Raw genomic sequence first — 144,179 nt, forward strand, 5'->3', positions numbered from 1 at the left:
GTATTTTTTCCAGTGAAAAGTATAAACAAAGGGCTTTTAATAAAATGTGTAACAGTTGTGGTGTCTCCTTGTTTGGTTACAGAAGAATAACTTTATTTAAATGGGGAAACTAAACAGATCATCCAGTTTGTTACTTCTCTTCTACAGGAACCTGAACCCCCTGGTTCATGAAGTTCTACAGGCTGAGGAGGAAAATTTTATGGAAGCCCTTGTTAAAATACTTGCAGCATATTATTGAATCAACTGGTAGCAATTATTCTCGTATTCCAGAAACTATGTCTTTAGCTTAGTTTACCAGTTGTGTCTTTGCTTAGAACTTCTAAGAGAACGTGCATGTAGGTCACAATATGAATATGCCTTCAACTGGAACTTGTTAAACCAAAAGATGGGATTATCCTGTCCATTAAAGCCGGAGCATTCATAAAACAGTCTGGTCATGCAGCAAAGTTTTGTTTGTCTAGCACACAAAGGCAATGACCGTTTTTTCTCTTTAGACCTACCAGCTTTCAGTGCAAACAAACTAGTAGAATGCAGCCAGTTAGGGATGGAAATAGAAGAGAAAACTAGACAAGCTATCAACCAAAGTAAATACATTGATAACAGCAAAATGGCCTTTAAACCATGGGGCCTGAAAATTCCCAGAATTTATGGCTACTGGTTTCCAGTTAATCTATTTTACCATTTGCCAAAGTTCATTATTTTATAGTGAAAGCAGCTACCATTTTCAGCATTTTTCTCATTATGCCTCACTATGATTGAGCTTCTTAATTGAAATAGAGCTACTCAGGTCTAGTCATTCCATTTAAGGAATAAAAATCAGTAAGTGCTTTGAAATACCATTTTTGTGTGTTACAAAACATAGTCCAAATACCTTTTTGCAAATAATTAACTGAGTTTTCAAAAGAAATACTGAGTTTGCCACTAGTGTTCACAGAATGGTGAAAGCTATTGTTAGAGACAATGAATATAGCATTTAAAAGCTGGATTTTTCTCATAATTTTGGTTGATTCAGGAGAAACCTCGGCAGAAGGTAAAAATACTGAGGCATTCATTTATTTAGAAAAGAATATGATAATCTAGAATATAGTTTACATATTGCTCTTAGGAAAGTGCTTTATGCAGTTGCTTTAATTTGATAAATGGTTTTATTCTTAATGGGGATATATTTTTGCTAGTGGGGTTTATATTTATAATATTTTTGATTGAACACTTGCTATGAAGAGTGAGCTGTTGCTATGTTGAACCTTGAAATTGACACAGCTATAGCACCTCTGGGAAAAAGTTCAGACACTAACATGAACATCCCATTTTATTATTTCTGGAACCATTTCCTTTGAGCTCATTCTGCAGCAGTTACAGAAACAGACTTTAGTTCCATTTTATTTGTAGACAAATCATATAAATTGCAATGGTTGAAGGTACACAGACTTATAAAAGTAAAAGAGAACTAGGGAATCAAATGCTAGCCTATTGCTAATAACCTAAGATGATGCTCTGTACCTCATGTTCCTGGTTCCTCCAGCCTGGGATACTGCTCTCTTCACCCCTGCTTTTTAGAAGTCAAAATTTTTAACTATTTCCATCAATAGATAATATGACAAGTCAGTGGTATCCACCTCCCTTATCTTTTATTTTTTTTCTGCAGGCTTGGTCACTTCTAACTGGACCAATCTACCCTTGTCTATATTTTTAGTTTTTCCATTGTAAGAAAATTACATCCTGTCAGTCTATAAATTCCTGCCATGTAGCTTCCAGCGTGCAGACCAATTTACAGACTGCTCTCCGCTCTCTAGGTAGGACCTCCTTGAATTAAGGTGCCCCTCTTACCTTCTCTTGTTAGGCCTGTCTAAAGGAATTAGGAATGCAGGAATTTCAAGTTTGTTTAGTAGAGCAATATGTTAATTCAATAAGTCATTAATCAAGCCTGATGATGTCAATAATAGTTTACCAGTAAGTAGTAGTTATTTTCCTTTGTTCTAACAAAAAGAAATGCAGGGGTGCCAAACTTGCTTTGGGCAGATGGCCACATTCCATGTTAAATGATAGCCCATGGGCTAGAATATAATTTAATTTAGAATTCAGCTCTCCAGTCCCCAGCAATTTTCCCACTGATGGCACAGTTAGGGCTTGTTTACACTTACAAGTTTTGTTGCCAAAAACTGGCTTTTGCCAACAAAACAGTGATAGTGTACACATTGCAAGGTCACTTTTTTGGGGGGAAAAACCTTAGTTTTGGTGACAAAAAAGTCCGTCCCTGTAAGAGACTTTTGTCTTTTCCCCTCCCTTTATTGTCAACAAACAGCCAGTGTAGACACCACAGGTTTTTTTTTTTCTGATTTTTATCGGCCACCAGAAAGTATCCCACAATTCCCCCGCTGCTGCTCTGGTCAGCAGTTTGAACTCTGCTATCCTGCAGCCAACCCGCCCCTCCCCCTTGCAAGCCCTGGGACTTTTAAATCTCACTTAATACAGCCCCAACAGTGGACTTTCCTACTTTAAATTGATTTGTGACTGACTGGTAGCAGTCTGGATTTGCCAGCTTCCACACAGCGATTGCAACACACTCCTCTATGGGAAGGGCAGCTCTCAATCTGGTGTCCTTGTGCCACAGCTCAGGGGCCAGCTCAGCATATAGCTCCATGAAGGTTGCTTTACGCATCCTAAAGTTCTTTGAGTGATTGCTCATGTGTATTCCACAATAGGTGCATGCCTCGCCACGTACACTGGTGTCAGAAGTTTTTCCCCTTAGGAGTACCTGTAAGGGAGCACCCCTAGCAACCCCTGAAGGGCGCCTCCATGCTGTGGTGTAAGGGGTGCCACCCTCAGTTCCTTCTTGCCGCTAGTGAAGGTGCTTCGGAACTGCTGCTCCAGCTTTGCTGTAGCTTGTCCCCAGCCTCTTGTTCATTCAGTGTATGTGACCTGTAGTTAGTACTCTATTAGTTTTAGTTTAGTTTAGCTAGTGCACCTGGGCTGGGGCGTGCCCTGGATTTTAAGTCATGTGACACTTGTAGGTGCCCGATGTCAGTGAGTGATCCGCACGTGGACTGTCTACACTGTTTGGGTGAAACTCATCTCAGTGATCACTGTAAGATTTGCAAGTCGTTTAAGCCTCAGACCAAATGAGAGAGAGACATTAGGCTCTGGACTATCCTCATGGAGTCGGCGTTGACCCCGACTCTGGCGTGTCGCTCCAAGTCGGCACCGGGCACCACGATGTTGGTGCGTGGCAACCCCCCCGGCACCATCTACTAGTCGACACTGCTCCATGTCCATAGGGCACACCAAGAAGGCTAAGAAGAGGCCTTTTCTGCTGCGGCACCAGAGTAAATCTGAGGCAGAGACTAGACCCATGTTGGGCAGTCCTTGATCCCCATTTGGCTCTAGGCCTTCAACTTAAGTCAAGCAGAGTAGCCTGGCCCAGTCTTAGCAGGCTTCCCTGGATGTCTGGAAGCTCTCAATGCTGGAGGCCCTGCAGGTGGCCCAGGACGTCATGTTCATGCCGGTACCAGGAGCACCGCCAGAGGCCCCACGCTCCAGAGGCAAGCCGCCACTGGGATCTCCACAGTCACCCCCGACTCAGTATCGGTCAAGAGAATGCTCCCAACGCCGTTCGCCACTCAGCAACCGTTCCGTGTGTAGTCCATTTGGGTCGCCGTTGTCTCCCACCAGGTTCTCTGGCTGGGTTCCGTCTGACCAAGACTCCAGGCACCACTCCACCTCGAGGAGCAAACACTGATGGGACCGAAGTAGACAATGCCGAAGCCCCTTATCTCGGAGGGGCTATTGTAGCCCGTCGCGACATGAACGTCAACGCTGTTCCCGTTCGTCGTCCTGCTCCAGGACCCCACCACATCACCGCTCCTGCAGCCCCGGGTGTTAATCACTGGCCAGTCGCCATCGCAGATCCGCCTGTCCACAGCCGATCGTCAAGCAGCTGTTACCAATGGTACCGGTCCTCCATGTCGAGGTCGCAGTCTTGGGGTCGGCACTGCTCCCGGCACTACTGCTTCTCCCAGTCCAGGGACAGTGGCAGGTCGTATGTCAGCCCAGCCTCCCTTTGTAGCCATCCATCGATGGGTCAGGTGAGCCAGGCTGAACAGCCCGGTGCCACTGCAGGTGCAGTGGCACCGGGCCCCGTGGCTGGCGCAATGGTACCAGTGGGCACTGTGGCCCCCGACGCAGCCCCCAGTGGGGGTTCGCTTGGTGGCCGGAGCTTCAGAAGGGTCGTTGGCCTTCCTTTTCCGACCTCTGAGGAAGGAGTCAGTGGGACATACATCCTCAGCACCATGCCCAGAGGCTGACCAAGTGGTGGATCCTCTGGCGCCGGTGCACATACAAAATTATGGCACCAGCCTCCTCGCCCTCCCCTCCGTCCCGCAGGAGGACTCTAAGGCCCAAGAACTATTAAAAAGGGTGGCATCAAGCCTCAATCTTGAGGTGGAGGAGCCCTTGGACTCCCTGTTTAACGGACTGTCCGCCTCGGTACCAGGCAGGGTGGCCTTGCCTTTCCACAAATGGGTGGCGAAAATTTCAAATGCCCTGCGGCAAACCCCGGCCTCACTGGGCCCATCTCTAAGAGAGTGGAATGCAAGTATTTTGTGCCAGCCAAGAGACATGAATACCTATACACCCACCCTGTCCCTAACTCTCTGGTAGTCGAGTCGGTCAACCACAGGGAGCAGCAGGGCCAACCCGCCCCTATTCCCAAAAATAAAGATTCAAGGAGGCTGGACTCATTTGGAAGAAAAATTATTTGTTTTTGAGCTTCCAGTTACGGGTGGTGAACCATCAGGCTCTCCGGGGCCAGTAAGAGTTCAACCTGTGGGTCTCTTTGCCCAAGTTCGAGGACTCCCTCTAGGAGCATGACAGGAAGCAGTTCAAAGCGCTGGTGGAGGAGGATACAGCAGCTGTTAGGGCAACCCTGCAGGTAATGTCGGATGTGGCAGACACGGCCACGTGGTCCATGGCCTCTGTAGTGTCCACGAGAAGGGCGTTGTGGTTCCTGCTCTCTGGGCCTCTCACAGACCTCTTTGCAGGACCTCCCATTTGATGGCAAAACTCTGTTTGTGGAACAAATGGCTATAAAACTGCATGGCCTGAAAGACGCCCAGAGTCTGAAGCATCGTGTGGGAATCTATGTTCCGGCTCCAGCTCAACCTAAGTTTAAGCTGCATCAGGCTCCTGCCCAAGCTATCCATTCTAAATATGATCCCGCTTATAAAAAGTTGTGGGACTATAAGAAATGCCTGCAGAGGCAGTCTCGGCCTGTCCCCCTAGCCTGGGTCCTCCAAGGGCAAGCAGGCAAGGAAAAGGTGGTTTTGACAGGACACTCTGGATCACCCTGCCAGTTCTCGTCAGGGTTCCACCCCTAATAAAGTTTCCCTTCTCCAATCGGTTGTATGCTTTCCTCCTGGAGTGGTCATGGCTGACCTCGGACCGATGGGTCCTTAACACCATCTTCTGGGGCTACACCCTACAGATTACTTCCACCCTGCCCAACCACCCTTCGCCCCTTCCCTCCTGGGGGACCCCTCTCATGAGGCTCTACTTGAGCAGGAGGTGGAGCTGCTTCTGGGCCTAGGAGTGGTGGAAGCGGTGCTGGGGGAGTTCAAACGCAAGAGGTACTACTCCCACTATTTCCTTATCCCGAAGGCCAAAGGAAGGTTCAGGCCCAATCTGGACCTGCGATGCCTGAACCAGTATATGGTAAAGCTCAAGTTCTGCATGGTCTCTCTGGCCTACATCATCCCCTCCCTGGATTCCAGGGACTGATATGCTGCCCTTGATCTGCAGGACACGTACTTCCACATTCATATATTCGAGGGGCACAGACGCTTCCTCTGTTTCTCGGTGGGGCAGGAACACTACCAGTTTATGGTCCTCCCCTTTGGCCTGTCCACTACCCCCAGCATATTCACAAAATGTATGTCGATGGTAGCGGCCTACCTCAGGTGACGGGCGGTCCAGATCTTCCCCTACTCGGACGACTGGTTGGTCAAGGGCAGCTTCCGGTCGCAGGTGCAGGATCACATGGCACTCCTTCTGTCCACATGCACCACTTTCGGCCTGTTGGTAAACACCACCAAGTCCACATTAGTCCCAGTACAATGCATAGAGTTTAGCGGGGTGGTCCTGGATGCCTCGTTGGCCAGAGCCTCCCTCCCACCAGACATGTTCAAGATCCTGAAGGGGCTAATCGACACGGTCACAAAGTTTCCGGTGACAACAGCTAGAGCGTGCCTCCAGGTTTTGGGTCACATGTTGGCGTGCATGTAGTCCGTCATGCCAGATTCAGGATTAGGCCCCTCCAGCTCTGGTTGGCCTCAGAGTTCTTCCAGGCCAGGGACAGGATGGACAAAGTCCTCACAGTGTTTGAGCCAGTGCTCACCTCCCTTCAGTGGTGGTCCTCCCTGAGAAACATGCTCCATGGAGTCTTGTTGAGGGGCAGGGCCCTGTTGCTGGAACTGGTGTCTGATGCGTCGGACCTGGGATGGGGGGCCCATGTGGGGAACATCCAAACTCAGGGTCTGTGGTCCACTCAGGACGTGACCCTCCACATAAATATCAAGGAGCTCAGGCTGGTACAGCATGCGAGCATGACCTTCCACTCACACCTGGAGGGTTCCCACGGACGACACGGCCTCAATGTTTTACATCAACAGGCAAGGAGGGGCCCAATCCTCTGCCACGAAGCCCTCATGCTGTGGGACTTTTGTTTAGCCCACGACATCTGCCTACATGCCTACCACCTACCTGGTGCCCGGAACTCAGGTGGATTGCTTGAGCAGGGAATTCTGTCAGCACGAGTTGTCTCTCCACTGAGAGGTGGTGCACAGAGTTTTTTGAGTGTGGGGAACTCCCCAGGTGGACCTGTTCATGAATCAGCAGAACCGTCCCTGTCCCCGATTTTGCTCCGAGGGGTGGCCCATGTCCCCATCCAGGACATTTGTAGGGCTGCTACGTGGTCTTCAGTTCACATTTTCACCTTGTGTTATACGATCATCTCCCAAACCAGGGAGGATGCTGGGTTCGGCAGGGCTGTGCTCCATCCTGAGAATTTGTGAATTCCTACCCACCTCCAACAGATATAGCTTGGAATCACCTATTCTGGAGTACACATGAGCAATCACTCGAAGAAGAAAAGACAGTTACCTTTTCCGTAACGTGTTTTTCGAGATATGTTGCTCATGTCTATTCCACATCCCGCCTTCCTTCCCCTCTATTGGAGTTGTCTGGCAAGAAGGAACTGAGGGTGGGGGGAGCGTGCAGTGCCCCTTATACTGCACCATGGAGGAACCACTCCAGGGGTTGCTGGGGGTGCTCCTCTATGGATACTGCTAGGGGAAAAACTTCTGGCACCAGTGCACATTGCGAGCACTCACACCTATTGTGGAATAGACATGAGCAACACATCTCGAAGAACACCAGTTACTGAAAAGGTAACTGTCTTTTCTGTACCCATTGGTCGTCAATCCACACCTGCATGATGACAATGCGATCCCATCAATCAGTGCTTGTTTTCCTAGCCCAAAAGCGATGCTCTACCGTATGCAACTTCTCTGTGAATGCACAAAGCACTGATAAGTTGCTGCCATCTATATCACACTCGGGTGCCTGCAATTCATCCTCTGCTAACTTTGCGAGTAACTGCTAGTAATTGTGCTGCCAGGCATGATGTCCTCACGACAGCTAACATTGCATAGAAGAGAAGTGCAGGATCCAGCCTCTCGCACTGCAGATACTGGCGCGCACTACAGAGGAATGACACTTGAAAAAATGGCATGAAAGAAAACCAGATACCTTTGGAGGGGTGGGACACAAAGAGGTGCATGATGGTATATTTTGCACATCCCAGGATGTGCCACTCTCCATTTCCGCATTCCCACAACATTTACCAACGGATGGTGTCACCAGGCACTGTGGGATACATACCCACAGTCCATTGCTCTCACTGTTGACAAAGGTGCCCGGAATGTGGACACGATCTGTTGACAGAGGGAGAAAATGTACACACACTTTGGCAACTTTGCTTTTGTCAAATTTTTTTCCTTGTTGACATTAGTTTCATTGAAAAAACTTGCCAGTGTAGACAAGCCCTTAGGTTAGGGGTCTCAAACTCCCATCCCCTGGGCCATCTGAAGCCTGAGAACGTCCCCAATGTGGCCCATGGGGCTCCAGCAATTCTGTGGCTGGGTCTATCCTTTGGCCCTGCCTGCTGCCCTGGGTGCTCCTCTCCCCCTCCCCCCACGCGTGTCCCCTGGGCGACTTACACTGGCCCAGGGCCCTGCCAACCACTGGCAGTGCAGCAGAGCTGAGCAGTTTCTGCCTGCTTGCTTCATGAGTCTGCCAGCCCCTCCTTGCAGCCCCAGGGCAGGGTGGGCCTGTGCCTCCATGCGCTGCCCCTGCCCCAAGCGCCCCTTCGGCCAATGGGAAGCTGTGGGGGCAGTTCCAGGGGGCAGCAGCGCACAAGGCCCCCCCAGCCCACCCTGCCTTGGAGCCCCAGGTAAGTGCTGCATCCCCAATCCCTTCCCAGAGTCTGCACTCCCATCCTTTCCCCCACATACCCTCCCGCCCCCAATCTCCCTCCCAGAGCCTGCACCCCTCCCCACAGCCCCCAAACTCCCTCCCAGAGCCTGAAACCCCACCCCCTTCTCCTGCACCCCCACCCAAACTCCATCCCAGAGCCTGTACCCCAGATGCCCTCCCCCACCCAAACCTCCCAGAGCCCATCCTCTCACTCCTTCTGCACCCAAACTCCCTCCCAGAGCCTGCACCCCAATCCCCTACCCCAGACCTCCTCCCCCACCCAAACTTCCCCCTAGAGCCTTAGGCAGGTGGGGGTTGGAGATTTGGGGGGTGGAGTTTTGGAAGCCGGTGTGGCAAAGTACCTGCTTCTCCTCAGCTGGCTCAGTCCCTTTTTGCCTTGGAGACAGGCTTGGGCAAAGTAAAAGCCTTCCCAGTCACGCAGGGTCTGGCTGTTCCTCCTCTCAGTCAGCCCCTTGCTGTTTTACTCCCCTTCTGGGGACAGAGTGCAGTCTTCCTTGCTGGAAGAGGGCAGAGCCTTGCTGCACCTATTTGCTGGTAGCTTCTCTCACTCCCCCCCTGTTTCCCTGCCAGGGAGGGTTTAAAAAGGTCACCAGCAATTGGGGCCAGCTGAACCAAATTAGTTTCCTGATAACCCCTGTTCCAGCTGAACCTAACTTCTCACAGCTGTTTCTCCTCAATGGATAGGGAGAAGCCTTTTAATCCCCCTGGGACTAATTCCTACCCCCCCCCCCTTTGTAGCCATTTGGCCTGGGTTTGCCACATATTTCCCCACCCCCACCCCCGCTCAACACTACGGGGTTGGGCTACTTGGGTCGGAAAGCAGTGCACCCTCAACAGGCCATCTGCATTGCCATGTTGGGTTCCAGACCTATGTCGTACTTTGAAGTGGAAGGGTTGAAGTGACAGAAACCATCTTGTTACCCTCGCATTTTTGTCCTTGTTTTGGTGCATCAACTGCAAAGGGGCATGGTCCGTCACCAGGGTAAACCGCCGCCCAAGTAGATAGTAGCGGAGGCTTTCTATGGCCCACTTTACTGCCAGGCATTCCTTCTCCACTATGGCGTATTTCCGTTCCCTAGGTAGGAGACACCTAGGGTAGGTTCCTCTTCCTACTGAGGAAGAGGATGGGGTGTTCGTCATCTCCAACCATTTGTGAAAGCATCGCCCCCAGCCCTACTTCAGAGGCATCCGTTTGTAGGATAAACTCCTTCCCCCAGTCCGGAGCTACTAGTACGGGGTCTGTGCAAAGGGCCGTCCTCAGATCAGCAAAAGCGGCTTCCGCTGCAGCAGACCATTTTACTATGTCTGGGCCCCGAGCTTTGGTTAGGTCTGTTAATGGGCATGCCCTGATGGCGAAGTGGGGAATAAACCGTCTATAGTACCCCACTAGTCCCAGGAATGCTCTGACCTGTTTTTTCCGGAGTGGTCGGGGCCACTTCTGTATAGCTTCTAACTTGTTGAGTTGGGGCTTCACCACGCCCCTCCCCACTATATACCCAAGGTACTTGGCCTCAGCTAACCCGATTGAACATTTGGACGGATTTGCAGTCAGTCCTGCCTTCCTCAGGGTGTCCAGGACTGCTTCTACCTTCTCCACGTGCGTCTCCCAGTTGGGGCTATAGATATTGATGTCATCGAGATAGGCTGCCGCGTACTTTCCATGGGATCGTAACAGTTTGTCCATTAGCCATTGAAAGGTAGCGGGAGCCCCATGCAACCCAAAGGGGAGAACCGTGTACTGATATAGTCCTTCTGGAGTTGCAAAGGCCGTCTTCTCCTTGTCGGCCAGGGGGATCTGCCAATAGCCCTTGGTAAGGTCAAGGGTAGACATAAACCGTGCCTTTCCCAATCGGTCAATCAGCTCATCTATCCTGGGTATAGGGTATGCATCGAATCGGGACACCTCATTCAGCTTGCAGAAGTCATTGCAGAACCTCGTACTGCCGTCCGGCTTAGGCACTAAAACCACGGGACTGGACCATTGACTATGAGATTCTTCGATGACACCTAAGGCCAGCATCTTCCTGACATCTCTCCTAATCTCTTCTCTTTTGGCCTCCGGGATCCGGTATGGCTTGATGTTCACCTTCACTCCAGGCTCTGTGAAGATGTGATGGTGAACCTCAGTCGTCCTGCCTGGTTTTTCCGAGAACACATCCTGGTTGCGTTCTATCAGGCTGATCACTTCTGACCATTGTTCCGGAGTTAACTCCGAGGATATTCCCACCAGCTCGGGCTGGTTGCTTGTAGGGGATGGTGCCCCCAGCGCGACCACCGGAGCTTCTCTATCCTGCCATGGTTTCAACAGATTTACATGGTAGATCTGCTCCAGCTTCCGGCGACCTGGCTGTCGGACCTTATAGTTGACTTCTCCTATAGCTTCTATTACCTCATATGGCCCCTGCCACCTGGCCAGGAGCTTGCTCTCTGCTGTAGGTATGAGCACCATCACCCGGTCTCCTACCTGGAACTTCCGGGTCCTCGCTTGACGATTGTAGTACGTCCGTTGTGCCCCTTGGGCCTTCTCCATGTGTTCGCGCACAAGGGGAGCGACTCGGGCTATTCTGTCTTTCATCTCCAGCACATGTTCCACAACATTTCTCCCCAGGTTTGGCTGTTCTTCCCAGTCTTCTTTAGCCAGGTTCAGTATGCCCCTGGGGTGGCGACCATATAACAGCTCGAAGGGGGAGAATCCAGTGGAAGCCTGAGGAACCTCCCGTACAGCAAACAGTACATAAGGCAGCAGGGCGTCCCAGTCTTTCCCGTCACGACTAATCACTTTCTGTAACATGTTTTTCAATGTCCTATTAAAACGTTCAAGGCCGTCGGTCTGGGGATGATAGACCGATGTTCTAAGGGTCCGTATGTGGAGCATGGTACATAGGTCCTTCATCAGTTTAGACACAAAGGGGGTCCCTTGGTCCGTCAGGATCTCCTTAGGTATACCTACTCTGGAAAAAATGTGGACCAATTCTTTGGCTATGGTCTTGGACATGGTATTCCGTAGGGGTATGGCCTCGGGGTACCGGGTGGCATAATCTAGCACTACCAGAATGTAGTGATGGCCCCGGGCTGACTTCTCCAATGGCCCTACAATGTCCATAGCTATTCGCTCAAATGGAACCTCGATAATTGGCAGAGGTACCAGAGGGGCCCTTAAGTATGGTCGGGGCCCATGTATTTGGCATTCCGGACAGGAGGTACAATATCGCCGGATGGCCGCATAAATGCCAGGCCAAAAAAACCTCTGTAGGATCCGATCAAGGGTCTTATCTACCCCTAGATGGGCTCCGAACAGATGACTGTGGGCCAGATCCATTACCGCCCTCTGATGCTTTCGGGGGACCAAGAGTTGTTCTATAACTTGCTCTTGGACCCGGACTATTCTATATAGCAGATCTTTCTTAATCACGTAATATGGCCCGGGGCCTTTAACTCTCCCCTCCACTGGGACCCCATTTACCTCGACTACTTCCTTATGAATATTGTGGTATATGGGATCATTGGCCTGATCCTGACCAAAATTCCCGCGTGTGGTCCCCATTTGACCAAATTCTGGGGGGTCTACCTCCGTCTCCCCTTCGGGGACAGCCCCTGGGGAACCAGGCCCAACGATAGGGTTGTTGATGGCCGACCCAGTCCCGCTGTCAGCCGAGCCCCTTCTTTCCCCGGCCAGCATAGACTTCTGGTACTGGGTCAGGATCCTCGTCTCCCTCCTTTTATCCGCCCTCCGTTCCCTCCGAGTCTTCCTGGGCTTCCCCGGCGGGGAGAACAAATCCTGGCTAAACTCATGGAAGGCTGGGGAAGGGCCATCTATCTGGACCACACCTTGGGTCCCAGGGTCATTATTTTCTTCTACCTCGTCCCCGGGGAGTAGGCCATCAAACCCTGGGAAATCTCGTCCGATAAGGACAGGGTAAGGGAGTTTCGGAACTACTCCCACCGTCAACTTAGTGGGGTTTCTGAGAACTTCTATGCTTACGGGGATGGTTGGATAATAGTTGACATCCCCATGCACACAGGATATCCCCGAGCGTTTGGCCCGGGATAGTTGGTCCTGCCTGACCAGCTTCCCCGATACTAATGTGACTGCACTTCCCGAGTCAATTAATGCCGTGGTCTCTATACCGTTCATCTTAACGGGTCTAGTGTATCTATGCGGGACCATCACAACCCCAACCAGACTTATTAGATCACATAGTCCCCCTATATCTCCCCTATATTGCATAGGCTCTCCTAGATTTGGGCATTGGGCAGCAATATGCCCCAATTCGCCACAGGCATAGCATCGGTACCCCGCTTGGGGCAGCCCCCTATTTTTCGGGCTGCTGGGATTTATCCCCCGAGTCTTTCTCCCCCAGTCCTCCAGCCCCTCCGGGACTGCCGGCTGCTCTCCCGCCTCTTTCCTCCTCTCCATTGTCTGGCCTGGCGTTAGGGCAAACCGGGGCCTCGGCGCAGAGACTGGTCTCCGGTTCTGGCGCCTCCCTTTCACGGTGTTCCGAGAAAGTTCTTGGGCTGCCAAGTGTCTCTCTACGAGAGCAACTAGTTCATCACAAGAGGAGGGATCATTTTGGCAGACCCACCCTCGTATGTCTGGCGGCAAACCCCTCATGTACCTGTCCAATACCAGGATTTCCACTACCTTCTCCGGCCCATGGGTCTCAGGGCGAAGCCACTTCCGGGCGAGGTGTATCAAGTCAAATAGCTGGGACCTTGGTGCTTTGTCATCCCGGTATTTCCAGTCATGGAAGTGCTGGGCCCTTATGGCTGGCGTTACGCCTGTCCTCGCCAGGATTTCCACCTTCAGCTGGGGGTAATCCATAGCTGCGTCTGCGGTCAAGTCAAAGTCGGCCTTCTGGGCCTCCCCACACAGGAATGGGGCCAGGAGGCCTGCCCACTGGTCTTGGGGCCAGGACTCCCGCAGTGCCGTCCTCTCGAATGCGAGGAGATATGCCTCTATATCGTCATCTGTAGTCATCTTCTGTAAATAGTTGCTAGCCCATAGCAGCCGGGTCCCCTGGGCCCCGTGCGTCAGCGTGGCCAGGGCTTTCAGCTGGTTCACTACTTCATTCAGGGTGGCTCGATCTTGGGCCGCCTGGTTCATCAGCAGCTGGTTGATCTCCTGTTGGACACGTACTGCCTCTTGCTGGGCCGCCGCCTGTACCCTGGTAGCCTCTTGCTGGGCCGCAGTGGCCTGTAACAGCGCCTTCACTACATCCTCCATTTTTTAAAATTTTTTTTTGTGATTTACCTTGCCCTGAGGTGGCTTGCCACAGAGCTACACTCGCTATCATATCCCACTGCTGACACCACGTGTGGCAAAGTACCTGCTTCTTCTCAGCTGGCTCAGTCCCTTTTTGCCTTGGAGACACAGGCTTGGGCAAAGTAAAAGCCTTCCCAGTCACGCAGGGTCTGGCTGTTCCTCCTCTCAGTCAGCCCCTTGCTGTTTTACTCCCCTTCTGGGGACAGAGTGCAGTCTTCCTTGCTGGAAGAGGGCAGAGCCTTGCTGCACCTATTTGCTGGCAGCTTCTCTGCTTCTCTCACTCCCCCCCTGTTTCCCTGCCAGGGAGGGTTTAAAAAGGTCACCAGCAATTGGGGCCAGCTGAACCAAATTAGTTTCCTGATAACCCCTGTTCCAGCTGAACCTAACTTCTCACAGCTGTTTCTCCTCAATGGATAGGGAGAAGCCTTTTAATCCCCCTGGGACTAATTCCTACCCCCCCCCCTTTGTAGCCATTTGGCCTGGGTTTGCCACACCGGGTTCTGGGTGGCATGAGTAATATTATTGGCCCGCTGGGAGGATTTGAGGACTGGCACTGGCCCTAAGGTAAACTGAGTTTGAGACCACTGTGGTAGGTTTACAACCAGTGCCTGGAGAGTATCTGGCCTAAACATTAGTATCTAAATACTTAGGTATTTTTATTATTATTATTATCATGTCACATTCAACACTGCTCAGTGGGAAAACATGCTCCCTTTTACAGCCGCTGCTGTTTTGGCCCTCTTTTGTCACTTCTTTTCCCCAACCTCTTTTTTTTAACTCTTCCATTCTTCCCTGTGCATTTATTTCTTTGCAGAAACTTTCAATTCTCACATTGCTGTGGCTTCCTTGACACATCTTCCCCATTTCATCTGCTAAAATTATCAGCAATAAATTAGTTATGTTGACACTGAAATGTTAGATTTATTGCAACCATGAGGCCTAGAAACTCTTTTTAGATGGAAACTGAGGTTCTAGACCATCCGAATGTGTCTAGCATGCAACATAAATAGATCAAGTTGGCTGAATCCATCCCTTAGGCCATAAGTTTGACACCCCCTTGCTAAATATATTACCTTTTAGTTTCACTGAATCTGCCCATTTATTGTAGTATAGGACAAAGTGAAAAGAAATGTCTTTGATTTTCAGTATAATTACTCACTAACAACTAGGCAACTCAAGTATAAGTTGAAAGGGTAAATGGTTGCAGAATTGGACCTCATGTGTGAACCCTAGGTACCTATACAGAATTCAGCCAAGCCAATTAATTGTAAATTAATCCAGAAAGCACTGTTATGCATGGGAGACATTTGTAATGAACAAAACATAATTAAATCTTTTGTAGATAAGCCTTGTGATTTGCCACTCATAGAAAATGGGAAGATAGCCCAGTATTATTATAGTTTTAAAAGTTATTATTTTCCAATGAGTAAAGAGAAAAAGCTTTCCTACACCTGCGTGGCTGGCTATACAACTGAATCTGGGAGTCAAGATGCAAGGATAACATGCACAGCAACAGGATGGTCACCAGCACCAAAGTGTTATAGTAAGTCACTTTCATTAGCCTTTTTTGTTTCCTGTGGACATTGTAATGGATTTCACCAAGAGGGTGTAGTAATGAAACCATAACTTAGGGAAAAATTAGGAAGTAGAACTGGATATTGACACTTTACCTCCTTCTCTCTGAAAATTAGTACCAAAACCAGGAATATTGCCTTTTTGTGAAATCAGGTAAATTCATGGGGGATAGGTCCATCAGGGGCTCTTAGCTAGGATGGGCAGGGATGGTGTCTCTAGCCTCTGTTTGCCAGAAACTGGGAATGGGCGATGGGGATAGATCACTTGATGATTACCTGTTCTGATTAACCTTCTGAAGCACCCTGGCATTGGCCATTGTTGGAAGATGGGATACTGGGCTAGAAGGATCTTTGTTCTGACCCAGTATGGCTGTTCTTATGTTCAGAACATCCCTATTTATTTTCAGCCTTTGTGTTTTCATTATTGTTTTTATTCAAATGGTACTGATTCCCCTTCCATCCTCCACGATAAGCAAATGACCAATTTCAGTCAAATTTTAGTTCACTTTGCCTCCTCGCATCTTCAGTAATTTTGCCTCTTACAGGTGGAAGCCCTTCCCTTAATACAGAAATTTTCTGGCTCAGCAGCAGGGGTTAAACAAAGTGAAAGCTGCACTTTGGCATCAGTAGGATTTGCCTGCAGGTGTCTGGTTGGCTGCTCCCTCAGACAGTAATAGCATCCCAGAGAGAATTTAGGGTGTTACCCAGGGTTTTCAGAACCCAAAGCAGTGGGTGTCAGGAATAAATCAATGGGGGGACAGCTCCTCTGGCTGATAAATGATTGGTACAAACAAGAATGCTTTAACCTAAAACTACCTTTTTATTAGGTTTCACACACACACAAAAGTGCTGTAGCAGTAGGTTGAGAGCATCCCAAACATTTATATTTACTCAAAGTCTGAGATGGTTTTGAGTAATCAACAACCAGAATTCCGTGAGCTGTCCTTCCATCCAGCTACTAGGGTGTTTAGGTGCCAGCTTCTTGCCCAAAGAAAAGCTTCCTTGGATTGCTCCAAAGTGTATCCTTTTGCCTAATCTTTTATAGCTAAATTAAACAAAGCACATAATTCATAGCGACTTTTAGTGGGTCACCATAGTAACCCCAATGGGTCACCAATTCTCCTAATTTAAGCAACCTACTCATTTATCTTTTAACAAAGCATTCTGTGTATCTCTAGTCATAACAATAAAATGTATATGTAGGGGCGCTTAAAACCAAGGCTGACTGTCCAAACATTCCTTCCATTCTCATGGTACATTAACTCTCTGTCCCATCCTCCCATTCTCATTAGCAGAAACTGCAAACATACAGCTGTTTGGCCTTGCCTCTCAAAGCCCTAAGATTATTTCTAGCTATGTGGTATTTGGTTTTCAGGTAGCAGTGGCTGGACATACAAAACAGCTGACTGAAATAATGTCAGGTTCCAGAGTTACACACAGTAATATCAAGTTCTGAGGTTATAGAGGAGTGGGGAGAACATCTGTGCCTCTTAAAGTAAATTTTTAAAAAATAGAGGGCACATCTGGCCAGTAGACAGTGAAATCACCAAAACACTGAACTCTCTCTTGCTCTCCTTGTGCTCTCATCTGTTTATGATCTGCTGATGGTCACCAGTTCCCTTCCTGGTGATCTTTAAATGCTACTGGGAGAGAACTCTATGTCTTTGCAAGTGCTCCTATTTTACTCACTGGGAGAGGGTCTTATAGCTTCAAAGTTGGGCAATTTCTCCAACTCTCAGGACTGCCTCCATCACTTCAGGACTGATTGTGTGCATTGCAGCTTCAGTAGCAATAAAGAAAATAGTTAAGACTGGCAAGAAAGAAGATTGTGTGAACCCCACCACTGTCCAAATTCACTAAATTAGGTGACTTTATTATCTTTCTAATTTCAACATTTAAAATACCTATTTGATATTTGGTTTTTTGTTACTATGTCAGGAAAAATCGTTGGGCTCATTATCTCCTCACTGTAGGCAAATATAGGAAGCAGACAAATCCCCATGTAAATATATACTAAAGTTATAGAGAAGCATAATACTCTGTCAGTTGTCTCCTTCTAATCAACCTACTTCTTTTCATGTAGGAAAATGTAGCAAACCTCTCTTGGAAAATGGCATCTTCTCTGATACAAAAGTGTCCTACAAAATATGGGAACAATTGTTGTACAGATGTGCTTCCGGCTATCAAACTCCAGGAGGTAATGCTGATGAAACAGTGCAATGTCTTCCAGAAGGATGGTCTTCTCACCCAAACTGTGCTAAAAAGTTTGGTATGAATTTACATTCTTCTTTATAACTGACTTTCTTTGTATCTTTGCTGCTATATGATACCATTACAGCTAGAGTCTCCCTGTGTTAGGGCAGCTTTTAAACTCACTGGGGCAAATTTTCAGCTGGTCGAAATCAATGGGACAACATCAATTTGCATTAGATGACAATAGTCCCCATTGGGACTACTTATATCACATGCATAAAGTTAAGCCTGCATGTAAAGGTATACAGGATCATGGGCCAAATGGGTAGATGATTGAAACCTTACACATTTTCTAATGAGGTTAGGGATAGTATAAATACTGTTTTACATTTAATACTTCTGTCTTTCCACTGTTGGGATATTAACTTCAGAAGGGGAGCTACTATACAAATGCCATAGCATTGAATGACAGTGGGTGATAATCTCTGTTGCTATCACATTGCCACACTTTTTTACATTGTAAGTTAGTATTAGTGAATAATTAAACTTAAATGTGTAGACTGAGCTATAGATTATGTATTAATTATATTGATTACTTAAGCATTCCAAGTTATCACTTAGAGAGTTAACAGGGTCTTGTCCCAAGATCAGGACCAGCATTATTAAAATTACTATGTAACTGGGAACCTCGATGGGCACAGTGGCAACACTCATGCTATAAGAACTCTTCTGTGTTTACAAATAAAGTATTAATACCTTCAGGACAGTCACACACACACTGTAACTCAATAAGGTATATAGAGATAACACAGAAAGTATACCTGAACTTCCATACTCACACCATCCCTTGCAGAATAACCTGAAATGTTAGCAATTATCTTCCTCATCACCATCACCTTCCTCATCTTCACCAGTGGCCATCATTCTTACATATCTCTTTCCTACTACCCACAGATTGGGATATAACTTTTATAATACGTTATGCTGATGCCAGTATGTCTAATGCATATTCAGTAGGGGTATTTCCTCTCTTCCTTATTCGTACTTTCTCAATCTACTAGTGTTGAGGTGTCCTTCTATATGTTAGTATATTAATGATTTCAACTCATTATCATATACTTTAATTTGTTGCTATCACACTCTTGTGGTTGGATGTTCCTTCCAAAACTTTCCAAAAGCTGACGTTAGCTTATGCTTCTATGGTTGGCTGATGTCATTATGGACAAAATTCCCCTTTACACTCTTTCAGTTCGCCAAAACGTAGGGGTTATCTTTGGGCCATTTATCTATGCCAAAGTTCATAGCCCTCAAGCCTCATGCTAACTGCTGAAGCCAGTGTCTTGCAGGATATAAGCCTGTAGGCTCCTTGCATTCTTACTGAATATAATAACAGCAAGGCAGTGAATATAGTAAAGGCAAGCTATCCCTATGGGCTACAAATGTTGACAGTTAAGTAAATTTCCATTTTAAAAGTAGAAAATGTGGTAGAATTGCATTGATTTCCATCTTCTGCACGTCCATGCAGACTTTGGCTCACTGTGTCAAATATAAAAACTTCTGGAGTGTGGCCACCCTTGCTTTCCTGTGGCTTGTAAGATAGTCCCATTGCACAATAAAACAAAGTATAATTAGAAGTAGTACACGCTAAAAACTAGAGCTGGCTGAACAATATTTGGTGAGTAGTACATTTTGTTCATTTAGGGTCAATTTTTCTTTGGAGATCAATCTATTTGCAATTCAGAAACACTCACTGAATGGTAAAAATACAGAGAAGCGCTACAATTATTTGTAAGGTATATCTATGGAATTGTATTCGTAGTTCAAAATATATTTTTCTCGGGTCCCTGGCTGGTTACCCTACCCTAGAGAAACAGCAGGCATGCCTGAAGAGAACTCTTTGGGCCTTGATTCTCTCTGGTAAAGGGTGGACTCAGAAGGGAAAGTTCCATTTCTCTTGCTATTTCCATTTTGAAGAGTGGAGGACTTTTATGACCACCCTACTAGTATAATCTAAATCTTGTTGCCACACGCGGCACACTTACTGCTGTGTGTGAATGTTGGTTTATGTCTGTGAGTTACAGTTAAAATCTCTGCCTGTTAGGCAGGGTGCTATAGGAAGAAGATAACTGCTTAAAGCTCCTACGCTCACTCACACAACAGTGAGAGACTGTGTAAATATATATAAAGTTGGGAAGCTGCAGAGTCAGAACTACTGAAACAAACACGTTTGTGTCTGAATATACTTATTTGAATCAGTATAGTCAACATGGCTGTGCATCTGGTGCAAATTAATCCATTTCCCTCCAAACTTTGTTAATAAATGTATCTCAGAGGACTTGAATAACTGATGCCCCAGCTATTTACAAATTAATTGCAAAGTTTTGTGTCAGATTTGAACAGTCTACTAAAACATGAGACTTTAATGAGGACATAGTGAGAAAAATCCTATGTCATTTAATTGAAATGAAATAAGCCCCAAAATGAATGCACTTTTTTTTTCTTTTTTTTAAGAGAGGTGCTTAGTACCAGACTTACATCACGGCCACTACTCCACAATCCAGCGGATCCTCAAACTGAATGAAACACTGATGTATGAATGTGATGAGGGATACCACACCAGAGGAGGAAACACTATTGAAAAGGCAGTCTGTCGCACATATGGATGGTCCCTTACTCCGAACTGCACTAGTATGTTGTTGTCTTTATGTAACCCTTCTGCCCATCAGAGATGGCAGCAACAAGAGCTGGGTTCAGTATCTAAGGATTCCCTTTCAATAACACAAGGCAAAACTGGCTCGAGCTCCCATCCAGTGACCTGGGACAATTACATACCACACCCCCTGGGTGCCTATAGGAGGCAATACTTCCCCTCTCACAAGCACAGAGTCTGAGTGTATCAAAAGCCTTTTAATAAAGGAGGGAAGTGGGCTGTAGCCCACGAAAGCTTATGCTCAAATAAATGTGTTACTCTCTAAGCTGTCACAAGTACTCCTGTTCTTTTTGCTGATACAGACTAACTCGGCTGCTACTCTGAAACCACAAACAAGATTCATAACACAAATGATGAGCAAAATACCCATCCCCAAGTAAGTTTAGCAGTGTCCTTTTCTCCTCAGGGTCTTAAGTCCAGCAACCCAACAGTCACCGCACCCACAGTTTCTATCCTTGGTCAGTGCAGACCCCAGAGTTCAGAAGTTCATCTGCAGAATTTAGCTCCCAGCCTGGGGGGGGCAGTATGGGGGCATCTTACATGCGCCACTGCTCATGTTGATGGCTGATTGCCATCAACTCTCCATGGGGTTCTGCTGCAGTCTTCACCACCAGCTGCACCTCTCTGCTAGCCACTCACCAACTTGTCTTCAGCCCCTGCCTACTTAACACAGCTCTCAGTGATTTCAGCTGTTCGGGGGGTGGGGGTCTCAGTGCTGGCTACTCAGAACCACTAGCCCAAAGTAGGGCTAACACATACACCTAGGAATCAGTGATTTCAGCTCTGCGGCACCTGACAAGACTCCTAACTGAGTCAAAATTAACTCTATTATTACACCATGGAGAGAGGAACGGTCAAAGTGGTGTTTCAGGCCTACACTGCCAGGTACACATACCTGTCCCCAGCCCTTCTCAATTCACTGGGCTTTGGAACCCATGTCCCTTGCCTAGCGGGTGCTGCTTGGTTGAAGGCGAGTCCCTCCATCATAAAATGCCAAGTACAGTTCTACTGTTCTTGATTCACATAGCCAAGATAACAACATTTTATTACTCCTGTCCCAATAACAAAGAGACTGGGGATCCCACAGCAACCGAAGTGACCATTTGGGCAAGCAGTCCATTATGCTAGGCAGGTTGGGTGTGCCCATGCAAATGAGATCAGCCCCTGAAGTCCTTTTCCACAGCTCACCACCAGATGTCAGGGTAGAGCTCATTCTGACTGCTTACATCTAGAATAACTTAACCTGAATCTTCCGAAGTCTGGTATTCTTTAACCCTGCAGCCTTTCTTTCTTTTATGGGAGAAAAGCTTCCAAACATTTAATGGATTTATTCTGATAGAGCTGTTTTAAATCTGTTTTACCCTGTGTGTGTTTTTCTTTTCTAGAAGTAACATGCTCCTTGTTAAGTGAGATAGAACATGGGAATTTCTATCCCAAGAAGAAAAGCTATGAGGAAGGAGATGTGGTTCAGTTTTTGTGTCAGAAAAATTACTCTTTGAATGGATCTGATTTAATTCAGTGTTATGACTTTGGATGGTATCCAGAGCCTCCAATATGTGAAGGTAACTCTCTCTGTGTATCTCTTCCAGCCCCTACACCGCTCTTATTATTACATTTTAAAATATACATTAAAATAACACTGAAGTTTCAAAGTGAAGCCCTCAAAAGTTAGGAAATTTCAGAATTAAGGCTGCCTGTTCAACCTTAATTCAGCCTCCTTATGCATATGCATCAATAGTCTTTAATTACATGCTCACATACTATTCCACCCTCCACCACCAAGCTCCAGCCCTTGTATCTGCCTCCTTCCCTTTCCCCTTCAGCTCCCCCTCCCAGTTCTTTATCCCTCTGCATTTGAATCAGGCTGCACACTGCCTGGGAGTCAGCAGAAGGAACACTGAAAGCACAGAAAAAGTCTCTTCCTCCTCCTGGTTTCTGTAAGCCATAGTGGCCTGCAGCAGCTGGGAGCGGCAATTTCAAGGAAAGTGCTGCTTAGCCCTTGCAGCCTAGGATGGAGCATGCTTAGTTACTGTGTGGGAATGTCACATGCAGTAGGATATGTGAGAGGACGGAGCATGCTCAGTGCAGATATAATCTTTAGAAAATTTGCTTCCTATTTCTAAACTTCTACTTACTGTGTAATAACTGCAGTTTTCAGAGACTGACACATTCTTCTTCAAGTGATTGCTCAGGTGTATTCCACAGTAGGTGTGTGTGATCGCCATGTGCACCGGTGCCGGAAGTTTTTCCCTCAGCAGTACCCATAGGGGGAGTGCTGCTGCGACCCCTGCAGTGCCACCATAAGGGGAGCCACGCGCTCCCCCCACCCTCAGTTCCTTCTTGCCACCAGTGACTGTGCATCGGAACTACTCGCTCTAGCTTTGCTGCAGCACATCTCAAATCTCGTATGTTTTTCAGTACCTGTATCAGTTCATAAAAGTTCTAGTTTAGTTAGTTATTCTTCGGGCCGGGGCATACCCCAGGCCCCAGGGTTTAAATCATGTGAGTCTTGCAGGCGTTCAATGCCCAGGAGTGACCTGCACACTGAGTGTCTCCGCTGCCTGGGCGAATCCCACATCAGCAACTGCTGTAAAATCTGCAGGTCCTTCAAACCCAGGACGAAAAAAGAGAGAGACATTAGACTTCAGGCCCTTTTCATGGAGTCGGTACTGGCTCCTACCCTGGTGCGCCGAGCGGAATCGGCACCGGGTACCTTGTCTTCAGCATGTGGTGATTCCCCCAGCACCTTCTGATGGCCTTCACCGCTCCCCATCGAAAAAGCAGAGGAAGGCTTCATCGTCTTAGAAGCGTAAAGAGAAGGCACAGGGGGAGGCTAGACCCAAGTTGGGCAGCCCCGGTTCCCTGCTCTGCTCTAGGTTGAGCGGAGCAGCCCGGTTGTGTCGATTCAGACCTCTCCGACTGAAGTCTGCATGCCTTCGACACCGGAGGCCCTGCAGGTGGCCAAAGATATTATGACCCTGCAGGTGCCTGGGGCACCGCCAGCAACCGGACCCTGCTCTAGAGGCAAGCCGCCACTGGGATCTCAACAGCCCATGCCAACCTGCCACAGATCCCGGTCAGGAGACCGCTCTCGGGACTGCTCGTCACCCAGTGTCCTGTCAGGACACAGCCCCCAGCCTCCACTCTCATTGCCTTCCAGGTTGTCTGGTAGGGTGCCATTGGAGCGCAGTTCTAGGCACCGCTCCACACCGAGTACAGAGTATTGGCGGGACAGGCGCCCACGCCGTAGACGCTCCTGCTCCCAGTATGGACGCTGTCACTGGTCACTCTCTAGCTCTTGCGTGTTGAGGCACCCTGCTCATGACTCCTGGCAGGGATCGCCAGCTCTGCATCATCGTGGATCCAGGTGTCAAAGCGTCTCAAGGAGTAGCAGCTCGAGGCGGCACGATTCCTTGACGTCGGAGTCCTGGTCCCATGGTAGACGCCATGCTCGGTACCACCACGCATACCAGTCGCACAGCATCGACAGGTGGTTGGTGACCCAGACCTTGACCCACACGCAGCGCCCTATGCTCCAGCCGGGCCAACCTGACCAGCTGGTGCCGCTGGTGCCATTGATGCTGCACCAGAGTCAATTGCAGGGCCCCCCATGACAGAGCCAGTGGTGCCAGTGGGTCCCCTGGCCCCCTGTGCACGCCTAGCAAGGCCCTTGGTTGATAGTGGGAGCATCGGAGGCTCCGTCAGTTGTGCTATCCAGACCTCTGAGGGATAAATCAGCAGGTCACAGCTCCTCGGCACCGCACGAGGAGTCCGATCAAGGGGTGGACCCTGTGGCACCGGCCGACATGCAGACCCTGGTACTGGCCCCCTCCCCTGCATCGGATGACAAGATTGCAGTTTCACCCCCCTCCGTACTGCAGGAGGATTTCGGGGTTCATCAGGAGCTGCTAAAGCAAGTAGAATCCAGTCTCCATCTCCAAGCTAAGGAGATGGAGGGACCCTTGAACTCACCGTTTAACGTGCTCTCATCCTCGGCACCGGGCAGAGTGGCCCTCCCGCTCCATGAAGGGGTGGCCAACATCTCCAATGCCCTCTGGCAAACACCGATGGAGGAGAGAACGCGTTTGGAGATGGTCAGGCATGTTCTCCTCAAAAGTAGGAGGCCATCCACACTCCAAGACTACCAGGCAAAGTGGCCCTGATTCTCCAGGTGGGTGGGCGAGCGGGATTTTTCCCCAACATCTGCCCCACTCCAACTTATCCTTGAATACCTACTTCACCTTAGAACTCAAGACCTGGCCCCTTCTTTTGTCAGGTGCACCTGCCGGCTATTTCAGCGTTCCATCCGCCGGTCCAGGGCTGCTCGGTTTTCTCCCATGTCATGACCGGGTGTTTCCTTAAGGGGCTAGATTGGTCCTTCCCTTATGTTAGGACCCCTATCCCTCAGTGGGAAATAAATTTGGTGCTATTCCGCCTCACGGGGGCCCCCGTTTGAACCCCTGGCCACATGCTTGTGGTCTCACCTTTTCTGGAAGATAGCCTTCCTCGTGGTCATCATGTCAGCCCAGGGGGTCTCGGAGCTCAGGGCCCTGACCTGTGACCCCCCCTTACACTGTCTTTCATAAAGACAAGGTTCAGCTCTGCCCACACCCTGCAATCCTCCCGAAGGTGGTCTCCATCTTTCACATGAGCCAGGACATCTTCCTACCTGTCCTCTGCCCTAAGCTGCATACCTCTAATGAGGAGCGCTGCCTCCATACGCTCGACGTGTGCAAAGCTCTGGCCTTTTATTTGGATTGGACTAAGCCAGGTTCTGCAGGTCTTCAAAACTCTTTGTTGCCTCAGCCGAGCGCACAAGGGGCCAACCGATCTCCACCCAGAGGCTTTCCTGGTGGATTACATCGTGCATCCACACATGCTATGACCTAGCAGGGGTTCCCGCACCACCTATTGTAAGGGCTCACTCAACAAGGACTCAGGCCTCGTCGGCTGCCTTTGTGGCCATGTCCCCACCCAGGACATATGTAGGGACGCTACCTGGTCCTCAGTACACACGTTCACGTCGCACTATGCGATCGTCTCCCACACCACGGATGACACTGTTTTCGATAGGGCTGTGCTCCAGCCAGGGAATCTGTGAACTCCTACCCACCTCCATCAGACACAGCTTGTAATCACCTACTGTGGAATACACATGAGCAAGCACTCGAAGAAGAAAGGACAGTTACCTGTTCCGTAACTGACGTTCTTCGAGATGTGTTGCTCATATTTATTCCACATCCCGCCCTCCTTCTTCACTATCGGAGTTGGTCTGGCAAGAAGGAACTGAGGGTGGAGGGATCATGCAGCTCCCCTTATAGCGCACTATAGCGACGCCACTCCAGGGGTTGCAGCAGCGCTCCCCCTATGGGTAGTGCTGAGGGAAAAACTTCCGGCACTGGTGCCCGTGGCGAGCACGCACACCTACTGTGGAATAGACATGAGCAACACATCTCGAAGAACAGATAACTGTCCTTTTTCAGAGAGATGGCAAAGATTTTATCACTTACCTCAGTGTTTCCCACAGCCAACTGTAAAGTCCATTCTCCAAAAAGTGGAGGCTCTGGAGCTTATCAATAAAAGAGTTGTAAAAATAAAATTTTATAAGGGTCAAAATAACATATTTTTCCCCAGTCTTGTTGTGGAAAACTGCTGCACCATTTAGCTGAATCGTTTAATACCACCACCACCACCACAAGTCAGCTTGAGGCAGACACCCAAGATGGGAAACTTCACCCTTAATGGTTAAAATTTGACTATTTTATAAGCAATTGAAAAACAGCGTCTTCTAATGGAAAGTGTCAGGCAAACTTTACTATAAGAATTGTTACCTGCACCACCTGTAGTACAAGTGTGATAATTTAATGTGTCAGGGTTTGACCAATAGATAATACAGGGCCGCCCAGAGGGGGGGGCAAGTGGGGCAATTTGCCCCAGACCCTGGGCCCCACAGGGGCCCCCACGAGAGTTTTTCAGGGGCCCTGGAGCCAGGTCCTTCACTCGCTTTGGGGGCCCCGGAAAACTCTCATGCGGCAATTTGGTGGCGGGTGGTCCTTCCGCCCCGGGACCCGCCGCTGAAGACCCCAGGCCCCTTGAATCCTCTGGGCGGCCCTGAGATAATAGTAGCAATGTGACTTTTTAATGAAACTGTAAACACTTCTCATGACTGTCTCGTAATTCTGAAACCTGAAAGTATGTTCTTGGTTAAATGCCATATTATCTATCAGAGGAAAATCCTTGTTCCATTGAAATCAAGGGCAAAACTCTCATTGACTCCAATGGGATCAGGATCTTTTCCTTAGCATTTTACATTCACAACATACAATCATTTGCAACTTAAAACTGGTGCCAAATCATGTGTCCCTTGAAGGCCATGGACTTTCACTGATGTCAGTGAGAGCAGTTTCAGGCCCCTGATTAATTTCTTAGCTAGCTCAGTTGATTCAAGGGAATCAAATGTGGAAAACATCAACATAAGGTAAAAAATAGATCTAATTTTGGAGTGTAAGTTACAACTGAAAAAAATAAGTAATAGAACATTGTGCACCTGAGTTGCTTGATTTGAATGCACATCAGAAGTGAGCATGGCCTTCCATAAAGAAATCAAGTTCCTTCAACTCTCTCTCTCTCTGTTCCTTTTCAAAAGCAAAATAAACACAGAGCAAATTGAACATGTTTACGGCAGCTTTAACTTAAACTTTTTGTCACTGCACACGTGGGCTCATGGCCGATACTAGTGCTGCTGTGGGAGACTCTGGGAACCTATAGGTTGTGTCAGAGACTTATTGCTATTGATTCATTTTTTATCCTGAAATTATGCAACCAACTTCTATATGGTGGGATCTGCACACATCAGGATGCATTGTGCTTAATTGTTTTGTGCTTAGTTGTATGTAATAGTGTGGATGCTTCTCTCCATTATAGATTTGTCTCTGAATGGGGCAGATGCATGTCTGTGCATGATCCCTGTTCATTCTATGATGTCGCAGATGTTTTTATTATTTTGAATGTAACCATACTCTATTTTTCCAACAACAAGCACCTCAGTGAGATGATCCCCTTCCAGAGTTGACAGGCACGCAGAAAGCATATATATGGTATATTGGGTGTGCTACCCAGTAGCAGTGTTTGTACAAATTTAAATTTCAGTCACCTAATTTCTTTTACAACACCAATAGACTTTTGCTGTTATAGGTTTTCACAGATTCCAAGGCCAGAAGGGACCATTGCGACCATCTAATCTGACCTCCTGTATAACACAGACTATAGAACTTGTCCAAAATAACTCCTAGAGCATATTGTTTAGGGTGGGGGGGAAATCCAATCTCGATTTAAAAATTGTCAATGATGGAAAATCCACTGCAACCACTGGTAAATAGTTCCAGTGGCTCACTGTCAAAAATGTACATCTTATTTCCAATCTGAATTTGTCTAGCTTCATGTTATACCTTGATTATAGAACCCATTATTATTATTTTTTTACCATGTAGATGCTTAATCAAGTCACCCCTTAACCTTCTCTTTGATAATCTAAATAGATTGATCCCTCCGAGTCTATCACTATAAGGTATGTTTCTAATCGTTCTCATGGCTCTTCTCTGGACCCTCTCCAATTCATCAACATCCTTCTTGAATTGTGGGCATAGCAACTGGACACAGTATTGCAGCAGCAGTCGCACCAGTGCCAAATACAGAGCTGTAAAATAACATCTCTACTCCTATTGAGAGTCCCCTGTTTATGCATCCCAAGATCACATTAGCTCTTTTGGCTACAGCATCACACTATGAGTCCCAAACATTTTTCAGAGTCATTGCTTCCTCAGATAGAGTCCTCTATCCTGTAAGTGTGACCTACATTCTTTGTTCTTAGATGTATACATTTACATTCAGCTGTATTAAAATGCATATTGTTTTGTGCCATTTACCAAACGATCCAGATCTCTCTGAATCAGTGACCGGTCCTCTTCACTACCTAGCACTCCCCCAGTTTGTCAGCTGCAAACTTTATCTGTGATTATTTTGTTTTCTTCCAGGTCATTGATAAAAATATTAAATACTGTAGGGCCAAGAACTGATTACTGTAGCATCCCACTGGAAATGCACTTGCTCAGTGACGACTCCCTGTTTACAATTATGTTTTGAGACTTACCAGTTAGCCAATCTTCAATCTGTTTAATGGGTGCCATGTTAATTTTATATCATCCTAGTTTTTATGTGTGTTACCAAGTCAAACACCTTACAGAAGGCTAAATGTATATTGCGTCAACACTATTATCTTTGTCAACCAAACCTGTAATCTCATTAAAAAAAAAACCCAAAACAAGTTCAACATGGATTTATGGAAAACAGATCCCGTCTATTTGCATTAATGACACTACCTTTCTTTAATTCTTGATTAATCAAGTACTGTATCAGCCTCTCCATTTTCTTCCCCAGGATCGATGTAAGGCTGACAGTTGTGTAATTACCCAGGTCTTCCTGTTTACCCTTTTAAAAAATTGGCACAACATTAGCTTTCTTCCAGTTACGTGATATGCTCTGTAATAGTGTATACTTGAGGTGTCTGATCCTGGGTCACAGTTTACAGTTCCAGCTCATTATTTTTATTAGGGCTGTCAATTAATTGCAATTAATGCCTGCGATTGAGTGAAAAGAAGATTAATGTGTTAATCACATACCTCTGGGCATGGAGGGAGGTATCGGCGGCAGTCCCAGTGTGTAGCGCTGCAGGTGGCTGAAGGCTGGAGCCCTGCGTCCCGAGGGAGGCTGAAGCCCAGAGCCCCCAGCCTCAAGCCTATATTTGAAAATATAGAAAACCTCAAAAAATATTCAAATAAATAGTATTCTATCATTGTTTAACAGTGGGATTAAAACTGCAATTAATCGCAATTAATTTTTTTAATTGCTTGACAGCTCTAATTTTTGTTGGTTTAAGACCAATCTGTAACATTCCTTTTACCATAAAATTTTGTAATGATTTCTTACACTCAGCGTTGTCTAACTTCACTTTCATAAACATTCTTATTTTCTTATTACTAATAGATAAAATGCTTTCAATGAAACTGTCAGATTGAACTTCTGAACTGGTTCACATTCACAATTGATATTTACAGAATAGTCTAATGCCTCTGAAGGCTAAGGTACCTGTGGCTATGGGATGTTGATTTTTTAAATCTAGAACATGGTCTGAATAAGCACTATGTGTTTCAAGATTAAGTTCAATACTTTTTAAAATTGACTGTGACCTTTACCTGTGTACTCCAAATTTTAGTTTTCAGTGGAAACAGAAAATTGCATCCAATTTTTAAATGGCATTGAGGTGAGAACTGCATTTCAATTATCAGTAAACTGGATTGTTAAGATCACTGGGTCAAATCCAATCTCTTTTAAACTCTATTGAACTGCATGGCTGACTGAGTCTGTGGGTTTAATTAATGTCCCTTTTCTATGACTACAGTAGAGTGACAGTACCTGGGGAACCCCTAGAAAGTAGAGGGGGAAGCATAGTGGGACTCCGTAGTCCTTTGTTTATCATGGACCTAAGCTCAGCAGGGGAGGTTTGGTGAACAGTTCAGAAAAGTGAACGTGATCACTGTGTCCATCAATTACAATGATCACTAGCAACCCTCCCCCCTCTTCCCCAAAACAGAAACAAAAATCATTTTGGGGTGGATACTGCAGACCATGGCTGCTCTTGCAGGACAAAAAGCTGTGGACAAGCTGCACTGATGCCCTATATATGGACTGTAGAGGAGGATTTCCTTAACCTGTCTGTAAAGGCTTTTTTACTTAGGATTTGTACAGACAGTGAGAATGTCAACCTATGAAAATAGCACCATCTCCCCAAAAATGTCTGTTATAGTGTTTGTTAAGCGTGTCAGGTCCTACTGTGGTGAACTAGACTCTTAAGGTAAAAATTGGAACAAAATGTGTCACCCAGAGCTCTCCAGGTTCTGCTTCTATTGTTTCTTCACCACGTTTGTTTCTCTGGCATGGATGTGCATGTGTGTGTAAACCTTTTAAACCAGTTTGCTTTCTTGATAGAGATGATCCACATGTCCAAATATGTGTTTTCTTTCTAGATAGAAGAAATAAATGCCCGCCTCCACCTCAGCCTCCCAATGCCAATATATTCACAGATTTAAGAACATATCATAATGGAGCCAAAGTACATTTGGCATGTCAGCTTAATTTTACAATGAGAGGATCAGAAGAAATCCAGTGTGAGAATGGAAAATGGACTTCACCCCCAAGTTGCATTGGTTAGTAGTTGCTTTACAAATGTTTGGAGCTGAAGTAAAACCCCAGTTCAAAACATGTCTTAATCTTAATATCTGTGTCTCAGTTTCCCCATCTTTAAAATTGGGGTGATGATATTTACTTCCCTTGTAAAGTGCTTTGATGCTAATGCATGAGAAGTGTTATGTAAGAACTGGGTATTGATAATTTTGGGACAGGATGAGGGAAGATCCAGGATCTGAAGATGGATTTAAATCTGAATCCAAATTTTATGTCTCATCCCCACTGGTCCCAACTGCTTCCACCAGATCCCTGATTTATTGTCCAGCTGGACAGTCTATAAGACCAATTTTTTTCTTGGGCATTTGGATGTGGTGTCTGGTGGGGAGGAAATAGTTTGTAAATATGAATAATTTGAGAGAGATGTTTGCAATTTTTTTGCTGCAGTTTCAGAAGTCAACGAAAAAATACCATGTGATCAGCCACCTCCTATTGAGAAGGGTACAGCAATAACTGAGGACAAGATGTATTATACAGGAGACACTATTAGATACAGTTGTGATCATGGCTACAGTATAAATGGATCAAATGAAATAACCTGTGAAATGGGAAAATGGACATCACCTCCTAAATGTGTTGGTAAGTATTCTGCTTGCAGTGTTATGACTCCTCATTCTTGGGAGGTGCTCCGGTACTACAGAGATTGTCAATAGAACAACCTGGATGGATAGATTAATGGTCATTATTACTTGTCATTAATCACAATCGTATACTGTATTTGCAGTTATATTTCCGTTAATTACTGGTGCTGGCACTTGTATTTAAATATTTTATAACTGTGTTTTCTTGTCCATGCTGCTTAAATATTTTGAAATATTCAAACTCCAAAATTTCAAGAGTTGCTTTTTTGCTTAATAGCTTCTATGATATCATAGACTCATAGAAATATAGGACTGGAAGGGACCTCAATACACCATCTAGTCCAGTCCCCTGTAATAAGTACTGTCTTAACTTCCAGTGACTGAGATTGCACAACCTCCATAGGTAATTTGTTCCATTGCTTACAGTTCCTTACAGTTAGGAAGTCTTTTCCTAGTGTCTAACCTAAATATCTCTTGCTGCAATTTAAGACCATTATTACTTGGCCTGTCCTCAGTAGTTAAGGAAAATAGTTCATCATCCTCATCTTTATAACGATGTTTTTTACGTACTTGAAGACTGTTATCAGGGGGCACCTGATAACAATCTTCTCTTCTCCAGATGAAACAAACCCAATATTTTCAATCTTTCCTCAAAGGTCATATTTTCTAGACCATTAATCTTTTTGTTGCTCTTCTCTGGACATTCTCCAATTTGTTCGTCTCTTTGCTGAAGTGTCCTGCTCAGAACTGGACACGGTATTCCAGTTGAGGTTTTATCAGTGCTGAGTAGAGTGGAAGAATTGTTTCTCATGTCCTGCTTACCACACTCCTGCTAATATATCCCAGAATGATGTTGCTTTATTTGAAACAGTATTGCAGTGTTGACTCATAATTAGTTTGTGATCCACTATAACCCCCAGATCATTTTGTGTTTGTACAATTGATTATTCCTTCCTAAGTGTATACTTTGCATTTGTCCTTATTGAATTTCATTTGATTTATTTCAGATCATTTCTCCAGTTTTCAAGTTCATTTTGAATTCTGATCCTGCCCTCCAAAGGGCTTGCAACCCCTTCCAGATTGGTATCATCCACAAACTTTATAAGTGTATTCTCTATGCCATTATCCAAATTATTTATGTGGGAAATAAATAGAACTGGACTTTACTCGATACGCCCTTCCAACTTGATTGTGAACTATTGACAACTACTCTAAATATTGTCTTCCAACTAGTTGTGCGTTCATCTTATAGTAGGATGCACAACTGTATTTCTCTAGTTTGTTTATGAGAGAGTCATGTGAGACAGCATCAAAAGCCTCACTAAAGTTAAGGTATATCACATCTACTGCTTTCCTCCCATCCACAAGACTTTACCCTGTCAAAGAAGGATATTAGGTTGGTTTGATTTGTTCTTGAGCAATTCATGTTGACTGTTACTTATCACCTTAGTATCTTCTACCTGCAAACTTTTTGCTTGATTATTTGCTCCATTACCTTTCCAGGTTCTGAAGTTAAGCTGACTGGTCTGTAATTCCCTGGGATATCCGTATTCCCCTTTTTATAGATAGGGTACTATAGTTGCCCTTTCTCAGTCCTCTGGGATCTTTTCACATCCTACATGAGTTCTCAAAGGTAATCGCTAATGGCTCAGAGATCTCTTCAGCCATTTCCTTAAGTATTCTAGGACAGTGGATCTCAACCTTTCCAGATTACTGCATCCCTTTCAGGAGTCTGATTTGCCTTGTGTACCCAAGTTTCACCTTACTTTAAAACTACTTGCTTACAAAATCAGATATAAAAATACAACTGTCACAGCACACTGTAACTGGAAAATTGCTAATTTTCTCATTTTTACCATATAGTTATAACATAAATCAATTGGAATATAAGTATTGTACTTTTGTTTCAGTGTATAATATATAGAGCAGTATAAACAAGTCATTGTCTGTATGAAATTTTAGTTTCTACTGACTTCACTAGTGGTTTTTATGCAGCCTGTTGTAAAATGAGGCAAATATCTAGATGAGTTGATGTATCCCCTGGAAGACCTCTGCTTACCTGTGGTTGAGAACCATTGTTCAAGGATGTATTTTATCAAGTCCTGCCATCTTGAAGACATCTAACTTGTCTAAGTAATTCTTAACTTTTTCTTTCCCTATTTTATCCGTATATTCTACTTAGGTATGTGCTCGGCCAGCACCGGAGAACTTTGCCTAGCAGTACTCATAGGTTGCTCAAGCGCTGTGGCCCTATCTCTTCCCCTTGCCATATTAGGGCAGCACTGCCCTGAACCCTTCAGTTCCTTCTCACAACCCAGGGCTGGAATTGGAGCTGTGTGTGATGTTTTTCGCTTTTGGTCTCAGTTTATGAGAAATGTTTTGTATATTATAGTTAATAGTATCTTAGGTAAAGTTTAGTGTTATAATATTATTTTGAGTAGTTGGCTACCCTGTGTGATGTCCTTACCAGGGTTCAAGCATTGTCCATTGTATGGGGGAACCATCCCCAAAAGTGATCCCCAGACAAGGTGCTTGGTGTGTCTCAGGGAAGGACTTACACAGAGCAATGCTCTGTCTGCAAGTCTTTCACAAAGAGGACTCCAATGGTGAGAGGCTTACAACCAAAGCAGCACCATCAGGTGATCAAAGATAACCATAAGACTTCTTCGATGCTGAGATGCTCATCTGATTGGCAGTTGCCTTTGAATCCGGTAAGTGATGCTGCTCTGCACACGACTCTGGCATTTCCTCCAACAGGAGGAGCAGTTGTTCTTCCTATGGTGAGGAAGAGGTACCATAAAATGAATCTGGACCCATTCCAATGTTCAGAGAGACTCTTCCTCGTCTTTTAAGAGGAGTGCTAACCAGCACTGTACTCCCACTGGCGCACGGGGTGGAGCAAATCCATCCAACTGCTCCCTGGTACTGCACTGGGAGCAATGAGAGCTCATACCATCCACTCAAGTTCTGGCCGTGGAGTGTTTGTTGAGTCTGGTACCGATAGCATTGGCATTGGTACTGACAGGCTCCACGCTAGCAGCATACCAAGTGGCATCAAACCTGCTTTGCCTCACATTACTGGACTCCCCACTGGTTCAAGAATATGCTGCCACCACGGGTTCTACTATCTTGTCCTTGGTTTTGCCCTGGGCAGATTCTGGCAGTGTCACAGAACTACCGGGCTTGTTGGCACCACAGCTTGCACTGCTTGGGCCTCAGATTATGGAGTTGAGGCAGATTCCAGGCCCAGCACCGAAGGTCCCCTCAACTATGGTGCATCCTTCAGCACTGTTGTCATTTTGGTGGTAGATCTCTTCAAGTTCGGTCTCACCCTTAGCCTCAGTACCAGTACCTCTCCTGGTACCAGGTGGGATTGTGTCTCATTCAGTACTGCCATTGCTGATCCCTCATTCCTCTACAGCACTGATGCAGCCCCCATATTGGATTTCAGATGACTTTGACTTTTTGTTTGCCCTGTCGGGGCTGGCTCCTCTGTTGTCTACTCAAGATCTAGGTCACGGTTGTCCTCCCACTAGTCGTCGGACAGGCACCAGAGACTCCCCATGGATCACCATTAATACTGAGATCAGCATCTGTCCAACAGTTGGGACAGGGGTTCTTAGACCTGGCCTACTGGCAGATAATGCCTTATCTTTATGTCCAGTGGCCTCCTTGGGATGCTCCTTGGTCTCTGAGGTCCCACTCCTCAACCTGCTCCACAGTGAGGTCACTCGTCCTCAGGGGCTCCCACTTCCAAATTATCTCAGCTGCAAGCAATCACTGAGCCTATTCCCTCCAGGACTGTTCTGATTGGATCATGTGGTTCGAGGACAGGACGCATCATTGGCTGAGCAAACCACCTCCTCGGACGACTCCACTGTGCTGGAATCATCCTCTCCCTTGATGCCCAAGGACTTTAAAACATATCAGGACCTCCTGAGGTATGTGGTTGCTACCTTGAGTAGAAGGTAGCATTTCCAGGTAGAAGCAGCACTATAGACTGGGATCCTACTCCAGTATTTCTTGATCCTCAAGAGATGAGACCTATCATCAAGCTCCGTGAAGTCAACAAATACCTCAGATATATGAGATTCCGTATGATCACCTTAGCAACTGTCCTCCCCTACTTCTTAAGTCACAATGACTGATTTGCTACCGTGAACCTTCAGGATATTTATTTCTATGTAGTAATTCTTCTGATCCATAGGAGATTTATCATAGCTAGCCAGCACTACCAGTATGTCATGCTGCCTTTTGGCCTGTCTTCTGATTCCTTGCCAAATGCATGATTATGGTAATGGTGTACCTCAGTAAGAAGGGAATTCGTATCTTCCCATGTCTGGAGGATTGGTTACTGAGGGGTAAGTCCAGAGAGGAAGTCCTCTGTCATGTCCACTTCCCCCTATGCCTCCTCAGTCATCTAGGTCTCATCCTAAACATCAGGATTGGTTCCAACATTGGTTCCAACTCAAAGAATCAAGTTCTTTGGGGCCCTGATAGACTCTACAAATTTGAGAGCAGTTCTGCCAATGAAGCAATTCCAGGCAATCTGCCACCTTTGTCTGGAGCTGCAGTCTCAACCCTCAGCCACAGCCCAAGCATGCCTGAGGTTGCTAGGTCATATGGCTGCATCCACACAGGTATTCCAATACGCCAGGCTGTGCCTATGTCCTTTTTCGGATGTGGCTGAACTCAGTCTATCACCCAAATCATCTTCCCTTGGATAGACTGGTTGGACTTCCTCTGCCAATTCTGGACTCCTTACAGTGGTGGATGGCTCAGGGCAATGTGTGCCAGGATGTTCCCTTTGCTCGGTCCCCTCCAACCAGTACTGTTGTCACTCATGTCCCTGTAATAGGTTGGAGAGCACATTTGGGGTTGCTGAAAGTTCAAGGCTTGTGGTTGGAACAGGAAGCTTCCCTGCATGTCATTGTTCTGGAGCTTTGTGCCATCTACAATGCCTGTCAGGTCCTTCAAGATTGTATTAAGGACTCCACAGCTCACATCCTTAATACAGCTGCAATGTATTATGTGAACAGACAGGGGAAGCACACTCCAACATGTTGTGTCAGGGAGTGATCAGGCTCTGGCAGTTTTGCATCAAGGAAAACATTCCATCTATGGCTAATCACTTACCTGGGATCCAGGATCACCTGCCAGATCATCTCAGCAGAAATTTCTTCCTGAACCACAAATGATGCCTGAAGCACAGTATTTTGTAGTCCATCTTTGCTGTTTGGGGCATCCCAACAATCAATCTGTTGGCTATGAGACACAAAAAGAAATGCTGGCTGTTTTTCTCCTGAGGGGGTGTCAGTCCAGGATCCCTGACCAATGTTTTTCACCTGAGTTGGGAATCAATACTTCTGTATACTTTTCCTCCAATTCCAATCATCCCGCAGGTCATTCTTAAGCTGAAATTGGACCATGCTAAGCTCATTCTCATTGCTCCAGCATGGCCAAGGTCATGTTGGTTCTCTGACTGCCTTGTGTTATTGATAACTTAACATAAGAACATAAGAACGGCCATACCGGGTCAGACCAAAGGTCCATCTAGCCCAGTATCTGTCTACTGACAGTGGCCAATGCCAGGTGCCCCAGAGGGAGTGAACCTAACAGGCAATGTTCAAGTGATCTTTCTCCTGCCATCCATCTCCATCCTCTGATGAACAGAGGCTAGGGACACCATTCTTATCCATCCTGGACAATAGCCATTTATGGACTTAGCCACCATGAATTTATCCAGTTCCCCTTTAAACATTGTTATAGTCCTAGCCTTCACAACCTCCTCAGGTAAGGAGTTCCACAAGTTGACTGTGCGCTGCGTGAAGAAGAACTTCCTTTTATTTGTTTTAAACCTGCTGCCTATTAATTTCATTTGGTGACCCCTAGTTCTTGTATTATGGGAATAAGTAAATAACTTTTCCTTATCCACTTTCTCAACATCACTCATGATTTTATATACCTCTATCATGTCCCCCCTTAGTCTTCTCTTTTCCAAACTGAAGAGTCCTAGCCTCTTTAATCTTTCCTCGTATGGGACCCTCTCCAAACCCCTAATCATTTTAGTTGCCCTTTTCTGAACCTTTTCTAGTGCTAGAATATCTTTTTTGAGGTGAGGAGACCACATCTGTACACAATATTCGAGATGTGGGCGTACCATGGATTTATATAAGGGCAATAATATATTCTCAGTCGTATTCTCTATCCCCTTTTTAATAATTCCTAACATCCTGTTTGCTTTTTTGACCGCCTCTGCACACTGCGTGGACATCTTCAGAGAACTATCCACGATGACTCCAAGATCTCTTTCCTGACTCGTTGTAGCTAAATTAGCCCCCATCATATTGTATGTATAGTTGGGGTTATTTTTTCCAATGTGCATTACTTTACATTTATCCACATTAAATGTCATTTGCCATTTTGTTGCCCAATCATTTAGTTTTGTGAGATCTTTTTTAAGTTCTTCACAATCTGCTTTGGTCTTAACTATCTTGAGTAGTTTAGTATCATCTGCAAACTTTGCCACCTCACTCTTTACCCCTTTCTCCAGATCATTTATGAATAAATTGAATAGGACTGGTCCTAGGACTGACCCTTGGGGAACACCACTAGTTACCCCTCTCCATTCTGAGAATTTACCATTAATTCCTATCCTTTGTTCCCTGTCTTTTAACTAGTTCTCAGTCCATGAAAGGACCTTCCCTTTTATCCCATGACAGCTTAATTTACATAAGAGCCTTTGGTGAGGGACCTTGTCAAAGGCTTTCTGGAAATCTAAGTACACTATGTCCGCCGGACCCTGCTTGTCCACATGTTTGTTGACCCCTTCAAAGAACTCTAATAGATTAGTAAGACACGATTTCCCTTTACAGAAACCATGTTGACTATTGCTCAACAGTTTGTTTTTCTATGTGTCTGACAATTTTATTCTTAACTATTGTTTCAACTAATTTGCCCGGTACCAACGTTAGACTTACCGGTCTGTAATTGCCGGGATCACCTCTAGAGCCCTTTTTAAATATTGGCGTTACATTAGCTAACTTCCAGTCATTGGATACCAAAGCCAATTTAAAGGATAGGTTACAAACCTTAGTTAATAGTTCTGCAATTTCACATTTGAATTCTTTCTGAACTCTTGGGTGAATGCCATCTGGTCCCGGTGACTTGTTAATGTTGAGTTTATCAATTAATTCCAAAACCTCCTCTAGTGACACTTCAATCTGTGACAGTTCCTCAGATTTGTCACCTACAAAAGCCAGCTCAGATTTGGGAATCTCCCTAACATCCTCAGCCGTGAAGACTGAAGCAAAGAATCCATTTAGTTTCTCCGCAATGACTTTATCGTCTTTAAGCGCTCCTTTTGTATTTTGATCGTCACGGGGCCCCACTGGTTGTTTAGCAGGCTTCCTGCTTCTGATGTACTTAAAAAACATTTTGTTATTACCTTTGAAGTTTTTGGCTAGCCGTTCTTCAAACTCCTCTTTGGCTTTTCTTATTACACTCTTGCACTTAAGTTGGCAGTGTTTGTGCTCCTTTCTATTTGCCTCACTAGGATTTGACTTCCACTTTTTAAAGGAAGTCCTTTTTATCCCTCACTGCTTCTTTTACATGGTTGTTGAGCCACGATGGCTCTTTTTAGTTCTTTTACTGTGTTTCTTAATTTGGGGTATATATTGAAGTTGGGCCTCTATTATGGTGTCTTTAAAAAGGGCCCATGCAGCTTGCAGGGATTTCACTTTAGTCACTATACCTTTTAACTTTTGTTTAACTAACCCCCTCATTTTTGTATAGTTCCCCCTTTTGAAATTAAATGCCACAGTGTTGGGCTGTTGAGGTGTTCTTCCCACCACAGGGATGTTGAATGCTATTGTATTATGGTCACTATTTCCAAGCGGTCCTGCTATAGTTACCTCTTGGACCAGCTCCTGTGTGCCACTCTCAGGATTAAATCTAGAGTTGCCTCTCCCCTTGTGGGTTCCCGTACCAGCTGCTCCATGAAGCAGTCATTTAAAGTATCGAGAAATTTTATCTCTGCATTTCGTCCTGAAGTGAAATGTTCCCAGTCAATATGGGGATAATTGAAATCCCCCACTATTATTGGGTTCTTAATTTTGATAGCCTCTCTAATTTCCCTTAGCATTTCATCATCACTATTACTATCCTGGTCAGGTGGTCGATAATAGATCCCTAATGTTATATTTTTATTAGAGCATGAAATTTCTATCCATAGAGATTCTATGGAACATGTGGATTCGCTTAAGATTTTTACTTCATTTGATTCTATACTTTCTTTCACATATAGTGCCACTCCTCCCCCTGCACGACCTGTTCTGTCCTTCTGATATATTTTGTACCCCGGAATGATTGTGTCCCATTGATTGCTCTCAGTCCACCAGGTTTCCGTGATGCCTATTATATCAATATCCTCCTTTATCACAAGGCACTCTAGTTCACCCATCTTATTATTTAGACTTCTAGCTAGATCTGACCTTGATGTCCTGTCCCAACATCATGGTGGATGCTGTGTGGTTAGTTGAGGAGAAGAAATGATGTTTGGAGGCAGTCTGGCAATAGTAGGAAGCTCTCCACCAGAATGACCTATTCGGCTAAGTGGAAGCAGTTCTCAATATGCGTATTTAGCCCGGGGACTTTATCCAAAGCTGGCTTGTATTCAGGACATCTAGGAGTACCTGTTACACCTTCAGTCTTCTTGTCTAGCACTTGGTTCATTGACAGTCCACCTGACAGCAGTTTTAGAGTTTCATCTGCCCATCCATGGGAAGCTGATGTTTTCAAACCTCATGGCAGTAAGGTTCTTGAAAGGAGTCCCTCATCTCCACCTGCCACTTAAAGAGCCAATTCCTTTGTGAAACCTTAATAGTTTTAGCAGCTCTTCCAGGGCCTCTGTTTGAGACTCAGACTATTTCTTTCTCCCATCTGTTTCAGAAAACTGACTTGTGACAATAATGTCTGCAGGGAGAGTGGGTGAGTTGCAGGCTTTCATAGATGAAGCCTTTTGCATGCAATTTTCTAAAGGCAAAGGCCATATCCTGAGTTTTTATCCAAAGTGTTTCCCAGTTTCACTTGAACCAAGTATGTCTTTACCCTAAGCTGCATTCAACCCCAGAGGAACAATATCTTCACATATTGGATGTCAGCGATGCGTAGCTTTTTATTAGATAGGACCAAACCTTTCCACTCCTCCCCTCGACTGTTTGTCACATATATAGACCAAACGAAGCGTCAAGTGGTCTCTTCACGAATGATATCGAGGTGGATAACTTCCTGTATGGTGGCAGGATGCAATGTAGCCCAGGCTACACCTTCTCCAAAGGTGCAAGGTCATTCCATAAGCACCCAGGCAATGTTGACAGCATTTGTAAGTGACGTTCCTGTATTGGACATACTTTTACAAACCATTAGGCCACTACTGCTGTTTCCAGATCAGATGCAAACAGTGAGGCAAACCTGCAGCCAAACCAGAGCTGCTTGCTCAGCTGCCCCTCCAATAGATCTGTGGTGAGTGGCCATTCGGGCATGCGCAACAACTCAGCTGCATTAAACTTACTGTTCCCACAGAGCCTGCAGTCACTCGGCCTTCAGGGGTGCAGCAGCAGCCTATCCCAGAGTAGAGCCTGGCTTAGATGACCCCCAGGCTCAAGTATTTCCCCAACCACACCAGAGTTGCAGATCAGTCTGTTCAACAGCACTGCCCAGCCAGGAACCCTCTTGCAGCATCATAGAATCATAGAATCCCAGGGCTGGAAGGGACCTCAGGAGATCATCTGGTCCAGCCCCTTGCTCAAAGCAGGAGCAATCCCCAACTAAATCATCCCTGCCAGGGCTTTGTCAAGCCTGACCTTATTAAAAAAAAAAGTCCTTCCTCTGTACCCTGATCCAAACAGCGCTGGATCCTAGAAGGAATTGTTCAGCCTGAGGGCCTCCAAATTGACAATGGGATGGCATGTAGGGAAGCCACAGGGAGCAGATGGAGTAACAGTGCCCCCATATTGCTGAGCTGCGGTTCCAAACTCTCAGCAGTTAGGGAGGGCAGTGCTCCCAGGGGAGCCCCTAGGATGCAATGCATGAGTGCTGGTTCCCAGGGAACGATGGGTACTTCCAGGGAAGCCTCTAGGATACAGCAGGTGGGTGCTGGCTCCCAGAGGCTGGGGAGTGCTCGGAGGAGAGCCCTCAGGATGCAGCAGATGGGTGCTGATTCCCAGGCAATGAGGGGTGCTCAGAGGGGAGTCCCCAGGATGCAGCAGGTGGGTGCTGGCTTCCAGGGAATGGGACTCCCAGCCTGTTCCTGATACAGTTTCTATTCCTGCCCCAGTCTTACTTGAGCCCTGTTCCACTCTTGTCCTTGATCTTGCTCCAGCCCTGTTACTGATCTGCTCCAGCCTTGCCTCTGTCTGCTGACTTTGAGCACCTTGCTTTGACCTTTGGCCTATATCTGGACTCCAGATATGGTACAGATTTTGGTTTGTTTATGGACTCTGATCACCATTCTGACCTTGGCCTGTCCCCAGATCTCTGTTCTAGTGCTTTCCTGACCCAGTCCCAACTCTATGTTCAGCTTCCGCTCCAACCTCTAGTCCTGACCATTCGGATGCAGTGCCTGACACAAACTGTGGGAAGACAATCCTGCATTATTTGTTTAAACAGAGTCCAAGCCCCACCTCCTATGAGTACTGCTTCTCAGTCACCTAAATAGAATACTCAGCTGCATCTACTTGAAGAAGAAAAAATGGTTATCTACCTGTAACCAGGGCCGGCTCCAGACCCCAGCGCGCCAAGCGCGCGCTTGGGGCGGCGTCCCGCGGGAGGGCAGCAGGCGGCTCCGGTGGACCTCCCGCAGGCATGCCTGCGGAGGGTCCGCTGGTCCCACGGCTCCGGTGGACCTCCCGCAGACGTGCCTGCGGAGAGTCTGCTGGTCCCGCGGCTTTGGTGGGGCAGCGGAAATCCTATAGCCGCCCCTGCCTGTAACAGTTCTTTGAGATGTGATGCAGATGTTTTCCACAATCCACCCTCCATCCCCTCTGCATCAGGGTCTGTCCCTCCGACGTTCAGTGCAAATGAACTGAAGGGGTCAGGCTGGTGCTGCCCTTATGGCATGGGGAGGAGCTAGGGTTGCCAGGCATGAGCTCCACCTCTCTGAGTGCTGCTAGAAAAAGTTCTTTGGCTCCAGTGTGCTGGGGGTGCACGCCCCTAAGTTGAAAACATGTCTGTAACATATCTCGAAGAACAACAGTTACACCTAGGTAACTGGTTTTTGTCTTTCCCTCCTCACTGAGAAATGGGCCTACCCTATCCTTGTTCTTTCTCTTTGTTCTCATGTATTTGTTTAATTTTTTTTTACCCTTTATATCACTTGTTATTTTAATATTATTTTGTACTGTGACCTTTTTAATTTTGTCCCTACATGCTTGTCAGTTTAATATCTATCCTTCTTCTTCGACTGCTTGCTCAGATTGATTCCAGTTAGGTGTGTGTGTGTGTCGCATGCACAGTTGTTGGAAAGATTTTTCCCTAGTAGCACCCATTGGGTTGGCTGTGGAGCCCCCTGGAGTGGCACCTTGATGGCACTCAATATATGACCTTGCCGACCCGGTGACTCCTCAGTTCTTCTTCAAGTGATTGCTCATGTGTATTCCACAGTAGGTGTGTGTGCTCACCACGTGCACCGGTGCCAGAACCTTTTCCCCTAGCAGTACTCTTAGGCGGGGAGCACCCCCTGCAACCGCTAGAGTGGTGCCTGCCTGGCACAGTATAAGGGGAGCTGCGTGCTCCCCCCACCCTCAGTTCCTTCTTGCTGCCAGTGATGGTGCATCAAAACTGCTCTGCTCCAGCTTTGCTGCAGCTTGTCCCCAGAACTGTTGTTAATTCATTAGTACCTGTAGTCAGTTTAGTTTTCAGTGAAGTTTAGTTAGTTAGTAAGCCCGGGTCGGGGCATACCCCGTGCTCCGGGATTTAAGTCATGCGGCTCTTGTAGGCATTTTGTGCCGAGGAGTGACACACACACAGACTGTCTGTGCTGCTTGGGAGAAACCCATATCAGCGAAAGGAACAAGATCTGAATGTTCATGCTGGTGCCCGGAGGTCTGCCGATGTTGGCCCCATGCTCCAGAGGCAAGCCACCTCTGGGACTGCTGCAGTCACTGCCGGCCCGATCTCGGTCAAGGGAACGTTCCCAACACCACTCACTGCCCAGTGACCGTTCAGGGCTCAGTCCATGTGGATCACCCTTGACGCTGGCTAGGCTGTCTGGATGGGTGCCATCTGATTGGGACTCCTGGCACCACTCGTCTTTATGGAGTGAATACAGATGGGACCGTGGTGGACATCACCAACGGTCCTCGTCTCGAAGGAGGTACCACAGTCGGTCGCGGCACAACCATTGATGCCGTTTCCACTCAGCCTCCTGCTCCAAGTCTCTGCCTAGGCACCATAGCTCTGGGCGTCGATCGCCGGTGTTTAGCCGTCACGGGTCCACCCGTCGAGACCGTTCACGGAGCAGCTACTATCGTTGGTGCCATTCCTCTGCCTTGAATTCGCGGTCCCGTGGTCAATGTAGATCGTGGCACTGCCCCACTCCCGTCCAGAGGCAGCAGTGGGTTGTACGCCGGCTTGGCCTCCGCTTACAGTTGCCCATCTACAGGCCAGGCTAGCTAGCCCAATCAGCCGGCCCCGCTGGTGCTTCAGCAATAGCAGTGGCACCGAGTGTTGTGGCCAACCCAGTGGGGACTCGCTCAGTGGCCAAGGTGTCGGAAGCACTGTTGGCCTCCATCCCTAGACCGCCAAGAAAGGAGTTGGTGGAACCTATATCCTCAGGGCTGTGCCCAGAGTCCAACCCAGGTGGTGGATCCTCCGGTGCCAGCCGACACCCAAAGTACCGCACTGGCCTCCTCGCCCCATCCGGAGGAGCTGATTGCGGCCCTGCCCAACTCCGTCCCGGAAGAGGACTACCAGGCCCACCAAGAACTCTTAAAAAGGGTGGCAGCGAGCCTTCACCTCCAGGCAGAGGAGATGGAGGAGACCTCAGACTTTCTGTTAAATGTGCTATTCCCCTCGGCACCGGGAAGGGTGGCCTTTCCGCTCCATGAAGGGGTGGCAAGAATTTCAAATGCCCTGTGGCAAACACCAGCCTCGTTGGCTCCCATCTCTAAGCATGTGGAGAGCAAGTACTTTGTACCCACTAAGGGGCACGAGTGTTTGTATACCCACCAGGTGCCCAGCTCTTTGGTGGTCAAGTTGGTCAACCACAGGGAGCAGCAGGGGCAGCCAGCCCCAACCCCTAAGAACAAAGACTCTCGGAGACTGGATGCTTTCGAGAGAAAAGTTTATTTGTTGTCAAGCTTCCAGCTAAGAGTAGCAAACCATCAGGCTCTTCTGGTCACTACGAGCTTAATCTCTGGGGATCCCTCCCCAAGTTCAAGGACTCCCTCTTGGAGTGCGATAGAAAAGAGTTTAAGGCTCTCACGGAGGAAGGGGCAGCGGCCGCAAAGGCATCCCTGCAGGCCACTTTGGATGCAGCGGACACAGCCGCTTGGTCCATGGCCTCGGTGGTGTCCATGAGACGGGCATCATGGCTCCTGGTTTCTGGGCTATTCAGCAAAGCACAGTTGTCAGTGTAGGATCTCCCTTTTGATGGGAAGGTGCTGTTTGTGGAGGAGACAGACACAAGGCTGCATGGCATGAAAGACTCCCGCTCGAGCCTCCAGACCTTGGGCCTCTATGTCCCTGCTCCGGCAAAACCCAAGTTCAAGCCGCAGCGGGCTCCCGCCCAGGCTGCCCTCCTGAAATATGAGGCCGCCCAGAAGAAGCACAAAGGCAGTATCGGCCTGTCCCCCAGCCTGGGTCCTCTAAGCAGGCGGGTAAAAGGCATTTTTGACGGGATGCTCGCAGGGGCGGCTCTAGGAATTGCACTGCCCCAAGCAGGGCGGCACGCTGCGGGGGGCGCTCTGGCACGCCTGCGGATGCTCCACCGGAGCCACGGGACCAGTGGACCCTCCGCAGGCACGCCTGCGGGAGGTCCACCGGAGCCACCTGCTGCCGACCCAAGCACGCACTTGGTACGCTGGGGTTTGGAGCCGGCCCTGGATGCTCGGGAGTACGCCTCCAGTTCTCAGTAGGGATTCACCCCCAGTAAAGCACCCTTTTTCCAATCGATTGTGTGTTTTCCTCCCAGAATGGTCGCAGCTCACCTCAGACCGTTGGGTCCTCAACACCATCTCCTGAGGTTACACCCTTCACTTTACCTCCTACCTGCCCAACCACCCTCCACCCCTCTTGGGGGACCCATCGCACAAGGCTTTGCTCAAACAAGAGGTCGGGAGGCTCCTGGAACTAGGAGTGATAGAGGCGGTGCCCAAGGAGTTCTTGGGCAAGGGGTATTACTCCCGGTATTTCCTTATCCTGAAGGCCCAAGGGGGGCGCAGGCCTATCATGGACCTGCGAGGTCTGAACCAGTATATGGTGAAACTGAAGTTCTGCATGGTTTCCCTGGCCTCCATCATCCCCTCCCTGGATCCCGGGGACTGATATGCTGCTCTCAATCTACAGGATGCGTACTTCCACATCGACATTTGTGGGGCACAGGTGCTCCCTCCATTTTGTGGTGGGACAGAATCACTACCAATTCACAATCCTCCCATTTAGCCTGTCCACTGCCCCCAGGGTCTTTACAAAGTGCATGTTGGTGGTAGCGGCCTAACTCAGGCACCAGGGAATCCATATATTTCCCTATCTGGACGACTGGGTGATCAAGGGCACCTCCTGATCACAGGAGAGGGATCACTTGGCACTCCTCCTGACCACGTGCACCACCCTGGGCCTGTTGGTAAACAACACCAAGTCCAACGCATAGAGTTTATAGGGGCACTCCTGGATGCAATGTTGTCCAGGGCCTCTCTTCCCCCCAGACAGTTTCGAAACCCTGACAAGGCTCATCAACTCTATCGCAAGGTTCCCGGTGACGACAGCCAGGGCTTGCCTGCAGCTGCTAGGTCACATGTCAGCATGCACGCCATGCCAGACTTAGGATGAGGCCCCTCCAACTCTGGCTGGCCTCACAGTTCTCCCAGGCCACGGATAGAATGGACAAGGTGCTCACCGTGCCAAACTCAGTGATCACCTCCCTACGGTGGTGATCCTCACCAAGCAAAATGCTCCAAGGGGTCCCGTTCAGAGACAGGGCCCAGTCATTGGAGCTGGTGTCCGATGCATCAGACCTGGGCTGGGGGGCCCATGTGGGGAATTTTCAGACCCAACGTCTGTGGTCTCCGCAAGACCTGACCCTTCACATAAACATCAAGGAACTCAGGGCAGTGCGGCTGGTATGTATGGCCTTCTGCTCGCGCCTGAAGGGCAAAGTAGTCAGGGTTCTCACAGACAACAAAGCCTCGATGTTCTATATCAACAGAAAAGGTGAGGCCCAATCCTCTGCCCTCTGCCATGAAGCCCTCAATCTGTGGGACTTCTGTATAGCCCACGACATCCACCTAAAAGCCTTTCATCTGCTGGGCGCCCAGAACGTGAGGGCGGATCGCTTGAGCAGAGACTTTTCCTCTTAGCATGACTGGTCTCTACACCCAGAAGTGGCCCACCAGCTCTTCCAAAGGTGGGGAACTCCCCAGGTGGACCTGTTTGCGACCCACCAGAACCGACGATGCCCTTGGTTCTGCTTCAGGGGGAGCCTAGGGAAGGGCGCTATCTCCCGTGCCTTTATCCTGTCCTGGTCAGGCCAGCTTCTCTGCGCCTTTCCCCCATTCCCGCTGATCAGCAGGGTCCTGGAGAAAATAAAGACGGACAAAGCCAGGGTCCTCCTCATTGCCCTGGTGTGGCCCAGGCAGCATTGTTACAGGACCCTCACAGGCCTGGCGGTGGCTCTGCCGTGGCCTTTGCTGCTCCTCCCGGATCTGCTCTCTCAGGACCAGGGCAGCTTCCTCCACCCCAACCTGGCAGCTCTTCACCCCATGGTGTGGCTGCTAAATGGCTAGATGGCGAGGAAAGGGCATGCTCAGCACAGGTTCAGAGCGTCCTTCTCGAAAGTAGACGGCCCTCCACTCGCCACTTCTGCAGGGCGAAGTGGTCTCGGTTTTCTAGGTGGGCAACGGATCAAGGTGTGTCCTCAATGGTGGCCCCGCTCCAGCTTATCCTTGATTACCTCCTCTGCCTGAGGGCCCAGGGCCTGGCACCCTCGTCAGTCAGAATGCACCTGGCGGCCATATCGGCCTTCCATCCCCCAATGCAAGGACACACTGTGTTCTCCCATGTTATTACTGGATGGTTCCTTAAGGGTTTGGATGGGCTTTACCTGTATTCTAAGCCCCTGATCTCACAATGGGACCTGACTCTGGTGCTGGCTTATCTTACGGGTCCCCCATTTGAACCGTTAGCCATGTGTTCCTGGTCTCACCTCTCGTGGAAGGTGGCCTTCCTGGTTGCTATCACATCGGCCAGGCGGGTCTTGGAGCTCAGGCCTCACTCGGCTTTCCTTCCAAAGATCATGTCCCAGTTTCACTCCAACCAGGACATTTTCCTGCCTGTGTGTTTATCCCAAACCTTATGCGAGCAGCCAGGAGCAGAGGCTCCACTCTCTGGACGTTTGACAGGTCCTCACCTTTTATATCAAATGCATGAGGCTGTTCTGAAAGTTGAACCAGCTATTTGTGGTGGTGGCAGACCATATGAAAGGTCTCCTGGTCTTGTCACAGAGGATCTCACCGTGGATTAGCTCCTGCGTCCCCACCTGCTATGAATTAGCCAACATTCCAGCCCCGGCTCTCATGGCTCACTCCACAAGAGCACAGGCCTCATTGACGGCGTTTCTGGCCCAGGTGCTGATTCAAGAGATCTTCAGGGCAATGACGTTGTCCTCAGCACGCACTTTCGTCACTCACTACGCCATCACCCAGTATGCTAGTGATGATGCAACCTTCAGCAGAGCAGTGGTCCAGTCTGTCGTACCATAGCTCTGACCCCACCACCTAGGTAGGGCTTGGGAGTCACCTAACTGGAATTGATATGAGCAAGCACTCAAAGAAGAAGAAATGGTTACTCACCTTCTTGTAACTGTTGTTCTTCAAAATGTGTTGCTTATATCCATTCCAGACCCACCCGTCCTTCCCTCTGTCGCAGTAACTGGCAAGAAGGAGGAGGTGCCCGGTTGGCAGGGTCATATATTGAGCGCCATCAATGCACCACTCCAGGGGGCTCCACAGCTGACATGATGGGTGCTATTAGGGGGAAAAACTTTTTGACAACTGTGCACACGGCGCTCGCACAGCTAACTGGAATGGATATGAGCAACAGTTACGAGAAAGTGAGTAACTGTTTTTCATTGTTTGACCTAGTTTCCACTTCTTATATCACTCTTGAATTTTAGGTCATTGACAATATCTTGGTTAAGTCAGGGTGGTCTCTTACCATACTTCCTACCTTTCCTATGCTTTTGTGCCCTTAATAATGTCTTTCTTAAAAAAACTGCCAACTCTCCTGATCTGTTTTTGCTTAGACTTGCTTCCCACAGCATCTTATCTACCAATTCTCTGTTTGCTAAAGCCTTTTTGTCTTTATTCTGCTGTTTTCCCTCCTACCATTTCTTAGAATCATGAACTTTAATCGTTTCATGATAGAGTTAATATCTTTTCATCTCTTTATTTTTTCAAGCAGCGAGAAATGTGTTAAGCACCTCAGAAAACAAGTAAAGACACTCCCATCCCAGACCAGCATACAATCTAAATTCAGCATGACCCAAGAAGTGAGTCATAAACAAAGGGGATTTGGATGGGGGAATGGTACAGGGAGGATAAGTATGGCAATGAGACTGCATGGTGACTCAGTGAGGCATTTACATGTGTTGGTGCTTCTGTTCCTTTTTGTAACCCTTTTTTAAAAAAGAAAGAAAGAAATAGCCGCTAAATTGTTGGAAGAAGTTGCAATTTTGTTTGTTATCCCAATGTACGTTTATTCTGTAGTTTTAATTTCCTTCTCAGAAATCTAGTTACATGATTCTGGTACTATCATTTGAGAGAATTGTTGTGTACAGATACAGATTATAGCTACGGTTCTTCTCTTAGAAACGCGGGAAACCTGCCCCTCTCCACCTGCAGTTAAAAATGGTGCTAGTTTTGGACCATTATTGACAAACTACACAGCAGGTTCCTCAGTAAAATACAGATGCCATCGGTACCACATATTGGAGGGTCCTGAAACTGTTCATTGTGTACAAGGAAAGTGGACAGCTCAGCCAACTTGTTTAGGTAAGTCTTGTAGAAAAATTAGATGTTGTATTATGTTGTTCATGATTGATAAGACCATGGGAAAAAACAACCCATATAGCTCTGTGGGAAATGCTGTGATCTCAGTTAAATTCCAGGTGGATAATGCCTGCATCACACAAACTGCTACCACTATGATATCTTTCTTTGTAGACTTGCTGAGACAAGTACTTGATGACTGAAAGAACGAATCCTTCTCTCGCCTCTTGAATTTTAGCCTTGTGGTCAGTTTTGAGGCATAGTGGTGGGGCAGTTTGCATGGTCATTTCCCAGGCTATAGCTTTTCTCTGGATAATCAGAGACTTTATTCTCCTGTGTTGTTTCTCAATACCTTTCATGAGAACTAAATTTGCAGGAAAAAATTAGTATACATACAGAGACGGTAGTAATGGTAGAGCAGATCCTTAGTAGTAACCAGTTTTTCTTTAAAATGTCATTATTAGAAAACTCTTATAGTAAAGCACAAACAGACAGGGTGCTAGAACAATCTGTATAGTGAGGGTGCTGAGAATCATTGAACCAAACTGTATACCCTGTATATAATGGAAACCACTTCAAGTCAGGGAGTGCTGCAACACCCCCCGCATCCCTAGTTCCAGCACCTATGCAAGTAGAAGACCAATACAATTATATTTACTTATTTAATGTAATAAAATGTGCATATCTATTCATTTAAAAACAACCAAAATAAAACAGACCTAAAGTAACAACAATTTAACTCAAAAGAATACCAAGAAAAAGCAAACACTCCAAACAATTAAAAAATACTACCCTCTCAAATCAATTCCTCAGTCAGACATCTAAGTAAAAAAATTAAATTTGCCATGTGTTGAGTCCCCTTGTCCTGGAATGGTTGACAAAATCTAGCATCTGTAGTACTGCTGTCAGTTCCAGTAGATGACTCTTTTTTTCCTCTTAAAAAGATTTTTCCAGTTATGGAAACTAAGTAGGATTAACGTTCATATTTCTGTCATCAGCAGAAGTGAGTTATTTACCATCAGTAAACACGACCTGAGGTACCACATGCACCACTAGTACTGATTAGCTTGATTTCCTTGTGTCAGATTTCCTTGTGTCAGAAGGAGTTTGTCCCCTGTGATGGGGCAGTTTACATTCTGCAACTTACCTTTAATTTTACCTATTGTAATTGTGATTTATGGTGAGTAAAGATCTAAAGAAGTTGTAGCATATCATGTAAAGTTCAAATCAGTTTGCAGGATCATTGAGTTATAAGCTTTTTTTGGCTAAGAACTTTTAAATTTGGGAATTGTTATGAAATATTTGTATAAACATAGATGTTTGTCTTCTAGAACCATGCACTCTTAATGTGGATGATGTGAGCAATAACAACATAGAGATGAAATGGAGACTGGAAGGAGAATTGTTTTTCCTGCATGGTGACACGATAGATTTTGTATGTAAACAGGGATACTATTTGTCATCCTCCAGCAGGCAGTCTCAGCTAACAGTACAGTGTACCCGTGGAAAACTCAGATATCCAACATGCATTATGAAAGGTAAAACAATAGCTATTTTGCAATCCTATTATAACTCACCCAGTTCAGACACATTGAGATTGCTTTGCTTGAACAGTAAAGGCATAGACTCTGCTATTAATAGCAATAGAAGTTTAGGGTCAAATTGTCCTTTCCATAGCAAATATGTATTTTAAAATAACATGAACACAGCAGAATAAAACATTTTCCTTGGGGGGAGGAGGGAGAGGGTGCCTGCAGAGACTTGTCTTTCTAAACACTTGTAGCCCAAAGATTTGCTGAGAATCCCAGCTCCACAATTTAAGTGCATACAAGGTAAGAAGTTCTTGCAGACAAACTTAAATGGATGCCAGATTCTGCTTTTAGACACACTGTATGTCTTTGTTAAAGTTTTTGACACTATTTATTTTACGTAGATCCCAAAGAAAAATGTGGCTCCCCCCCTGTTATTAAGAATGGAGATGTTATTGGCCCACGACTGACAGAATATGAGAATGATTCTTCGGTTGAATATACTTGTTTTGATCATCATTTTTTGCAAGGGTCCAATACAGTCTATTGTTCCAACGGACAATGGACTACCCCACCAGATTGCATAGGTATGTAAGATATGCTTTTGTTAAAAAAAAAAATGACAAGCTCAATAAAAGTTGATTCAACTTTTGTTTCAGGTTTTTAATATTAATTTCCAGTATTCAAATTAAGTTCTCAATCTGAGCAGTTTTGGCAGATCTGAAGCCTCTGGGCTTTGGTAGATCTGGGCAAACCTGCAGTTGTTTATCCTCTTTTCCTAAGCCTATAAGAATTGGAGTATGTATGCAACATCCAAAAGTACTATCATCTGATGTTTGTCTAATGCAGTAGAAGGGAGGAAGGTGTTTGTGTCTAATTTTAATATGCTAGCTATAGCTATACAGTCTCATATATTAATATTAACCTGTATATTAAGTTTTATAAAGGAGATTAACTATGTATCTTTTTTGTGTTAAGAACCATGCACTTTATCGAAGGAGGTAATGGACAAAAATAACTTAATACTGAGATGGAGTTTTGATGACAAATCTTATTTTTTCCATGGGGACTACATTGAATTTCAATGTAAAGAGAATCATTATGGAGCACCATCAACCTCAGTGTTTGATTTTAGAGTACAGTGTAGCAGAGGACAGCTGACATATCCAAGATGTGTTGAGAGAGGAAGGTAAGGCTAAGGCAGTATTTAATTTGAAATTTGTACATGCATATGTATAACATTTTAATTTCCATTTATGGGCTACCATTTCCAAGATGATTAACCAGCACTAACATCGATTCTCAACCAAACTATGACTTTGATATATTTGCAGGTTGCTAATATATTTATGTGCATTTCACATATGGCTTCTATGAGCCATGTAGTTTTGTGGGTGGTCCTTTTTGGGGGGTTGGAGAGGGAGCAATAGAAGTAGTTGCTATAGAATCTCTGAAAAGAATTAAATGTCTTCCTGTGTGAAGTGAGTTGAAACTGTTTGGTCTGGTGGTTAGAAGGTCTAGGAACCAAAGGTCTAGGAACCAGAAAGATGTTAACTGTAGTTTTCTGATGGCTGAATCAAAAGTATTATATGGTGGGAGTGCATATACTAGGAGTTGCAACCTCTAGATGGGTGTAACTTGCTTGGCTTGAAAGTTGTGGTGAAATTATAAGATCACAGTCGCCATTGGAACCCAGAGGGAGAAAACAAAGGAGAAGTTCTTTTTTGAGTGATTGCTTGTGTGCATTCCACAATTGGTGAGCGTGCTCACCACGTGCACTGGTGCCAGAAGTTTTCCCCCTAGCAGTACCCTTAGGGAAGCACCACTAGCAACCCCTGGAGTGGTTCCTCTATAGCGCAGTATAAGAGGTGCTGCGTGCTCCCCTCACCCTCAGTTCCTTCTTGCCACCAGTGAAGGTGCATCGGAACTGCTCTGCTCCAGCTTGGCTGCAGCTTTCCTCTTCAACTCTTGTTCATTCATAGTTAGTAGTACCTGTAGTTAAAGTAATTTAGATTAGTGTTAGTTTAGTTTAGTGCACCCAGGTTGGGGCATGCCCCGTGCCCTGGGCTTTAAGTTGTTTGACACTTGCAGGTGGCCAATGCCAGTGAATGATCTGCACATGGACTGTTTATGCTGTCTGAGGGAAACTCATCTCAGCGATTGCTGCAAGATTTGCAAATCCTTTAAGCCTTGGACCAAGAAGGAAAGGGACATTTGGCTCTGAGCCATTCTGATGGAGTCGACATTGACCCCAACTCTGGTGCGCCGCTCCGAGTTGGCACTGAGTACCGTGGTGTCAGTTCATGGTTGACCCTTCGGTACCTTCCACCAGTTGGCACAGCTCCCCATCCACAGAGCATGCCAAAAAGGCTAAGAAGAGGTCTTCTCCGCCAAGACACCGAAGCAAGACCGGGGGAGAGACTAGACCCATGTTGGGCAGTTCTCGATCTCTGTTGGCCTCCAGGTCTCTGACTCGGGTCAAGTGGAGCAGTCCGGCCCACTCGGTGCTGAGATCCCCCGGGTGCCCTCCACACCAGAAGCCCTTCAGGCAGCCCGGGATGTTATGTCTCTGCTGGTACCAGGGTCACCGTCACCATTAGCTTCTTGGTCCAGAGGCAAGGCACTGCTTGGATCTCCGCAGTCACCGCCTGGTTGGTACCGTTCGCGGTCTAGGGAATGTTCCCGACACCGTGTGCTGCTCAGCGACCACCCTGTGCACAGTCCACACCGTTCCCCGTCAACCCAGACCAGGTTGTCTGGCTAAGTTCTGACTGGCAGGGGTTCCAGGCACTGCTCCACCTTGAGGGACCATAGACCTCATGAGGGGAGCATGCCCCGTTGAGACCAGGACAGATAGCACTGGAGATCCTTGTCTCTGAGAGGCTACTGTAGCCCATTGCGCTACGGGCATCGACACCATTCCCGTTCTTTGTCTCGCTCCAGGATCCTGCCATGGCACAGGTCTCATAGTCCCGGGCATCGATCACCGACACCTCACCCTCACAGATCCTCCCGTTGGAGCCGATTGCGGAGCAGCTGCTACCGGCAGTACTCCTGCTCCTCCATGCTGGGATCATGGTTTTGTGATCGACACCATTCCCAATGCCACCACTCCTCCCGGTCCCGGGACAGCAACAGGTCGTATGCCAGCCCGGTCTCCCTTTGTACTCATCAGTTGATGGGACAGGCTAGTCAGGCTGAACAGCCTGCTCCACTGGTGCCACAGCAGGTGCATTGGTACAGAGCTCCTTGGCTGGCACCATGGTACCAATCGGTCGTGTGGGCCCCAGTGCAGCCCCCAGTGGTGGCTCGCTCAGTGGCTGGAGCCTCAGCAAGATCCTTGGCCTCCCTCTCTCAGCCTCCTAGAAAGGAGTTGGTGGGGCGTTCATCTCTGGTTCTGTGCCCGGAGGGCAACCAAGTGGTGGGACCCCTGGTCCTGGTGAGTATGCAGAGGTGGAGGAACCCTTGGACTCCCTCTTCAACATTCTCTCGGCCTTGGCACCGGGCAGGGTGGTCCTCCCACTCCATGAAGGGGTGGCAAAAATTTCAAACACCGTGCAGCCTTGTGTCTGTCTCCTCCACAAACAGCACCTTCCCACCTCCTTCCAGCATCCTCATCTGTCAAGGTGCACTTGGTGGCTATATCGGTCTTCCATCGGTGCAGGGGCACACGGTATTCTCCCATTCTATGACCTATTGATTACTTAAGGGATTGGATCATCTCTTCCCATGCATTAGGCCCCCAGTCCTTCAGTGGGACCTAAACTTGGTGCTGGCCCAGTTGACAGGTCCCCCATTTGAGCCGCTTGCTCGTGCTCCTGGTCATACCTCTCATGGAAGGTGGTCTTCCTGGTGATGATCACGTCAGCTAGATGGGTCTTGGAGCTCAGGTCCCTGACCTCCAAGCCCCCGTATGCGGTGTTCCATAAGGATAAGGTCCAGCTCCGAACACATCCTTCGTTCCTCTCCAAGGTGGTCTCCACCTACCACATGGGTCAGGACATCTTTCTGCTGGTGCTCTGTCTCAATCCCCATGCTTCAAGTGAGGAGTGCCGCCTCCACATGTTGGATGTGAGACAGGCTCTGGCCTTTTACATGGAGCGGACTAAGCTGTTCAGGAAGTCCTCACAGCTGTTCATCGCCTTGGACGAATGTATGAGAGGTCGGATGATCTCCACTCAGCAGCTCTCCAACTGGATCACCTTGTGTATTCATACCTGTTACGACCCGGCGGGAGTTCCCCTGCCATTGATTGTGAGGGCACACTCGACCAGGGCACAAGCCTTGTTGGCTGCCTTTTTAGCCCATGTTCCCATTTAGGACATTTGCAGGGCTGCCACATGGTCTTAGGTTCATACATTCACCTAGCATTATGCAATCATCTCACAAACCAGGGAGGATGCTGGGTTTGGCAGGGCAGTGCTCCGTCCTGAGAGTCTGTGAACTCCTACCCACCTCCAACAGATATAGCTTGGAATTACCTATTGTGGAATGCACATGAGCAATCACTTTAAGAAGTAAAGACAGTTGCCTTTTCCATAACTGGTGTTCTTCGAGATGTGTCGCTTATGTCCATTCGGCATCCCGCCCTCCTTCCCCTCTGTCGGAGTTGTCTGATAAGAAGGAATTGAGGGTGGGGGGAACACTCAGCTCCCCTTAAACTTTGCCATAGAGGTGCCACTCCAGGGGTCATTAGAGGCACTCCCTTATGGGGGAAAAACTTCTGTCACCGGTGCACTTGGTGAGCACGCGCACCTATTGTGGAATGGACATGAGCAACACATCTCAAAGAACATCAGTTATAAAAAAGGTAACTGTCTTTTCTCTTCCCTTCCCTCCTACATGCCTGTGCCATGATATGTTCCAGGAAAACTCTGCTCAAACATAGTTGGGAGTCAGAGGCCAGGACTTTTCAGCTTGGAAAAGAGGAGACTTAGGAAGGATATAATAGGGGTGTGTAAAATCATGGGTGATGTGGAGAAAGTAGATAAGGAAAAGTTATTTACTTATTCCCATAATACAAGAACTAGGGGCCACCAAATGAAATTAATGGGCAGCAGGTTTAAAACAAATAAAAGGAAGTTCTTCACACAGCAGACAGTCAACTTGTGGAACTCCTTGCCTGAGGAGGTTGTGAAGGCTAGGACTATAACAGTGTTTAAAAGAGAACTGGATAAATTAATGGAGGTTAAGTCCATTAATGGCTATTAGCCAGGATGGGTAAGGAATGGTGTCCCTAGCCTCTGTTTGTCAGAGGATGGAGATGGATGGCAGGAGAGAGATCACTTGATCATTGCCTGTTAGGTTCACTCCCCCTGGGGCACCTGGAATTGGCCCCTGTTGGTAGACAGGATACTGGGCTAGATGGACCATTGGTCTGAGCCAGTACAGCCGTTCTTATGTTATGTTCTTATGCAACACGTTGTTGTAATGCTAGACAAGTGGTAAGGTCAAGCAGAACCTTCATGAAAATTGTATGTGGTATCTGAGTTGAGCTATACTGCTGGTTATAGTTATTCCATATTAGGATTATTTCAGTGATGGATATCAAATTACTGCTTCTCTCCCTGCCGCATTTTTCATGCACTATGGAGCATTATATATAACTGCCTCAGTTAGAATGGAAATAAAACGATCACATAGGATTTGTGGGAAAACCATTCCTAATAGAATACTAGATAAAGAATAAATAAAACCAAGTGTTATGTACTATCATTTTATTTAAAGTTAGATATACAAGAACTGACATTCATGTCAGATGTCATTTTGCTTTGCCATTGTTGATACTATTCTCTCCACCTTCTACAGAACTGTGCTCAAAGATCTGTGAACTTCATATTGTAAAGAATAACAGTAACTATGTTTGCTTTTATAGGTAAGACGTCAACAGCACTGATGCTTCAAGGGCTGTGAAAGAAGCCACATTTTAGTTAGAAACCCAATAAAATGTTACTGAACTATTTTTAAAGACAAAGTGTTTGACCTCATAGCCCACTTAAAACTTAAACCTGTATTTACACTGGATATTTTCTTGGTTTATGAACCTTAAATAAAAAAGTCATGCAAAAAGCTTTATTTGGTCTGTTGATCTTCTTTTGGTAATTCAAACCATTTTCAGTTCAGTAAAACTGTCTTTAATATCATGCATAGACCATATACTTTCTATGCAAGATTTCTCATAACATTTGAGCATTGGACTGTCCCCTGAACTGTGCATGGAGATCATGTAGCTGGGATTTGAACCTAACACTTAAGATTTGGGGAAAATACGAAGAGATTAGAATTTTTGCACCAAATCCATTACATGTATTACAATAAAGATGTTTAAAAATACTTTATAGAAGTTCCCGTGGTCTTCCCTCTGTTATCTTATCCTCCCCAAAATCTTAGCTTTCTGCAATTGTTGCTGAGACTTTTCTGTAAGTGATCTCCTTAATAAGAACTGTCCAGTATTGCAGCACCACTTTTCTGAGTGCTGTATTTATAAAGGAAAGCATAGCTTATCAAAAGAGATTATGGCACCTCAAGTATGGAGTTGGATGGAAAGTAGTGAGCAACAGGTGTGGTTCTATGGGAAAATTTCAACTTTGTCAAAAACAGGTTTTCAGCCAAAAAAATGCAGTTTTCTAAAGAAAAATCCATTTTTTAGGTGTGTGTGTGTGTGTGTGTATATATATAATGAAAAAATAAATGTGTAAAAAAAAGCTGATAGTAACCTTTTTTTAGATGAGATCAAGCCATTGCTTTGTAAAGTGAGAAATGTTAATGAAGGAAATACGAGAGAGAGAAAATCATTTAATTGACTGCAATATATTTGGAGTTGTCCTCAAACCTATGTCATATTCCAGTCTTTCCTCCCCACCATATTGTATTGGTTATTAACAGATTATTATATTAATGAATCATAATATAGCTATATCTATATCTCATGTAGGAAACAATAGTAGGACCTGAATAAAAGAAGTAATAGCCATTTCTAATGACTGAGTTTGTGATTTATCAAGCAGTTTACACTTCACAGTGGTGATGTGAATTTGCTGTAAATCCTGTAACCATTTGTTTTTGGTAGAGATTAACCCAAGCCTAAAACCTAAGATCCAAACTCCAGGGACATTCAGCTCTGGATATGAAGGTTGAGATTCTCATCTATCATTTGAGCTGGGGCTTTAAGAACATAAAATGTCATGAGAGTGACAACACAGCTTTAGTAATGTCTACAAGATATGTCTTCTGGTTGTTGTTCACTCTGTTAAAGCTCTACTCTTAGCCCTGGTCTACACTGGGGTTGGGGGATCGATCTAACTTACGCAACTTCAGCTACATGAATAACGTAGCTGAAGTCGACGTACTTAGATTAACTTACCGTGGTGTCTTCACCATGGCGAGTCAACTGCTGCCGCCCCCCCCCCGTCGACTCTGCCTGCACCTCTCACGGCGCTGGAGTACAGGAGTCAATGGGAGAGCTCTCAGGAGCTGAGCTCGGGGGTAGGCACCACAATATAGGTATGATAAGACAATTTTGGTTTATTTGTGCTTCTTGACTGGGAAGGTGTAGGGAAGTGTGAATTCATTGCCAGCTAGGATACTCTGACCATTTGGACATCTGCTTGATGCATTCTCTCATATAAGGTTTGTTTGCTTTCTTGCTTGCTTGCTTTCCAGATTTGGTGTACATAGCATATGCAGCTGTAGTGGATGGGCCAGTGGCAGTATGAGTGGGTTTTATATAATTCTGGTGAAGTGAGACTCTGCCTCAAGCAACAGAAGTGGGTAATGTTTGATAAAATTGAGGTTGAGGTCTATTTCAGAATGGCCATCACTCCTCCTGAGGAATATGGGAGATCACTGTTGGAAGCTAAGCAGGGTTTAGAAGATACCAGTGAATGTATGAGAGAACAGAAAGCATGTTCTTTAAAGGTGACCTGCAATTTTTTAAAAAAATTACCTTAAGCCCCCTTTTGTTTCTTTATAAAGTAGCAAGAAGGTCTGAAAGGACTCTTCTTGCTTACAAAGTTTTTAATTGTTTTTTTTTTCACCTTAGAAATACCAGGCATATGGACTTCCCTGGTTTTACTGGAGGACCACTGCGAGGTCTCAGAGCATGTTTATTGTACACTCTAACATACTTAATTGTAGGGGCATGAGATCTTGGTAACTGAAATTAAACAGTTAACAAAAACAAAACACAAAGAATTACAGTCTGACTAAAAATCACATTCTGTTTTATTTGCTTAATTTTCACGCTTGGTTCTTGTGATGTCACAATTACGCTTATTCTCCAATCATCTTAGTCTTCCATTCTAAACTAGGTCTCAATTTCTAGTGCAATATCCAAGGAAGGGGGGGAAAAATCCAGTTTTTAGACTGCCATTAGCCACCATAAAGAAGCAAGAAAGAGCACAAACGCCAATTTTATTTTCTTTGCAGTTCATTTTAAAGGGCCTCTGGAATTTATATTCTTTTGTTTGATCTATTTGAGGATTGCTTATGTCTGCCACCATCTTGGCTGTGATTATTTCCGGAGGCATTACTCCTAAAAAGCGGCACACCCAAAAGTATCAGTATAGCATTAATTAACATGAATTAGTTGTTGCTTATATCATTTCTGGAGTGACTGCTATCTGGTGGTAGTTCTTGTTTGATTGATAAAACCCTGGGGATCCATTTCAGAGGGACCACTGATAAGCGTAGTAATAAAGGGTACTTGCCATTCACATGTGATGAAGTCTCCTACATTCACCCATCTCTAAGTGCATTGGGGATAACGTATTTGGCCCGCATTACACTGCACTCTATAATTATTTGAAGAGTTTGGAAAGAAACTGGATCTACACTTAAACTCTACAAAATCTCCATGTGACACATAGCGTTTTTGAGCTGACTCCCCCTTTAGATCTATGTTGTGTGATCTCATATCTTCTTGCGTGATAACACATGGCTCTGTAACAACAACAAAAATATTATTAGAATGTTATAGAAATCCAAATGGAAAAATCCTGCAGTGAAACTGAAGGCGATCCCATGATAAAATAATTAAGGGCCATTGTGCCCTCTGTGACTCTCGTTGAAGCTTGTTGGCTTCTGTCATAAACAGATAGTTAAGGGTTAAAGTCTCTTTTACCTGTAAAGGGTTAACAAGCTCAGTAACCTGATGAACACCTGACCAGAGGACCAATCAAGGGACAAGATAATTTCAAATCTCTGTGGAGGGAAGGCTTTGTCTGTGTCCTTTGTTTGGATTGCCGTTCTCTCTTTGGATTTAAGAGAGGCCAGACATATTCTTCAAGTTCTCCAAGGTTTCCTGAAGTATTTTCTTCTATTCAGTATAGTGAGTATTAGAAGGTGGTTTAGTCTTATAATTGATTTCTACATTTGCAATTGTGTGTTTGCTGAAGAAATATCTTTATTTCTGTTTGCTGTTACTTTGATTATTCTGAGGAGGAGGGAGGGGCAGTCTCTCCAGTTTTTATAAGTTAGACCCTGTAAATTTTTCCATCCTGGTGTTACAGAGATAGTGTACTTTCTTTCTTTCTTTTAATAAAATCTTTTCTTTTTAGAACTTGCTTGATTTCTTCCCTTGTTTGGATTTTCAGGGGAAGGGGAGGGGGGGAAAAGTGAATCCCTCTTTGTTTGATTCAATGAGTTTGAATCAAGGTATCTCTCCTAAGGACTAGGAGAGGGGATGGGGGAAGGAGGTGAGGGGAATAAATTATTTCCCTTTGTATTGAGATTCAAGGAGTTTGGATCTGTGTTCCCCAGGGAAAGTTTGGGGGAACAGGGAGTGTGCCAGACACTAAAAACTTGGCTGGTGGCAGCGTTTACCAGATCTAAACTAGGATTTAGTTTAGAGGAGTCCATGCAGGTCCTCATCTTGTGTACGCTAAAGTTCAAAGTGGGGAATAAACCTATGACAGCTTCAATACATGATGTAAATGTGATTTCAAGTAGGGAACTTTAGTCCTAGGAGAAACCAAACAGTTTTTCCCACCTTCTGAAAGCCACCTACTACAGATGATTAGTGTTACCTGAATCTGAATGTAATGGGTAATGTCACTGTTTTTAGACTATTTGCAGGAAAAGTGTAGCATTCCTTTTAGTGATGAAACAGTAAGACAATAAAAGCATGAAACTAATGGAATGTTTTCTATCTACAATTAATTTAGTGCCTTCACCTAGCATAAAATAGAAATTAGGAACAATTCCAGATAAAATGTATTTGAAAAAAATGTTAACTAAACCAAGCTCTGAGATAGGTAGAGTTTGTTCAGGAGCTATTCAGTGTCCTATGAGATGTCAAGCCCATTCAACTGGGTTGTGGGCAGGCAGCTGCAAGTGTTCTTCCCAGGTAGTGGGTGATGCTGCAATGCCTAATTTTGAGGTAATTCAAGTGGCCTCTCTGTTGGGCAAAGTCATGTGGAATCCCCAGGGAGGCAGAGGTAGTGATGACAGCAGTTAGGGAGGGGCAGAGGAGGGACGGTTTTGAGAAAGGGGCAAAATGAAGGAAGCTGCCAGTTTTACAAAAATGCAGGTAACCACAAAAAATGTTTTTTGTTTTTTTTCTTTCCTCCTGTACATAGCAGTCTTGAGAAGGCAAGAGAAGTGATTAAGGAATTACACTCTCCAAGGTGACGGGTTTCCTATATTCTAGAGGTTACTCTATATCCTCAACCACACCCTTTTTCCTGGCCCTCCCTCCACCTTCCACTGATCCCCTTTTGCCTCCCCACCCCCGCTGGGCTAGACTTCCGCACCCCAACTTCCATCACTAATCCCTCTTTCAGTCTCCATTCCATAGCACCTCTCACCCCCTACTGGCTCCAGTAGCATGCCAGCTGCCTCAGGTATCCCCAGGTCCTCTTACTTCTTAGATTTGTGGCAAGTAAGTTCTTATTTCCTCATTCCTACTGCCACTATGGGGGGGGGGGGAAATCAACAATTTTTTCTTGCTGGTGAGAAGTATCACACATGGAGCCACTGAAAACTTTGTAGCTACACTTTATTCCATCTGCAGCACTATGAACGTAATACACCATTGGATATAGAGGCAGCATGCAAACAGAGCAATAACCCATTCCTTCGTGATATCCTGACCCTTATTAACTCTGCTGGTATGAATTTGGCCTCTTATAGGAACCTTTTCCCCCAACATACTGTTTCGAGGACTAGTCCTTTTCATTTGGCATAACCTAAAGTGTCCATTTTGTAACTGGCTGCACCTTGCTATTTCTTTATTCCTTCCAGTTTGTCAATGATCTTAACTCCTTTTACTTTTTCCCACCCTTATTCATGAGGGGTGGCACATTTCTCACAAGTGTATTTAAAAAGAAATTTTTACTCTCTCAAGCTTGGTTCATCATGTTGCTAGAACCATCTCATCAACTACCAGAATCAAATTGATAGTCAGATGTGAATGTTAGTCTGGTTAGAATGGCAGCTGGACTCCTTGATGCTGGATATTTGGCTATATAATGTTCTGGCTCTTTGCCTTAGGTAGGAGCAAATATTTTTTAATCCAATTAACTTCACTCTGTCCTTTCCTTTTTAGCTGGTTTGTTAATCATAAAGCTGGTTTGAAAATTACCATTGAATCATTTTTAAATAGAAAAATAGGGAGATATGTTTGTAAACATTTTTATAGACATATTTCCCCAGACTTTGATCAACTCTAGTTAATTATGCTGTTAAATCTACATGTCACTTGTAGTAAAAAAAAATAATAATGCAGTGACAGCTTTGAAAATAAATTTCAGCTTCATGAAAAAGAAATGACAAAATAGTAGCCAGGAGATCATGGTTTATAAAATTAATTTAGTTATAAATTGAAAACTTTTTACTACTGAATATTTTTCTTACCTAAACAAACTGGTACTTTTGTCCAGATTCCATTGTAACAGTATGATTTCTGGTCTCCTTCTATTATGTAATAATGCTGGCATCTGTATTCTACCGAAGAGCCAAATGCATACTCTTTTAGGGATAAAGTAGTTATGTCTCCGTTCTCAATAGTAGGTGGACGGCCACACTTTTCCCCAGTTCCTAAATGAAAATATCTGTGGTTACGATTTTGTACAGATACAAATGTTTTTGGCTTTGCTATTCTATATGTATTATGCTGATGGCACAAGTATTCATTGGTCACAATGCTCTGAATGTTTTGTCTTTTCAGGCCTAAACCAGCTCTCACTGAAATCAATAGTTAAGCCATGGGGCAAGATTATACTGGTATACATTTAAGCAAGATCCTAAATGTTACTCTAACACAAATTTATATAACATCTATGGTAATAAATTCCTTTATTTTGGAAATTATGGAATAAGCTGCATTGAATTTGTCATTAGTAAACATAATCTGCACTCTTGATCCTTTCATCTTTGTGCACATAATCTACATGACGGGTCTAGTTTGCTGATCTAATTGATCCAGGATGATACCAGACAATTCCTTCCTGCCTTGCAGTTACCTCAGCTGCCAGCTTTACAAAAATGCATGTAACCACAAAAAATGTTTTTTTTCTCCTGTATTGGGTGGCCTTGAGCAGGCATGAGCAGTGATTAAGGAATTACACTGTTCCAAGGTGCAAGGCTTGCTATATTCAGTCCTAGACAAGTAGTTCCCAGATCACTTAGGATGAGCTTGCGCTATAATCCCATCTGAGCGTCTATGGGGCCTTGGGTGCATCACATCTTTACACATGGAAACTTTGGGTGAAACATCAGGATCTCACAGAAGGTAAAACATTGCATCTGAGCTAAATTTTTCATAGTAAACAATGTATGTTGTTATGAGTCTGAACCCTGCTTGCCTGACACCGAACCAGTGTGAGGAATTGGATACCATGCCTGGCCTCTGGCAGGTAGCCTAAGATCTTCAGGCTCTGGGATACTAAATCCCTGGCTACTTCCAAGTATGGCAAAACCCTACCACCCTTCAAATGAAAGGATTGCCAGGAAAGTCCAGGTTGAAACTCTCCTTTAAGCAGGTTACTCCCTGGCAGAGAACACCAAGGCATTTTCTATGGGTTTCAGACCTGGACTGTTGAATTACTGTTGAAACCCTCCCCCCATTTCTGTCTATTAGATAAAGCTTTTTGTCTCTGTAAAAGGAAACATGAATGCTTTTGAAAGAAGTGGTCTCGCTGACCATGTTTACCTTTGTCAGTGTTTCACTGGACCAGCTTGGCTGGTGCCAGAGTTTTTAAAGCTATCTGCTTAATTAAATAGAAACATGAATAAGGTGATTTTCTCAGGAAGTCCTGAATTACCAAGTCCCAAATAAATCTGAAAGGAAGACTGATTTGCCTAACTCTGCCTGGAACCAACATTAACCCATTACACGTACACTCCCCTCCTTATTGCTCAAACATAATTAAGGAAAAGAACGGATATAGAACTAAGTACATTTACCAGATATACAAGTTGGTAAATCCATACGCCCATCTACACACTTGATGAAGTAGGGGATTTTAAGGTCAGAATGTTCACCACATAGAAATTCCATTGTTTGGTCACTTTGAATCAATACTGTACGTCTTCGGCCATTAGACAGAAGCAATTTTTTTGTTTCCAATTGTTGCCTTGCGATAATACATGGAGCTTTAAATAAAAAAGAGCAACACACAAAAAGATTACAAGTTTAAATATCTCCTCCCACATTAACAGTGCTGCAGATTCCATACTTCTAGAGTCATCTTCCCTTTTTGTTTACCACATAGAGAATGAATGACACTTAAAGAAAAAATGAACTATAGTACTTTCAAAAGTGATTTGTATTAGTTGTTAGATCATGGAACTCTAAATCAGAACTCCTGTGTTCAAGTCTCACCTCTACCATTAACTTGCTGTGTGGTTTGGCAATTTCCTTAATTTCATTGCTCCAGTTTCTCCATTCTTGTAATGGGGACAGTAACTGCCTGTTATTAAGGAATGTGTGAAAGGTATTCTAATATAATTATTGTTAAGCAAAGCCAACAGGATATTGTTATCTACACTGTCCCTACCAGATAATCTGCCATTTGCTATCTATCAACTAGATAGTCCTGTTCACTGATCAGTATTCAGCTCTACTTAAAATTAGATAGTGTATGATGCTCCAGTAAGTCTCATTTTGGACTTGATCCTCTGATACCAGTGAAGTCAATGGGAATTTTGCCATTGCATTGTATGGGTGCAGGATCAGAAATTATGAGAGTTCTGGAAACATTAAGTAGCCACCCATAGAAAAGTATCCATCATTAAATAATACTCTGAGACAAGAGAGGGATGTTATGTGTTAGGATATAGATATTCAAGCCTGTCTGAAAAGGCCTATACTTTAAGAATTTAGGTATATTCTTATCACTTAGCTAGTTATAGAGGTATAAAAGAAAGCATCAAAAATCATTGTCTATGGGTAGGTCCACACTAAGAAGGGGGGTCGAACTAGGGTACGCAAATTCAGCTATGTGAATAACGTAGCTGAATTCGAAGTACCCTAGTTCGAACTACTCACCCATCCAGACGCCGCGGAATCGAAGTCCGCGGCTCCAAGGTCGACTCTGCCACCGCCGTTTGCAGTGGTGGAGTACCGGAGTCGACCGGAGCACGTGGGGAGTTCGAACTATCGCATCTAGATTAGACGCGATAGTTCGAACTCCGAGAAGTCGAACTCACCGCGTCGACCCTGCAGGTAAGTGTAGACTAGCCCTATCTGTGTAAGGGTCTTCTCTCACTGTGACAGTCTAAGGCCTTGTTTAGTCATATTGAAATAAGGCAATCTGGGGCTGTTAGGAAGGTGATCTGATCTATCACCTCCAGAGAAAGGAAAGAGCCTAAAACATGTAAAAGGAAATTTAGTTTGATAGTTTTCTGCCTGGTAAGAACTCACTTATCAATAGACACAGCTGGAGAACACTTATGTCTGTATAGATGTAGTTGTGAAATCCTCACTTCTGTATTGTTTTGTATGTTTATTTGCGTGGTCTCTGTCTGGTTCTGTGATTGTTTCTGTCTGCTGTATAATTAATTTTGCTGGGTGTAAACTAATTAAGGTGGGGGGATATAATTGGTTAGCTAATCATGTTACAGTATGTTAGGATTGGTTAGGTAAATTTTAGTAGAATAATTGGTTAAGGTATAGCTAAGAATATTACTATATAACAGTGGTCCCCAATCTTTTTGTAACCAGTAGCAGATTCATGTTTTCAGAAGTGTGGCGGGCGCCAACAATTTTTCGAGGCTTATTTTGTATTTGTACATTAAATAATACAAAAAAAATATTTAATATTACATAATATATGAATCCAGAGAGAAGAGAGAAGCCGCGAGGACAGAGAACACTGGCGCCCGCAGCCCCGGAGTACCTCTGTCCCCAGCAGGCGCGGGGGCCCAGATTCTCTCCCCTGCTGGGCACTAGGCGGGTCCCGTGCCTGCCGGGGACCGAGAACACTGGCACCCTCAGCCTGCAGCCCCAGAGCTCTCTGTCCCTGGCAGACACGGGGACGCAGCTTCTCTCCCCTGTGAGGCACTAGGCAGGCCCCGCACCTGCCGGGAACAGAGAACACTGCGCCCGCAGCCTGAGTTCTCTGTCCCCGGCAGGCGCAGGGCCGCTGCTTCTCTCCCCTGCTGGGCACCAGGCGGGCACATATAAATGCCCCAGAGGGCGCCATGGTGCCCGCAGGCACCACGTTGGGGACCACTGCTATATAAATTAGGGGCAAACAGGAAGTAAGTTGGGATTTGAAAATAAGGAAAAAGGAACTTGGATTTAAGCTTGCTGGAAGTTCACTCCAATAAACATCGAATTGTTTGCACCTTCGGACTTTGGGTATTGTTGCTCTCTGTTCATGCGAGAAGGACCAGGGAAGTATGAGAGTGAAGGAATAAGCTCTCTAACATTATGCCCCACCTACTTTAGTCCAACGAATTAAGAACCAAAACATTATCCTACCCAAGCACTTTGGTGGAGGTGTCCATTTTTCTCCATTGCATGTTATCCTTTCAGATCCTGCCAGAGTACATCCTGGGTAGCACCTGTACTGAACAACATCACCCTCCCGATATTCTGCTTTCTCCCCACTGACAATTTCTGCCAAATCGATGTCAGGTGGATGTGGACACTCTTGAACTGCAACACACACATGTGATAACCTATTACTGATGGGGGTCGAGGGGGAACAGAATTGAAGAAGCAACAGTGTTACATCAATTTTATGTGTTAAGTTCTTTGGGGTAAAAATTGTGTCTTATGTTAGATGCTGTAGAAACACAATGAGGCCCTGATCTTGACTGGGGTCTTTGTGGCTAGAACAAAACAAATAATAATTAATGGGGGATAGTTCCATCATCAAAATTGATTAAAATAAAAGTCTGACGTGTGAGAGCTTCATGAATGTTCGATGGATAACTTGAAGAAACACTGCTCCTCGCATTTCCTGTGTTAGAACATTATTTTCACTGATGTACATCATAAGACGCTCCAGTTAATTGACGTAAGAAAAGAAGTAATATTGTATCTGTTTGCAATTAATGTCTTGACCTTAAAGTTGATACATCATTAAGTGATGAGAATAGGTGTAAGGGGATCTAAATACAAGTTTAAGCTAGGATATGGTGATCTAATTTACACCACCGTACAACATTATCTTTGAATATTCCTTATAAGGGTCATGTTCCTTATAAGCTTTCCACATCACCACACTTTCTTATATTTCTAAGGCCCAGATCCGGCACCATTACAGTCAGTGAGAGCTTTGACACTGACTTCAGTGAGTACAGGATCAGGCTCTGAATGAATAGCAGCTATATTTTAAGGTAGGAAGAACGCCTTCTTGCCTCTCAGTTTGGGATAATTGCTTAGAGAGGTAAGTCCTCCTCAACACTTTTGTTGACCCAGAACACCAGTCTAACCCTTTTCTTGGGGGAGGTAGAATAGCATTCCAGTATTTCTGATAATTGAAAAGGAAACCAATGATTATTCATGCTAAAATATTGGAATTATCATTAGAGTGCTAATTCCAGCTTTTTGCCAGCGTCAGTTTATCAAAAAGACACATGATAAATTGTCTAATTCATAAATATATAATGCTGTCAGAAAAAGGGTGTCAAAGTGTGTGATGGCCTGGCTTGTCCATATGTGAAGAAGTGGCCTGCAAAGCATTGATCAGCAGAAGACTCAAAATCATGGAAAAAGATACCCGAAGAGACAGCACAAACAGCAAACTGATATCGTATTTGGGTAGACAATGAAGAATATCTTTCAGGTGTGCAATAAAAATGTATATTACTATTATAAGATATTCTTGCTGTTGAAATTGTGTGTTCTGGCACCTTTTTTTTTTTTTTAGGATTCGAGCTCTGGTTCTCTTTCATTTTAGGTACTGTGAGAAATTTTACCTGGTTTTGTATTACCAACCTGGAGAGTTTGGTATCTGTTTTAAGAACACATTACATTCCACATTATTTATACAACTGACTGATTGATTATTAAAACACTTGATAGTTTTTCAAATAAACACAGTGTCTGGGGGAAAAAGAACTAGCAGAAGTTAATCTTAAATGAAAGTTTTCTTACCAGTACATATAGGTACTGGAGACCAGCCTTCAGAGGTACAGGTAGTTTCATTAATTCCATTTGCAGATTTATATCCATGATTACATCGAAAGGTTGTTTTCTCTTCAACTTTGTCCACTATTTTCCCATTTTCTATCCTTCCACATTGTATTGCTGAACAAAAACAGAACAACATAATCAAAAAGACTATTGCAGATAATATACAGGAATACATGGTATATTGTACATAACATATTGTACTACCATAATAGTTAGCACTGCATCATTAGTAGAGGTGGTCGATCTAGAAAAATAAATGTTTGACATCTGTTTTCTCAAAAAGCACAAAATATTTTGTGAAAAAACTTGTGATTTTATGACAAGTTTAAATGAAATTTTTTGAAGTGTCACCCAATTTCATTTTTAAACTTTAAGCATTTTTTGAACAGGGTTAAAACTTTTTAAAGCACCTGGACTTCCTACAGTGACTTACACACTCAGGACCCAGAGTCCCATTGGCTTTCAGTGGATCTGGGGTGTCGAAGTCACTTTGAAATTGGGACTTAGGCTTTAACTCACCTGGGTGTTTCTGAAAACATTACACCAGATACTCTAGATCTAATTAAGTCACTGACAGAAAATCAAAGTTAATTATAGTTCATATGAAAGTACTGGAAACATGAGCTGACAAAAATCCTGTTGACTCTTAAAATACACCTATTGTCAGGGTCCTTGATTAAAACATTCTCTAAACTGAATACTACCATGGTTGCAATTTATAGCATAAACTGGATGTTATCTGTGTCTTGTAACTTTGGCTTGACTAAGTGAAGGCAAAGTGAAAACTCTCACTAATGAGCAAATTCCCTTTTAAAAACAGGAAGAGCATCCAAATGTAACTACCAAATACATTAAATTACTAGAGTTTGTTATCCTTCTACACATTTCTACAGTGCCTAGCATAAAACAGCCCCGATTCTGAGTGGGGCTATCGCAATACAAATAATAAACAATAATACTGATAAAGTGAAGAGAAGGATCTCTCTCCTCTAAAATTGTTGCTTGATTTATTCAAGTTTTTTTGACCAATTAGGATTGAATGTGTTCAATAATGCTAGATGAGGTAATGCTGCACATTACCTGTAGTACTTAAAGTTAAATGCAATGACAACAGCATTCTAAAGTATGTTGTTTTTTCATTTAAAATCTATGGTTGAGATTTGTCAAATCTAGACAGGTTTTAGCCGTATAAACGTCCCATAAATTAATGGGAATGATGTGGCTAAATCCCCTCACTCGCTTTGAAAATTTCATTCAATATTTTATTTTGTTTAATCCATTCTACAATATCTTGCTATCAACCTAATCACCAAAATGTAGGTGCTATATTAGTTTTATTTTTATAATAGCACTATTTTGTCTAATTTTGTACATTGTTGGCTAATTTTTGTGTAGTCCTAATTTTTCTTTTAGATTGTGTTTGTGATATTATTAGTGTACACATATATTGCATTATCCCTAAAAGGCATCAAAACTGGTTAAGAGACCTGAATGGCTTAACAATGTAATGTAAAGTCATACAAAATGAAGTGTAATGATATTCAAAGAATCACATATGTACTGAGTGCATATAATTTTCTGCTATCATTACTGTATCAGTTTTGGTCACTCTGTAATAGGTATTGTGACAATTTGGAGAAGTAGGTTGGATAATTTATGAGTTTTGGCTGATGTTATGAAGTTATGAAATTGCCGTATCAGGGAATGCTTCCATATGGATGTGGAATCCACCATTTGCTGATAATGCTGTAAGCGAGGGGTGGGCAAACTTTTTGGCCCAAGGGCCACATCTGGGTGGGGAAATTGCATGCAGGGACATGAATGTAGGACTGGGGCAGAGGGTTGGGGTGTGGGAGGAGGTGTGGTGTGCAGGAAGGGGTTCAGGGAAAGCGGCTGGGGCAGAGAAGGGGTGCGGGGTGCATGAGGGGTCTCAGGGAAGGGGGTTGGGATGCAGGAGGGGGCTCAGGATAGAGGTGCAGGGAGGAGTGTGGCAGAGGGCTCAGGGCAGGGGGTTGGGGTGCAGGGGGTGTGGAGTGTTGGAGGGGGCTCAACAGAGTTTGGGGTGCAGGAGAGCGCTCAGGACAGGGGATTGGGGTGCAGGAGGGGGCTCGGGATAGGGGTACAGGGAGGAGTGTGGCAGAGGGCTCAGGGCAGGAGGTTGGGGTCCGGAGGGGGTTGGGGTGTGGGCTCCGGCCTGGCACTGCTTACCTGGAGTGGTGCCGGGGTGGCACTGGCACCCACAGGGGCCAGTGCAGGCTCCCTGCCTGCCTTGGCCCCATGTCATTCCCGTAAGCAGCCAGTGCCATGTCCCTGAGGCCCCGCGTGCTGCCCTTGCCTGTGGGTACCTCCCCTGATGCTCCCATTGGCCGCGGTTCCCCATTCCCAGACAATTATTCAAAAAAAGCAGCTTCCAGGGTGTGTCAAATGGTAATTACAGATTCAACCCAATCTCCTACACCTTCTGTATATACAATGATAATTGATGTTGATAACAATGACCCTGAGGCACTGCAAGATCCTGAAGTGCCTTCTGAATCATCAAAGATTAAATTATGTTCAGTAGAGTTTTAGTATTAAGTGTTTTTTTAGTGATCTGAGTGTACACCATGCGCTGCCCATAGTGATATATAGTGTCATAAGATAACCTACTGTATAGAAAACTTTACCTGTATACCTAAGTGCTTCAAGAAGCCAAGCTGTCTGCAGTGCAGTACTACTACTACTATACTTTATCCATTTTATTGTATTCTAATTCTTTGAAAATTGGTATTCCATTGGTAAGGATAGCGCTTAGTTAACCAGAATTTTTGATTAACTGGCACCTCCCATTCTCTCAACATGCCAGATAACAAAACTATTACTGTATATTGTTCTTCGTTTTTGTTATGCAGGTGATTTGGTGGGGGAGCTGTGGAAAACAGTAAGAGAATTTGCCCTCTACCTTCATCTCTGTAATTACAGCTGATCTGTGTTGCAGAGTTGCTTCCTGGGAACTTGGCATTGGTGGTTTGCTGAGAATTCCGGAAAAGGGGGTTGACTGAGTGTCCTTTGTGACTGCTCTGTTCCAAGTCTGGTGTATATAATGAAAGTAAATAAGCAGCATACGGCCCAGGTACAGTGGGCAAGTAGTTCAGTACATCTTGTACTATAAAAACTGCAATGTATCTCTCTCTTTTGAAGGACAAGATAGAGGAAATTAACCTTTTTTAAAGCTCACTTACGAATGCATCTGGGTACAGGAGACCATCCTGAAGAAGTACACTCAATTCTGTTGTTGTCATTTTCTGCTATATACCCGGCATTACATTCAAATGTTCTTTTTCTTCTCTGGAAGAAGAAACTTGGCTTTACCCTCCCATTTTCTATGTTACCACATGAAATAGCTGAAAGCAAAGTAAATACATAAACTCAGACATACTGCATGTAATCTGAAATCTGTGGTTGTATATTCTGCTGATATTATTTAGCACCGCATAATACATTTAAAGAGAATGAAAAAGGATTTAAACTTGGTTGGAGCCATTTAGAAAAGCTGAGTAACGTCTTCTGGGTGAAACGAAATGAAAACTCTCCTAGTAAAGGTTTAAAATGAAAACACTCTCATGGGTAACTAACACTGGAATTACTAACAAAAGTTAATTAAGATATAAAAATAGGCAAAGCAGTTCATATAACATGACTTTTTAAAAATTGAGCTGTCACCATTGCTAATGAATCCTGCTTGCTGCCCTGATTTTCCCAAAATGCGCTAATGCAAATATGGTTAGGCAGCATGCAACATATGGACAAACACACACAGTTGTGGTAGAAGAGAAGTTGCTGTATGAACACTAGAGGTAAGGCAAATAATTGATTTTTTTCATCTTGGTGACAAAAAAATTTGAAGACAAATGTTTTGGATTGAGCTAAAAATGTCCCCCCCCCCACAAATTTGAAGCAAATAAAAATACCCCAATATTGTTTTGGGTTGAACAAAATGTTTCATTTCAATTTTGAGCATTTTGTAACACTTAATTTTTAAAGTAAAATGCAAGAAAAATTTGAAACAAGGTTTTCTTTTTTTAGAATAAAAAATTGTAACAAAAAAAAAAAGTCCAGAGAAATGATTTAATTTTTTTGAGAATTTTTATTGTTTTTTTATTGAAACAATTTGGCAAAATCAACACAAATTTATGAAATGTTGCAGAATTGCTAAATCTGCATATTTCACTGAAAGCGGTTTTGGTTGCATGATTTCACCCAGCTCTAATGAATAGAACTCACCTGTGGTTGGTGGAACTGGGTGAGATGAGCATGTCAAGACCATGTCACAATAACTTGGTGATGCTTAATCTATGTGAAATATTATGGAAAGGAGGCAGCAGTGATGCAAAGAATTGTGCATTTATGGCATATTCAGCTGGTAACTAACAGCTAATTTTGGAGAGGAAGAATTTTCTGTATAGCTGTTAGACATACAAAATGACAGTTACTCCGTTAGCATCTTCAAAACAGGCTCTGCCCTTGAAGCAGTGTCGCTGCTTTACCTTGCCCCTCAGTTGTACTACTAAGTCACCATCAGCCTTTCCTACCCCAATAGGCCTAGGTGGTGGTATTGCTCAAAATCTTTTCCTTTCAGTTATCTCTCTACCTTAACATGGTCTTTTTACAAGTCTATATTTTGTTTGTATCTTAACATCTTACCTAATGCAGTGGAGCACGCCCATAATACCAGAATGGCAGTATATCCAAGCTGCGTCATCTCTGTGCCTCAAAAGTTTGGCCTGCAATTTTAAAGTGCTGGTGTAGTGTAGTGCTGTGCCCTGGACTCTGTCCTTACCAATGTCTTTTAATGGCTGACCTCTTGTTTATAATCCCTTCACTGCTGTCCCCACACTCTGTCAATATTGCACCACAGATGTATGCAAATTTAAATTTAAAAGGCAGTCTTAGTTGTTCAAAAAGATCAATATTGTCCAGTAATTCCCCTCCCACATGTTTCCTTGAACAAGTGAGCCAACTGACACCCATCCAGCTGTATGGGCTCCAGGTTAGTAAGGTTCCTAGGAGCTAGGACAGGTTTTAAATCTAAGTATTATGGTATCTGAACAAGACTGATCTGAACTAGAGTGAATACAATGATAGATCCCACTGCCCTTGATCTAATGCCTGTTGAAGTCAGTGGCAGATCCTATTGATTTTAATGGGTTTTGGATCATGCCAACTAAGTGGAGAGAAATTCAATGTAATGCAAAAGAAGCACTTACAATAATTTGGACTGTATTCTTCATAAAACTCACTTAAATTCTCTTTCTGTACCTTAATGTTTAAGGTGAGGTGGTGGAGAAGATTAATACTCAGTCTCCAAAAGCATTTGTTGAGAGCAATATCCAGAGCCAAGTGCAACAGTTCATTAGCCTCAAAGTCCTTGGTTTACTTTGTTGGGCACTGAAATGATATTGCTGAGCTTTAGTGTCATTCATGTATCCTCGATTTTCTGTACTGTGCACTAAAATGATTAAAATATTCAATGGACCTAATTATATATAGTGAAACCTGTACTTATTAGGCAATCTTCTGTCTTAAGACCACCCTGAAGTATCTCCAGACATGTGGAGTGCAATCATCTTGTACCTTCATGAGGATGTCACCCCCTGTTGAGCAAATAATTTTTTGTCAGTTACTGTTTTTAAAAACAGGCTACACTGCAATTTGATACTGAGATCATGGGTTGGGACTGTCATCTTTTACTCAACCAAAAACAGCACGAAGAAACCACGCAAGCACAGCGGGGATACCAAATAGCCATGTTTACAAAAAATATAACAGCATACAGGGCTTAACTACGAAGATACTGATGTTCTGACTGAATTCTGGTAGCTTCTAAAAGATAACAAAGTGAGCTCCACTAGAGAGCTCACAAAGTATTTAAATGGATACTACACTGTACACTAGTGGGAGTGTGGGTTCAGTCCAGGATGGAGGCTCACCTTCATCTTTCAGCCTGATTTTTCCCATGCCCACTAGTACTATAATTTTTTTTTCAAATAGTGGGAGAGAGGAGAAGAAGGTTGATAGAGTGGGGAAGAAAATGGAAATAGAGTAAAATTCTGGATCCAAGGAGGTTAATGAGAGTTTTTGGTCTGGATTTCTTATAACAGTCAAGGCTTAAGGCCAGATTGCAAAGGTATTTAGGTGCCTAGTTCTTTTTCAGTTTCAATGGGACTTAAGTGCCTATGTGCTTTGGAGTATTCAAGTAGGAATTTATCTGAATCTTTATTGACATAAGTCTCATTGAAACCAAAAGCAGTTAGATGCCTAAATACCTTTTAAAAACTGGCTCTTAATTGCTCTTTGTGAAATAGTCACACTTATGAAATACTTAAAGCTAGGCAAATATTTTTGAAAGCTGATTCATTAATACTTTCTCAAATAAAATCGGAGTTCATGTTTGCTGTTGAATGTGTATTGTTACATTTTTGTTAGACTCTTTCTGAATATTTGTTATTTGTGAAAACATCTTATAATCCTGCAAGCTTTACAAATTGCAACACAAATGGTTATGAAATTCACTTGATATGTGTTTTGTTAGTTTTTGCTATTTGTTACTCATTAACCTTCTTCTGAAATGTTTCAGTCATCGAATCGGTGAGCAGAAACAATAAGGTGGTTTCCAAAAGGAGATTAGGAGTTGTCATGCATGATTTGACCAATAGTCCAGCTAGCGTAACATACTATTCCTGGCAGTGCTCAGTGTTTCAGGGGAAAGATTTAAGAAATCCCATAAAGGGCAATTACAGAATAATTTGCCCATAGGGGAAATTTCTTTCCAACCCCCTATAGTTGGATTTATGGCCCTGAAGCATGTAGGTTTATATGTGCCCAATCTAATGTTCATTGACGGAAAGATTCCTTTTGACTTCAGTGGACATTGGAATAAGTAAAAACAACAAGGAGTCCTTGTGGCACCTTAGCGACTAACAAATTTATTTGGGAATAAACTTTCATGGACTAAAACCACCTCATCAGATGCATGGAGTGAAAAAGACAGTAAGGAGCATATATATTCTAGCACATGAAAAGATGGGAGTTGCCTTACCAAGTGAGAGAGTCAATGCTAATGAGCCAATTCAATTAAGGTGGAAGTGGCCTATTCTCAACAGTCGACAAGAAGGGGTGAATACCAAGGGAGGGAAAATGACTTTTGTAGTGTTAACGAGGCCAATGCAATCAAGGTGGCCCATTTCCAATAGCTGACAAGAAGGTGTGAGTATCAGCAGTGGGAAAATTACTTTTTGTAGTGAGCCATCCACTTCCAGTCTTTATTTAGGCCTAATTTGATGGTGTTCAGTTTAGAATAAGTGTTAATCTAGCTAATAAAAAAAACCAAGGAGTCTGGTGGCACCCTAAAGACTAGCAGATTTATTTGGGCATAAGCTTTTGTGGGTAAAAAACCTACTCCTTCAGATGCATGTAGTGAAAATTAAAGATGCAGGCATTATTATACTGACACAAAGAAAAGGGAGTTACCTCACAAGCAGAGAACCAGTGTTGACAGAGTCAATTCAGTCAGGGTGAATCATAGAATATCAGGGTTGGAAGGGACCTCAGGAGGTCATCTAGTCCAACCCCCTGCTCAAAGCAGGACCAATCTCCAGACAGATTTTTACCCCAGTTCCCTAAATGACCCCTTCAAGGATTGAACTCACAACCCTGGGTTTAGCAAGCCAATGCTCAAACCACTGAGCCTTGGATGTAGTCCACTCCCAATAATTGATGAGGGGGTGTCAATTCCAGGAGAGGTAAAGTTGCTTTTGTAGTGAGCCAGCCACCCCAGACCCTATTCAGGCCCAAATTAATGGTGTTAAATTTGCAAATGAATTTTAGTTCTACAGTTTCTCTTTCAAGTCTGTTTCTGACATTTTTTTGTTCAAGTATGGCTACTTTTAAATCTGTTATAGAATGTCCAGGAAGACTGAAGTGTTCTCCTACTGGCTTTTGTATGTTACTATTCCTGATGTCTGATTTATGTCCATTTATTCTTTTACGTATTCTTCATCCGGTTTGGCCAATGTACGTGGCAGAGGGGCATTGCTGGCACATGATGGCATATATTACATTAGTAGATGTGCAGGTGAATGAGACCCTGATGGTGTGGCTGATGTGGTTGGGCCCTCTGATGATGTAGCTAGACTAGATATAGGGACAGAGTAGGCAACGAGGTTTGTTACAGGGATTGGTTCCTTGGTTAGTGTTTCTGTGATGTGGCGTGTAGTTGCTGGTGAGTATTTGCTTCAGGCTGGGGGGCTGTCTGTAAGTGAGGACTGGCCTGCCTCCCAAGGTCTGTGAGAGTGAGGGATTGTTTTCCAGGATAGGTTGTAGATCATTGATGATGTGCTCGAGAGGGTTTAGCTGGGGACTGTATGTGATGGCCTGTGGTGTTCTGTTGTTTTCCTTGTTGGTCCTGTCCTGTAGTAGATGACTTCTGGGTACCTGTCTCACTCTGTCAATCTGTTTTCTCACTTCACCAAGTAGGTATTGTAGTTTTAAGAATTTTTGATAAAAATCTTGTAGGTGTTTGTCTCTGTCTGAGGGATTGAAGCAAATTTGGTTGTATCTTAGGTCTTGGCTGTACAGTGGATCATGTGATGTGTCCTGGATGGAAGCTGGAGGCATGTAGGTAAGTATAGCAGTCAGTAGGTTTCCAGTATAGGATGGTGTTTATGTGACCATCACTTATTTGTGCTGTAGTGTCCAGGAAGTGGATCTCTTGTGTGGACTGGTCCAGCTGAGGTTGATGGTGGGGTAGAAATTGTTGAAATCCAGGTGGAATTCTTCATGGGCCTCCTTCCCGTGGGTCTGTTTGATGAAGATGTCGTCAATGTAGTGCAAGTAGAGGAGGGGTGCTAGAGGATGAGAGCTGAGGAAGCATTGTTCTAAATCAGCCATAAAAATGTTGGCATACTGTGGAGCCATGTTGATACCCATAGCAGTGCCATTGTAACTGTTGGATGCTCTCATTTTTATGGAGGTGCTGGTCATGGCTCCATAGTTAAGGTGGTGTTGGAATTTGTACTGAAAGCAGGACTAAACCGCCTTTGTTACATAGTTTAAATAGTTATTTTGCACTAAACGTGGCTCAGTTTTTCTTCATAGGTTAATTGAAATTTCTACATTTCCTTGGCAACAGGTATTTTCAGGTTTATTTTGAAAGGCTTAATAGCTAAAATATTAGCAAGATTTTCTTTGCAAAGTTTGCATAATGTATCTGTGCAGATAAAAAGAGACTATTGTGTGTTGTAAGAGGACTAGGGGAAGTGATTACTGAAGTCAGGGAATAAAACTTTTACAGGGACAGTTCCAGGAGGCATTTGTGAGTGAATGTAGCTTAGTGCAACAGAAAACACTGGCTACCATTGTAAATGTGTCTGGTCTGTTTCTGAGATGCTGATACAGCAGAGCTATCCTGTTCTGCTGCTACTATGGACATGTATTGCACAAAAAGGAAAGTTGTTAAAATGAAAGACATGCCCTTAGCTGATAGATAGCAAGTGTCTTGTAAAACTTATTGCTACAATATTTGACAAAGTATAAAGAAAAGTTTGATATAAATTATTTCAGAAGTCATCTTTAATAGGGAGTTCTGTGACTTAGAACCTAGAGGTCTGTTTATCTTGGGCCATCCAGCCAGCTTCTGACATCAAGATGCATCAATGTGATGTCATATTGTAGAAGTCAGTGAGCCATAACTGAGACCTGATTGTCAGAGATACTGAATGCTCACAATTCTTATTAAGTTTATTTGGAGCTGTGGAGACTCAGCACTTTTGAAAATTAGGCCCCTGGTTTAATAATTCCTGTCCATATTAGTTATGGAGAATAATCCTCTCAAATAAGAACTTTGTGCTAGACTCAATAGCTTCATTCATCATTTTCTTGTATGACCTCCTTCTTCCCCCCACAGATTAGTAAGAATTGCAGCAAATTGAACAAAAACCTTGTACATTGGGAGAGAGAGTCTTGGGGGTCTGACTCATTACTGAGTTATTCTAGTTTTGTGTACAGATAACTTCACAACCAATGAATTTATAATGGCATAAAACTGGAGTAGCCCAGTGATGAATCAGCCCCTTCATATTTATTCATTATATTTGAAAACTTTATTTAAAATATGGAGTGCTATATATTTACTGGTACACTCCAACTGCCTTATACTGCTATGGCAATGAAAAGCAGCCATAAATCTGGTTTAATCTATCATTTAAACTGGGATTACAGATAATTTTTTATCAATGGAGCAGTACAAAGCAACTGGTGATTCAGGCCCAGAATAAGTAGTGGTGTTGAAGTTGTTCTTCCTAATACTACGAGAGAACAATGATTCTTACTGGCTTTTATACAGAGTGCTGATCCAAAGTTTGGTATAAGCAGAGCTCCATAGTAAAGATATCTGTTTCAGAGCTTTATTACTATTATTTTTTGTTCCTGTGCAAAGCAATGGATAAGAAACTTAATAGAATGGGGAAAGAAAAAGCCACAGAGAAAATATTATTTCATTCTCTAGATTGAAGTTTTGGGTTATTCTGTGTATTGGAATAACAGGAAATCCCTTATATTGTTTCAACTTTAATAAAATCACATATCCCATTGATGCAGAATACTGCTATATTTTAAAATTTTATATTTTGGTTACTACCTTTTGGTAAGATATCAGATGCTCAGCCAAATAAATGTTTGGGAGTGTTAGGCAGATGGATTGAGCAAAGAAATCCCTCCCTGTGTAGGTAAATGTTAATATTTTCTCATACCAGTTTTTATTATACGACTCCCTATCTGGTATTATGAGAGAGAATAAATAGCAGATTACTTATCATTCATTATTTAAAATACATCAATCCCATTCCCTCTTATTCATCTCTCAAAATTAAAGTCCCAATTTTTCAATCTCTTCATATGGAAGCCTTTTCCATGGCCATCATCATTGTTGTTACTTCTCTCTAGACCTCTTCTTTCTTTCATATATAAAACTTCATATAACTATATATAACTATATATATATATATATATAATTTCTGTTTGTTTATAAATGTGTGTATGTATGTGTACACATACACTCATGTCTATATATATAAAAAAGATATCTGTTTATCTATCTCCTGAGGGAATTCTATGCTACTATGTGCATAATTAATGAGCCCCACAGACTTTTAATTTTGTGCACAGAAAAAAGCTTCTGCCAAAATGTTGCTGCAGTTCTGCCTTTTTCCCACCAGAGGGCACTGTAGGGATAGAACAGAGCAGCAGCTCCGGGACAGGTAAGGAAGAGAGAGCCTGACTTCTTCATAGCACCTGTCAGGCCAGGTCAGGAGACAGGGACTATGGGGAGACAGACAGCGTGATGTGCTGGGGGGGGGGTTTAAACAGGGGCTCATAAGGGCCAGTGGGGGAGGACAGATTGGCGCAGGGGCTGAATGGGAGCGGAGGTGCAGGGACATGTGGCGATGGGGGAGGGGGTGCAGAGCTACATAGGGACAGGGGGTGGCTGACTGGGGGCACAGACATTGGGGACAGAGGGAGGGAGTGCAGGGCCACATCAGGTTGGGGAGAGGGGGTGTCTGAGTGGGGGTGGAGCGACACATGTGGACAAGGATGCAAGGACACATGGGAGTGCAGGAACACATGGGGCTAGGAGCAGATGTGCCTGATTAAATGGGAGAGGCAAGGGGTCAGCCAGGGTCTGCACGGGGGATGCGCCCTAACAATTCCCCTCCCCCACAAAAACCCCTGGTCCATACTTTTCCCATCCATCCCCAACAACCCTCCAAGTTCACACCCAGGCTCCTTCCCAGCAATTTACGTCCCTCTCCCTCAGCTCCTCTGTTACCCCCAACTCCCCTAAGCCTTTGCACTGCTTCTGAGGGGTGCACAAAATACGGTTCTGTATTGTAGTTTACATGAATTATTACTCAGAGTTTTGCATTAGTATGCCTAGTAAGGAATCTATTTGTCAAAAAACATTTCCTGAATCTTTTTTTGGTCTGTATTGTTACAGACATACTTGCTAACAGGTATTTTGAAATAAATGACCAAAAATAATTGAAATTGTTGTGATTATATTGTGTCATTTTGACAAATAAAGTATGCAGTATTTTGCAGAATTTTAAAATATTGTGCACACAATTTTTAATTTTTTGGTGCAGAATTTCCCCAGGAGTAATATCTATCTATGCACAATCAGTAAACAGAAAAAAAATATATATATACTTTTTTCTCCTTATGCATCATTGTGACAGCTAAGATCAGCTGGAGCACTGTTGCAGATAGTCGCTTGATGTGCACTTTTGATGGTTGGAGGCAGGACATTCTTGGATGTGGAGGGTGTACGACTATGGTGCTCACTCCCTGTGGTGATAAGTCAGTGCTTTGTTGCTGATGTTCAGTGAATGATGCAAGGCTCATCAATTCAGCCAAGCCTTTGTTTAATTGAAAGCACTTTTCTCCTTTTCTTTTCTCCCTTTTGCTGTCAGGTTATTTCAGTGACTGAGAGTTACGTGTGTTTCTTGAGTAATGTTCCCTGGTACTGTGGTGATAGATGAAGTATCAATTATTAAAATAGATGAAGTGTTCAAAGTCACAAGTAAGGCGTTCATTAGTAAGCAGAATAATTTTACAAAATCTTAGAACTTTTCCCTACACCCAACAGTAACAATAATGTCTGTGCAGCTATTGCAGCTCCAGCATGTGAAAAGCCACTTGCTGTTGATTTTGGAGGGATTGTTTAGTGGTTAGCAATCAGTGTATTGGGAGAGTGACAAAGTGCAGTACAAGTGAAATCCTGGATACACCCTGATGGGACCTGAATGGATCACATGCAGTGGGAAAATCTGGACACCCACACCAAATGTCTGGGTAAGAGGAACTGTTTCTTTGTTCTTTCCAATAGATTGGATCTCTTTAGAGATGGACCCAAACCAAATTTCGAAATCTAAGCACTCTCAAAACTAGATGAGTGGTTCCTGAATTTGGATTTAAATGTCATGGCTGATCTCTAATGGACAAAACATGATCACTGCATCCAAATATCCCTGATCTGGATCTGCATTTTGTGGCTTGAACCCATGTCTAATCTCTAGGATTTTCTATTAACGAGATCTTTGCAGCTAATTTGAAAGTTCCAAATAGCATGAAATGATGAATTACAGAATGAACTCAGCATGCCAAACTCTGAATTAGGTGGGTCTGTGTTATACTCTTGTAATAATTTCTAGATTTAGTTTTTAACAATGCAACAGAATTTCCCTCATTTGATTAAATTCCATGAAACAAATGTTTGTTATCAATAACCCTAACAGTGTGTATTGACACAGAACTTGAATACTGGTTAAAAATAACCATGACAAGGAATGTGAAAGGGAAACTGCATTGTATCTTTATCAGAAGGGGATAGAGCTTCAGCATTAGGGTCTGTGATGATTCCTTATGAGTCAGTGTCCCCTGCATAGCTGCATTTTTATGCACGTTATGTTCATATTATGTACATTTTCACTGCTTTCCTTCCTGCATAGCAATGAAAAATCCAGTGATTGGGAGGGTCTGCTAACTACATATGCCTACATATAAATAGGATAGTACTATGGTGGGCATGCAGCAAGATTAAAAACAGCAGCCAGTGGTATAAAGACATGGGATATATAATGTATCTGCAAAGATGCATATAATCACCACTGTTTGGTTAAAAATTATAAAATGTCACTAGGAAGTCATATATTTTATAGAGCCACTAATGGTTGTATTAGAGTTATGTTGTGGATTATATATTTGATGCAATTCAGTAAGCTAATGAGTTTTGACCCCTATCCCTTGCCAGGCTAGCACTATAATATAAACTAGAATGAACACAGGTCCCCAATACATCAAACTTGCACACTAATGCACAACCTTAACAGTGATCTCCTATGCTCTTACATAAATTATACAAACAGACTGGCACATCTGACCATCAGACTTTCTTCCTCAACACTGCTAAGGTTTTGCGTTAAATGCAAGTTTGATGAAGCTGGGAAATGTAATGTTTTTGGTTAATGTTGGAGATGAAAGTGAAAGCCTTATGGAGAGCAGGAGCATATATCAATAGCACTGTAGGCAATATGAAAGTGGAAACATTAACAAGTTTTCCACCTGAACTTATTTTCATGCTTCAGATTTTGGATGGATGGGGTGTGTTCTGCTGCCACCTTAACTGTAACTAAATGTAGGTTTTTCTTGCTAATTAATTTTCTGGATTTGTTATTGTCCATTTAAATCTGTGCTTGCCATGTGCACATATATTCTGTTAAACGATTAGGTTGTTACTATTTTTTATTTACTTTGAGGGCATTGTAAGGCCTCTTTTCATGTCATTTGCCTGATGCACATATTATTAGTACAGAAGAGTGGAAGATGAAGGCCTTCCCATCAATGAATCTATCTACAGGATGGAGAAACATATAGCTTTCCTTAGGTCTCAGTCTTGTTCCCACTGACTTCAAACAGGAACAAAAGTAGACCGTATATCCAAACTTGAGGTTCACTCCTGCAACTCTTACTCTCAGAAGTGTTCCTTTCATTTTCATCTTTCTTTTTCCTTGTCAGCTTTGTGAATTTTATAGCTGCATTTATAAATATTATTTAACTTAGACTTGAATTAAGATATTGGGTCTGATTCTCCAGTGTCATGCGCCTTACATAGCGCTTTACACCCTGCAGAGGGAGTACAAAACAGAACTGTTTTACATCCTTTGCACAGAGATAAATGGGCGTAGAAGGTACAAGGCATTGGAAAATCAGGTCCTGTCATTTTCAGATTTTTTTGGTCTAGCACCTTGTAGCCACGGGAGGCAAAAAAATTGCTTCTCTCCAATGGCCGAAGATGTGCACAGCTGATTCAAGTCAACTACACAGTGGAATTTACATGCAGTGAAGGATACACCCTCACATCCCCTGCAGTCAGGAAGTTTGTTAATGGGCACATGGACTTGCCTTCATGTATCTCTGGTAAATCTGCACCATATTCTGATCATTTTAGTTTCTCAGTTGTATTTGATCTCTCATGTACAGTCATTTGTGTATGTAGCCTGTATTGCACTGTGTGTGTACTGGACTGTGGCCCCTACCCCTTCCATTAAAGATAGAAGTTATGTCTGCATGCTAATCCTTATCATGCATATTCACTGTGATACCATCTTTAATTACGTTACCAGATATTGTATTTTCCACCGGGCTACTGCCTCATTCAGGATGAAACTCATTGCTGTGCTGAGGGTCCTGCACAGGATAGGGCTTAAGCAATGAGCCTTATGCTTCTCCTCTGTACTGGAGTGACTGTAACCCTCAATGAGCAGATTAGAGCTGAATGAGAATAGATTGTGTAGCAAATGAGTGCAGGGTACACTAGACCACTGTAACTGTAGTAGTTGAATAATGTTAGTGAGCAAATCGGGGACCAATTACGCCCTTAATAATTCTAACACATGCACATACACATGGGGTATCTTGTCATGACTTCAGTAACACTAGACAAGGAGGCCTGAGAATTTTTCATATGTCATAAAAAGCCAAAAATGAACCATTTTTACCTAAAATTGTCATAATTGTCATTTTTTCTTTAGAAACAGGAAAAAATTGTATCCATCCACCTATTGTTGAGAATGGGGATGTAGCTACTTTATCTGAAAAAGAATACACATCTGGTTCCTCTATGGAATTCAAATGCCAAAAGGAAAGGACAGAACAGATCTTTCTGCAAGAATGGAATCTGACAAAAGCACCAGTTTGTTTAGGTAAAACTTCATAATGTTTTCTTAGGCCTTGAGAGCTTTTTAGTGTTTCACTGGACCCAGTTCATCTCTTGTGTAAATCATAATTTCAGTGTGCTTACCTGGGCTTTACCAAGACCACTATTCTCTTTTGCTTATATAACATGCTGTTTAAATTCCTCATTTTCTGCAGAACTGCATTTCATAAGATTCTGTGGTGCAGTAGGATAAACATGTAAACTGCAGTATGTAACAATATTTTTCTTTTTCTTATTTTAGAGCCATGTGCTATGTCAGTGAAAGAACTGGAAAACCGGATGGTAGAGTTGAATGGGAGAGCAAATGAGAACTTATTGCAATGTGTGTAACATATACTCCCTTAGGGTCACTGATGGCAGAGTGGTCAAAGGCAGGGGTCCAGACAAAGTGTGATCCAAGAAGCCCCTAACAGCAGAGCAGACGGAGGATAACTGCACAATGGAGGTGAAACTATTGTGTAATGTTACAATGGCTGTGAAAGTGGATGAAGGCTGCAGCAGATAGAGGATCTCCAATCGTCATGGTATCCATGCCATTGGTTTCAAGTCTTCTATCTGTCAAGGGTAGTGTGGTGACTGTGGTGCACCAGTCTCCCTACTTTAAAATAAGTCCCGCACAGGCATCTTCCAGTTTTTGGGAAAATAACATTTGACTTGGGGAAAAGTACGGTAGCGATCAGCGAGTGGCAACGGGAACAGGACAGTGAAATCCAGAAGTTCCTAGTCATACACCGACACATGGGAGGTGGGTGTGTGATCCATCACCTTGCTCGAGGATTGAGGTGGGTTGAGCATCTTGGCAGCTGCACCAACGACTGAGCAGTCCTTTTTAGGATCCACTCTGCTCACCCCACATGAGGAGGGGGGTAGAAAAGGTACCCTAAAAATAGTCTTGCCTCTGTTTTTTCCTCGCTGGATAGCCGCATCCAGCAGGATCATTGGTTGGCCCCATCTTAGGTGGAAGAGTGGTTAACTCCACTCAAAACCCCAGGATAAGTTACCCAAGAGGCCTCCATGATGACAATTTTTCTCTCTCTAGCCTTCAAAACATGATTTACCACATTCAGTGCTGTTTCTCGCCAGAATTCAAAGTGTCTGTTTGGCCAATGAACTTCTGATCAATGTTTGATAAACACTTGTGCTTGCATAATGCTATCCTCCACAGCCAAAATGTATGTCTCAGGACTTGGCTTCACTAGAGTTTTTTACTGCCAGTTTACTCCAGGACTTAATACGAGCATAAAGGGTGGTTTGGACACTTCCCAAAGGTTTGTGGTTAACCAGAGGTAATGATGCCTAGACTGATGCCATGGTCAAATCATGTTAGTATTCTGGGACAAATGTTTGAGGAGAGTTCAGACTAGCTTTTACAGACGTTTACTAGCTTTAGTTAACTGGTAATCAATTGATTTGAGGTAAAAACTCTACTATAGATATACCATCACTTTTCTGTCTCCTGCACCTGCCAGCCCAGCTATACCTCATCCTGTTACCTTTTGAGGAGGGGAAAGCACTGGGGCCCATACAAGTGTATCCTGAAAATCCTGCCACCTTCAGACAGAGAGAGAGACCCAGCAACTAGTTAATCAAAAATTGATGTATGTGTGTAGCGGGGCAGTAACCCCACTCCTGCCCTGAAGGGCTTAAAATAGCCCTGTGGGAGGGCTGTGGTGGGGAAATAATAAGCCTGGGATGATTGGGGAAGTAGCTGCATCTGGGCCACGCCCCAGTCAGGCTGCAGCTGGCCCTATAAAGGCGCTGCTAGGCTGGAGCTTGGGAAGTCTCTCTCTCTCTCTCTCTCTTTTGCTGTTGAAGGAGATGGGCCTGGCTTCTGGGCGCCCAGCAGGGTACCTAAAGTGGAGCAGGGCTGGGGAAAGGCCAGAGGCTGGGGAGGGGAGGCTGGGGAGCTCCATCCTGGAAAACCTCCAGGCTGCAGGCCTTGTTAAAGGCCGAGAAGGTACAAGGGTAGGCAGAGGCAGCAGGTCCAAACCCTCCTTGCCAATGACGAGTGGCAAATATACTGTAGTCCGCCTCAGTGAGCGGGGGCTAGATGGTGACTGGCAGTAGCGACTGAGGAGAGGTGGGGATAGGGGGTTGGGGGTTCCCCGGGGAGGGGAGACCCAGCGAGACTGAATAAGTCATGAACTCCCTTTCCAGAAACTCTGCATGAACCCCTAGGTGAGCAGATTGTAGTATTTAAACCCTGGTGGTAAAGTATTAATTGCTCATTTTGCATAATGAAGCTTTCTGAAGACTAAAAATATATCTTAAGCAACCTGTGTTTATCAGAGATTTATACATGAGGGATGTCTCTGAACCCTGAGTATTTGATACCTTGTGTTTGTCTCAGCAGAAATATCTTTGACATCATACTGTGAGGGGAGAAATTCCATGTAATCAAAGAGGGCAATGGAAAAAAACAGATTGGACAGTATTCCCAGTGGAGTTTACATATGTTATCTCTGGTATCCTGATGTTGAAAGAGAGGTAATAGAGAGAGAGAGAGGTATTGAGTGGGAGTAGAATGCATGATCAGTCTTCAAAAGCAGTTGCTGAGGACAGAATGCAGAGAAGCACAGAACTTAACACCAGCCATTACAAGTACTGGATTTAATTGGTCAACCCTCAGAATGACTTTGCTGAGCTGTATCATCATTCAGATACTCTGGGCTTTCTCTGCTAAAGGACAAGGTAAGATGCAAAAGGAACCAAATATTCAACAACACTTTAGCTTAACACTTCCCTGGTGTGGGGTGATATTAAATATGTTCAATGCTGCACATAGTCAAGTGCTGTTACAGTGAACTCTCAAATACACAATTTGAGCTCACGTCATTTGACGGAGACATCCCCAACCCCGCTTTACAAGGACAAAACCATCGAATGTACAGTAAACAGGAGACAGCCTTTAACAACAGAGTGAATGAAAATCTTTGAAGGCAGAAGTTGTGTTATTGACTCTCATTTTTGGGTAGTTCTAGAGAATATTTCCACTTGTTAGAGCTTCTGCCTGTTAAAACAGGGCTGAGTGCATCCCCCAAAATATAGCATCGTTCAGAGTGAAAAAGCTGAGTACGTCTGTATGTGTTACTTCTGTTATCAGAACAGCTGATGAAATTCACTCGTATTCATATATCTCTTATTTATGCCACACTATATGAATTGTAATTATATTCATTGTGTTCTGGTTTGTTTAGAAATTGTGTTTTGTGCCACTTCCAGATTCTGTGTTATATGGATGGAAGAAAACACTCTGCAATGTGGGCCTGATTTATAGATACCATGGAGACAGTAACCTTACATATGTGTATAGAGTGAGTGGGCATTTTGATTTCTGACACCAGACCTGCTTTGTCCATTCCCACAATGTCATATGGTAAAATATGTCTTGGAGTGATGACTTTCCAGGAGACTGTGGGGTTTCTGAGTAGATAAGGGCTATTTATGTTTAGTGGTGGGAAAGGATGATCCATCTGAAACCTAATTTTTAGAGGGGACCTGCTCTGTGGATAAATCAGGGTTGAGCAATGAAGGAGTCTTGTAAGACCCTTGTTTTATTTGATTACTAAGGATTATGTTCAGCATTTCTGACCTCAGGGTTAATCCTGCCAGGGTCTACTCTACTCACAATTAAACCAGCCTATCTGTTTAGAGGAAGGGGTAGACCTTCCACCTGGAATGAGCAGGGAGGGTTCTGCTCCCGGAACCCACATATTGCGGGTGGTCTCCTGATCTTGATCACAAAGCCAGTAGTAGATCAGGTCCCAGCTACACTGGAAATCCCATCTGCATTTATGACATGGCAAGACTGTTGCACTGCTCTGGGACAATGCCATCACCAGCCTAGGAGTGTGTGAAAAGAGTGTTCAGAAAAGAGGATATAATCAGAGTAGAATCTAATTATAGATTTCACCTTGATTTGGACAACAGGGAAAAGACCACGGAATGCACAAAAAATGGCTGGTTACCTATTCCAAGATGTGCCACAAGAAGCCTGCTCTAGCATCCTATCAGACAGGAGAAGTGTGTGCCTTATACTATCTGTTCGTATGGTTGTAGCATGTTCCTCTGGGTGTTGTGAAGTGTGTTGAAGTGATGGCTCCGCCTTCCATTTCTTTTATGCTGTAATTTCTAAAGCCGTCACTTCCTGACTAGTAGGAAAAGCGTATAGGGGAGAGAAATAAAATAATTCAGACCATCAGATTGCATATGTCCTGGACACGGGCTAGTCACTAAATGTCACAATTTGGCTGGATTATAGATGGCTCAGGTAGTGACACCTGTTAATAGGATGCCCAACACTTTCCATTATAAGACCTAGTTTTCAGTTGCTTATAACTTTGTCAAACTTTAATCATTCTGGCTGATATTTTCTATGCTGAGTGTCATCCTCAGTTTGAATTTTGTTTGGAAAGTTTCTGTTAAAATAGATATTTCAGCCATTTATAACAATGAAATGAGGAAGAAATATTTTGTTTTGCATTTGTTAACATATTCTTACGAATGTTTTGTTAAGGAGCTCTAGCACCCATGTTCTTTGGCGTAAGAAATTGAAATCTGGCTGGGATTTCCACCTGGTGTCAGGCATGTGACTTTTTCTATGCTTCCCAAATCTGGCAAGTTATAAGCATAGGAAAATCTCAGTTTGCACAGTAGAGACTTGTTAGTGTTTGATGGATAAATTCTCTCAAGATTCTGTCTGCATTGCACATGCTCCAGGACTGCAGGTGTTGTGCAGGACTTTCCTGCTAATTGCTCCTCCTGACATTTAAGGGCCACTGTTGTGCCAGGTGCCAAAACTGAGAGCAGGAGCATAGGGAGCAGAGATGGGGAGTGGAGTAGGGATAAGGAGAAACTGGTGCTGGCTGAGAATTATTACTGTGTTTATTGCATCCAAAAGTACACTTGGCTCTTCACAGAAGATAAGAAAATACCTCATACCTGTTCCAAGGAGTTTACAATCTAACTACTAGATATGACACAACCAGTTGGGGTGACAAACAGCAGGAACGGACTGAGTGAGGAAGGGCAAATATCAGAGCAACTGATCGCACAGTTGCTCATGTCAGAAAGGTACATGGCCATAACAAGTCTCCTGCTAGAACTGGTATTTTTGTGTTTTTCTTAGGCAGACCAAGATAGTAACATGTTTAGAGTTTTTAAACAGGAACACAGTAGAACATAAATGCTACTTACTGTTATGGATGCTGTGACAGTGTACTCCATAAGGCTTTATGGGGTGGGGGTGCTCATAAATGTATGTATGATATAACTGGATAGGGTTTTGCTGCATATGCCATGTAACATATCTATGTAAAGGTTATGTTCATCCTAGGTGTATGTAGGCACCATTTGTGTGCTCAATGTTATGAACATTGGCTGTATAATTGCCTGATTTCTAAGTAGCCTTAGTTAAAACATTTGGTCACTCTTTGGGAGAAGAATGTGCTCAATCAGGAAGCATTTAATAGACAGAAGAGTTTGGAAGACTCCAATCCACATAAGAAGTCTACCTGAGGACATTCAAGGTAACATGTGGGTAATGGCTGCTCCCTGCAAGTCCTGAGTCATGCATGGACAGGTGACTTGCCCATGTGATTCCAAATCTCCATTCTGTGACTGGATTCTACACAGGGTGAGGAGGGGGGTCTCCACCCACAAGAGAGAGTCTATTTAAATCCCTGGGATACCCCTCCATTGTGTCTTCAGCTGGCTAAAGAAGGAGCCTCTCCACCTCCTCACCCGGGATACTTAAAGGAAACTGGAACAAAGGACAGTAACTACGGGGGGGGGGGGTGATTGCTGGACCCAGGCTAAAAGGAGATTAGACTGTAAAAGGGAGCATTCTGGAACTGGTGAGGATCCTATCTGTATCTAGTTTGATTAGACACAGATTTGCGCATTTTATTTTATTTTGCTTGGTAAGTTACTTTGTTCTGTCTGTTACTTCCTGGAACCACTTAAATCCTACTTTCTGTATTCAATAAAATCACTTTTTACTTATTAGTTAACTCAGAGTGTGTATTAATACCTGGGGGAGCAAACAACTGTGCATATCTCTCTATCAGTGTTATAGAGGGCGAACAATTTATGAGTTTACCCTGTATAAGCTCTATACAGGGTAAAACGGATTTATTTGGGTTTAGACCCCATTGGGAGTTGGGCATCTGGGTGCTAAAGACAAGCACACTTCTGTGAGCTGTTTTCAGGTAAACCTGCAGCTTTGGGGCAGGTAATTCAGACTCTGGGTCTTTGTTGAGGTAGACAAGCGTGTCTGGCTCAGCAAGACAGGGTGCTGGAGTCCTGAGCTGGGAGGGAAAACAAGGATAGAAGTAGTCTTGGCACATCGGTTGGAAGCTCCCAAGGGGGTTCCTGTGAGCCAACCCGTCAAAGTGGCGTAGTTGAGCAGGGTCTGTGCACAGCTGATTGCTTTAAGGTACAGGTAGTGATTTTAGGTGAGTTTTAGGTGTGGTGGCTGGAGAACAGACAAAGTGGTTACTAGTTTGTTATTTTCTGTTTGCTTATTTCGGGAAAGGGAAGTAGGAACAGAAAAGGAAGCAAAATAAATAAGATTGAAGGTCAAAAGAAGCTAAAACTGCACTGGTTGCAAATTTTCCAGAAAGGCTGAACACTGGGCACTGTGAAAGTCTCTGTTAACTAAGCATCCCCTGAGCTGAGTGCATCTCAGTTTCAATGAACTGCAGAGGGGTGTGACCCAGCACAAGAAAGCAGGAAAATGAGTACTAGTGACGCCGCTAATAGACTAAAGCTGGCCAAACTGGAAGCAAAAGAGAAAGAAAATGAACATAAGAGACGGCTAGAACTAAAACAAATAGAAATTAGTATTTTGGAGGCAGAAAATGCAAGGGAAGAAGCTGCCCACAAGAGGGCTATGGAGGCCCAGAGGGAGGCCCAGAAACATGAACTGGCTCTAATGGAGCTGAGGAGACAAAACCCTCCACCTGCTGGCTCCACTTCCCCAAAAATCCATAAATGGGAGCAACTATGTCCACAGTATAACGAGTCCAGCGATATCGCCGAGTATTTCATCACCTTTGAGAGACTGTGCACCCTCCATGCCATCCCTGAAGATCAGAAGATGACCATGTTGATAGCAAAATTGACTGGTAGAGCTCTGGACATATTCAATAAGATGCCTATTGATGATGCTTCAAACTATGGTAAATTTAAGGAACTGGTTTTGAAACAGTTACAGGTTACACCTGAAACCTACAGGGTTAAATTCAGGAGTCTTAAGAGGGGATCTGGATTAAGTAATGTGGCTTATGCCAATGAAATGAGAGATTTGGTAGATAAATGGGTGCGGGGGAAAGGCATTACAAGCTTTGAAGGGATGTGTGATCTGGTTACTCAGGAACACTTCCTGAATGTGTGTAGTGATAAGGTAAAACAGTATTTGAGGGACAAAAAGGTAAATGCAGTGGGTGAATTAGCTGGGTATGCAGACTCTTATGAGCAAGCACAAGCTGCAATCAAACATAAACCACTGACAGAAGGGTACAGGGTTGGGGGAAAGCAGAATCACCGTTTTACCCATGGGTTTGGGAAAAAAGAGGCTGGGCAGTCAACTCCCCATTCGATTTTTGTGTTTTTCTTAGGCAGACCAAGATAGTAACATGTTTAGAGTTTTTAAACAGGAACACAGTAGAACATAAATGCTACTTACTGTTATGGATGCATCTTGGAGAAGGCAACCAGTTATTTTTGTGCATATAACTTTGGTGTGCAGATTTTCAGGACTATATTCATGAACACACACACATGAAATTTCATCAACTTTGTGGTAATTTTCCCCATAGTTATATATAAGTTTACCACCTTCCAAATGACTGACAGAACACTTTCCTAAAGACAAAAAGGTTAAGTGCATCTAGGAACTGGGCATCTTTTCTAGCAACTGGGCATTTTTTTCTTTAAAGTATCCTCTGACTATTCTTGAAGCAATTCCATTCCCAACTCATCAGCTGTTATCCAAGGGGCGAAAACCAGACCACACAGAAGTCAATAGGAGTTTTGCCATTGACTTCCATGGCACCAGGATTTCATCCCAAGCTGCTAAGGCTTCATGCTAAGTCATTATTCACCCACTTATCACTGACACTGAGGGTTTGGCTACACTTGCAGCTGTACAGCGCTGGGAACTAAAGCTGTCTTCGTACAGCTGAGTAGGGAAAGCACTGCAGTGTGGCCATACTGACAGCTACCAGCGCTGTAGTGTGGCCACATTTGCAGCATTTGCAGTGCTGTTGGGAGTGGTGCATTATGGGCAGCTATCCCAGCGTTCAAGTGGCAGCAACATGCTTTTCAAAAGAGGTGGGTGGGGTGGAGTGTGACAGGGAGTGTGGGGGAGACAGAGAGAGTAGATTTTTGGAGCTGACACTGTGTCAGCTCCCTGCCTTGCAAATTCTAAGGACTTGAAGATACACAGCACCAACCTTCAATCATTTTAAAAGTTTTGACCTCTTCCCCCACCCCTCTCTCATTCACTAAATGCAAATAGCCTTCAGACCAGATAAGCAGCTGCTCCAAAACGGACCCCCCCCGCCGGGCTGCTTCTCTCCTCAAGCAAACACTAGCTGTGGACATTCATTCCCCTGCCTGCCTCTGCTCGAGCAAACAGTAGCTGTGTTTGTTTTTTAGATAAGCAGCTCTGGGAGCCCCGAGTTCACAACAAAACAAAGAGAGGCATCACAAAAAACCAAAGTGTGTTATCTTTACTTAAAAAGCATTATGGGAAGGTTCCGGAGGTCAGTTACAGCGTAGTAAGATTAATCGCTGTTTACACTGGCACCCCAGGGCTGCAAGAGCAGAGCTGTTCTCTTTATTCCTCTTGTCGAGGTGGAGTACGGCCAGCGCTGTAGCCAGTGTGGATGGGGAGTAAGTTACAGCGCTGTAAAGCCACCACCAGCGCTGTGACTCTCAAGTGTAGCCAAGCCGTGACTCTGAGTCTGAAGATTTGCTACAGAGAAACACAAGTTGCTCCCTTCTGCCAAGATCCTAACCAAGAGCTAAGCATGCTGACTCCACAGCCCACCATGCCCCTTAGAGCTGGGAAGCAAAGAACGAGCCTCAAGACCAAAATTCGGACCCCCTGAATATTTTTTTAACCCTTTCTTACCCACCTGCATGAGTCATGAGTGCCAGGAAGGTGTGATTGTGATTGAAGAGTGAGATTCTTGTGGTTTTGTGCCTCCTATCAAGACAGTCCCAGTGGGAAACCCACCCACTCTGTGCAAAAAGGATCCTCTACTTCAGAACCCCTCCTTAGAATTCACCTCTTCTCCTGTCACTTTCTATATCATTTTAACCACCAATGTCTCTGAGTCTACTGTCCTGGTACTAGAACTGCTATCCTGTGCATTGTGATGGTCTGAATTTGACTGTAAACTCTTTGGAGAAGGGATCTTGTCCTTGTTTGAGCCCTGTAAAGTACTGTGCATACTCACGACACTATTTCATTCAGACAGAATCCAATTATAAGTATTATTGTGACCCACTCCTCTCTTCTAAGTTTTCACAGGCAGTAGTGATTCCTGACAGCAACTTTATAATTAATCTAAGGGGGATTTTCAGGTCGTTTTTTAAATGTAGAAAAAAAAACTTTTCAAACATCCAGGCCTCAAAAAATGAGTCTTTTTCTAAAAGCAAAAGTAAGAAAAAAACATATGATATTTCTGCCATTTCTAGCTGTAAGACAGAATAGTTCGTATGCTCAAAAATCACTCTACCTCAGTGATTAATAGTGGAAGAGCTAGTGTAGATTTGGCATGACGGTATCGCAGGAGAAGGGCTGACTTGGGACTGGATTCAGACCTAGAATTAGGACATGTACTGAGGTAGCTGAGGTGCAAGGCTGCAGAAGGAGGGGAGCAAGAACTGGCATGGGTCTGGGATCAGGCTGTGATGAGTGGTGATGGAAACAGGGCTGGAGACTCTCTGAAGGGCCAGGGAACAGGGCTGGCCAGACTGTAATACATTTGTAGGTGCTCCATGAAACACTCTGAGTAGCAGACTGAGAAAACTTGGGTGTAAGTCACAGGTTTCTCCAACTGGAAATCAAAGCTTTCCACTTCATGTAGTAAGGCTCTAGCTTTATGAAAACTAGCCTGAGAAAGCTCTTTGGCTCTTTCTGCCTCCCCAGCCCTGCAATTAGTATCCATCCCAGAAGCAATCTTCCAGGTACCCAGCCTATATACATTATTTATGTGTGGTTTCAAGATGTTGATAGAGAATACGTGACCTTGAAGGGTGAGGATGTGCGGGAATTGTGGAAGCAAGACTTCCTTTGCTTTAGATTGTGTCATTTTCAACATCACACAACCCCTATGGTGATTTTTTGTGACCACTCTTGGAGGTCACAACCCTCTGGCTGAGAAACACTGGTCTAATGGATAGGACACAGGCATGGGAATCAGGAGACCTGGGTTTTACTCCTGACTCTGCCACTGACTTGTTGTGTGAACTTTGGAAGTCATTTCACCTTTCTGTGAGACTTTTTTTCCTACCCTTACAACTGAATATCCCCAAGCACTAAAGAGCCTCTACTCCTGTTAAGAAGATTTCTCAGCCTACCATATCCCTTCCCATGGGTCTCTACCTACGCAGGTTATGATTGATCATTCTAAACCTACCAGACCTGAGCTCCTCTCTGCAACTCTTTCTCTCAGAGAATATCAAGTCCAACCTCAGCCCCATCCCTTTGTTTCAGGGATGGAAATGCTGGTTGAGGGTCCAGCACTGAGGAGGAAGGAAAAGGAGAGGGAAAAAAAAACAACCCCTCTCCAAATCCCTCAACCTGTCTACGTAAGGTCTGTCCCCAGCCCTGGTTCCTTCTAATTCTGCTGCTCCAGGTATGAGGAGGAGTCTTTTTAAAGAGACGCTCATGCTCCTGGATGACAACTTTGGCAGGGAAGTGTAGGTACCAGAATAGAGCAGTGTTGTAACACCCTGCCCTTCCCCCACCCCACCCCACCCCACCCCACCCCAGTCCTTGTTCCTGCCAATGCTGCTGCTGCTTTATGTAATTATTAGTATATATAGTACACTAAGACATTTAAGAAATTAAGGCAAATATACATTTACTTACTAAGGCATTTTGTCATTGGATCCTAGCCCTCTTTAGTACAGTTGATTAGATTCCACCTGTCCTTGCTTTTAGATATGTAACCATCAAGACATCTGTAGTACATTGATACACCTAACCGTGCTGGAAAGGCTCATTCTTTGTAGTATTCATAATAGTTAATGCTCCATTTTCTAGATGTGGGTAGCCACAGGGTCTCACTTCAAAAGAAAAGTTTAAAACGTATAATATTACAAAGTACATGCAAGAAAAATTCCATTTGATAAATTCTGAATACTCACTCATTAGTTCTCACTTCAGCTTTAGTACTTTATTATCTGAATGTACGTTCCTTTCTTCTGTAGGATGGAGAAAAGGGACCCTAGGAAGAAACCCAAGATACCTAAGGCAACAACACAGTCAGTAGAAAGAGTTCTGAAACTCTAGTACTTTACATAAAATTTATGTCCTTAGGATTTAAATAAAATCAGACACTGGCAGTAAGTTCTATTATTTATGATACTGACACCTTCCCAAACAATAGATTGTGACTTGTCAAAGTAAGAAGAAACAATTAAAGAAAGATCCAGACATAATCCTAGGATCTCTCAGTTACGTAAATTTCCCCCTATGAACCTCAAACTTTGTCCCATACATGAGCACAATGCTCATCTGATGGCCAGGAAGAAAGGTCCAATATGACAAAGGTAGAGAGTTCTTCAACCATTAAATTACTCATGGAAACACTTTGGTAAAGGAGCCCATCCATCTTTAAGGCACTGTGTAATCCACCCTACAGAAGAAAGGACAGCATGTATCAATTTAGTTGGTAAACTAGGACCAGATCATCAAGTGGGATTAAAGAGGGGTAAATATTGGAGCCCACATTATATAATGCAGTGAGACCTCCATATTTATTGTTGTATGCTGCTTTCCACCCCAGCCCTGTTATACATATGAGACTCAATTCATCTCCTGCTCATCTACTTTTGTCTGTAACCCAACATTAACTCCATTGGTTATATTTGTAATCCACAATCCATTTTTTCTCCATATTACAAGGATGTTTATGGAAGAATTGCAAAGGAGCTTTTACCCATTTCAGAGAATACTGTTGTGGGTCTGAACAAAGGTCTTCTTTGGAGCAGGACCATGCAGCGTATTAATAAATTCTTCATGGTCTCAATTTTCTGGCTCTTTCCATGCTCCTCATCATAGTTGCCTGTCTCTAGACCACCTCTTTCTGCTATATATATATTTGCTGTATAGTGATCAGTTCCAGATGTTGGTTTTAGTCTATAAAACCATACATGGTGTGACACATTGGAGGCTCCTTCAGTCCTTATGCACCATTGTGACAATTCAGATCAGCTGAGGCACTGCTGCAGACAGTCCCTTGAAGTGCACTCTTGGGGACTAGAGGCAGGACATTCTTGCATATGGAGGGTCCACAGCTGTTGTGCTCACTCCCTGTGGTGATGAGTCAGTTCTGTGTTGCTGATGTTCAGTGCATGGTGCAAGGTTCATTAGTGCAGCCAAGCCTTAGTCTAATGTAAAGCATCTCTCTCCTCTTTTCTGTCAGGTTATTGCAGTGCCTGAGCGTTGTGTGTGTTTGTGCAGTAGTGTTCCTAGGTACCATGTTGATAGATGAATTATAAATTATTAAAATAAATGAATTGTGAAAGCCACCTGTAAGGTGTTCATTACTAAGCCAAATGATCTTAGAACATTTCCCTACATCAAACAACAACAATAATGTCTGTGCATCTATTGCAGCTCCAGCATGTGAAGAGCCGCCTGCTATTGATTTTGGGGGGATTGTTAGTGATGACAAATTGGAGTATAGGGAAGGTGACAAAGTGCAATACAAGTGCAATCCTGCATACAGCCTGATGGGAACTGAATGGATCACATGCAGTGGAAAAACCTGGACACCTGCACCACAGTGTTTGGGTAAGAGGAACTGCTTCTTTGCTCTTTCCCACAGACTGGTTCTTTAGTAGAGATGGACCCAAATCAAATCCATGAATTCAAACGCTCCTCAACTATGGGGGACAGGGAAAGTGGTATCAGAATTCAGAGCTGATTCATGTCTCCGATGGACCACACTTGATCCTTGGATCCAACTATCTCGTTTATGGCTCAAGCCATATCTGGTCCCTAGGAGTTTCTATTAATGAGATCTCTGCAGATCACCAAATAGTTTCAAATATGAAATTTGAATTAGGTGGTTCTCTTTTACAATAAGACAACAAAACATCTAAATTTATTTATTTATATTACAGAAGAGAGTTTTCTCCATTTTATCAAATTCCAAGATTTTTGTTGTTAACCCTAAATGCGAGCAATGACACAGGACTTGACTACTGGAGGCATGGTGTAAAAATATCCATAACAAAGAATATGGCGATGAAACACCATTGTATCATCATAAGAAAGAGAAGAGAGCTGCAACATTAGGAGAAATTGTCAAATAATATTAATCAAGATCCTCATTTCAGTGACCTCATAGGAGTTGATGGGCCCCCTAAGGCTGTTCCTTGGAGAGGGGTGCATCTCTCCATTTATCATGGCCTGCTTCACTGCTATAAGTCCTCCCCTGAAAGCAAGGAAAAAGCCACTGAGTGAGGGGGATGTTCTAACAGGATATGCCTAGATAAACCTGGGGATGTGCACTATATACATACTACAGCTACGGTGTGTAAAGAAGTAAAATATTCAACATAACTGCAAAGGTCCAATGCACTATTGTTTATTTTTTACATATGCATTATTGTAATAGGCATGGAAGTGATTAAAATTCCAAAATTCTATTAGAAAGTTCATGAATTCTATATTAGTTGTTGCAATTAGAGACAGGGTGTGGGTTGATTTTCTTTTAATGTAGTTTACTAAACAAATTAGCTGATATCCTGCTAGTTTTGCACTGTAATATTCAGGACACTGAACGTATGTGATATTTTTACTTACACTGTATAAGGGGAAGTCTTATTAAAAGCAAAGTATCCTAGAACTACTTGCTATTGTACAGGGGCTTCTCATCCTTTTAGGGGATACTCTAAGATTATACTGCTTGTTAGGACCTCAGATAATTGAAATCCTGGCTCCTTGACTTAGACAAAGTTATATACAAACCAGACGGATGTGTATCTGGGTTATTCTTGGAGCGATTGCTCATGTGTATTCCACAATAGGTGTGCGTGCTCACCATGTGCACCAGTGCTGGAAGTTTTTCTGCTAGCAGTATCCGTAGTGGGGAGCGCCCGCCGCAGCCCCTGGAGTGGTGCCTGCCTGGTTCGCTATAAGGGGAGCTGCGTGCTCCGCACCCCCCTCAGTTCCTTCTTGCTGCCAGTGAAGGTGCGTTGGAACTGCTCTGCTCCAGCTTTGCTATAGCTTGTCCCCAGAACTGTTCATTCATTCAACGTTAGTACCTGTAGTTAGTTAGCTGTTTAGTTAGTTTAGGTAGTCAGTGAGCCCACCCCGGGGTCTTGCGAAGGAGTGACCTGCATGCAGAATGTTTGCGCTGCTTGGGAGAAACCCATATCAGTGAAAGGTGCAATATTTGCTAGTCGTTTAAGCCTCGGACCAAAAGACAAAGGGACATTGGGCCATCCTAATGGAGTTGGCGCTGACCCCAACCCCGGCATGCTGCTCCGATCCAGTACCCGGCACCACAGCATCAGTACGCGGTGACCCTCTCGTACCATCAACCAGTCAGCCCCACTCCCCATCCACAGGGTATTCCAAGAGGGCTAAGAAGACTCCCTCTTTGCAGTGGCACTGTGGGAAATCTGGGACAGAGGACAGAAGGTGGGTGGGCTCCTAGGACTAGGAGTGATAGAGGCGGTGCCTGAGGAGTTCATGGGCAAGGGGTATTACTTCTGTTATTTCCTTATCCTAAAGGCCCAAGGGGGCCCAGGCCCATCCTGGATCTCTGAGGCCTGAACCAGTACACGGTGAAGCTCAAGTTCCGCATGGTCACCCTGGCCTCCATCATCCCCTCCCTGGATCCTGGGGACTGGTACTCTGCCCTCCATCTACAGGACGGGTACTTCCACATCCACATATTCAAGGGGCACTGATGCTTCCTCTTTTTCGTGGTGGGATAGAATCATTACCAGTTCATGGTCCTCCCATTTGGTCTGTCCACTGCCCCCAGGGTGTTTACAAAATGCATGTTGGTGGTAGCAGCTTACCTCAGATGGTGGGGGGTCCAGATATTCCCCTATCTGGATGATTGGCTTGTCAAGGGCACCTCCCGGTCGCTGGTGAGGGATCATGTGGTGGTCCTCCTGTCCACATGTACTGCCTTGGGCCTGTTGGTAAACAACACCAAGTCCACGTTAGTCCCAGTCCTATGCATAGAGTTTATCGGGGCGCTCCTGGATGCAGAATCAGCCAGGGCCTCTCTCATGTCAGCATGAACGTATGTGGTCCATCGCACCAGATTCAGGATGAGGCCCCTCCAGCTCTGGTTGGCCTCGAAGTTTTCCCAGGCCACAGACAGGATGGACAAGGTCCTAACCATGCCGGACTCTGTGATCGCCTTCCTACGATGGTGATCCGCCCCAAACAACAAGCTCCAAGGGGTCCTGTTCTGGCACAGGACCCCGTCGTTGGAGCTGTTGTCCAATACGTCGGACCTGGACTGGGGGGACCATGTGGGGAACTTTCAGACCCAAAGTCTGTGGTCGGCTCAAGACCTGATCCTACATATAAACGTCAAGGAGCTCAAGGCTGCGCCACTGGTGTGTGTGGCCTTCCACTCGCACCTAGAGGGCAAGGTAGTCAGAGTCTGCACGGACAACATGGCCTTGATGTTCTATATCAACAGGAAAGGCAGAGCTCAATCCTCTGCTGCAAAGCCCTCAGACTGTGGGACTTCTGTATAGCCCATGCATCCACCTGAAGGCCTTCCACCTACTGGGTGCCCTGAACGAGAGCGCAGATCACTTGAGCAGGGACTTTTCTTTGCAACACGAGTGGTCCCTCCACCCGGAGGTGGCCCACCGGCTCTTCCGAAGGTGGGGAACTCCCCGGGTGGACCTATTCGCAACTCAGCAGAACTGTCGTTGCCCCCGGTTCTGCTCCAAGGGGAGCCTGGGGAGGGGCACTATCTCCGATGCCTTTATCCTGTCCTGGTCAGGCTGGCTTCTCTACGCCTTTCCCCCAATCCCTCTAATCAGCAGCGTCCTGGAGAAGATAAAGTCAGACAAGGCCTGGTCCTCCTGATTGCCCCGGTGTGGCCCAGGCAGCATTGTTACAGGACCCTCACAGGCCTGGCGGGAGCTCCACGTGAATCTGCTCTCTCAGGACCAGGGCTGCCTCCTCCATCCCAACCTAGCGGCTCTTCACTTCACGGCATGACTGCTCAGTGGTTTGGTGGAGAGGAAAGGACATGCTTGGACCAGGTTCAGCGCATCCTACTGGAAAGTAGATGGCCTTCCACTCGCTGCGCTTATTTGGCAAAGTGGTCCTGGTTTTCTAGTTGGGCGGTGGACCAGAGCATCTCCCCAGTGACTGTCCCGATCCAGCTTATCCTTGATTACTTCCTCCACCTGAGGACCCAGGGCCTGGTGCCCTCGTCGGTCAGAGTACACCTGGCAGCAATATCAGTCTTCCATCTGCCGGTGCAAGGGCACACAGTATTTTCCCATGCTATGACTGGCTGATTCCTTAAGGGTTTGGGCCGTCTTTTTCCATATTCTAGACCCCCGGTCCCACAGTGGGACCTGAACCTGGTGTTGGCTTGTCTCGGGGCTCCCGTTAGAACCACTGGCCACGTGCTCCTGGTCTAACCTCTCGTGGAAGGTGGCCTTCCTGATTGCAATCACATCAGCCAGGCGAGTCTCAAAGCTCAGGGCCCTGACCTCCAAACCGCCGTACATGGTCTTTCATAAGGACAAGGTCCAGCTCTGCCCACACCCCGCGTTCTTCCTGAAGGTGGTGTCTGCCTACTACATGGGTCAGGACATTTTTCTACTGGTCATCTGCCCCAAACCCTACGCATCCAGTGAGGAGCACCATCTCCACACGCTTGATGTCTGGCTTTCTATCTCATCTGGCTTTCTATCTCAAGCAGACTAAGCCATTCAGAAAGTCCTTGCAACTGTCCGTCGCCTCGGCTGAGTGTGTGAGGGGCCAGCTGATTTCCACCCAGCTGATTTCCAATTGGATCACTTTGTGCATCCGTTCCTGTTATGAGCTGCCGGGTGTCCCCCCATGGCTAGTCGGCTGTCTTCGTGGCCCACGTCCCCATCCAGGACATTTTTAGAGCTGCCACGTAGTGTTCGGTTCACACGTTCACTTCGCATTATGTGATCGTCTCCCAGACCAGGGAAGACGCCGGGTTCGGCAGGGCTGTCCTCCATCCTGAGAACTTGTGAACTCCTGCCCACCTCCAACAGATATAGCCCTTTTCATGTCCAAGTCTGTATATAAATTGTGTGCATGATGTAGGATTTTAGAACTTCTATTTCTATCTGACAACTTTTTAGTGCCTCTTTTCATTCCACATAATTGATGCACCTTTTAGTAGTGTAGCAAGAGGAGGGCTGAGGCCTTTCCATCAAGAAATGGCTAATTTCAGCAAGTCCTGGACAATACCAGCTACAGTATGGAGGAACAAATGGGCTCGCTTACAAAGTTTATACCTATCTTGTTCCCACTGACTTCACCAGCAGCAAGAACAGGCCTTAGATGCACTCCTGCAATTCTTATTCACAAAAGTGCTCAGAATGTAAGTAGTCTCATCGGTCTCAGTGGGATCTCGTGCATGCGTCCGGTCTGCAGGAGCAGGCTCTTGCTTGTCATTTGCAGAAAGAATAGACTTTGGCCAATAAACATACATCATCAGTTTCTCCTCTTTAGGGGTTACTCTCTTTTACGGCTTATTTCCTTGTCAGCAATGTGACTTTTATAGTTGTTGTTAGAAATACATTTTAATCTATATATTGATGAAGATTATGGGTCTGATCCTCCACTGTCTTGCATCTTACAAAGCACTTTACAGAGAGAGAAAGCGTACAAAACTGAATGGCCATGTTTTGCAGTCACTAACGACAGAGCAGGTAAATGGCTGCACAAGATGCACGACACTGAAGAATCAGGCTCTATCATTTTCATTTTTTCTGTTTTTTCCTTAGCACCGTGTAGTCTTACAAAACAGCAACTGGAGACCAAAAATCTGCTTCTGTCCAATAGGCGAAGACATGCACAATTGATTCAGAGTGAGCACACACTGGAATTTATGTGCAGTGAAGGATATATCCTCACAATCCCTTCAGTCAGAAAGTGTGTTAATGGGCACATGGACTTGCCTTCATGTATCTCTGGTAAATCTGCATTATATTTTGATAATTCAGTTTCTCAGTTTTATTTTGAAGGACATAAATCCACACTATGTAGAGGTCAAGCATAGGAGTTTATTACACACAGCGCTGGCAGAGTGTCACTTTGCTTGTTAGGCTCAGAGACACTGTCAATCAATTGATTACAATAGAATCTGTAGATTTTCCATGGACGGGGAAAAATGACGGGGTAGGCAGTTCCACACCCCGGGATAGGTTTTGCAGCAAGACAAGATAGCACATTAACCAATGGTTAAAAGATTACATAGTGTCTCCGCCCATGGTCTCAAGTTAGCAAGTTAACATTTAATTAGTAATTTGATGAAATGTTGTTAGTATAAAACATATATGTTGAATTCTGATTTGGGGTCCATAGGAATGAAGCAACTCCTTTGACTGTCCGACAGATACATTCCTAGGGGTTAAAGCAAAGAAACGGCAATAAAGATTGTCCCCTTCATATCTTAAGGCAGGCATTGGTCCCTGGGAAGGGAGGTGAAAAGATGGCATATCTTATACTAACGTGCCAATTTTCATAAATTCAAGGTTAGATCTGTGGGAAGAACGTTCCCTACAGAAGAGACTGACACAATAAGAACAGAGATCCTTTGTTCAATTTGCAACTTTGCATACGACACAATTATTTAGTTCTTAGCTCCAACGCCTGGCAATTTGCTGACCAGGCCTATTTTAGCAAAACAAGATTATCTGTTTACCCAGCTTTCTCTTAGCTAATCACTATTTGCTAGGCCTCTGGTCTCTTGACCAAACTCTGGACTTTGGGTCTGAAAAAAAGCTGGCACAATCCATATATCAGATTGTTATATAAAATGCACATGGATTTTAACCCTTCAATTTGATTTCTTGTGTGCAGTCAAGTAGGTGCATGTAGTGTTCTGGACTGTGACACCTGCCCTTTCCATTAGACATAATCACTCATGAGGCACTGCACCACCCTCTGTAGGCATCACTTACATGATGGTATTATGTATTTTCCACAGGGCTCCTGCCTCATTCAGGGTGAATTAATTGCTGTTCAGAGGGCCAGCACAAGGTAGGGCATAAATGGTGTATAGATCTTGTGCTGCTCTTCTGTGCAGGGATGAATTTCTCCTTCAGTAAGCAGATTAGATGGTAAATGAGAAGGTTTTTTGACAGCATCCCCTGCCATTTGCCCACTTACCCATCTCCCTGGGTCTGCTTCTATCAACTGAAAACACCGTGCAGCTTCACATTTAGCATCACTTGTTTGGGATGGCCTTCCTCCTGCCTTTGGCATTTGTGACTAATGTGGCCAATAAGGCAATGGGCTGTACGTAGAAAGATGAGGATGAAAAGTAATATTGAATAGTTATCTCATTCAGTGAGCACTGGCCAGCCTGTGCACTGAATGAGGCAGAGGTCCTGCAGGAAAAATAGGGTGTGATCAGGTGACTAAAGACTTCAGTGTAATCCACATGCATATTTTGAATGCTTCACTTTGCAATCTTAATAATCTTTTAACATAGATTTTGATGGTGTTTTGTATGTAATACAAATATATATAATCGAGAGTGTGAAAGAGAAAGCTACATACAAAATACAAGATATACAATTAAATACATTGCTTGTAAAAATTAGTATCTGAATTAAGTGAATAAAACCCAAGAAATTCAGAGCCCCATCCTCAGCTGGTGTAAACTGACATAGCCCCATTGTGTTCAGGCGAAGTAACACTAATCTACACCAGCTGAGGATGAGGCCCGTAGTATTTTGGTCATTGTGCCTACCTCAGCCACATGAGGTTTTTACAAGTGGTTTCCCTAACATTGGACAAGGAGCCATTTTACACGTGCAGTATGAAAGCCAAAAAATTACATCATAACCATTTTTGCATAAGATTATTATAATAGTCATTTTTTCCCTTTAGAAACAGGAAAAAACTGTAGCCGTCCACCTACTATTGAGAATGGAGACATAACTACTTTCTTGGAAAAAGGATACACATCTGGCTCCTTTGTAGAATTCAAATGCCAACAATTTTATGCAATGGAAGGACAGAACAGATCTTTTTGTGACAATGGGAATTGGACAAAAGCACCACTTTGTTTAGGTAAAAAAAAATACTGCTTTCTTAGGCTTTGAGGTTTATGTAGTAATTCACTGAATCAGACTTATCACTTGTGTAAGCATAAGTGGTTACTTGGGGGGTTACCAAGACAACCACACCTTTTTCTTGTTTTAGAGCCATGTGCTATCTCAGTGGAAGAAATGGAAAACCAGATGGTAGAGCTGAATGGGAGACCAAATGAGAACATATCGCAATGGGTGTACCTAAAACGTGGTGATTTTCTTGAGCTTCGCTGCAAACCAGGATATGTACTTGCAACTAATTTATCTCAATCTACTTTTATGGTGCAATGCAATGGAAATCCAATTGTCTATCCGAAATGCAAAGGTAGGTGAAGATGGGCTCTAGTGGGTATCTCAAATATCCTGCTTTCTGTAGAGGGCACTCTGCAATGATTGGAATAAGTGAACGGGAAAGAGCTGCTTCTTTGATCTTATCACTACAGTGCAGCGGGGAAAGCCTTCCAGACTGGACTTGTGTTAAGCTAATTACTTTTCAGGGGCTAATAGACACCGTGAGGCAGATTCTCCCTGGTCCACTCTGGCCCCTCAAGTTAATTTAATAACCAAGTGGCATTTATTTGTCATACAACCATTGTAAAAATGTAAATGAATTACTGTCTGTTACTAGGCGTATCTAAGGCTATTTCAGATGTTACTGAATCTATTCACGGAGTATTTAATGGCGGTACTCAGAGGCCTTCTCAGAAACACAGTGTTGGGAGCAGCTCAGCCTTCTTTTGATAACAGAACTGAGGTCCATGATGGGAAAACTGAGTTTGTGCCTGGAGCTTGGTTTGTCACTATCGGGTATGAAAGTGCTGGGAGTGGGAGCAGTATACAGATGGTTTGCAGTGGTGGATTAGTCACTGGGCCAATGGGGCCCATGCCCAGGGGCCCTGGCCAATTGGGGGGCCCTGGAAAAATGGGCACTCCTGTAGCCCGTCCCGCTCTGTCCACCCAGCGCTCCTGCCTGAGGGGGGATCCCCCATGCTCCACCCCTGGTCCCTGGCAGGAGCACTGGATGGGCAGAGCTGGGCAAGCCCCTGCGTCCTGACCTTGCTCCCCGGCAGGAGCACCTGGTTGGATGGGGGTGACTGCAGGTGGAAGGGGTAGGGCCCACTTGCTCTGGCCCAGGGCTCCACAAAAGGATAATCTGCCTCTGATGCTATGGTCAACTGCTGGGTGTAACAGTTTGTAACTACAGGATAACACAATGTCCTTTAAATTTGTAAGCTACCAGCCCTGAGACAGCATATTTACCAGAGCTGGATTGAAAAATGGAGAAACAATTTTGTGAAATGTGTTTTACATCTGATGGTTTTACCATTTTGCAAGGTTTGAAATAGAGCAATTTTCATTTTAATGTTTTCCCCACAAAATATATACATTTTAACTTTAGTATATTTAATGTTATTTTTTCCCATCAATCCTCCCCATTTTTTTTGCATTTTACTGTAAATAAATGAATAATGTCCAGGGTTCTTCTTCGAGTGATTGCTCATGTGTATTCCAAAGTAGGTGTGCGTGGTCACCACGGGCACCGATGTTGGAAGTTTTTCCCTTAGCAGTACCCGTGCCGGGGGAGCAACGCTGCGACCCCTGGAGTGGCGCCTCTATATTGCGCTATAAGGGGAGCTGCTCAGTTCCTTCTTGCTGCCAGTGAAGGTAGTCGGAACTTCTGCTCAAGCTTTGCTGCAGCCTTTCTAGTTGACCCTAGTGGTACCATTAGTTTAGTTTTGTTAATAGTTTCAGTTGTTAAAGTGGGATCAGAGCATGCTCCATGCCCCAGGTTTCAAGTCCTGCGACTTCTGTCGCCGTTCTATGCCAAGAAGTGATCCACATGCTGAGTGTCTCCACTGCTTGGGAGAGACTCACATGAGTGAATGCTGCAAGATCTGAAGGACATTCAAGCCATGGACTAAGAAGGAGAGGGACATCAGGCTTCACGCTCTCCTGATGGAATCGGCGCTGGTCCCAACTCCGGCACGCTGACCAGACTCGGAGCGCCCGGCACCACGTCCCTCAGTGCGTAGCGAGGTCCTCTCCACTAGCTGGCACCGCTCACCTTCCAAGAAGCAGGGGAAGACATCCACGTCGCAGTCGCGCCGAGAGAAAGAGAGGGGTGAGGCTGGTCCCGTGCTGGGCAGCCCTCGATTTCCCCAAGCCCCTTCCCCCCCGGGCCCAAGGTCTCTGGCTTGTGTTGAGTGGAGCAGCCTGGTACTGTCCGCGTGTGCCTCTCCTGCCATCGGATGCCGTCGAAGCCAGAGGCCCTGCAGGCCACGTGAGACATCATGAGCTTACTGGTGCCTGGGGTGCCTCAATGATGAGGTTAACTGTAAAGAAATAAGAAGTGATGGAATGGATAAGAAAGAGTCTGTCTGGGCAAAAATCACATTGGAAAAGAAAGCTACTAGAGCCTCCCCTGAGATAGTGTTTGGGGTGTGCTACAGACCGCCGGGATCTGATTTGGATATGGATAGAGACCTCTTTAATGTTTTTAATGAAGTAAACACTAATGCGTGATTATGGGAGACTTTAACTTCCCAGATATAGACTGGAGGACAAGTGCTAGTAATAATAATAAGGCTCAGATTTTTCTGAATATTATAGCTGATGGATTTCTTCACCAAGTAGTTGAAGAACCAACAAGAGGGGAATGCCATTTTAGATTTGATTTTGGTGAGTAGTGTGGACCTCACAGAAGAAATTGTTGTAGGGGACAACCTTGGTTTGAGTGATCATGAGCTAATTCAGTTCAAACTAGATGAAAGGATAAACAAAAATAGATCTGGAACTAGGGTTTTTGATTTCTAAAGGGCTAACTTTAAAGAATTAAGGAAATTAGTTAGGGAAGTGGATTGGACTGAAGAACTTGTGGATCTAAAGGTGGAGGAGGCCTGGAATTACTTCAAGTCAATGGAATCAGAAGCCTGCATCCCAAGAAAGGGGAAAAAAATCATAGGCAGGAGTTGTAGACCAAGCTGGATGAGTGAGCATCTCAGAGAAGTGATTAAGAAAAAGGAGAAAGCCTACAAGGAGTGGAAGATGGGAGGGATTAGCAAGTAAAGCTACCTTATTGAGGTCAGAACACGTAGGGATAAAGTGAGAAAGGCCAAAAGCCATGTAGAGAGATGGACCTTGCAAAGGGAATTAAAACTAATAGAAAAAGGTTCTATAGCCATATAAATTAGTAGAAAACAAAGAAAGAAGAAGTGGGACCGCTAAACACTGAGGATGGAATGGAGGTTAAGGATAATCTAGGCATGGCCCAATATCTAAACAAATACTTTGCCTCAATCTTTAATGAGGCTAATGAGGTGCTTAGGAATAATGGTAGGATGACAAATGGGAAAGAGGATATGGAGGTAGATATTACCACATCCGAGTAGAAGCCAAACTCGAACAACTTACTGGGACTAAATCGAAGGGCCCAGATAATCTTCATCCAAGAATATTAAAGGAACTGGCACATGAAATTGGAAGCCCATTAGCAAGAATTTTTAATGAATCGGTAAACTCAGGAGTTGTACCGTATGACTGGAGAATTGCTAACATAGTTCCTATTTTTAAGAAAGGGAAAAAAGGTGATCCGAGTAACTGTAGGCCTGTTAGTTTGACATCTGTAGTATGTAAGGTCTTGGAAAAATTTTTGAAGGAGAAAGTAGTTTAGGACTTTGAGGTCAATGGTAATTGGGACAAAATACAACATGGTTTTACAAAAGGTAGATCATGCCAAACCAACCTGATCTCCTTCTTTGAGAAGGTAACAGATTTTTTAGACAAAGGAAACGTAGTGGATCTAATTTACCTTGATTTCAGTAAGGCATTTGATACGGTTCCACATGGAGAATTATTAGTTAAATTGGAAAAGATGGGGATCAATATGAAAATTGAAAGGTGGATAAGGAACTGGTTAAAGGGGAGACTACAACGGGTCGTACTGAAAGGTAAACTGTCAGGCTGGAAGAAGGTTACTAGTGGAGTTCCTCAGGGATCAGTTTTGGGACCAATCTTATTTAATCTTTTTAGTACTGACCTTGGGACAAAAAGTAGGAATGTGCTAATAAAGTTTGTGGATGACACAAAGCTGGGAGGTATTGCTAACACAGAGAAGGACCGGGATATCCTATAGGAAGATCTGGATGACCTTGTAAACTGGAATAATAGTAATAGGATGAAATTTAATAGTGAAAAGTGCAAGGTCATGCATTTAGGGATTAATAACAAGAATTTTCGTTATAAATTGGGGACACATCAGTTGGAAGTAACAGAGGAGGAGAAGGACTTTGGAGTATTGGTTGATCACAGGATGACTATGAGCCGAGAATGTGATATGGCTGTTAAAAAAGCTAATGTGGGTTTAGGATGTAGCAGGCGAGGTATTTCCAGCAAAGATAAGGAGATGTTAGGACCGTTATACAAGGCACTGTATAATTAATCCCCATCTGGAATACTGTGAGCAGTTCTGGTCTCCCATGTTTAAGAAGGATTAATTCAAACAGGAACAGGTACAAAGAAGGGCTACTAGGATGATCCAAGGAATGGAAAATCTATCTTATGAAAGGAGACTCAAAGAGCTTGGCTTGTTTAGCCTAACCAAAAGAAGGCTGAGGGGAGATATGATTGCTCTTTATAAATATATCAGAGGGATAAATATTAGGAAGGGAGAGGAATTATTTAAGCTTAGTACCAATGTGGACACAAGAACAAATGAATATAAACTGGACACTAGGAAGTTTAGACTTGAAATTAGACAAAGATTTCTAACCATTAGAGGAGTGAAGTTCTGGAACAGCCTTCCAAGGGGAGTAGTGGGGGCAAAAGACATATCTGGCTTTAAGACTTTAAAACTTGATAAGTTTATGGAGGGGATGGTATGATGGAATAGCCTAATTTTGGCAATTAATTTGGCAATTGATCTTTGATTATCAGCAGGTAAGTATGCCCCGTGGTCTGTGATGGGATGTTAGATGGGGTGGGATCTGAGTTACTACAGAGAATTCTTTCCTGGGTGCTGGCTGGTGAGTCTTGTCCACATGCTCAGGGTTTAACTGATTGACATATTTGGGGTTGGGAAGGAATTTTCCTCCAGGGAAGACTGGCAGAGGCCCTGGAGGTTTTTCTCCTTCCTCTGCAGCATGGGGCACGGGTTAATTGCTGGAGGATTCTCTGCAGCTTGAGGTCTTCAAACCACAATTTGAGGACTTCAATAACTCAGACATAGGTTAGGGGTTTGTTACAGGAGTGGATGGGTGAGATTCTGTGGTCTGCATTGTGCAGGAGGTCAGACTAGATGATCATAATGGTCCCTTCTGACCTTAAAGTCTATGAGTCCCACGACAAGCCACCGCTGGGTGCTCATCAGGCATCCCCGGAACAGCACAGCCCTCACTCTGAGACCTGCTCCTTGCCTCGTTTGGTGCAGTCATCTCACAGCTTGCGTCAACCGTCCACACCTGTCAGGCCAACAGGCTCGCCACCAGAACGGGAGTCTCGAAGCCCCTCCATGCCACGTAGTGATGGGCACAGGCATTGGGACAGGCGCCGTAGTTGCTCCTCTTCACGTTGCAGCTACTGCAGCTGGTCCCGCCATCATTGACGTCGATGCTCACGTTCCAGTTCCTGCTCGGCCGGACGTTGCATGTGGGGCTCCCCTCGCCATTCACCGGCACCAGATCGCCATAGCTGCAGACGGCGGGGCGAGTACTAGAGCAGCAAGTCTGCAGGGTACTTCTCCTCGACGTCAAGGTCCTGATCCCGCGGAAGGCACTGTAGCAGCCACCATCGTTCTCTCTACTCCTATGGGACCGTGGCTAGACAGTGACCTCAGCATCGGCAACTAGCCGCCCAACTCTGGGTTGTGCAGCTCAGCCAAAATAGCTGCTGCCACAAGGCCCCCAACTTAGTCAGTGGTAAGGAGCACTGTGGCAGGGACAGTGGTGTCAATGGGCACAGTGGCCACAGATGCCCGCCCAGACGGGATCCCGTTCAGTGGTCGGGGAATCCCAGGCTCTGTCGGCTTTCCCTTCCCAACAGAGGGACAGGTCAGCAGGCCCTGGGTCGGCGGCTCTGTGCCCGGACTGTGACCTGGGACTTGACCCCCAGGTACCGCCCGAGGCCTTGGCTCCATGCCGGCCCTTTCCCCAGTACCGGACGACACCATAGCAGCACCACAGCCTGCTATTCCACAGGAAGATTTCAAGGTGAATCAAGACCTCCTGAAAAGAGTGGCATCCAACCTCCAACTCCAAGCTGAGGAGATGGAAGGGCCGTCTGACTCGCTTTTTAATGTGCTGTCATCCTCGGCACTGGGCTGCCTGGCCCTATCCTTGCACCAGGGAGTGGCCAACATCTCTAATACCTTGTGGCAGACTCCTGCTTCCTTGGCGCCTATTTCCAAAAAGGTGGAGAGGAGGTACTTTGTGCCGGCTAAGGACCATGAGTACCTATATTCCCACCTGGCACCTAACTCACTTGTGGTGAAATCTGTAAACCATCGGGAGGATAAGGATGCCAGGAGACTAGACGCATTTGGAAGGAAGGTTTATTCTTTGGCAAGCTTCCAGCTCAGGGTGGCCAACCATCATTCCCTGCTGAGCCAGTATGATTTTAACTTATGGGGGTCCCTACCCAAGTTTGAACCTCTCCTCCCAGAGTGGGACAAAAAGGACTTCAAGGCTCTGGTAGAGGAAGGGGCGGCGACGGTGAAAATGACCCTTCAGGCAGCATCGGACGCTGCAGATACAGCAGCCCGTTCGATGGCTTCCATGATTTCCATGCGCAGAGCGTTGTGGCTCCTCCTGTCTGGGCTGTCGGCGAAGGTCCAGTCCCTTATGCGGGACCTGCTCTTTGATGGGAAAGCGCTGTTTGCCATCCAGATGGATGTCCATCTGCACGGGATGAAGGAATCCCATACCTTCCTGCAAACCTTGGGCCTCTATGTTCCTCCGGCTACGGAATAACCCAGGCCGCAAGCATTGGCTCCGCCTGTGCGAAGCACATATGAGCCCCCATCTAAGAGACCGAGAGACCAGAGGCATCAGCCTCACTTTCAGTCCCGCAGCCCGGACCCTCCAAGGGCAAGAGGCAGGGAAAGAGGCGGTGTTGATTATCTGCAGGGGGGCACCAGGCCTGTTGCCAGGGAGACCCCCTGATTAATAAAGTTTGTGTTCTGCAACTGATTGTCTACCTTCCGAGTGGCATGGTCCCAGGTCACGTTGGACCAATGGGTCCTCAACACCGTTTCAAAGGGCTACATGTTGCAGTTCAGTTCATTCCCACCTCCCCATCCCAGCTGGTCCCGGGGGACCTGGAGCAGGCCCACCTCCTAGGGCAGGAGGTGGCGCATCTGATGCACCTGGGGGCGGTCGAAAGAATACCAGTAGAACTCCAGGGCAGAGGCTTCTACTCCAGATATTTCCTGATCCCCAAGGCGAAGGGCAATCTCAGGCCCATCCTGGACCTGTGGGCCCTCAACAGGTTTCTGGTCCGCTCCAAGTTCCGCATGGTGTCACGAGCCTCTTTTATTCCCTCTCTGGACCTGCGGGATTGGTACGTAGCCTTGGACCGCCAAGATGCGTATTTCCACATCCATATATTTGAGGGGCACAGATGCTTCCTCCGATTTCTGGTGGGGTTGGACCAGTACCAGTTTACGGTCCTCTCGTTTAGCCTGTCCACAGTGCCAAAGCTCTTTGCCAAATGTATGGCGATTGTAGCGGCCTATCTCCGATGGGAAGGTGTGCAGATCTTCCCATACCTGGACAATTGGCTTCTCAAGGGCAATTCTCGGTCCCAGGTACAGGCCTATGTGGAACTGCTCCTGTCTGCATGTGCAGATCTCGGCCTAGTGGTAAACGAAAACAAATCAATGTTAGTTCCAGTGCAGCACATAGAATTCATTGGGGCACTGCTGGACTCCCTAAGGGCCACAGCCTCCCTCCCTCTGGGCAGGTCTCAGCGCCTTGGTCACAGCTGTCCCGGTGACAACGGCAAGAGCATGCCTTCAGATCCTGGGGCACGTATGTGGTCTGCCATGCCAGGCTCCGAATGAGGCCCCTCCAGCTCTGGCTAACCTCCCAGTTCTCCTAGGCCTGGGACGGGCTGGACAAAGTCCTCACAGTACCGTCCCCAGTAGTTGCCTCCCTACAATTGTGGTCACACCCGAACAACATGCTGTGGGGGGTCCCCTTCCAGGAGGTGTCCCCGTCATTAGATCTGGTGTTTAATGCATCGGACTTGAGCTGGGGAGCCCAGATAGGGAACATGCAAACCCAGGGAAGATGGTCGGTCTTTCTGCATGCACCTTCGCAGGAAGGTGGTCAGAGTCCTCACGGACAACACTGACACGATGTACTATATCAACAGGCAAGGCGGGACTTGTTCCTTGGTCCTCTGCCTGGAAGCCCTGAGCCTATGGAAGTTCTGTATAACCCAAGAGATCTCCCTTTGGGCTTTTCACCTGCCCAGTGTCCGCAATGTGCGAGCCGATCACCTCAGCAGGATTTTCTTCCACCAGTACAAGTGGTCGCTCCACTCGGAGGTCACTCTCCAGCTCTTCCAAGGCTGCGGAGTTCCCCATGTCAACCTCTTTGCAACCCGTCAGAACTGGTGTTGTCCCCGGTTCTGCTCCAAGTGGGCGGAATAGAGAGGGGGATAATCTAGTCGCCTTCCTCCTGCAGTGGTCGGGATAGCTTTTCTACTCCTTCCCGCCCTTTCCCCCTCATCAGCAAGGTCCTGCAAAAAGGAAAAGTATACAGGACGTGTGTCATCCTCACAGCCCCAGACTGGGCCCGCTAACACTGGTATGTGACCCTTCTGCACCTACTAGTGGTCCCCCCGTGGAGGTTACTGATTTGCCCAGACCTCCTCTCCCAGAACGGGGGCCGCCTCCTCCATCCCAACCTAGCAGCACTCTATATGATGGCATGGTTGTTCAGTGGCTAGACGAGGAGGAGGGGAGATGTTCAGAGGAAGTCAGACGGGTGCTGCTGGAAAGCAGGAAGCTGTCCACATGATGGACGTACCTGGCTAAGTGGTCCAGGTTCTCTAGGTGGGCTGGGGAGTGGGGAATCTCCCCATTGCCCACACTGCTCTAGCTCATCCTCGAGTACTTCCTGTCCCTTAGGACCCAAGGGCTGGCTCCTGCCTCTGTCAGGGTACATTTGGCGGCCATATCGGCCTTCCACCAGCCAGTGCAGGGCCAGTTGGTCTTTTCCCATACTATGACCTCCCGCTTTCTGAGAGGTCTGAACCGGTCATTCCCATATGCTAGGCCCCCTGTTCCACAATGGGACCTAAACCTAGTGTTGTCCTGTCTTACGGGACCTCCCTTCGAGCCCTTGGGCACGTGTTCCTGGTCTCACCTCTCATGGAATGTAGCATTCCTGGTAGCAATCACGTCAGCCAGATGTGTCTCGGAGCTCAGGGCCTTAACCTTGGAACCCCCATATACAGTCTTCCACAAGGATAAGGTCCAGCTTCACCCACATCCCGCATTCCTCCTGAAGTTGGTCTCTGCCTCCTATATGGAACAGGACATTTTCCTTCTGATACTCTGTCCCAAGCCCCATTCCTCCAACAAGGAACATCGTCTTCACAAGCTTGATGTGTAGAGCACTGGCCTTCTATCTAGATGGGACCAAGCCATTCTGGAAATCTGTGCAACTCTTTGTTGCCTCAGCCGAGCGTATGAAGGGGCAACCGATTTCCACCCAGCGATTTTCTCGCTGGATCACCTTGTGCATACGCACATGTTATAATCTGGCACGGGTTCCCCCTCCACCGATCATCAGGGCACACTCAACAAGGAATCAAGCCTCGACAGCTGCTTATGTAGCCCACGTCCCTATCCAGGATGTTTGTAGGGCTGCCACACAGTCCTCTGTTCACACGTTTTCTTCGCATTATGCGATCATCTCTCAGGCTAGGGATGACGCCGCATTTGGTAGGGTGGTACTGCATACCGGAAACCCCTAAACTCCTACCCACCTCCATCAGATATAGCTTGGAGGCACCTACTGTGGAATACACATGAGCAATCACTCGAAGAAGAAAGGACAGTTACCTGTTCCGTAACTGGCGTTCTTCAAGATGTGTTGCTCAGGTGTATTCCACATCCTGCCCTCTTTCCCCTCTGTCGGAGTTGTGCGGCAAGAAGGAACTGAGGGTGGGGGGAGTGCACAGCTCCCCTTATAGAGTGATATAGAGGCGCCACTTCAGGGGTTGCAGCAGTGCTCCCCCCATATGGGTACTGCTAAGGGAAAAACTTCTGACACTGGTGCAGGTAGTGAGCACGCACACCTACTGTGGAATACACCTGAGCAACACATCTCGAAGAACACCACTTACAGAACAGGTAACTGTCCTTTTCATCTCACTTTTTCCTTTTTCCACTCTGGAAATTTCGAAAACTTCTCCAACTTTGATTTTTCTACTCTGTAACTATTCAAAGATGAAAAAAATAAAAAGTGGAGGAAAAAGCCCTCGACACTATTCAATCTATTGTATTTAGTAAAAAGGGGAAAATGGTATAGAAAGGAGAAAAAAAATGTAAAATATCAAATTTTTATGAGAAACTGGAAAAATTCAAACCAAAACCAAACAACCAAAATTTTTGTGTGAAAGTATTTGGTTTAGAAAAAAGACCATTTCTCATTTAAAAGCAACAGTTTTGAATGAAAATTTTTGAACAGCTGTGGCATGTGTATTGCTTAAGTAAAAATTAGTACATCCACATTCTATTTGGCAACTTCTTAAATAGCATTACAGTAAAAGTAGGGAGCATAGTGTCTTCCCTCCAATGCAATTTCCATACTTTTTATTCAGCTCACAGGCCTATTTTCATTTGTAAAATGTATTTATTTCATTCTCCTTAGAAATTGTATGTGATCCTCCAGGAGTGGTTAATGGTAGATTCAGACCTCAAAGGAACATGTATAGGGATGGTGATGTCCTTATAATTACGTGTAATCATGGATTTCACATTAATAATGAACAAGATACAGCTGAATGCACAAAGAATGGCTGGTTGCCTCCTCCAGGATGTAGCAGTAAGTTGCATTTATGTCTTATCTTGCTTAACAAATGTTAAAATCCAACTCAGTATACTAAACATATCAGATCAAGAATGCACTTGGTAACCTAGTATTTTTTTTAAAATGTCAATTGTGGGCACTTGGTCAGGCATTTGGCCCTTTCCTTTGACAGTACATTGAACTGACAGGTACATTTGTATTATTTTGTCATTTACAAAATGGATTGGGTCTGTATTCAAGGCCATTTATTTTGTAAAATAACTTATTTTTCTTGCCTTTAAAATAAGGGATGTGACAAAAGCCATGGATGAAACTGGGGAGTTAATGAGGCACTACTAAACCCCACCAAGGTCATATGGCAGACCTCTGCATTTGTCCCACCAACATACAAGCAGGCTGACCAGAAATTTACATGCCAGTGGAAGACAGGGAATTTCTCTTCTCCTACCTGCCTCCCAATTTGATCACTGTGGATGCAGTTAATTCTAAGGGCTGCCAATACCAGTTTAAATCCACTCCTTATGACCAGGACTGAAAGCGCTTGGACCTTTCTGGTGGGAAAGCATACTTCTTGGCCACCCTCCAGTTGCAAACTATGAAGCCTCATTGGCAAAATACGACTATCAGAACCATGCAAAACTCAATTCTTTTATTGAGTAGCTCTCCGATTCTCATAAGTAGCAATTTAAGTCCATAGTCAACAAAGGCCAATTGGTGGCTAAGACATCTTTCCAGTTTGCACTTGATGCGGCTGACACGGCAGCACATTCAATGCCTACTGCCATTGTGATGAGAAGGGCCTCGTGGCTTCATCTGTCTGGCTTCCCAGAGGAGGTCCAATGGACCATGGAGGATCTTCCTTTTGAAAGGATAAAGCTATTCACCAAGAAGACCGATGCCTCCCTGAACACATTAAAAGATTTCCAGAACCACTCTTTGATCCCTCAGGAATCTATACACCTGGGTAAAAAAGAAGATATAACTCTCAGCCACCATTCAAACCTCACTCATCACAATATTCATAACAGAAATCATATGAACCCCAGCGGAAGAAGCCCAGGTTCCCCAGGTGGAAGACATCAGGATCTCAGCTCACTTCCTCTCAACCCTCCACCTCAAAGCAAGAGTTTTGACAGGTTGATCAAAGTGCCCATAGAACATTCTCTTCATCGTTATCTCATGCTAGAAAACCCCACCCATCCCTTCCAAGTCCGTCTCACCCCATTCTGTAGCACCTGAGAATGGATAACCTCTGACAAATTGGTGCTGGAGATCATCCGGGATGGATACCACATCTATTTCTCCTCCCTCTCAAACACTCTTCCCCCTCCCTCTTCAGGAACCCTTCTCATGAGAGCCTGCTACATCAGGAGATAAACCATCACCTCAGCGTAGGAACTATAGAGCCAGTGCCCACACGTCTAAGAGTCAGAGGCTTCTACTCTCGGTACTTCCAGATACTGAAGAAAAAAGTGGGTTGGAGACCCATACTGGACCTCAGAGTGCTCAACAAACTCATCAGGGCTCAGAAGTTCAAGATGGTCACTTTATCAATGATTATTCCGGGATTAGAGAAAGGAGATTGGTTCTTGGCTCTTGGCCTCCAAGGTGCATACTTCCACGTTTTGATTATACCGAGTCACTTACATTACCTCAGGTTCACGCTAGACCACTACCAGTACAGAGTACTCCCTTTTGGCCTCTCATTGGCTCCCAGAGTATTCTCCAAGGTCCTCTCGGTAGTGGCAGCCCACTTACGCTCTCAGGGCATCATGATTTATCCTTACCTGGACGATTACCTTCTCAGGGCACATTACTTTGCCCAAGCCCAGCAAGTCACCCAGACCACACTGGACCTGTTCCAGAATCTGGACCTACAAATCAAAGCACAAAAATTGTCATTAACACTAATTGACATTAATAGAGGTTAGAATTCATAGGAGCCAACCTCTAGTCCATCCAGGCGAGATTGCTCCTTCCACATCACAGATTATCCAGTCTCTCTATGCTGATACAGTGCAATCCAGCCCCACAGTTTCAGCCAGATGTTATCTCCAGCTCGTGGGGCATATGGCTATGGACACAATGTTATTGCTCATGCCATACTGCGCATGAGATGCCTCCAAGGAGGGTTCTATTCGGTTCAGTTTGCAGGCTGAACAGAGATAGTATAAACTACTATTGATGCCCACCAAGGTTAAGCAATCCTTGGACTGGTGGAAGGACCTAGTAAATGTCTGTATGGGAATCCCTTTTGTCCAGCCTTCCAACATCATTACTCCTGACCACTGACGCATCCCTCAGAGGATAGAGTGCATATCTCAACAGTCTCACAGTGCAGGGCACAAATGGTTTCCATCTGAGACGTGCCTTCACATCAACCTGCTCAAACTCAGAGCAGTCAGAAACGCATGTACTCACTTCCTCTCACTGATCAAAGACACGAACACAAAAGTCACAATGGACAATATGGCCTGCATGTATTACATAAACCGAGAAGGAGGTGCTAGGTCACCCTCCCTGTGCATGGAAGCACTAAAATTATGGAACTGGTGCATTTCCCACAATGGCATGATATCAGCGGCCTACCTACCAGGAGTACACAACATGACAGCAGACAGTCTCAGCTGCAAATTTGTACACAACCATGAATTGGAAATGGATTCGGTGGTTCTCAACAACGTATTCAGACAATAGACCTGTTTGCTGCTTACCAGAACAGGAAATGTTCACAGTACTGCACCAGAGTGGGGATCAGACAATACTCCATGGGAGATGCTCTCCTCCTTCCATGAGACAAGGATCTTCTTTATGCCTTTCCCCCATTCTCTCTAATACTGAAAATGCTGTTGAAAGTGAAGAGAGAAAAAGCAAACATCATACTGACTACTCCCACCTGGCCTAGACAGATGTGATTCCCTTACCTGTCACAGCTGATCCACTATGTCCACCAATGACTCTTCCAATCACTCCTTACCTTCTATTGCAGAACAAGAGATGCAAATTCTGCAGCTCAAAGCCTAGATCCTTCATGGTTCCAGTACATATAGACATCTTGCTCTAAGGAGGTACAGGAGGTGTTATTACACACTGAGAAAAGAGCTACACTTACCCACCTACAAAAATGGAAAAGATTCCAAATCTGGTGCCAGCCCAAAGGTGTCACCCTGAATACAGCCACCCTACCAGTTATCTTGGACTACTTGTTGACTCCCAAGAAATTGGGACTCTGTTAGTTCACTAACAGTTCACCTAGCAGCAACTGCAACCTTCCACCAGCAGGTAGAAGGATACTCAATCTTCTCCCATCTGACCTATAAAGAGATTTCTCAAAGGCATAGTGAACGTTTTCCCCAACCCACTCCTCAGTGGGATCTCAACCTAGTGTTAAAAGGACTGACCAGTTTGCCATTTGAACCCCTGACAACTTGTTCATTAACTCACCTTCCCAAGAAGATGGTGTTCCTGATTGCCATCACCTCAGCAAGAAGGATAGGGGAGATAGCGGCTCTGGTAGTGCATCCCTGCTTCACTGTGTTCTTCCCTGACAAGGTCACTCTTATACCACAGCCAACGTTCACTCCCAAAGTGACTTCCGCATTTCATATGAATCAGTTTATTCAACTTCCAACCTTTTATCCCAAACCTCATCAGGATAATAGGGAAGCCATCCTCCATACACTTGACATGAGGAGAGCCTTGGACTTCTATTTAGAGGATCTTCAAGACTCTTCCTCTCCATTGCGGATAGGTCAAAAGCTACAGTGATTTCAGCACAGACTCTCCAAATGAGTTTTGACATGTATCGAACTCTATTACCAGATGTGCTATAGAACAACCCCATCTTCAATATGCATGCACTCTATGAGATTGGTCTCCTCTTCTGTCGCCTTCTCTAGGGTTATCCCTATGCCAGAAATCTGCAGAGCAGTTACCTGGGCATCTGCACACACATTTGCAGAACACTATGCCATCCTGGGGATTCAGCTGCAGATGCCATATTCAGTGCCACGGTACTATTACCCATAACAGATTCAACTCTGAAGCCCCAGCCTCCAGTGGTAGGCACTGCTTGGGAGTCACCTGCAGTGGAGCACCCATAGGGATACTACTCAAAGAAGAATAAGAAGTTACTCGCCTTGTGCAGTAACAATGGTTCTTTGAGATGTGTGACCCTGTGGGTCCTCCATGCCCCTCTCACACACCCTAAACTTTGTAGTTCTTGTCTTTGACTCTGAAGTAGAGAAGGAACAGAGAACGTTTCACCCACGCATGCTGACTAGCCTCATGGCAGGTGAGGAGCAGCCCATGTGCAGGCTGAATGGACACTGCTACCAAAGTTCTCCAATTAGCAGCACAGGGATGCAAACATACCTACAGTGGAGCACCCATAGGGACACACATTTTGAAGAACCATCATTCTTGCATAAGGTCAGTAACTTTGTTTGGGACAGTTCTCCAGCTCCGGCTATGGAGCGTGTGCCACTAACACTGGGGAGGTTACAAATGGGCCCTGGAGCTACATGAACTCTTCGCCTTTGGGGAACCGAGTTCTCCATGCCTTCCTCTGCCATCTGTGCCTGGGGAAGTACAGGTCCAATCCAGAATTTGCATCAGTCAAGTCGTGCTTCCAGCCATTCACCTATGATTTATATGGTTTATATGCTACTGCCATAAATACTGGGATCTGTGTTCTCATCATCTGAGGATTAGGATGGAACGCAAGGGCAGCCCATCCCCTACTGCCACTACGTGTACCCTAAGGGACCACCCACTTCATGGCAGTGTCCTCCTTTCTCTCAGCAGAGAAGCCACTGGTATCCCACTCCATGAGGCCCCCCACAGCGTCCGCTGGATTGGTCCTGTTGGCCGCACAAAGGGTCCTGGCCTCAATATCCATCTTTGGAGCCTTCCTGTTCAGCGCAAAAGGAATTCACCCCATCCCCACTTTGGGCATCATCAAAGTAGGCATTCAGAACCAGTTTTGGAGGATGAGACACTTTGTTTGGTTCTGGTGGTACTGCCAGAACAGGAATGATTCCCGTCGTCCTCTCCAGATGCAGCTGTGACCTTGACTCCCCATTTGCCTCCAGATGACTTTTGCTAATTCCAGAGCCTTCTTTGAAGGATGTCTGAGGACCTTCACATTCCACTGGAGGAAGTACAGGACAAACAGCATCAGCTTCTGGACATCCTTCATGCCTCGGTACTGACCAGGATGGCTCTACTAATCAGCAATGCCACTCTTCAGCAGGCTCGAACTGTTTGACATACTGTGGCCACTTGTTCACCTATTCCCAACCATCATAAAAGAGATACTACGTCTCAGCTAAGGCATCTCAGTTTCTGTTCTCTCACCTCTACCCAATTCCCTCATGATCAAAGAAGCAATGGAGAGGGCCAGAGAGCAGCACCCACGCTCCATCCTGGTTGACAAGGAGGGCAAGGGGCTGGATTGCTGGTTGCAAGGTCTTCTTCTCATTGGCTAGTCTTCAGTTCTGGATCTCGAATTACCAGGCCTTATTTGTCAAATATGGCTTTTTCAGTTACAATATAGGATTTTGCTGACAAATGCCCCCAGCAAGATTGGGCCTGTTTCAGGCTATCCTAAAGGAGAGAAAACTGGTTGTGAGAATGGTGCTTCCATCTGCTGTGGATGTGGCCAATACCTCTTCGCGTACAGTGTCTATGGGAATTGTCGCGAGGAGGGAATTGTAGCTGCATTCTTCTGTTTTCCCCAGAAGGTACAAAAGACCATAGAGGACCTCCCTTTTGATGAGTCTTACCTGTTTAACCAGAAGACTGATGATTCCCTCAACTCCCTCAATGTTTCCAAAGCCACACTATGATACACTTGCACCCAAGTGAAAATTCTGCCATCTGCAATCTGCCCAACTGTTCAGGACTACCCAGTTCTTCCAGTGACCCTATAAACCACCTTGCAAGTGACAGAAGACCCTGCGATCACATTCCCCAGGACTGCCTTCAGTCTTCCCAGAAGTGATATTTCTGAATGCATCTAGAGAGCTGCCACTCACTTTGCCTCTTGCTGTACACCCGACCCAACCCCTTTGGGGGTCATCTAGCACTCTTTTTACCAGCTTGGAGTATGATAACAATGGAAAAGTGGGTCCTGAATGTCATTCAACATGGCTATACAATCAAGGTCAAAATGCTACCTCATTCACATCCCCCGTCCCAATCCCCCTCTCACAAGAGCATCCTTGCTCTTTAAGTAGACTCCCTGCTGCAAAGGTGAGTGATAGGCTGGAGGAATGTGTTCTGTTAGGGCTCAGGGTTTTATTCAACTTATTTTCTGATACTCAAGAAGAAGGGCAGTGGAGACCAATTCTGGACTTCCACAGCCTGAATTGCTTCATCTGCAAGCCCAAGTTTCATATGGTCACTTTAGCAGCCATTATACCATCACTAGAAAGAGGCATGTGATTTATGGCTCTCAATATGCAGAACACCTATTTTCCTATAGACATCCATCCACCCACCCACAGAAGGTTCTCTTGAGATTCACAGTAGGCCCTCAGCACTTCCAATACAGAGTCCATTTGTTTGGACTCGCCATTGCTCCATGAGTGAAGACCAAAGTTTTCTCCGTTGTAGCAGCCCACCTACGGTGTCATGGGGTCCTTATATTTCCTTATCTTGTGTACTGGCTATGATAGCAGCATGATCCAGGGATGAGGCTTGAACCTCGACCTCCATGCTACTTAGACTCCTTTTCTCTCTGGGGGTAAGTGTAAATGTTGAAAAATCTATTTTGGTTCCCACACAGTCTCTAGATTTCATAGGGGTCTCCATCGATGCAGTCTCAGCACAGGCTTACCTACCAAAGAACAGGTTCCAGACCCTACAGGAACACATTGCCTGAGTGGTCAATAGTGTAATCAGGACTTGCCTATCCTTCCTGAGCCACATGGCACCTGCATATACATCACTGCCTTTGCTCGCTTCCACCTGTACTGTCTTCAGATATGGCTTCAGAGTCTATTCACCCATGCAACATACCTTAGACTTTCTGTTGACAATCCCCCACCCACCCCTTGAGGTGCTCTTCTCCCTCCAGTGGTGGACAGACCTGAGACAGATTTGTGCTGGGATGCCTTTCCTCCCATCCTCCCTGATCATGATAATCATAGGTGCATCACTTCCTGGCTGGGATGCCCACATGGGTTAGTACATGATGCAAGGGACTTAGACTCTTTGTGAATCCAGGATGCACATGAACATGGAGGTGGGGGGAAGTATTGCTCAGTGGTTTGAGCATTGGCCTGCTAAACCCAGGGTTGTGAGTTCAGTCCTTGAGGGGGCCATTTAGGGAACTGGGGTAAAAATCTGTCTGAGATTGGTCCTACTTTGAGCAGAGGGTTGGACTAGATGACCTCCTGAGGTCCCTTCCAACCTTGATATTCTATGATCCTGCAGCTTCATACAGTACAGAGCATGTGTTCAACATTTCTTCCATCCAGTCACTCTCACATGTCCAACACCACCATCACTGCTTATTACATCAACCAATAAGGGGGCATGAGATTGACTGTGCTCTGTGCAGAAAATGATCACAATTTACTGCCACTTCAGTTTACTGTTTCTTTCTCTTTCAGTTTTAGACTCTGTGTGCATACAGCATACTCATTTTATTTTGTTTTTTCCAAATAGAAAAAAAATCATTTTTGTAGCCACTTTCCATAGAAAACGGTGATATTTTCAGTTTAGAAAATCAGAAGCAATCAGGACCAGTGACTTATTGGAATGACACTGTGTTAATGTACATTTGTAATGCTGGCTTCATGTTACACAGAATACCTGAGTTTATTTGTGAGATGGAAAAATGGATCTCAACTTCTCTGTGTTAGTAATTACATTGTGTAGAATTTTCAAAAGCAGTTTATTGAGTGGAGAGGGCAATAGGTCTCAAGTGGAAGTTGAATTATAGGAAACAATGATTCTGTAGATTGATCCAGAGTTCTGTAAAATCTTCCTTTTCTGGCTGAGAGTCTTTAAGAAAGCTTCTGACTTCAGGATTTTTGGTTGGTTGATTTTGTTTGTTCTTGTGTAGTTTTAGTTTTCAGAAGCTCCCAACTGGGACTCAGGAGATATAGATTCAGTTCTTGGCTCTACCACACAGACACTCTCCACCCAGGGCTGGTGCAAGGATATTTCGCGCCCTAGGCAAAACTTCCACCTTGTGCCCTCCCACATCCCCAAGCCCCTGCCCTGAGGTGCACCCCCACAGCGGCAGCTCCCCCACTCCACCCTGAGGTGCCCCCCCGCGGCAACTCCCCACCCTCAGCCCTGAGGCACCCCCCCCGCCCCAGCTCACCCCTGGTCCACCTCCACCCCGAGCACGCCATTGCTGCTTCACTTCTCCCGCCTCCCAGGCTTGCGGTGCCTAAGCTGATTGGCGCCGCAAGCCTGGGAGGCAGGAGAAGTGAAACAGCTCACCCCTGCTCTGCCTCCTCCCCGGAGCACACCGTCGCTGCTTCACTTCTCCCGCCTCCCAGGCTTGTGGCGCCAATCAGCTTAGGCACCGCAAGCCTGGGAGGCAGGAGAAGTGAAGCAGCCACAGCGTGCTTGGGGAGAGGCGGGGCAGGGGTGAGCTGGGGCGAGGAGCTCCCCTGCGTGCTGCCCCCCCCCCTTACTTGCTGCAGGCGGCCCTCCCCATGCTCCACTGCTCCAGCTCCCTCCGCCTAAATGCCGGCGGTGACCGGGGCAGCTGCCCCCTGCTCACTCCATCCCCCCTCCCTCTGTCACTCATTCTCCCCCACCTTCACTCACTTTCACTTGGCTGGTGCAGTGGGTTGGGGTGTGGAATGCAGGCTCTGGGATGGAGTGTGGGTACGGATGTGTGTGTGTGTGAGGGGTCAGGCTCTGAGAGGAAGTTTGGATGCGGGAGGAGGTGAGGACTCTGGGAGGGAGTTTGGCTGCAGGGTGCAGGTTCTAGGCTGGGGCAGGGGGTTGGGGTACAGAAGGGGCTCAGGCGGTCGGCGCTTACCTCAGGCAGCTTCCGAAAGTGACTTGTACACCCCTCTGGCAATGGCTTCTAGGCGGGGGGGCCAGGGAGGTCACCGCATGACACTGCCCACAGGCACCACCCCTGCCTGCAGGCACTGCCCCTGCAGCTCCCATTGGCTGCAGTTCCCGGCCAGTGGGTGCTGCGGAGTTGGTGCTCAAGGTGGGGGCAGCGTGCGGAGACCTCTCGCTCCCTCCAGGGACCATAGGGCCATTCTGGATGCTTCCCGGAGCGGCGCAGGGTGAGGGCCAGCAGGAAGCCTGCTTAGCTGCACTGCGTTGCCGGCAGTGATAGCCTGGGGTCCCTGGGCAATTGTGCCCTTTGTCCCCCCAGTCAGCGGACCTGCCCACTGGTGCTGGTATAAAGGGCCCAGCAAATCCCAAGTCCCCTCAGTTCCTTCTTATTGCCCAGGACTGTACCTGGAACTGGTCTTCTTGCTTTTGCAAATACTTTCAGTGGACTGTGTTCTCTTGTGTCACCTACTCCAAGAGTAGGATGTCACTACTAATTCTTAATATTCTGCTGCAGCCTGCTAAGATTATTTGTGCCACTTCTGCCTCTTGCTCATTTCTAAGAAGAAAGTCAAATTATATAAGATAATCAGGATGAGGTGTTTTCATATTTTCACACACATCCTCTATCTAATTCACTGGTGGTGGATACTGCCATTAGCAGTTTGAGGTCTGGACAAGCATATTTCACTCTTGCTGACTGGGGGTGGGGGAAATTGATTCCTTGGGAAGAAAGGAGTTTTCTTCTTCCTTTCTTAGTATTAGGGTGGAAAGCTATCAAGCAGTTATGGCCTGCTATCAGTTCCACCTATGGGAAAAGATTGCATTGTTTCTGCAGGATTTGCCAGGTGACAAACAGAATTTAGCTAATGAAATCCTAATGGAGGATCGAAATGTAGCAAAGCACACACTCGGGGCCTTCTTTAATTCTTCAGACTCTTCTGCCAGAGCATTGGCTTCTGAAGTTACTCTGAGGACACATGCTTGGGTTTGCTTTTTTACTCTGGCCCTCAATACTAGAATAAAGGTAGAGGAAGTCCCCTTTGAAAGAGATGACCCTTTAAGTAAAAAGATGGAGGAGTTGCTGGGAAAACTGAAGGAGCCAAGAATGACAGCCTGCTCTTTGTGTTTGTGTTTGATTTCTTCTATTAAGATTATACTTTCTACCCCTTCTTTCCATAATCAGACATTATTATCCACAATCTTCTTTGGCTTATTTCTCGTCAAATCAAAGATGTCAGCAATGACACCAGCAGGCTACATTTTTCCAGAGGTAACACAAGAAGAGGTCTTTCAAATTGAGGCCTAAATCAAAATAATCTGCTTCTTCCCTGTCATCTTCATTGAACACCAGGCTTCCGCTTTGACGTGATGATCAAAAGTAGAAAATGAAATTGCAATGATACTTCGCTTCCTCTTATGGAGACAGTCTAGCCCATTTTATCAGGAAATCAAGGCTTATTACATCAGATAAATGGGTCATAGAAATCAGAGAGAAGGGCTATGTCATTCAGTTAGAGAAACTAACCCCTTCAATTCCCCCTATCATCCCTTTCCAGGGAACCTTTCCAAAGGCTCTGCTACTTTCAGAAGTGTAGAAATTACTGCTTATATGTGCCACCAATAAAGTATCTGAACAGCAGAGGGATCAGGGGTTTTATTAAAGAAACTTCCACATGCAGAAAAAAAGACTGGGAGGTTTTCATCCAATTTTAGATTTCAGAAATCTGAAAAAATACATTTGGATGTTTTGGTTGCACATGTTAACTCTGGTCTCCATAATGCCTTCTCTTTCAGCTATGGATTGGTTTGCAACTCTTGATTTAAAGGACAATTTTTTTCATATTTCTATCTGACACAGTCATTGAAGGTATTTTCATTTCTTGGTGGCAGGACACCATTTCCAGTACAAGGTCTTTGCATTTGGCCAGTCCACAGCACCAAAAGTATTTATCAAATGTCTCTCTGTGGTAGCATCACATTTGAGAAAACAGGATATTTTTGTTTACATATTTGTATGATTGGCTGTTGAAACATGGGGCTACATCTGAATTTCAGAAAGTCAAGTCTCTACTTAAATCACATAATTTTATTCATGTGCTCCTTAGTGCACACAGCAGCAGTGAAAAATCTTCTTACCAGAGAACAGATTTTTTTTAAAAATAGTGCAATATGTTTTAAACATAAAATATGTCAAACTTAAAGGTAATAAAAAAGGTAATAACTGGAGATATACCAATCTCCTAGAACTGGAAGGGACCTTGAAAGGTCATTGAGTCCAGCCCCCTGCCTCCACTAGCAGGACCAATTTTTGCCCCAGATCCCTAAGTGGCCACCTCAAGGATTGAATTTACAACCCTGGGTTTGGTAGGCCAATGCTCAAACCACTGAGCTATCCCTCCCTCTATTAACTTAGAAAATAATTTTCTTCCTGAGTCTCATGGTCATGACTACTTGTATGACTCCATTTGTGCATCTCAGAATAAGGCCAAATAAGCCAAAATAAGGCCAATAAGCATTGGATGTCTCAGGTCTACAGGCCAAATCTGAACAATGTTCTAACACTAGTCAGCCTGCCTTCTGGACTTGTGGTCGTGGTCAGTCAGAGCAGTTATCCTCTTAGGAGTCCAGTTCAATTCCTCCTTCACCATCAGTGAGAGGAAATTCTGATGTATCAAAGGGGGGAGGTCTCATCTGAGTCAGTGTACAGTTTGAAGTCATTGGGCTTATTTGAAATAGTCCAGATTTTTGGCTTGGATGCAGGAAAAATCTGATTCTCCTGTCTCAGCTTCCATACCTTGTGTTGTAGATGATTTAATATAAAAACTGAAAGGTTATCTAATTAATCTTTGAAAATTCATTTTGCAGTTATTATAGCATATCACGTTTTAGTTGATAGTAGATTGCAGTTGGGGCATAATATGGATAATACATTTGAGAAGGAAGGTATCTAATATGTATGCTCTTTGAGGGATCCTGTCCCTTCTTGGAGTCTTAAACTGGTTTTATCTACATTTCTGAAACCACCGTTTGAACCCTTGGCTGAGTATTTTTTTATTTTTGATATCTTAAGTCAGCATTCATTATTGTCATGTCATCAGCCAGAAGGGTGAGTGAATTAAAGGCCTTGATTCCCCCTTTAAGTCTTTTCATAAAGATAAGGTGGTTCTTAGACTTGATCCCAGGCTTTTGCCAAAATGACTCTGAATTTCACATAAGTCAGACAATTTCCTGACATTTTTTCCAAGGCCACATACTAAGCAGGGGAAATCTGCTTTATGTACTTTGGATTCAAGAAGAGCTCTTGCATATTATTTAAATGGAATTAAAAGGTTTTTAAAATAATCTAGGTTATTTGTGTTTTATGCTAAAAGTTTCATGCATCAGACCTTGTCTCTCTAGACTATTTCTAAAAGGATTAAATAATGAATTGTTGAATGTTACATGTTAACAAATTCTTGTACCTCGGATACTTTGATCTCATTCCATGTGGTAGTGTCTTTTGCTTGCCTTAAGCAAGTCCCTTTTCTTTCAACTGGCAAAGTTGCAATGTGGACTTCTGCGCACACTTTTACTAATCATTATGTTCTCAATTAGGCTTCTAGGGCAGATACTAGATTTGGTAGAGCAGTGGTCTGTGATGTCCTCCAGTTTATTTTCCTCATTGCTTTTCAGACTACTCATAAGTGGGGATATGCAGAGCCACTGGAAGGAGAAATGAAGGTTACTTACTTGTAAAACAGTTTTTTGAAATGGCTTTTCATATTCACACATCGCATCCACTTTCCCCTCATTCTCAGGGTGCTTTTGGGCTGTATCTCTGGGTTGGCAGTAAAAGGAACTGAGGTGATAGAGTGTGCCCATGACCCATTATATTGCTTCATCCTCAGAATGTTCAGAGATGGAGAGGGAAGGTTTTAGAAGGAGTGTGCATAAGCAGATGCTGCTTGGAGAAGGTTTAACCATTAAGCATAATTAGGCAGCACAATACCCCACATGTGTAAATATGCAAAGAACTTCCAATATCTCAAAGAACTTCAATTACAAGCAAGTAACCTCCACTTATATAAGTGCACTTTTTGATGGAACATAACATATTTCATGAAAATAAGATACTACATTAATAGAGTTTCACTACTAGTATGTTTATTTGTCTCTCTCCCTTTTCAGATGCAACATGTAGCGCTCCACATAAAGTTCCCAATGCTGATATTGTAAATGATAAGGAGGGAAGGTATCTGCCTGGTGATAGAGTGCAATATAAATGTAGGGAAGGATTTGAAAGTATGGAATCGAATTATGTAATTTGTGAAGATGGAGAATGGTCACAACCACCAATTTGCAAAGGTAGGTGTTTGTATTTTAATTAAAACAAGTAAGACCAGGTGCACTTTGGTGAGCTGGGAGCATACAGTCATAGGGCTGGAAAGGAACTTGAGAGGTTGTCTAATCCATCCCCCTGCACTGAGGCAGGATTAAATATACCTAGATAATCCCTGACAGGTAACCTATTCTTAAAACCTCCAATGATGGGGATTACACAGCCTCCCATAGTAACCTGCTTCAGGACTTAACTTTCTAACTATGTAGACAGAAGTTAGGGTGGAACATTCACCTTTCTTGTTTTACATATGACATTCCTATTAATACTTCCCAGAATGACATTTGCCCTTTCCACAACAGCATCACACTTTTGACTCATTCAATTTGTGATCCACTATAGTCCCTGCGTCTTGAAGTGCTTGCACCTGTCCATTCCACTTTGGTTGTGTGTGCACTAGTTCATCAAAGCCAGAGAACATATTCCCATAGTCGTATCTGTCGAGGTGGTACATGCACTTTTGCTGCACATTCATGCTTGTAGCTAAGGGCATAATTGGGCAGAGCTGCCCTAACCCTCTCAGTTCCTCCTTGCCACCCATAGATGGACAGTTTGAGCATCTCACACCTTTCCCGTTAGAAATCTTTTTAGCATTCTTTTATTGTAAATGGTTTAGTATAGCTGTAATTTAGATAGTGGTACTCATTTTCAAATATTTTCTTGTTTTTATCTTGTTCTTCTTCAAGTTTTATTTTCAATACCAGGGCATGTCTTAATCCTTGGGATTTAAGTGCTGTTTGACTGTAGCAAATCTATGACGGTCACCAAGTCTCACTCCTACTGCTTGAAGTGGGAAGGACACATTAGGCATAAATACCCTATTTGTAGGAGGTTTAAAACCAGATCAAAGAAGCTGAAGGCAGTTTTACTTTGAGATGTCCCGGTGGAAGCAGCTTTGTGTCCCCATTTGGAACGCAGCCACTTGGCCATACAGGGATTCAGATTCAAATCTCTAAGCACACTGCCAGACTTTGTGGCCTCCCCACGTCAAAAAGAGCCAGGACGAAGACATCATTCTTTGTCATGCAATCAGCAGAAGTCATCCAGCACCTCAGCCTCTTCAACCAGAAAAAGTCGTTGTTATATCCTTGGGGGCAGCCGGTTTAGGAAGAAATCACTTGAGGCCAGACAGCAGACAGCTAACAAAACCACCATTTTATTTACAGACTCAGAGAACTCACCCAGCCGGCTGAAGCTGGCTGAGCTATCCCCTAATAATCTAACTCAGTTACCATAGGAACCAAAAACCATGACAACCAAATACACAACATATTCCTCCCCCCCTAATAAGAACATCCCCTAAATAAAACACACACTAGACTAGAGAAGGAGGGTAGACTGCCTCCATTCCCGGCTAAACCCTGGGGATTATTTTGCCCCATAACCATGGGTTCGCCCTAGCTAAAGATCCAGCCAATGAGGAGGCCTTCTGTCTCTAGGTGGATTACGGCGAACTTCTGGTGTTGTTGCACCCGAAAGTACCATGGGCTCAGGGTCCGCAGCACGAACGGGTGAGGAGGTGGTATCAGCTCGTGCTGGGCAAAGGGGCATCTCAGCCGCCGGCAGTAATGGAGGAGGACAGTCAGGAATAGGTGATTCGTGATTCGGTGTCTCACCAGAAGAGGTGAAGTCAGACCCCTCAATTGCAGATGTGTCCTGAGGACTGGCATGACCTGGCAACAGCTGATCTACATGTCGCCGCCAGGTAAGATTCTCTGCAGTCCGGACTGTGTAGGAAACAGGTCCTGTTTGAGTGATGACTGTGGCCGGGACCCATTTAGCTCTGGAAGTATAATTCCGAGCCAAAACTGGCTGTCCCGGGCTAAAGGTTCGGTCTTTTGCTATGGGTGCCCTTCTGATGTCTTGATATTGCTGCTGATGTTGCACAGTTTGTCTGGGTTCAGAAGGTTTCAGCAGATCAAAGCAAGTGCGCAGCTGTCGTCCCAACATTAGAAAGGCTGGGGATGCCTGGGTCGTAGCATGAGGTGTGTTTCGGTAGGAAAGTAAGAAGGTATCCAGACGCTTTTGAATGGAGTGTTGTCCCCTTGCTGATTTCAAAGCGTGTTTCATTGTCTGCACAAATCTTTCAGCTAATCCGTTGGTGGATGGATGATATGGTGCTGACGTGATGTGGTGTATCCCATTTGCCTTCATAAAATTTTGAAACTCCTGAGAGACAAACTGAGGTCCGTTGTTGCTCACAAGTTGTTCTGGCAACCAAAACGACTAAAGAGTCCTCGTAGTTTTTGGATAGTACTCTCTGCAGTAGTGGACTGCATTATAGAAAATTCTGGCCATTTAGAATGGGCATCTATTGCCACCAAGAACATGCTTCCTTCAAGGGGGCCAGCAAAGTCAACATGAATACGTTGCCACGGGTTTTCAGGCCAGTCCCATGGGTGTAGGGGTGCCCACTGGGGTGCATTCCTCACACCCTGATATGACATACAAGCTTTTGCCTCTCTTCAATAGCACTGTCCAATCCAGGCCACCAAAAATAGCTTCGTGCAATTTCCTTCATGCGCATTATTCCACAGTGACCAGAATGTAGCTGTTCTAACAGCTGTGATCTCAGTGGTGGTGGAATAATGACACGTCTCCCCCACAACAAACAACCAGATTGGACCGATAACTCCGTCCTTCTGGACATGTAGGGAACAAGGTCAAATGAGACCGGAGAGGTTTGTCGAGATTTTCCATGCATCACCAGGTCCATAACTTGGGACAATACTGGGTCAACGCGGGTTGCCTTCTTTATCTGAGTAGCAGTGATGGGTGTATTCTCTACCTGTTCAAAGTAGAAGATTTCCTTTTGGGCACTATCTTGATGTTTGACCGGCAAAGGCAACCTTGAGAGGCCATCTGCATTGCCGTGCAGAGTGGATTTCCAATATTTGATTTCATATGTGTGTGCTGAAAGTAACAATGCCCAACGTTGCATACGACTAGCAGCTAATGGGGGAATGCCTGTGTAGGGTCCAAATATTGACATCAGAGGTCGATGGTCTGTGAGAAGAGTAAACTTTCGCCCAAACAGGTACAGATGAAACTTCCGAATTCCAAAAACAATTCCTAATGCCTCACGTTCGATTTGGGCGTAGTTAGTTTCTGCTTTGCTTAGAGTGCGTGAAGCAAAACTAATAGGTCTCTCTTCTCCCGAAGGCATAATGTGTGACACGACTGCTCCCACTCCATAAGGGGAGGCATCGCAGGCTAATTGTAGGGGTAAGGATGGATCAAAGTGCGTTAGAACTTCAGAATTTAGCAATGCATCCTTAGCTTTGTTAAATGCAACATCACAGGCTTCAGTCCACTTCCAGGCCTTGTTGTGCCCAAGGAGCTCATGAAGTGGTTTTAGCAGTGTGGCTAACTGTGAGATGAACTTTCCATAGTAGTTCAGTAGTCCTAGAAACGAGCGCAGCTGGCTTACATTTCGAGGTGGGGGAGCCTCCACATTAGCTTTAACTTTTGCAGGGGCCTTATGAAGACCTGCAGAATCAATGATGTGTCCCAAATATTCAACAGAGGGCTTGAAGAATTCACACTTGTCTTTGCGAACTCATAGGCCATACTCTTCCAGTCTTAGTAGGGTAGCCTTTAAATTCTTTAAGTGATCCTCTTCATTTCTTCCAGTGACCAGGATATCATCCAGATAGCACTGAACTCCTGACAAGCCACACAAGATCTGGTCCATAGCCCTCTGGAACAGGGCGGGAGCAGATGTTATTCCGAAGGGTAGGCGACAGTATCGATAAAGCCCCTTATGAGTCACAATAGTCAACAGCTCTTGGGACTTTTCATCGACGTGCATCTGTAAATATGCTTGACTCAGATCAATCTTACTGAACTTTTGTCCCCCAGCCAGGCCTGCGAAGAGGTCATCGATGCGGGGAAGCGGGTACTGCTCTGCACACAACACTGGGTTGACAGTGACTTTAAAATCACCGCAAATCCGGAGAGAGCCATCTTTCTTTTGGTCTCTTTTGTGGAACCTATATCTTTCAGCAATTACCAGTGGTTTTGGGGCGAAATGGGACCACAGGATTTCCACAATGTCACTGTAAGATTTAGTCTCAGGCTTAACAGGGTGCAGTAAGCTGCGTAGCAGGGAGTAGGTTTTAGCCCCTACAACACTTAAGAATATTGGCACCTTCTTTGTTTCTGTAATGTCATTTGCAATACCAAAAAACTCAAAACGCTCAGTAAACACATGCCACTGCTCTATATTCTCATCAAAAGGTTCCAGTGGCCTGGTCAGAGTAGCCATTATTTTAGTTTCACTTTCACAGTCAGTGCAAACAAGCAGTATTTTTATTTGTTTGTTTTGTACCTTGACTTCTACTTCCTTCTGTTACTGGAGCAGCACCAGGATCCCATCCTCGTCGCCACTTGTTATATCCTTGGGGGCAGCCGGTTTAGGAAGAAATCACTTGAGGCCAGACAGCAGACAGCTAACAAAACCACCATTTTATTTACAGACTCAGAGAACTCACCCAGCCGGCTGAAGCTGGCTGAGCTATCCCCTAATAATCTAACTCAGTTACCATAGGAACCAAAAACCATGACAACCAAATACACAACAGTCGTCATCGTCTTCATTGTCGTCTTCTTCAAAGAAGACCACTAGTGAGGTTAGAGCTAAACCAGCTCCTGTGAGGCTCTTCCCCATAGTCCCACATTCAATCAATTCAGAGTTGTCGACTCCAACACCTCATGGCCAGTCAAGACCTTCAACAGCATAGACTTCTGCTGCAATGCATGTTACTGTTTTGGTATCTACAACACGTGAGGTGTATGCATCAGCCAGTGATATTTTATGCCTGTTGGTGCTGGATTACCAGTGCAGAACAATGTCCAGGATCTGCCTATTCCCCTAACTATGGTACTGGCATCCTCCTTGGCACTGACATATTCAGTGCCATTGGGAACTGAGCCTTTGTAAGTAGTGCCAGAGTGCTGAAGTGGCATGTGTCCAGCAGATCTCTTCATTAGGAAAGCCCCAGATGCTCTCTATCTTATGTTGGTTCAGGTCCCACAACCCCTCTGCTCCACCCAGTACCTTGCCAGCTTGGCATTCCAATGCTGTCTCTTCTTCAGACTAGAAGTGGGATCCTAAATATTGGGATCTCATTACAGGAGATCTTAAGCATCTCCTTATTCCTGATTGTGCAGGTCAAGGCCCTGTCACCATAACTTTTACAGGAGCAGACTGAGACATAGGTTCCTTTGGAGTTGAGCGTGGTATTGCATGAAGTACAGCGGTGGACTTTCTGGAATCTGAGGGGTTTCTCCAGACTCCAGATCATCTTCTCATAGTCAGCATTCTGCTAGGGCTCAATCAAAGTGCCATTCTCTAACTGTTACCATTCTGTGTACCAGCACTGGTACCCAGCAACTGAAGGAAATTATCTCTCCAGTTTCTGGTCCTCCTGTTATAGATGTTCAGCAGACAGTAGAGCAGATTGACACTATTCCTTTCACTCAACACTTCTTCATTATTTACAGATGAGGTTCCTGTTTCAGAATCATCTTCCCCTGACCTAGACGATTATAAAATGTACCAGGAATTTATGAAAAGGGTAACCACCTCTCTAGGAATACAAACTGAGTTGGTTCAGGATAATCCACACAAACTGGTGGTGGTTCTTTGAATAGTGTCCCTATAGATGCTCCACTGTAGGTGCATCTGTGCCCCTGCACCTGTAATGGGAGATTATTGGTAACAGTGTCTGTTGAGCCCACACATGGGCTCTTCCTCCCTCATGGTCTGTCTCAAGGCTATCTAGCACTGCAGGAGTGAAGCCCCCTCAGTTCCTTCTCAACCTCCTTTCTCCTTGAATGGAGCAAACTTTTGTCCCTTCCTTCTCTGCGTCATTATCATAAGTAGTAGTTGTTTTAGTTTCTTTTGTTCTCCTTAATAGTTAGTGTTTCCTTTTTACCCCATTGGGATTAAAAAAAAGAAAAGAAAAAAAGAATTTGTTTCCTGACCTGTCTGGGGTGATTTTCCCGTCCCACTGAGCTTTTAGAAGACACTCTTTTAAAAAAAAATATATAAAAAGGGGAGGAAAAGAAAGAAGACAATTTCTTTTGCATCCCTCACTGTTAGAGGATAATAGCCCCCCGTAGAGGCATGCCTGGCTCTTCCGGCTTCAAGAGGTGCCTCTCCTTCAAGGAATTAATTCCTGTAATGGACAGACACTCTCACTGTGTCTGGTGCCAGGGAGAGTCCCATATCCCTTGGAAGTGATCCCCCTGCCACTTCCTAGCATACTTGCCTGCAGCAGGCTGTGCCTGTGTGAGGTAAGCCAGGGGCACTTCCCAACCATAGTACAGTACTGTACAGTATACAGTATAATGCCTTTTGTCTGCCCTCCAAAAATTTCCTTGGAACCTAACCCCCCCGCTTTTACATTAAATCGTATGGGACAATTGGATTCGTTTAACATTGTTTCACTTAAAGTTGCATTTTTCAGGAACATAACTACAACGTTAAGTGAGGAGTTGCTGTATGTTGGCAGCCATTTTACTAGCTGAACCAAACTATTAGTAGCTGTAGTGAGCTGATTCAGATAAATGTTGCTCTTTGTATTTTACATTTTTATCCCCTTCTGGGAGTTTTGTGCAGGAGCCAGTCCCACCCTTTCACCATGGGTCAAGCTGGGGGTTGGAGAGTTGGTGGTTCTCTCTTAATCTCTACTCTCTTGGTATACCAAGGTGAGATGTTACTCTCAGGAGATTCTGCAGATGCTGAAAACATGATTGCCTCATAGCGTGGTTTTCATACACCTTTGGGCAGGGCTGGGTTAAAGCACAGGCACAAATAGGAACTTACTCTCTGGCTCTCAGGGTCCTATGTTGCCCTCAGAATCTCAACCTTCATTAAAACATATTGGTTCTAGTCTGCATGGTCTTGAAAACATTCAAATGAGCATAACTGATTTTGTGAGCCTGCATGAGTCTGCAGCAAGAGGCAGGGAAGAATCCTCATGACCCCACAATTAGAGGTTGGAGGTTGAGGGGGTAGAAAGTGGTAGCTATCTCCCAAATGCCATCCATTCTCTGTCGATTGTACAGTTCTGTGATACTCTTTTGGTTATTTTCCCTGTTTTGATGAGCAGTGAAATCACCAGTTGGGCATCTGAGCCAACCCCATTTAGATTCACAAGATATTCACCTCACTTAGAAATATTGTTTCAAGCTAAGCGCAGAACAAGGCAGGCATCTCGGCATCAATTACACTCATTCAGTTATTTTTATAGTTTTCCTCATGATCTTTACTTTAGTTTTCCACATGAAAGCCTCTCTTATTTTTTTGTTAAAACTTTACACTTCTTTACTAGATTTTATTTGGATTTGCATTAAATATATACAAATGTTCTTGCTAAAATGAGGAAAGGGCAAGAAACATATTTCTTTAATTCTAATGGATCTAATAAGAATAAATTAAATAGAAAGGCAAAACGTTTTTTCAAAATGGCCACCAGTGCCAGAAATGCACATTTCTTAAAATGAGACCAAGGCACATGGGTGAAAGTAACTTAAAGGACTTACCGGTACTCTGGAGTCTTTAGGAGGGAGTGAGGCCTCTAGCGGAAGAGGCGGGGCCTTTAAGTACCTGGGTGCTTTAAATCAGGATTTAAAGGGCCCAGGGCTGGGGCTGTGGTAGCAGCATCTGGGAGCCCTGGGCCCTTTAAATCACCCCCGTAGCTACCAGCTGCAGAGGTGGCTAGAAGCCCTGGGGATGATTTAAAGGGCCCGGGGCTTCAGGTGCTACTACTGCAGTGGAGCCCCAGGCACGTTAAATCACCATCAGAGGAGGTCCTGTCCTCTGGCGGAGCTTTAAAGGGCCCAGGGCTCTGCTGAAGTAGTGGCAACCGGGAGCCCCTAGCCCTTTAAATCACCGCCAGAGCCCCGCTGCCGCTACCCCAGGGCTCCAGCAGCGGGGTTCGGGTGACGATTTAAAGGCCCCAGAAGGCAGCAGCAGTGGGAGCCATGAGCCCTTTAAATTGCCACCCGGGCCGAGCCGCACTGCCGGAGCCCCGGGGTAGCAGCGGCAGCCAGGGGCTCGGGAAGTGATTTAAAGGGCCCAGGGCTCCCGCTGCCACTACCACCCTTGACCCTTTAAATCATCCCCAGAGCCCTGCTGCCAGAGCCCTGGGGTAGTGGCGACGGTGCTCTGGTGGCAATTTTAAGAGCCAGGGCTGTAGCGGCTGCTGCAGCCCCGGATCCTTTAAATAGCCACTGGAGCCCCACTGCCACTACCCCATGGCTCTGGGGACGATTTAAAGGGCCCGGGGCGATAGCTGTGGTAGGCACCCTGGGCCCTTTATATCACTGACCAAGTCCTGCTGCTTCCCCAGGGCTCCAGCAGCAGGGCTCGGGCGGCAATTTAAAGGTCCCAGGGCTCCAGCTGCTGCTGGGAGCCCCAAGCCCTTTAAATTGCTGCCAGGGGAAGCCGATCCGCCCAGGTATGGCACACCAGCTCTTGCCGGTACACCATACCGGCGCATATTGTCTTACTGTCACCTCTGTCTAGGGATGAGACATAAGGCAAAAGAACCGGGTCATAAAATAAAAAGGGCTCAAGGAAACCTCTCAAATTATATGATCAGTACAAGTAAAGCTTTTTTACTACTCGTGTTAATTTGTAGCCTTAGCGTTTTCAAAATTTTACCTTGTTTACCCTAATCCCACATCCCTTTCCATGAGAAGAGAAGCAGAGAGAGGAAATGGGAGCTGGAATTTTAAAGTAAATTTCAAATTATGAGTTTGGCTTCTCTATTAATTATTTTTAAAATCCACCTTCCTGAGGGCCTTTTCCAAAGGTCAAAGCTTAGCTACATTTATGAGTTTATCAATTATAGGGACATCAAGAGGCTTCCCTGTCCTCAGAATCATACTTTCCTTTCTCCCCTCATTTTTATGGTATTCATGCCAATTTATTTCTCTAGGGTTATTCTGAGTTTCATATTCCACTCCTTTGGCCTGTATTATTCCAACTTCTATTTAGCCGGTGTCCTTTTATCACTATTTTACCCTCAGTCTTGCTCTTCTCTCAATATTCAGATACCATGGTAATGTTATAATTCACAATACTCTGAGACAAGTGCTGGGTGCATCAAACACCCTACATGGTAATATGGTCATGGAGTGAGTAGGTACTGCACATGGTTGCACTCCTCAGTGACAAAAAGCAGGTTGATTGGTCCACATGAGCCTGAGGAGGGGAGAAATTGGGCGAAAGCCTCTCACTTTCCATTTCCCCACTAGTCAGTGGTTAAGGCAGAATGGTGGGATTAGTAGGGCAGAGATGATTGACCTAAAAGATCACAAACTAATCTAATTCTCTGCTTGAAAAGCAACCTGAAATCAGGTCTTGACAAAGCTAGAGCAGCTAGTTACCTATTTTGCCATCAGTTCCGTAGTGTCGGTTGTTAATAAACAAATATCATGCTGCTTCAACTATAAAGATAAAACTTTTAGTCTTTTGTGTTCAGTTCCAATATCAGGCTGATTATTTTTTGCTTTTCCCTTGGGATTTTTCTGACTCTGTCAGAGCATATTGATAGCGCAATTATGTAATATTTGTGATCTTACAGCATTTACTGTAAATAATCGCTGATGCAAATATTCTCTATTTCTATACTTACTTTTAGAGGCTGCTGGAAAGTGTGGGCCCCCACCTACTACTGATCATGGAGACACCATTGACTTTGCAAAGCCAGTATATGATTCAGGTTCAATTGTGCAATACAGATGCAAAAGTTTTCATGCAATGAGGGGATCTGAATTTGTTCACTGCGAGTCTGGCCAATGGACAAACCCACCAGTTTGCTTAGGTAGGTACAAAAATCTATAATATGAAAAAGAACTGTGGTGAGTATATATTTTCCATATTATGAGCCCAGTTCTGATGTCACTTGTACTGGTGTAACACCACATTAATTCCATCAGTCTGAATGGAGTTACTCCTGATTTAGACAGGAATATGTTAGGGGACAACTCTCCTTCTTTTTAGGGATATCACTGCAGATTTTTCTTTAAAAAGATCAGGAAATGGCAAACAGCCATGCCATTATAAGTATTTAGAAAGTACTCCCAAAATAATATCTCAATTAAAACCTGTAAAAACCCACTACAATAAAACCAATGTTTACTGTAAGTGAAACGATGTATTCAAATATATTTTTAGTTGAAAATCTTTCAATTAGAGTAAATGCTATGAACTAAAATTCAGTAACTTATGGAATGACATGAGGAATATTGGTCATTGCTCCTTAGTGCTAGGAGTAGACAGATGCTGTCATGAGCAGCAGCAGATTCTGCTTTTGCCTAGGGGGAGCTTTAATGGCAAAAACTAATGCAGTCTGCTCTACACGAGTGTCTTTCTAACCTCCGTATGCTCAGAGTGAGAGGAGGGAATGGCTGGAGTACATTGTGGTGCAGTGTTCCAAAGCTGTGTGGTTCTTAAATTATGGTGAACTTATCTTGTGGGCTGGTTTGTCCTCCACCTGACTTCACATCTCAGGAATAACCTGACATGTCCCCTTTCTCTTCTGACATGCCATCTATACCAAAGGGGTGGGGGATGACAATGGGGAGCCCAATTTGCTAGCTTTATACCAGTAAAGAGCATCCTTCCACATGGAGAGTATTCTGTTGGCCAGGTATGGTTAGGTTCTGGCCCATTTGCATCAGCTGAGTGGCACAAAGGGGCCACATAGTAAAATGGAATCAAATCCTCTCTGTTCATCTACCCCAGTCTCCTCTATGTCCCTTCCCACAATATCACACTGGTTGGTGTGAAAGCCTCCTTCTCTAGAGTTCCTTTTTGTTCCCCCAACTGTACAATCTCTCCTTTACTATTCAAATCTTGTCAGAAAATATTTCCCTGTTTTATTTAACTGTGTAAAGCATCTGGGGACAGTGTCAGTGTCAATATAGTTAGTGAATAAAATTTCCAAAAATAGATCCACATGTACATAATGACATTACATTTTTCTTTTTCCAGAGGCATGTACAGCATCCCCAGAAGAGATGAAGAAAAATAATATTGAGCTGAAATGGAGGGAGACCGCTAAATTGTATACAGAAAGTGGAGATTTTACTGAATTTAGCTGTAAATGGGGATATGAAAGGGATCCAACATCTTCGTCATTTAGAGTACAGTGTATGGAGGGGAAATTAGCATATCCTAAATGTAAGAAAAGACGTAAGTGATCTCTAATTACACTACAGTACTGGTGAATATTCTGACTAAAGATTTCTTAATGTTTACTGAGGAATTCTAGAGTTTAGAAAAATACAAAAATGCATGGCAGAGTGGCACTATTGTGATGGATACCATATAAACTCATGGGAAAACATGGATCCCAAACCAGACCTCTTGCAATCTAAATAGATAAGGCAAATGGGAGTAAAGAGATGCAGCTCGCAAGCAAAGTGACCACACTACTACTTGAGTTGGGACAATCACCCTCTGACATCTAGGCTTCTGTGAGTTACAGACAGGATAGAAACATTTTGCAAGTGTCTTGTCTTACCCAAATTCTCTGGCTGGCCCAGTTCCTCATCCAGACAGCTGACTTCCATTGTGGTCTGCAGTCCTTTGATAACCCTCTGACACTGATTTTTAGCTCCTAAATCCTTGCTTCAGCAAGCACTGTTAACAGGTTACAAGTTAGGCAAAACTACCTGGTCTCCTCTTCCTGGGAAACCTTCTGATCCATGGGAATCAGTTTGCTTGTCACCTCATTTATCTGCCTTGCCATTCCAGAGTGGGAGTGTTGCAGCTGGGCTTCTCAGTCTGCCCAGATACTTAGTAGCTGCTGCCTGAAGAAAGATTTAGGCCAGGTCTATACTTACAAGCTGACAGCACCACAGTTGTACCAATACAGCTGTGCGCTGTCACAGTGCTCACCTAGCCTCGTTATGCCGATGAGAGCTCTCCTGTCGACATAATCAAACCAGCTCAGTGAGATCTCTCATTGACATCGCTCTGTGCATGTGTGTGCTTATGATGGCAAAAATTACATTGCTCAGGGGGTATTTTTTCACACCCCAGAGCAACAAAATTTTACCAACATAACTACTAGTGTAGACATGGCCTTAGACTGCATGGCATCTCTCAGTCCTTTCTGGTAAACCTCCCACTGTCGCTTCAATACCTTTTGCAAAGTCTCCAGCTCCTGTTTTAGCTGCTGTTTTAATTCCTTTTGGCCATCTTTGACTTTGTGCTTTTTAGCCTAAGCCTTTAGCCAATATTCAGGGTCTTCCACCATTTTTTAAGTTGGGAGGAAAAAATTGGTGTAGTATCAGGTATTTCCATGACACAGCCCTTGTTATTAACAAAGAATGGACACAAAGTCCTGTTTCTCTGAACAGTTGGCTCAGACAACAGGAGGCAGTTTCCTTGCTCACAATTCCCAGCCTACCTTTACGTTCACCAGTCTGACCAAAAAGATCTTTTCTGTCAGGGCCATGCTACCAATACGTCTATTGCTGTTTCTCCATAGCTTTCTGGCATGCTCACACATTCACACATGCATGCACACACACTCCATCCCTCCCTCATTTAATCCCCAGCCCACCCATTGTCAATCCCTAGAGAAACCACTCAACCAGAATTGCTCTAGCCTTTGCCCACACCTTGCATATGGTCTAGTCCATGGGCAGTGGTTTCCATTGTGTCAGCTATCACTAGACAAAGGGGCATGTAACTGCTTCCTCATTTAGCCTGAATGAAAGATGAGTATCATGCTCATCAGTTTCACTGAGGGCTGTGACTCCCCATCAATCAGACCGGCTTACTGCAAGCTACTCTATCTCCAGTACAACAATACTATCAAATGTATTGATGGAAAAATCTATTTTGTCTTACATCATTCTAGTTCTCCTGTCTTCTGATAAAGAATATTCATAATTGCTGATCTTCCAATATTAGGATGACTATATCATTGTGGCAATTCCCACATCACCTTTTGTAAACTAGTGTGAGAAATGACACCTCCTTTCTAGCATTATGGGATCAGAAGCAAATAATTCATGCATACATATGAAGAAGGCTGGCTGGAACCAGCTGATAAGAAGTCATGGAACGAAACAGGTTCAAGATCCCTGTTCCAAAAATTCCATCACTTTCAAGTGCTAATAACTACACCATGGATACTTATTAAAAACAGTAGTGTGTAGTAAATCAATGTATGGTTTTCTGTGCTACTTTCAAGTTCCACTTCAAAATAAGTAATCGTTTTTAATATGAAATGTAGTTGAACCATCGCAGTTCAAGGGTAACTGCAATTATGTTTGATGGAGTTAGTTCCCATTTACTTTCCAAAAAAGGTTAAAACCATGCAGTATGAGTTTCATGCCATCCTGTTGAAATCAATATTCTGTTCCTGTGCAGTCCATAGGGGATTTGTATGTAATATTTGTTTAAAAAATTTGACATGTACTAAACTGATTTTTCTAGTGTTTGTTCTCTCCCTGACAGGTACTTCAGGATGAATAAAAAGAAGAATCAAGCAGATAATTTTAACTCTGATCTGAGGATCAAAATCCATTGACCAGTTATTTGTAATGTTCACATATTATGTCCTTTGTCAGTATTTTAGCTTAAATTGATTATATGTATCAGTTCAATACCTTTTTATATCATTGTTAACAATGGTTTAAAATATACAATCATAAAATAGTAGCAACAGATGGGCAAATAAATTCAAATTCAGATCAAACTACAGCTTTTTATGATATTTGGAAAAAGAAACTTTAAGGGGAATTGTACATATCTGCACATCCTGAATTACACACTTCTTGCTCGCTGAAACAGAAAGCAGCAGTATTTCCCTCTGGCCCAAATCAGGAACTCCAGGAAGTCTCATTAGAAACATTAATCTTGAGAGATTTTTAGCCTAATCACCACATCAGAAAGTTTGGGATATGCATGGAGGCTTTTTTGAGTTCTGCCCATCACTATTAGCTGTTGGTGATCATTCTTCCAAATGTTTTAGGCCATGCAACCAAAAAATGATCCTGTCATTTAGCACAGTTGTACTAAAAACATTGACTTCTCTGGTTAAAGTTGACATTCATAGCGTCTTTAATTTTAAAAGGGAAAAATAATTAAGATTTGTATGATTAATTTACCACTCTTCTTAAAAAGTCTATTATTTGGACTTTTCATGTTTTTGATTAACACCATCATCTGAAGTGAAGAGGAAAGGAATCTTAGGATTTGTAAAAAAAATGGAGACAAAGATGAAAGCCTGCAGCTAATTTGAATATCAACATGATACTATGCATTTGGCATTGTGTGAATAAATTGTCTATTCCTATTTTCCACTGTATGTAATAAACTAGAAATTAGACTAGTGCTGTGACAGAGATGAATCATTACCAAAATCCACACAGACAGACAAATCCCACATATTGAGGGGATGCTATATGTAGGGAATGGATCAAATTCTGGACCTGTGGTACACACAAATAAGCATACTTACAAAAAAGCACACTTATAAAAGCTGAAAAAAACTGCATTTATCTTCCTCAAAATTATGTGAATGTTGGAGTTTTTCACATTATTGCAAAACTGCCTGTAGCACTTATGTTACATATTCTCCTAGTGGAATCCATAGTCCAAATTTAGTCACCCAGGCTCCCTATTCAATGCAGGGGGAGAGTCAGTGACCCAAGGGTACATCTATATTTGAGCTTGGAGGTGTGATTCCCTGCTTGCATAGACATACTTGCCCTAGCTGTGCTCAAGCTAGCACTGCATAGGCACCAGCTCAGCCTAGTTTCCATGAGTACAACACTCATGCTAC

At 44.8% G+C, this 144,179-nt stretch overlaps 3 protein-coding genes across 10 annotated transcripts; 2 read left to right on the forward strand and 1 right to left on the reverse strand.

Moving 5' to 3' along the window:
- The first annotated feature begins 898 nt into the window (after window positions 1-898).
- F13B (coagulation factor XIII B chain) lies at window positions 899-57,032 on the forward strand. 2 transcript variants are annotated; one of them, XM_045028976.1, is made up of 12 exons: window positions 899-1,030; window positions 15,153-15,353; window positions 17,468-17,653; window positions 20,089-20,265; window positions 21,673-21,849; window positions 30,370-30,549; window positions 30,974-31,165; window positions 49,251-49,433; window positions 50,762-50,968; window positions 51,364-51,546; window positions 51,938-52,148; window positions 56,835-57,032. In XM_045028976.1, exons 1-12 carry the CDS (start codon window positions 961-963, stop codon window positions 56,836-56,838), a joined length of 1,971 nt encoding a protein of 656 aa, XP_044884911.1. In that variant the 5' UTR covers window positions 899-960; the 3' UTR covers window positions 56,839-57,032. The 2 variants fall into 2 exon arrangements, with proteins under 2 accessions (XP_044884911.1, XP_044884912.1); XM_045028977.1 differs by lacking the exon at window positions 899-1,030 and adding an exon at window positions 1,660-1,793.
- On the reverse strand, window positions 56,660-73,364 carry LOC123376729 (complement factor H-related protein 2-like). 2 transcript variants are annotated; one of them, XM_045028986.1, is made up of 8 exons: window positions 73,230-73,364; window positions 71,768-71,929; window positions 68,508-68,660; window positions 66,885-67,061; window positions 64,364-64,552; window positions 62,813-62,995; window positions 59,668-59,899; window positions 56,660-56,866 (listed from the first exon to the last, which is right to left on the reverse strand). In XM_045028986.1, the coding sequence occupies exons 1-7, from the start codon at window positions 73,285-73,287 to the stop codon at window positions 59,706-59,708; spliced, it is 1,116 nt and encodes a 371-aa protein (XP_044884921.1). In that variant the 5' UTR covers window positions 73,288-73,364; the 3' UTR covers window positions 56,660-56,866; window positions 59,668-59,705. The 2 variants fall into 2 exon arrangements, with proteins under 2 accessions (XP_044884921.1, XP_044884920.1); XM_045028985.1 differs by lacking the exon at window positions 56,660-56,866 and having other exon boundaries at window positions 59,161-59,899.
- Window positions 73,365-86,870: 13,506 nt separating this feature from the next.
- LOC123376728 (complement factor H-like) lies at window positions 86,871-143,726 on the forward strand. 6 transcript variants are annotated; one of them, XM_045028978.1, is made up of 10 exons: window positions 86,871-87,048; window positions 97,217-97,393; window positions 102,586-102,774; window positions 104,699-104,881; window positions 105,014-105,226; window positions 115,779-115,952; window positions 129,147-129,323; window positions 139,014-139,196; window positions 140,369-140,569; window positions 142,829-143,726. In XM_045028978.1, the coding sequence occupies exons 1-10, from the start codon at window positions 86,886-86,888 to the stop codon at window positions 142,861-142,863; spliced, it is 1,695 nt and encodes a 564-aa protein (XP_044884913.1). In that variant the 5' UTR covers window positions 86,871-86,885; the 3' UTR covers window positions 142,864-143,726. The 6 variants fall into 6 exon arrangements, with proteins under 6 accessions (XP_044884913.1, XP_044884916.1, XP_044884915.1 ...); XM_045028981.1 differs by having other exon boundaries at window positions 142,850-143,726; XM_045028980.1 differs by having other exon boundaries at window positions 140,369-140,557.
- Window positions 143,727-144,179: the final 453 nt, after the last annotated feature.

Source organism: Mauremys mutica, chromosome 8, assembly GCF_020497125.1.
Source record: "Mauremys mutica isolate MM-2020 ecotype Southern chromosome 8, ASM2049712v1, whole genome shotgun sequence".
Classification (NCBI taxonomy): domain Eukaryota; kingdom Metazoa; phylum Chordata; order Testudines; family Geoemydidae; genus Mauremys; species Mauremys mutica.

What these genes read in the sequence shown, in the direction of transcription:
- F13B (XM_045028976.1), top strand. Translation starts at nt 961, where the DNA reads ATGAATATAGCATTTAAAAGCTGGATTTTTCTCATAATTTTGGTTGAT. An exon ending in AGGAGAAACCTCGGCAGAAG is followed by an intron (nt 1,031 to 15,152) that starts GTAAAAATACTG and finishes AATCTTTTGTAG; the next exon opens with ATAAGCCTTGTGATTTGCCA. An exon ending in ACCAGCACCAAAGTGTTATA is followed by an intron (nt 15,354 to 17,467) that starts GTAAGTCACTTT and finishes CTTTTCATGTAG; the next exon opens with GAAAATGTAGCAAACCTCTC.
- LOC123376729 (XM_045028986.1), bottom strand. Translation starts at nt 73,287, where the DNA reads ATGACGCAGCTTGGATATACTGCCATTCTGGTATTATGGGCGTGCTCC. An exon ending in TCCTGTACCCAGATGCATTC is followed by an intron (nt 68,661 to 71,767) that starts GTAAGTGAGCTT and finishes GTTTTTGTTCAG; the next exon opens with CAATACAATGTGGAAGGATA. An exon ending in TTTACCAACTTGTATATCTG is followed by an intron (nt 62,996 to 64,363) that starts GTAAATGTACTT and finishes ATTTTCATTTAG; the next exon opens with GAACTGGGGAAAAGTGTGGC.
- LOC123376728 (XM_045028978.1), top strand. Translation starts at nt 86,886, where the DNA reads ATGATCAGTCTTCAAAAGCAGTTGCTGAGGACAGAATGCAGAGAAGCA. An exon ending in TGTCTATCCGAAATGCAAAG is followed by an intron (nt 105,227 to 115,778) that starts GTAGGTGAAGAT and finishes CATTCTCCTTAG; the next exon opens with AAATTGTATGTGATCCTCCA. An exon ending in ACAACCACCAATTTGCAAAG is followed by an intron (nt 129,324 to 139,013) that starts GTAGGTGTTTGT and finishes ACTTACTTTTAG; the next exon opens with AGGCTGCTGGAAAGTGTGGG.